Source organism: Ammospiza nelsoni, chromosome 5, assembly GCF_027579445.1.
Source record: "Ammospiza nelsoni isolate bAmmNel1 chromosome 5, bAmmNel1.pri, whole genome shotgun sequence".
NCBI lineage: Eukaryota > Metazoa > Chordata > Aves > Passeriformes > Passerellidae > Ammospiza > Ammospiza nelsoni.
In genome coordinates this window covers 68,640,655-68,744,187 of record NC_080637.1, presented here as the reverse complement: position 1 = coordinate 68,744,187, position 103,533 = coordinate 68,640,655, and the positions used below count along the sequence as shown (strand labels likewise).

At 44.1% G+C, this 103,533-nt stretch overlaps 3 protein-coding genes across 6 annotated transcripts in view; 2 read left to right on the top strand and 1 right to left on the bottom strand.

Annotated features, from left to right (window-relative positions):
* CCDC77 (coiled-coil domain containing 77) overlaps positions 1–4,659 on the bottom strand; it is a 12,958-nt gene extending 8,299 nt beyond the window's left edge. The window contains exons 1-3 of one of the 3 annotated variants that reach the window (XM_059473102.1): positions 4,428–4,659; positions 2,939–3,155; positions 1,675–1,817 (exon numbers count right to left, since the gene is read on the bottom strand). In XM_059473102.1, coding sequence (XP_059329085.1) covers positions 1,675–1,817; positions 2,939–3,155; positions 4,428–4,501 — 434 coding nt within the window. In that variant the 5' untranslated portion in view covers positions 4,502–4,659. The remainder of the gene's footprint in view (positions 1–1,674; positions 1,818–2,938; positions 3,156–4,427) is intronic. The other 2 variants (XM_059473103.1, XM_059473104.1) reach the window with 2 other exon arrangements.
* Positions 4,660–8,919: 4,260 nt separating this feature from the next.
* KDM5A (lysine demethylase 5A) lies at positions 8,920–58,129 on the top strand. Of its 2 annotated transcripts, none has more exons than XM_059471647.1 (28): positions 8,920–9,240; positions 10,970–11,047; positions 12,597–12,719; positions 14,880–15,050; positions 15,514–15,648; positions 20,748–20,853; positions 21,410–21,498; positions 24,842–25,000; positions 27,316–27,435; positions 28,519–28,677; positions 30,230–30,411; positions 32,161–32,323; positions 33,125–33,244; positions 34,821–35,015; positions 35,109–35,290; positions 36,341–36,465; positions 36,643–36,793; positions 37,980–38,094; positions 40,829–41,184; positions 41,695–41,833; positions 42,689–42,868; positions 44,724–44,885; positions 45,865–46,416; positions 47,285–47,428; positions 50,216–50,375; positions 50,877–51,097; positions 53,136–53,546; positions 55,064–58,129. In XM_059471647.1, exons 1-28 carry the CDS (start codon positions 9,076–9,078, stop codon positions 55,274–55,276), a joined length of 5,076 nt encoding a protein of 1,691 aa, XP_059327630.1. In that variant the 5' UTR covers positions 8,920–9,075; the 3' UTR covers positions 55,277–58,129. The 2 variants fall into 2 exon arrangements, with proteins under 2 accessions (XP_059327630.1, XP_059327628.1); XM_059471645.1 differs by having other exon boundaries at positions 37,977–38,094.
* A 9,200-nt stretch (positions 58,130–67,329) lies between these two features.
* LOC132073861 (sodium- and chloride-dependent GABA transporter 2-like) lies at positions 67,330–99,684 on the top strand. The gene is given in 18 exon segments (XM_059473138.1): positions 67,330–67,368; positions 67,602–67,768; positions 67,872–67,907; positions 67,910–67,936; positions 69,273–69,494; positions 73,802–73,936; positions 74,790–74,930; positions 75,439–75,523; positions 77,776–77,908; positions 82,148–82,282; positions 91,274–91,377; positions 94,059–94,183; positions 94,704–94,816; positions 94,963–95,100; positions 96,140–96,242; positions 96,852–96,952; positions 97,999–98,169; positions 99,181–99,684. Coding segments are annotated over 17 exon segments (1,905 nt in total). The 5' UTR covers positions 67,330–67,368; positions 67,602–67,752; the 3' UTR covers positions 99,301–99,684.
* Positions 99,685–103,533: the final 3,849 nt, after the last annotated feature.

The window sequence follows — 103,533 nt, the reverse complement described above, 5'->3', positions numbered from 1 at the left end:
AATACTGCTTTAAAATAAACTCCCAAAGACATTCCTGATGTTGCCAATACCAGAACACTACCAATTTTGCTGAGATTGGGGGGCATTTCTCTTTTCAAGTATGACAATGCTATGTAGGCTGCTACAATAGCACATGGTGAAAAGAATCTGCATTAAGAGTTATGAGCTGCCTAAAATTCTCTCAGATTGTAGGTGTCCATTGTTTTTAAAGCAAACTACATTAAGGGCTGTATCAGACTTTTTATCACACTCCTGAGAAGTGTCAAAGCACACCAACACATATTTTGACTTAAGTTCTTTTATCTTGCATGGAAAAATTCATGCTGGAGCACAGAAAGAGTGAGGAGGAAGAAGTAGCAGAGACAACATGCAATGAATTGACCACAACCCCCATTCCCTCCTTCTCTGTGCTCCTCAGGAGGAGGAGGTAGAAAATTCATGAGTCAAGTTGAGCTGGGAGAAGAGAAGTGTGGGGGAAAAGTATTTTAAGATCTGGGTTTATTTCTCATTAATCCTACTGTGATTTCATAGAATGGTTTGGGTTGGAAGGAACCTTAGAGATAATCTAGTTTCAATCCCCTTGCCACAGGCTGGGAACCTTCCACTAAACCAGGTTTCTCAGAAACCCATCCAACCTGGTCTTGAACACTGCCAGGGGATGGGGCAGGCACAGCTTCTCTTGGCAGCCTGTTCCAGGGGCTCACCATCCTCATACATTAAAACTACACTAAAGAAACAGGAAAGATACATCAGAAGGCTTGACAAGAATGAATAATAAAAACCCATGACCAACCATAGAGTCCTACACAGCTGGACTGGGAATGGTCATTAAGTAAAAACAATTCACATGGAACCAATCAAAGATGCACCTGTTGGTAAGCAACATCCAGACCACATGGGAATCTATAAAATCAGAGGGTTTTGGGAAAGCTGCAAAAGGCAAGCCTCAGAGACAGCAGAACTGTGATTAGAGCTAAGCAGTAGCCGTGAGAGCTCAGCAGAAAAATTATGTAACATGTAGAAAAGTAAGGACAAATAGAACAACGGTCTGTGTATTAAAGCTTGCTTGGAATCATTCTTTAAGCTACAGAAAAGTTTATCTAACAAGATATCAGGAAGTTTTAAGCTTAATAATAGAGCTCTGTGCATTGTGCTTTAAGGCTTACAAACAAGTATTGTATTTGAAATAAGCAAGCATTGGTTTCACTAAAGGTACATGTGCTTATAGTGGTTGGATGGAACTACTGTCAACATGCTCTTGCTTTGTGAGATTGGTCAAAAAATCTATAAAGTAACTTGTAACACTAAGTTCTTAGTCTGCTGCCTGAGATGTGAGCTGATGGCATCTTCCCATTGTCATAATCATGTAATGGGACTGAAAAATAAATGTAATTTTCAGTCCCATTACATGATTATGACAATGGCTGAAAAATAAAACAGCTCAAAGCACATCCCTAGCAGTTCTGTCTAATTCATAACTTGTACACAAACCCCTGACCAGTGATAAATGGTGCTCCTCTGTGAGGATCTTTGTCAGACTAGAAGACTAAAAAACGCAATAAACCACATTCCAAGCAATCAGATAATATTGTTTACATATCTTTTCTGAGGCTTCTCAGGACAAAAACCCTGAAGGTGAAGGGATTTTTCAGAAACCACCCTGGTGCAGCCCACCTGAGTTTGAGGCGGTCATTCTCCGCGTAGAGGCGAAGGACCTGCTCCTTCTCCTGGAACAGATACACCTGCATGTCACTCAAAGCCTTCTGCAGCTCTGCAATCTCCTCCTCCAAGTGCCGCACTTCCCACTGCAGCTGGTGCTGAGTGCAGACAACAAGGGACGTGAAATGGAACAGAGCACTGGGCAACATTTACAAACTTCAAACTGCTCGTGCTCTGAGTCTGGAGCTGGGAGAGAACAGCCGGCTCAGGAATTATTTTATTGTCCTGTAATATTTGACCAGATGAGGGCAGTATTGGAAAAAATGGGAAAAATTATTTTAAAATGTTTCAGCTGGGAGTTCAGAGCCCTGAGAATCACTGTCACTACACAGCAGTGCAGTTTCTAGCAGCTGCATTTCCACACTGGTGGTCAGAGCAGGTATGGGGAGTCTGACATGAACAAAAGCCTAGCAAAGCCTCCAACAGCATTTATTTTTGAAATAAATCACTGAAGAACAAACACTAAAATAATGTATGATTTAGCAGCAAGGAATCCAGCTACTTATTATGTTTCATTTTTTTCCACCTGCACAGGAATCTGCCAACACTCCTGTATGGAAAAAAAAATCATTATTTTGCAACCTGCCCCTCTTTTTCCCACATGACAGTGAGATGTACAGAACACCCCCAAGGGCTTTCAGGCCGCTTCAAGCATGGCCAGTGCTTGAGGAGGCACCTCAATCACCTCAGCAGTCACTGTTTTATTCCCAAAAAACCATCCACAATTACAAAGATGACTGCTAGGCAGATACATGCTACAGCCTGTATCAGGACACTGCATATCTTGCAGGTGTTCTTTAAGATTTCTTCCTCTTAAAAGGCAATTTTTAAAATTTCTACTTAACAGCTTATGAATGCCACTGCAGTAAATACAAGTTAGAGCCATAAGTCAAAGCCTATTAAACTTGGACAAAAGAGCATTCCTCCAATACAAGAAGCAAGGGAAAGAAGCTGGACAACATGGGAAATGAGCATCTAAAGTCAGGCCTTAATAAAAAAAAAGGCAAAATTCCCAGTGTGAAGACATAACCAAGCCATAATAACTTTTGAAGAACATCCTACAGGCATTTTTCTGTTTGATTTGACAGAGGACAGAGAGCTAGATAATAAAATCCACCGCGCTGATAAATCCCAAGACTTCTATGCTGAATTTTCACCTGAATAAAAACACTAATCTCGTGCATGTAATCCATAATTGTTCCAAAACTCATTTCCCAACCTGTTCATCATAGGTTTGCTTGTATTTCTCCAGCCTTTTCACCAATTCCTCGTGCTCCTCATCGAAGTCAGCGATCTTCCTGCGGTAATAGTCCAGCAGCTCGTGGGACGGGTTCAGATGGGCCAGGCGCTCCCCGATGGGTGGCAGGGGAGGGAAATCCTCCAGACTGGGACACCGGGACTCAGCAGATCTGGAGGAGGCACGGGGGGTGGGCACCCTGCAGGGAAACAGGTCTCTGATGACATGCAAGCCTCAGACAGGGAAATTAAAACACTTTCAAGTTTATACACAGATTAGCTCTACTGTTCTCTGGGTATTAGCAGATCATGGCATTTAGGAGAAGCAAGAATGTTGATAAAGAGCAGCTTGCAGGTTTATTGTACTACGGAGGAGTGCCCAACCCATAGAAAAGATAAAAAAAGATGTTATGGAAGCAAAGTCTTATACATTATCTGCAAAGAGGAGAAAAATAATACAAGGAAAGAACTCAGAGGCTAAATAGTCCATTGCTGTTCAATTAGAAGCAGTGGCCACTGTGAAAAAAACAACAATCTGTGCCAGTCTCTATCAGACACCCAAACAGAAAAACACTTTCTGAATAGCCCACTGAATGAAGATGATAATTCAGGCTAGCTAATGCACCAGCCATTATAATTTAGGGTGTAGGTCTAGGAATCTATTTGCTTTCCTTTCTGGTGTACCTGATGGTCTTATCCACATAGCTTGCCCACCCTCAACACTGAAATAGAGGCTGCCAAGTTCTTGAATATTATGTTGAAGTGCTACATAGAAAGCAAATCAATGCTCTATAAATCAAATCAAGGATGTGTATAATTACATACCGTATTTTTCCTCAAAACAAAATTTAGTGCACCCAAACATTTAATCTGTTCAAATCGGAAGCAATTTCAAAAATAGAGCTGCAGAGTTAGAAAAAAAACCCCTTAGCACTCTTTTCATTATTTATATTGATACTACAAACTTTTTTTTTTTAAACGATACTATGACTAACAGAAGCTAAGAAGCTTCTTGACCAAAGTGCTGCTTAGTCAGAATGTGGTTGTGTAGAACCAGGAGTTTTGATGAAAAAATTATTTGGCAATGGTGACCTTTATGGGGCCACTCACCAAAGCTGCTTGGCTCAGAACCCCAGGGCACATCCATGAAAACTCTGAGCACTGTAGGAAAGCATTAAATACGCCACAGTGTAAGTATTAAGTGCAGAAAGTTGCTGAAGGACCAGAAACTCCTTAACCAATACACTTAGAGAAAGAGGCAACCCAGGCACAAGGTGAGCATTTTACTGCTGAAGAGCAGCAGAAAGTGAAAGACAGAAGAAGGAAGCACAGCAGGCACAGGAGCACACCTAGAGGTGCGCTAGGGCAAACTAATCTACCAGAAAGTAAGGAAAGGGCTCCGGGAGCCAGCGAGGAAAGGGCTCCGGGCGTCCCAGCAGCAGCAGCAGCAGCCGCCGCCCCACCCTCACTACCTTGGGCAGCGCGAGCTCCCCGCAGCGCGCTCCGCTGCGCTCATCGCGGCCCTGCGGAGAGCCGGGCTGTCCATGGGTGGGGGAAAGGGACTTCGGGCACCCCGGTAGGCTGGTGAAAAGGGGGTGCCCGGCGGGAGCCCCGCTGGAAAAGCCCCGGGATAGAGGTCCCCGGATGGGGGTCCCGCTCCGCCTCCTCACAAGCCCCAACGGCCGAGCAACGGCTGCACCGGCCCCGCCGCCGCTTAAACGGCGCGACGCCCCGCCCCCGCGGGCTCCTCCAATCACAGACAGGCTTTTATACGGCACCGGAGGCCTGCGCCAATCAGCGCTCGCGACATGGGCGGCAGCGGTTCCGCCCAGGCGCGTCTGGGAGTTGTAGTTCCGGAGTGGCCGGAGGGCCCATGGCGGTGTACTGGGCCTGTGCTTGTGAGGGCAGCGATTTGCAAAGGGCAAAATAGAATCAACCTTTATCCACACCAGCAAAACACGCTGTGCAAGATGCTCCTTTTTCTTTGAAAGTGGTTTGGCATTCTGAGCGGCCACAAGACGTTACTGGCACAAATTCTGGCTGAATTGAATGTGTTCTTTAGGTCATCCCAGTGCCTTTTAGCCTCCTCATCCTCCTCATGCATTCCCAGTAGTACCTAAGGGTTGCCATTTATGCAAACGATTTCCTAATTTATTAAGTGTGCTGGAGAAAAAAACAACTTGCTCAGTGTGAAAAATGCCAATCACTTGTTTTTAAAATTTTGAAAGTTTAATAGTAATAAAATGGTTATAAAAGTAGTAATATAGTTACAGTAATAATAAGTTGGACAATTAGGATTTACGACAATATGAGTTTGTTTCTTCTGATAATGGAGAATTAAATTCTTTTTCTCTGAAAGATTTAGGTGTCCTGTGGCTGCTATCTTGGTGGGAGTTCTCTCTTAAAAAAAAAAATCTTACATAGCATAGTTTCTATTTTAACATTATGTTATAACCTAAAACTATATTTAACACACTACTTAAGAGAATTAATGCAGAATAACTCTCTAACCTACACATATAATATTAAAATTAATATTTGAGATAAAGCCAATCATAAAATATGCATTTTTCACACTCAGCAATAAGCCAGGGTTCTTTTTGCATAAGACTTTGTTTAAGAGACATGGACTTTTTTTGTCAAAAAAGGCTTATTTATGAAACCATGAGGTTCTTCGTTATCACAATTTGCAGCTTCTTTGTGAGGGCAAGAGGAGGAGCAGGCCAGCGACAGGACCCGAAGGAATGGCCTTGTGAAAAACACCAATCACTTGTGTTAAAATTTGAAAAGTTTAATAGTAATAAAATAGTTATAAAAATAGTCATAAAAATGAGAATGTGGACAATCAAAGGTAGGACAATAAAGGACAATAAAAGCCAAGAATTATGGATGTCTGGGTGTCTGGCACTCTGCCATAGAAACACACCTTGCTAACAAATGATTAACTGTTAAAAGCAATAGCCTGTTGCATATTCATATATCTCATACATGATGCAAAATATTCTTTTCAAACAAAGGGTGTTCTCTGGTTATTGTCAACTTCCTCCCTCATCTTATAAATCAATTGTCTTGGTCCCTCAAAGTCTGGTTCTTCCCGATAAGGAGGCAATAATTCTTCTCTTGGGTTTTTTTGTGTCTTGTGGCTGTTATCTCTCCTTGAGCTAGTTAGAAAAAGTATCTTATATCACACAGTTTCTGTAGCCTAAAACTATATTCTACCACACTACAGCACTACAAAAAAAGGATTAATACAGCATAACTTTCCAACATAACACATATAGTATTGTGTTTTAATATTTCCAAAAAGTCAATCATATAACATGCATTTTCACAGCCTGAAGCTGTTTAGGTTTAGGTTGGGTATCAGGAAAAGGTTTTACCCACAGAGGGTGGCTGGGCACTGGAACAGCTCCCCAGGGCAGTGGGCACAGCACAGCCTGACGGAGCTCAAAATGTGTTTGGACAATGCTCTCAGGCACAATGGGATTCTTGGGGTTCCCTGTGCAGGGGTTGGACTCAGTGATCCCTGTGGGTCCCTTCCAACTCAGAACATTCTGTGACTCTGTGATTCTTCTTCAAATCAATTTCCTCATGAAAATAGCAGGGTAGATCTTTTCTGTGTCAAAGTCCAGAAGCAAGGCTGCTGTCAGGGACTGGCCCTGATGACCGTTGTTGGTTGGTCCCTTCCAGCTCAGGATCTTTATGATTCCCTGGGGTTAGACAGGGGGCTGTCCCTACTCTCATAGAGCAGCTGCAGACATTGTATGAGGGGCTGAAGTCTTCTCTCAGGGAGATGATAAATAACCCCAGATAACCAAGGAGAATAAAAACTGACATGGAGTACATGTGGACTGTCACATTCACATTCTCTGAAAAATCCCTTTGCCAAGGATTTTTCTCCTGGGAAGCTGAGAAGCCTCAGAGAAAAGGGAAAACAAATATTATCTCATTTGATTCTCCTGTGTTTTCCTCATCTGGAATATGTTAGGAGATTGTTTACCCACAGGTGATTGTTTCATTGGATTCTGGTGTGAGTTGTTTTCACTCATTACCAATCAGTGGCAAGCTGTGTCAGGACTCTGGAAAGAGTCACAAGTTTTCATTATTATCTTTTTAGCCTTCTGTAAGTATCTTTTCTGTATTCTTTAGTATAGTTTATTATAGTATTCTTTAATATAAAATAGTATCATAAAATAATAAATTAGCCTTCTGAGAACATGGAGTCGGATTCATCATTCCTTCTGCCCTACTACGGGGGTCCCTGCAAATACAATATGTGGACAGGTGTTTTAAAGGCCAACAGCCCCAAAAGAAGAACAGGTAATAGAGAAAAGCTTAAAATTCTCTTTTTAAAAGGATCTCTTGCAGGATTGATGAGAAAAATGCCCTCTTAGGTTATATGGGATATTTAGGTTTGCTGCTGCAACATTCCCAACATCGCCTCCCAGAGATCTCCACTAGCCTAAATATCTTAACATAAAACCAAAACAACCTTGAAGAGTCTACAGGGAAAAGACTGGATCTTAAAACAAAACTTTTGAGCAGGGAGATTTTTCCTTCTGGTATTCCTGGCTAAATCACCCTTTATCTTAGAAACTGGGTACGTGGTGATTCTGTTGTTGGGAACACAAGGCATGTGTATTTCCTCAAAAGAATCTCAGAAGAGAGACTCAAGCAAATAATAAATAATAAAAGAAAAAAAAAACTGGAAGGAGCTTGTAGAGATATATCATTTCTAGACAGTCATAAGGAAACATCTGAATCCCACATGCTTATGTAGTCCTACATAAAATTATCAAGCATCCATGTCAGAATCTCCCTATGAAATGTAAGAATACTCAGGAACAACACAATAAAATGAATTTGCTCAATGTTTTATCAGTTTGATCTTACCTGTAACTTCTGTTAAAATTAGCCATTTGCATTGGGGGTGTGTTTGCCACATGTAAAATGTGGGTGACACCTCTTTAATCTGGCAGGGAAGTGACGCAGAGAAATGTTTTAATCTGCGTGCAGCAGATCTTGTAAAGCCTCCTGGCAACAGGAGGAGGGAATTAACTTTTCCTGAGGTTGAAATAGAACGGCAGCACGGAAGTTTGAATAATCAGTAAGAAAGAAGTGAAATGTGACTTTTGGCAGACAGTGAAGGCACAGTTCTGGTTAAACACGACACACAGTTTATTTGGTTGAAAAGACACACAATTTACTTTGGGAGAATGTGTTGCAATGGACAGGTAAAAGATACAGATCTCTCTGTGGTGACAGTGACAGGACCCGAGCGAGTGCCCTGAAGCTCGGTTGGGTATCAGGAAAAGATTTTTCCCTCAGAGGGTGGTTGCGCACTGGAGCAGCTCCCCAGGGCAGTGGGCACAGCACAGCCTGCCAGAGCTCAAGAAATGTTTGGACAATGGTCTCAGGGACACGGTGTGACTGTTGGGGTGTCCTGTGCAGGGCCAGCAGTCGCATTCTGTGTTATTTGTGGGTCCCTTCCCCATTCCGGCACCTTCCATCGCCACCAACCGCCCCTGAGGGCAGGGGCGGGGCCTGTAGTGGGGCGTGGCCACGAGGGGGCGGGGCCTCTGGCGCTCCTGACGTCCGGTATAGACAATGGGCGACGCGGACCCGCGGAACCGGAAGTGAATCGCTTGGCTTTCGTCGCACATTCCTCCGCGGCGGAAGTGGCGGTGGCCCCGCCCTCTCCGGTCCTCGGTCCCTCCTGCCCCGGCACAGTAGCCGGAGGGGCGGCGGACGGGGCGGATTTGCGCTGGCGTCTGTCTCGGGGGCGTCCCCGGGAGCGGCGAGCGCGGGAGCCACCTCTCCAGAAATAGCGCGGCGGAGGAACTACTTTTTGGATCGGAAGGCAACATCCCAAAACTTCCGGGGAGGGCTTAGAAAGGCGCGTCATTTCCGGCGGGCCGGGACGCGAGGAGCGGGGCTCGGGCGGGGGCAGCGGTCCCGGCCGGGACGGCGCCAGCGGCTCTCGGCAGCACATCCCGCCGCCCCGCCCGGCAGCGCCGCCGGGGGATGCGCCTCGCTCCCCGGCCCAGCCCCTGAGCTCCCCGGCCGTCTCTCTCCGCCCTGCGCTCCCGGCGGCGGCGGCGCCCCCCTCCCCCTGCGGCCATGGCGGGGGGCGGCGGGTCGCGCTACGCGGCCGAGTTCGTGCCGCCGCCCGAGTGCCCCGTGTTCGAGCCCAGCTGGGAGGAGTTCAGCGACCCGCTCGGCTTCATCGGCCGCATCCGCGGCCTGGCCGAGAAAACCGGCATCTGCAAGATCCGGCCCCCCAAGGTACCGCCCGCCCGCGGGGGCTGAGAGCGGCCGGGCCTCGGTGGCCGGGCCTGGCCCGTGAGGGGCCGCGCAGGCTCCGCGCTCGTTCAGGGCTTCGTGTGCCGCTCTCCAGAGGCCGCGGTGTCCGTGCCGGGCACGCCGAGGAACCTGTAGAATCTTTGACCTCCGAGCGGGGTTTGTAGAGGCTGCTCTGAGCAGCTGGGAAGCGAATAGTGAGTGCACGGCCGTGCCCGGGACTCGGTGCTATTTTTGCTTCCACAACGCCAGCAGTCAGCTTTGGAAGGCTTTGGAGGTGAAATCGGGCGTTTGCTGCGGGCGGGGAAGAGAGAGAAGGAAGGTTATTTATTCGTTGTGTGTCATTATTCATAAGTATAATTTTTAGATTGTTAGGAGGGGGCCGGCCTGTTCGTGTACGGGTGTTGTTTGTGCACAGCTCTCAGGAGGCAGCAGCTCAATCTCTCCGACGGCTTGGTGGTTCCTTAGGGTCACCTGCCCATCAGACAGCTTGGCAAAAGGCACTTTCATCATTAAATTGTTAAAGTACAAGTAAACTTTAAATGCAGCTGAAAGCAGTGAGAGAGGCAAAAGCCTGAAAAGACAGCGTGTAGCTGAGAGCAGTGAGGGTGTGGGGATTGCTGATTGGGTTTCACGGCTCTCTCCTGACCTGTTTTGGTTCCCGGAATGCGTTCACTTGGTTCAATGACACGGTGAAAGCTTGACCTCCAAGGGGCTGCCCTTTCCAAAATAAGCTGCACAGCTCAGGTTGGGAGGCCACAAGGAGCAGATCCAGGTCCTGCTCATTGAGGATAAGTGGAACTTTCCCGGCTCTTGGATGCATTGGTGTTCCTCTGGGGCTGCTGAGCCGCTTGCCCTGCAGGGTTTCACACGTGTCAGGTTGATTTGCCACCTGCAATAATTGCTTAATCACACATTTCATACTACCCTGACTGATTAATTGCTTGTTTCCTGTTAATAGAAGCTGTAAATATTTAAGGTTGTGCTCGAGGCCTTTATGTGCTGCAGCAGATTGTGTGGCTTGGCCACCTGTAATGGCGTAGTGTAGTCGCTGCCAGGTAGATCTGATGTGACTGAAGCTTGGGTAAAATGTGCTAAAAAGCTCAATTTTTAAAAAATTATTTTAAAAAAACTTGTTTTATGTTGTACCACAGTTCTGTGAGATGGGGCTGGGAGGCACTTGTGGTTGCACCGACCCCTGACAGTGCTGAGAAAGTCATAATTTCATGCTCGATTCCTGTTAAAGAATTGGGCTCCTGACTGGTGGCCTTGTCTTTATTGAAGTGACTGTGGACAAGCAGAAAATGTTAAGATGTGCCTGATTTAGTCTTTGTTGCTGTTGACACTGAGGATTTTTCATTGTGCAGGATATATGGATTCTTTATTTAAAATAAATAAACAACCAACCAGCTACAGAGTGTGTCTTGTGTTTAAGCTTAGCATGAGGTAATGCATACTGAGATGCTTTCAACCTTATTTTCTTTGACATTTTTGAATCTGTGAGGATCTTTCTTCAGACTAAAATATGGTGGGAGGAACATTGTTGTATAAGCACAAAAATGTCTTAAAATTGGAAAGTGATATCACCAGTTGTTCTTAGAAACTAATTTACTATTGGAAGCTTGTTTACTCAGGCATTATTAGGGTGTTTGGTTTTGTGCATTTTGCAGAGAAGTTTCTGGAAGCAGTAAAATGTCTTTCTGTCTCTGTTTAGGACTGGCAGCCTCCATTTGCATGTGAAGTGCAAAGTTTTCGTTTCACTCCACGAATTCAGCGCCTGAATGAACTGGAGGTGAGATCTTCCACTGTTGATATAATTTTGTGTTTGCTCTGAAAGAAAGAGATATCCCTGCTTGGGATTTGCATGTTTCTGGAGGGGGGACACTTTAGAAGCCCATAGATGATGTTAATATTTATATTTGGCAGTGGCAGAGTTTGTATAAAATAACTCTGCCTTGCTTGGAGATAAATCTGGTTTTTATTTTATTACCCAAAATAACCACAGGAGTTTTTCACATTCACCTGGTGGTGTCTAGAATGAATTCCAAATATCATGTGTGTAGTAAGAGCAGCCAGTGTCTAGCCTTCAGAGCTCCACAGGCAATTTTTTCCTCTTAAAATATTTCCTGCTGCTCTGATGCCTCTGGTTACCTCACGCTGTCGTAATAATGCCTTTTAAGCCTTAAAATTATTTTTATAGGCTTATTATAGCTGCTTAATTTTATGATTTAAAGCCTTATGTGAGCTGTCTTGAAAGCAGTATGACCTCCATTCTGTCCTGGTTTTTCCTTTTCTCTGCAACATTTCTCAAAGCCTTGCTTTGTTCACATACCAAAATGTCATTTGGCTTGTAAATGGGGCTCCTTATGGAAAGTGATTTGGGTACTCAGAGAACAGGCCCTTTGTGTGGATAAGGCATATATAAAAACTGGCATATATAAAATCTGGTGGTATTTCCTCTCTTCTCCACCAATAATTGTTCTGTTCACACCACCAGTATGTTGAGTCTTAACTTCTTTTTGCCAGGGTTGGGATTAAATAAATGCATGGGATGATGTTTCTTGTTTGGACTGAGATGTTTATTAGTGCTTATCTGTGTTACAGTCTCACAAGCCATCAGTTCTACAGCACTTCACTCTAACAAACTAAAAAAATGGAGCCTTTTCTCTCTACAAGGCCTTTTAATCTCTAATTAAGAAATGACAATTATTTTTACTTTTAACCTAATAACCAACCACCTGCAATGCAGACTTTTTATCTGATTACACAAAACCACCCAAACCCATGAAGAAGAAGGTAAAGAAGCACCAGCCTCCACCCTAAAACCTCTTTTTTTTTAATATATATTACTATATTCTAAAACTTGAAACTCTTAGGTTTTCTACCATGTGATATTACACACTTCTATTCAAACTACACACCCATAATCTTAGTTTTGTCATTCTGTTTTAGAACTCTTCTCCATGGCTTCAGGTCAAATGCAGTGTTCTCTTGGTGGTCACAATTAATAATTGTTCCTGTGTTTCTCCCTGGAATGCTGATTATTTCATAAGCATGCATTTGCTTTCAGACCAAGAAATTATTTGGTAGGAATTTAATTGATAGTGTCTTAAATGCAGAGAGAAAAGCATATGTAATTTTCTTTTTGTAAAGTTGTTCTTTTTAAAAATATTTCTATTTTTAGGGATTTTTTTTTACCTGACAAAGAAATACCTCCCCTTCCAAGATGCATGTTGAAAATTGAAACACTATAAAAACTTACCTTGTTTTCTCTCAGGACTGTAAGATTTTGTCACATTTGGTTTTGAACATACATGATTGTCTACCTTTACTGATTCCAGGCAATGACAAGAGTGAAACTGGACTTCTTGGATCAGTTAGCAAAATTTTGGGAACTCCAAGGATCCAATTTAAAAATCCCTGTGGTTGAGAGAAAAATACTGGATCTGTATGGTTTGAGCAAGGTAAGTATTTGTAGGCCTTAGGCAGACAGGGATTTCAGTTTTCAGTGCAGCTCAAGAAGCCAAACAAGAGGAAGGGCTTGTGTTACAGTGCTAATCTCATTAATCCAGAGATTAAATAACTGGGAAAATACAGTGAAAAAACATTTCTAATTGGAATGTTTATGGCAAACACATCACAGTGTAATTAAATTAGTTACCTTTGGCTGGATTGGTTGGATTCCATACAGCAGGTATTTATTACCTTGTTTAGCCTGAATGTCCTGGTGTCAGCTGGCCTCTTGGTTTTCAGTTCTCCATTTTTACATGTGCTGGAGCTGCAGGAGTTTGAGCTGTTCTTTGGGAAGGCAACAATATGCTTGTGTGCATTTCAGCTCTGATCAACAATTCTGTCATGAACTGTTGCAGTTTCTCCTTCCTTTTTTCTACCAGAGGTTTTTATAAACACGTCTTTAAAAATATATCATGTCATCTGCAGGAATACTTAACTTTACTTTCCAAAACAGACTTGGCTTAAAGCTGGCTAGAAATGAATATTTCCATAGTTATGTTTGGTGAACACACCAAACTTCTTTCAAAGTTTATGCGCAAGTCTCTGTTGGAATTTGGTTTTGCACTGGCAAAATAAATGTACCATTATAGGCTTATAATAAATAAGTCTATAATGCTAATAAATATAAATAGGTAGATTTCTTCTTGCAGGGAAAAGACCGAAGTTCTGGTAGTTCTAGTGCTTCTAGGTTAGAGCATCAGTTTCCATTCCCCATCAAGATTTGTTTCTCTTAGGTAAGTAAAAATGCAAATGAGTATATTTTCATTTTGAAAAAGTCAAGTATTTTGGAAAGTCTGGAAGGGCTGATAAAATGTCTTCCTGTATTTTTTTCTTTTTGTGTCTGTGGTGGCTTACTGGGATATGCAGAATATCAGAGAGGTACTGGAGAATATCTGGGTCACTGTAGTGAGTTGGAACATTTCAATTGGCTGTAGATTTGCAGCTCTGAGTTGGTTTGGTTCGTTACTGGCTTCTTTTGCTGTTGTTCATGCTTAGATAATTTTAGAAAACAAGTTTTCCTGGAAATTTTAAAGAGAAGTTGAAATTTAGGACAGGTTTCATTTTAAAAGGTTTTTCTAGAGCTTTTCTGTAAATTCTGAAAAATAACGATCAATAATATTGTTTTATTTAAGTGTAACTCTGTGTGATTATAGGAGAAACCAGAATTAATGAATTTGCTTGTCACTGTCACAGTTAGACTTCTCATTTTACCTCAGCCTCACAAGCAAACCATAAATTTCACTCCAGTAATAAAATGTTTTTCCTTGAGGTTTCTAACCGTATGTGAAACATTAAGCTTGAAATTTTGTCTTCATGTGTAAAGAAATGCAATGGAAAACTACACTGCTGTAAAAATGATACTAGTTTTACAATAATATGAATGGAATTATAATCCATTTGTGTTTTAACTTGTTTGGCAGTGAAATGAAAAGGAATGGAGGCAGTGGAAATGTGGCCTGTGTGTTGGAGGAAGCAACTCATATGCTGTTACATAGCTTGCAGACAAATGGTCTTGTTTTTAATTGTATGTCCATATAGATGTGAGCAGTGATAGTTCTGTGTGTGAATTACTGGTCTCAAACCAATTGAAGCCATGTGTAATAACTGGACTGAGTTGGAAGGTAGATTTACTTTTCCCTCTTTTTATAGTAGTATCTTTTCCCTTCAGGGTTTTGTGAGAGTTCTGAGCTCCAAGACTCCCTTCTGCCTGGGGTCTGTTAAAATGGGCTTTATTGCTGGCCAGACTCTGTTTTACAGCAGAGCACAAGTCTGGTGAGGGTTAACTGTTCAGTGTGTTCTTGTGGCAGGTTTTGTATCTTTTCTCCAGCACATGATAAACCTTAACTATTGGGCTCCTCCTGTCACAGATAGTATGTAGTTTACATTTGCTAATAAACTAAAAATCACATTAAATATATGAAGCAATAAGAATAGCTAAGTTATAACTTAAAATTTGTTATTAAAGGACTAGTCTTTCAGGAAATGAAAGGTAATTTCAGGATTCTGTCACTTTTTATGGACCCTTTTAACATTTGATTGGTTTAATTGATTCTTGCTTTACACAAACTGGTGAGAGCAGCTCAAAACCCTGAACTTCTTATTTATTTCAGATTGTTGCCAACAAAGGAGGCTTTGAAGTGGTGACCAAAGAGAAGAAATGGTCTAAAGTGGCGAGTAGGCTTGGCTACCTGCCAGGGAAGGGCACGGGCTCCTTGCTCAAGTCTCACTATGAACGGATCCTGTATCCCTACGAGCTCTTCCAGTCTGGGGTCAGCCTCATGGTGAGATGCTCATCTTTCATGCTGTGAACAGGCTACCTAAAGGCACACAGAGTGCTCTGTTACTCCATGTCAAACTGGGACAGGGGGTCAGTGCTGTTAGGAGCTCCAGCTGTGCCAGCAAAGCTAGAACCACCCTTGCAGTTATCTGTGACAGGCCAGAAGTTGTGACGTGACCTTGTGTAGTTATTTTCTGGTATTTCTTTATAGGACTGAAGCCAGCCATGTTGGGAAGGAAAACAAGGCAAAATATGATATGCTTAAGTGAAAATGTTTATTTTTCTCTTGATAACCTGCTAGCTGGGAGTCAGTTTTCTTATTTGAAGGGTGAATGAATTAATTGGCCTCTTTTCCAAATGGTCTGTATGACTTCACTCATCCCGTTTCTTAGCACACAGAATGATTCATGGGCTGTGGGATGATTAGCACTGCCTGACCAACAGTGTCCTGTGCTCTGCTCCTCTAGGGCATCCAAAAGCCTAACTTGGATCTTAAGGAAAAAGTGGAGGCTGAGGACCTCAGTTCAGATGCCCAAGCTTCCCCAAAGCAGGCTTCAAGGATGAATGTTATGCTGAAGAGAACCAGGCGTGTCAAATCCCAGGTATTGCTGTTGATCAGCTCTTATTTCTCCCACCAGTGCAGCAGCCTTTGGGAACCTGCTCAGAAGCACCACTGGGAAGCAGTCTTCATTTAACTAAAATCCAGAGAAGTAACTCAGTTTGTAACTCTGAGATCTGGTTTGATACAGCATGTGCACTATTTGTGTCAAAACTTCTAAAAGTTGCTTTTTTGTTTACTCACAAGTGGCCTAAGTACATTGGTAAGGAATGTGTTTGTGAAAACAAGACAGAAAGCTATTTGTGAGTTGGTGTTAAAGCTTCTGCTTGTACAAAGTTCTAGAACTTTTAAAAACCTTTTTAAAAGATGCCTCTTGAAGACATAAATGCAAATTCATGTAAGTAATGATTAATTGTGGAATTGCATGTGGGACTAACTATCTCAAGCTGGGCAGTACTGCAGGAACTTATGAAGAACTGAAACAGATGTGTGAGGACATGATCAGTGATGGCTGCAACTATATAGGAGCTCTACAATTTTTCTGAATTACTGGTGTTACAGGAATTTCTGATATTCTAGTAGGTGATATTAACTCCTGAGAAAATCTGAGTTCAGACTGAATGACCACCATTTAGAATTGCTATCTTACTGAAAATAATTGTGAGGTATTGCCCTGATGGCTCTGTTGCACTATTTAAATCAGGCCTTCCCCTTCTGACAGAGATACTCCTTGCAGGCAGCATCCTGAGGCTTTTCACATGGAGTCTGCTGGCTTATCAGCAGAGCGTGGGTGAAAGCTGGATTTATATGCAACCAACTTCCTACTTGCTTCATCCTATTCTAGACTTAGCTCCAGCACCACAAGGTTTTTTCAAATCCTCTTTAACTGCTTTTTTGCTACAGTGCACCTTTCTTGTCACAGAGGTATTTGAGTATCCTTTATAATTTTTTGCCTCCTTCTCTGATGTTTTCCTGTATAATTTTTTGTCTCTTTCTCTGATGGTTCAGATGAGTTGTCTTTTTTTAGTTTGTTTTCTCAGCTTGCTAAAGCTGACCTGAAGTTATTTTTCATAGCCATATAGCAGTGCATTACACAAGCAGTCCCAGGCTTGTTGATCTTCCCAGATCTCTCAAAGTATTGGTAGTGAGCTATCCAGAAGATCTGAGAGTGCTGCAGAAATTTCAGCAGTCATTTGGTATGTGGAATTCTTCTTTGGATTTGAATGAATCTTATGCTGAAATACCAGTATGTCCTTTTTCTCACACATGGTGTAAAAGTGTCACTGTTTTATCAAACTTCTGTGGGATCTTTTTTCCTGCCGATTTCAGCAGAATTAATGGAACTTGTCATTTCTCCATGTTGGAAAGATGATTCTTCGGTGATCCTGGCACTGTAAAGGTGTTTCACTTTGTTTGAAGGGCCTGCAGTTCAGAAATAAGGGATAATTTTATTTAGATAACATGGCTACAAGCCTAATAAAAGGCATGTAAATATATTTATTTTTTGCAGGTTATCTTTTAAGCATTACAGTTACTAAAATGACTGATGTGAGTTCTTGAATACAGAAAAAACTCATCCTACTTGCACATTCAGAAGAAGTAGGTTTTGGCTGTGTTGGAAGCTGTGTATAACTATGTTAAGTCATCCCTGGAGCAGCATTTAGAGCCAGATTTTTCCTCAGTATCCAGAAAGGCTAGCAGGGTAAAATAAATATCTGAGAACATGGAGACATTGTTCCAGATTTCAGTGCACCTTTTTATTGTAGGCAGGACTCTGTTTATTGTCTGAAATGCATACCTGGAATTGGACCAGAGGTTGTCTAAACAATCTTTAGAGAGCCAGTAATATGCAAGTAATGTAAAAACCTACTAAATAAATGTCATTCTGCTCTAGCTGAAACATCTGAATGATTTGTGTGTGGTGTGCCAAGTAGTCCAGTGCCTGGTTAGTGAGCATGGATAATTCCACAGACCTCTGCAGATCCTCAGATCTTTTCCAAGGGCTAGAAGTAGTTTGCAAAGATCCTCTGCATCTTCTTGCAGATAACTTACCTTAGAATGGGCAATTAATAAGGAAGTATAAATACAGTATTCAGAAATTACTGAAATAGAGAAACATCCTCAGCAGTAGAAGGGGGTGAGAGACGTTTAAAAAGCAAGTTTCGGGATTTTTTGAGAACATGAAAAATGAAATAAAATAGGCAATGGATGTCCTCTGTGAAGGATAGCTTGAGAATCTCTGGATACTATAGTCAAATGTCAGTTGTAAACATTGTCTCTGAATAGGAACGGAGTAATTAGATGGTGAGCAGTTATGTTCAGAAAATTAACTTAATGCTTTATTCTGTGTTCTCTGAAGAAAGCTTTCACAAATAAAAGCTGGAGAAAGGCAGCTGAGTTCCTAAAGACTTGTAAAGAAAATGACAATAAAAGTAAATTAATTCAGATTAGGAAAAGAGAATATCCTTAAGGAAAGCTTAAATTTAGGAGAATACTTTCTTAGAAAAGGATAATAGTGTCTTCGTAGATGATCTGTTGGGGTGTATTTTAGCTGACAAGGGATTTGTCTAATGAGGCTATGTCATGGTGATTTCTGGTGAAGAATTGCAGTACTGGAACAAAAAGTGCTGTTTTCTCAAAGGACATTAACTTAATGTCCAGAGAATTTTCTTAAAAACAATTCTAAGTAATAAATCTGCTTTCAGCTTTCTTTATGATTGCAGAATAACGCAGTAAAATAAGCTTCAGGGTTTTTTTGCTTGAAAGATTTCTTTCCATGTCAATAACTATGAAACAAAAGAACTCTGGGAGATGCTGACAAATGCCCCAAACATGTAAATATTTTGGTTACTGGTTGTAATTGTTGTACATTGGGGGTGGAGGAGTGGGGTTGCAAATGTTTCAGAATTGATGAGGGGTGAGACAAGAGAATAGTGAGTGAATCCAGTGTAACTGGATTGTGTTATTAGGCTTGGCCCAATAAAAACCCTTGGCTTGTACTTTCAGTTGAGAAGGTAAAAGACAGTCTGTATCCTTCAGGACAAAGAGGAGATAAGAGCAGAATCACAGTTTAATCAAGTTAATTTCAATTGTGTAGAGAAACAATAATGCAAAAGTGAGCTGGAGTTTTGTGTTGTTAGCAGTGAGAGAATGGCAAGGATTGCTGCTGCTTCCATGCACTCACAGTTGTGAGTTTGGTTTGTTTTACAGTCTTGAAGGACACAGCAGAAAAATGCTCAGTGGGGCTTCTGAATACTTTTGGTATTTACACCTTTAAGTGTCAATATCTGGTCAGTGTTCATGAGGTTACACGGGAATCTGATTTTTAAAAAACATTTATCTTCCAATGTGCAAACTGTTCTTTTTCAAAACTCTGGAGCTCTTTAAACATGAATGGATTTCATCCACTAAGGTTTAGTGGTATCCAAGTAAATCTGAGCTGAGGAGTTATGAAAATATATTTAGGTAATGAATTTTTAAACTGAGGTGTAAAACTTCCTTGCTGCATGTTAATGATTTGCTTTTATTAAATATGATAATAAAGTTGTTTTTCATATCTCATTGAGAAAACTATCCTTGGTTACAATACTAGGAGAAATTGAGGGAATTGTGTCTGTGGACATAATTGAGGAAATTGTCTGTGCTGAAATATGTGGGTTGACTCTGTCAGGTTCTATTAGTTGAGGGAATGGTTGAGTTGTTAATGAATTTCAAATGGAAAATGAGGAACTAGGAAGTCTCTGGTGTGTTTCCTTATGGTTTGTTAGCCAAAAAGTGAGGAATTGGTGAGGAAAAATTTGCATGGTTGCACAGTGGGCTTACAGAGTTGGTCACATATAAAGTGCAAATAATTTAATAGGAATATATAAATGTTCAAAATAAGAATATGAGCAGTAATTAGGTTGGAAAGATGCCTGTTAGCATGATGCATACCCAGTTCAGTGGGAACAGGGACTGTAAATATCACTAAAAATTCTTTAGAGTAATAATGCATAGCAAACTATATCTTCAAATGTCTTCTGGAAGCAAGAAAAACAACTGATTAAGGCAGAAGAATAATATTTTTTAATGTTTATTGCCAGTGTATTAGAACTTAGGTTAAACACCATTTAAGAATATATTTTTTGGGTTTTTTTAATAATTGATTAAAGACTTGAAAGGCAGGTCACCCCAAGGGACCGGCATGAGATATCAGGCTGTAACTTTGAAAAATAACAGATGAAGTATCATCAGGATACATCAGGATACAACTGAAGAATAATGTCTTTAAAATTACATGCCCACCTTCAAAATTGATAGTCTTGCTGAGATCTTTTAAGATCAGTGAATTTCAGGAGGAGGTTTTTGAACAGTGAGAATTTAGTGGCCTCCTGTACCACATCAGAGAGATTTTTCAAACTATAAGGAGGCAGCATAAAGAAAAATGCCAAGGTAATTGTGTTGCAGATAAAAGCAGAATATTTTCTTCTTTTTCTTCTTTTTGTTGTTAGATTAGTGGTAGTGATGTGAGAAAATGAGGTAGGTCAGTAATGGGAAACAGAAAGAAGTTCATTAGAGCAGAAGACTCAGTAAACATCGCTGGCAGGGGCATGGAGCTGTCACCAAATGGGTCCTTTTACTTCTGATCTTGAGCTTGCAACATGAGTAGCTGTGATCTGAATTGTACTCACAACATTTCATCACAAATAAGCCCAGAAGCAGCCAAGCTTAAGAGAGTTGGTTGGATCTCATTAGTGTCCTGTGGATGTATCTACTCAGGGAAGCAGATAAGGAAATCCTGTTGAAACTGCATTAAGATCCAGGCACTTGAGTGAATCATAGTGATTTTGGGAAAAGTTGCTCTGGCAGTCTTATTATTTTTTGCAAAATGTCAAACCTAGTTCTTTTATTTGGTGTAGAGGTCACTTGTAGTTGATTTAGAATATTAGATGGGAAATAATTTGGAAATTTGGGACAAAAATTCTCTTTCTTACTCCATTTGCATATGTTCATTGCCTTTAGGAACAGATAATCATATCTTTTCAGGCCTGCTTCTTTTGATGAGCACATATTCTGGGAGAGTGGAATAGAAACAAATTGTGAAGGAACCTGGATGGGGAATATTCATGGTTTGTGCTGATGTGGTCTTGTATTTATTTTTAGGCAGAGGCTGGAGAAATGAGTAGAAACACCGAACTGAAGAAGCTGCAGATCTTTGGAGCTGGACCCAAGATGATGGGACTGGCATTGGGAGCAAAGGATAAAGAGGGTAATTAAATTGGGCTCTTAGCTTTCTGTGAGTTCTTTGCTTTCAGTGAGACTGTAAATCTTCCTGAATGTCTCTAGAGACAGTGTTAAGAAGAAGGCAAATGAAAACTGGAAAAAGAAAGCTAAGTGTTCTAGGGTTTCATTCACCAGAGATTTACTGAGTGCTTCATATAACTTGGCAGAGTTTCAGCTCTTGATGTATTATATAGTAACAATAACAATTAAGCAGCTGTTCCATGAACTGAGTGACTGAAAGGAGAAGCAGGATTTAAAAGTACTGAAACTGATCCTGCCAGCAAAGTGCACAACTTAGGTGTTTAATTCACTGTTTTTCATGAGGCCATGGGGATCACCTGTGAGGATAAACAAAAGATGTTTTTCCTAATCCCTGGTGATTTTAGATTGGCCAGATATAACATGACAATTTGGCTTTCTTTGGACTGTTCAGTAGTTTCTGATCTGAAAGGCAGGGTGCCAGGCTGGATGTCTGTGGTGCTTTTACAAGTGAAGTCTATCTGATGTCACATTAATGACATTTAATTTCATTTTCCCTCCAGATGAGGTGACGCGAAGGCGCAAGGGAACCAGATCGGAGGCGTTTGGGATGCAGATGAGGCAGCGCAAAGGAACCCTCTCTGTCAACTTTGTAAGTCTGATGCCTTTGCTGGGATTTCTGATAGGAAGGACTTGATTGATTTAGTAAGATTTTTCTTTTTCCTCTGAAAGAATCCCCCCCCTCCAAAGAGATGAATGAGTGCGTGCTGCAGCAGATGATGCTGTTATGGGAAGAAAGAACAGTATTTTGGAAAACAATCTGTGCTCAAGGCTTTTGTTTTCATCTTTTGGACAGCAAAGCTGTTGCAATGTGAAGCTTTTTTGCTGATCATACTTGCTACATGCTTGAATGCCTTCAATATTTCAGTTTTTCTTAGAGCTGCCCCTAGTAGAACAACTATAATAATGCTTCTTTTCCTCAGAAGAGATTCTGAGGTGCTCCACTACTTTAGGAGTTTGTTTTTAGCAATTCCACATCTTGTGTCTTTTCTGTTTTGAATTTGAATGGGAAAACCAAAACATTTAGTTCTCTGATGTTTGCCCATGGAAAAGCAATGTGCAGTTGTTCTTAATGCCTTTCATAGAATGTGACTTCCTGCTTTTAAAGTGTCATAACTTAACGTGCGTGTGCAGCCATGAATGAAGAGCTGTGCTTTTATTGTCTAAAGAATCAGACTCTTCACTTAGGATTCAGCTGTTCCTTTTTTTTTTCCTCTTAACCTGGGAACACTTACAAAAGCTTATCTGAAATTTCAACAATGGAAGGCCAAGGCAACCTAAAGACTCTAGTAATCACATTTTTATATGGGGCAGAAAAATTGGGAGAATTTGGATATTTAAAAACCAGATCACTATGCCATTGCAGATCAGTTAGGATTTGTGTGGCTTGAATTTTTTCAATTGTGCTACAACTTCTGAGTATATGGCTTTCCTAGGCCAAGTGAATTTGATAATTTTAACTATGTTTTAATTTTAAAATACTTTGTCTAGTCTCTTAGGGTTTTTTTTATGGAGCACTATTATTTACTCTTTTCATTTAATCTGTATTTATAAGAGAAAACAAAAATGCTCTAACAACAGAACTATTTTGAAACTGTATTGCTAAAACTCACATATCTGGAAATTCTGTGACTTAGTACACTTTGGTTCCACACTTTTTTTCAATACTTGGACAAGGAAAGCAGTCCTAAATGCACTGGTGATGCATTTACCTCCTATAACACTGGGCTGAAAAGTATTGTGGTGCAATTTTGTGTATATTTCTCCATCATTTATTTATCTTTTTTTTTTAAGTGCTAGCTATGAAATTGATTTCATTTGGGGAATTGTTGCAGTAAGGTAGAAAAATCGTAAAGAAAGGCTTCATAAAATCAAGCCTTCTGTCCTGGAATCAGTGTCTGGCCTTGTCAGAGCTGGCATTTTGGAAGTTCCCATGTGAAAGCAATCCTGTTGTGAGCAATTGTTAACATAATAATCTATTCCTGGGTAAAAAAATAACCTGCACCTGCATTAACTGTCTTTGCACTGTTTGATAGAAAAATGAAAATTCTTTCACAAACAACTGTCCTTGCACCTAGACACTGAGAGTTTGAGTGACCAATCAATACAGAGTAATTTGTTACTAACCAATAAAAGTAATTGGCAAGAAAACTACTAACCAATTGGAGTCCCACAAGAGGTTTATAAACTGTGTGAAAAGGAGTTATGTGAATAAAGAAAGGCCTTTTTTCACCATGAAGAAAATGGGAGTCCCATGTGATTTACTCCCATTGTGAATTACTAACTGGGAGGTAAAATATACCTTTTTATATATGCAGATTTATTGATGCATATAATTATATATCATCATAGTGTTACACTTTTATCATGTGGCTAGCAGGATTTTAGGTGGTTATGGTTGTGTCACAGCAGGTCTCCTTGTTGTGAATATCCATTTCAATGCAGTTTTTGTATTTGCTTCATCACCATGCTTACATAGAGGCTGCATATGTTAATAGGAATTGAGAGAGAAGGAGGTATTACTAGTGAGAGGTAGCTAGTGAGGACCACAGCAAACTTAGGATTGCCATTTTCATGCATTGCTAAATTTTGGAAAGAGAATATGAAAGTGCTTGCTGAGGTACCCTCCCTCCCTTCTATGTAGTTGCAACAAAAGCAGCTGGTTTGGTGCTTTGGCCTGACATAATGTTCCATGAGGGTGTGTGCATGGATTTTTTTTTTTAAGGGGAAAATGATATGCCTCTGAGTAGAGCTGCATTATTTTTTAAAATAGTTTCTCAAGAAACCTGAGCAGCCTCCTTAAGAAGTATATTACTGCATAGCTGGGAGGTTGCATACTTAACTAGGCCAGTGTAACTGGAGATGGGTTTGTCATTAACTATTTAATCCACCTGAGCCTAATCAGCTGAAGTGCACATGTTTTTGTGACATCTTGATTAAATTAACAGACCCCACCAAACACAGCCCCACCCCTTCTGGTGTTACTTTGAGCTGTGTGAAGGAAATGCACACAGCCTGAATTGCCAGGGGCTGGTGGAAGTAGTAGCAGAATTTGGAGTAGGTATCATTCATGAAGTTCATGCTGTTAGTAAAAACTTGTACAAAAGGTAATTTTTTTTCAAAGACAATACAATACCCAAGTTTTTTAAATTTAGGTTGTTACACTTCTTCAGTATTATAGTAAATACTTCTATTAATTAAAGTTCTTTGCACTGTACAGAAAGCTAGAGCAAAGAAAGTTGGAAATCTCCTCGTATGGTTTTCTCTCTGGCCCCAGAGAATGTCTCCCAGTCAGTGTTGTTTTTGTTGAGAGACTATCTTGTACAACTTCCAAAAACTGTTTGCTCTTGTATAAGGATTAATACTTCTCTCTTATCATTTGCTTTGGAAAAAATGAGAAATAAGTTGGTGCTTTTACATTTATATGTGGCTTCCTTTGCTTTCTCATGAATTTTTCGATTGAAATCTGTAGGTTTGTGGATTTTATGATCTCTTTTTCATTGCAGAGATACCACTGTACTGTTGCAAGTGATGTATGCATTTCTGAAATGTCTTTTTGAGATTTTCCTTAGCCATGCAGTCTTTGTAGAGATTTAGTTTAAATTGTTTTTCTAAGAGGGCTGAAGAGAGGGACTTCTGAAAACTGTAACTTTTTTGCCTTAGAATAACATGAGTGAGATGTTGCTTGGGTTAGATAGCAGAAGATAGTCCAACTGAACTGGGTAATTGTTTTGCAGCACCCAGAGTTCTCCTGCTCCCACATAGTGCTGCTTTGGGAATGAAACAGGAGCTATCCTTATCAATACTTCTCAAAAACCAGGGTTGATGCTCATATATTGGACTTCAGGATATCTTCCTTTGTTCCTTAACTTAAGTAAGGCAGGCTCTGGATGAGAAACTTCTTATAACTCTTTTATCTTTTTTCTTCCCCCTAGGTTGATCTCTATGTTTGCTTATTTTGTGGTAGAGGAAACAACGAGGATAAACTGCTGCTGTGTGATGGATGTGATGACAGCTATCACACCTTCTGCCTGATTCCTCCTCTTCCTGATGTACCCAAGGGTGACTGGAGGTGTCCCAAGTGTGTTGCTGAGGTACAGTTCAAGAGCTACTGAAGCTTTGTATGTGTACTTGTGTACCTGGAAAGCTGAGAAGAACAGTTCAGCAATCCATCCATGTAGAATGCATAGTTTGTTTTGGAATATTGCCAAGATGAGCCTTGAGTTTTGGTTGATGAGCCATAAGGAGAGAGAAACGTTCCTTCTAGAGCTTGGGCATAACCTTTGTTTTTGATGTGGCTATGTGACAGGTAAAAAATTGACCTTGGTACATTAGAAGCTGAAACTCAATTTGGTAATCTGGAAGTGTGAAATTAGGGGTGAGAAATAGGGTTGTAATGGATGTTTCCACATAATGATGACACAATTTGTAAACTATGAAGTAAATAAAGTATGAAATTTAGGCATAACACGGAGCTTTGAAACACATTCTGGCATTGTTCAGAATGGCCTGTAGCAGAAAGTGAAAAAAACTAAAGTTCTGTTACAGCTATTTTAGATTTGGTTTAGTCTAAAAAAGGAACTGCTCATGCTCTGAAAGTGGAAGCTAGTTGAATTTCATTACTCAAAAAAGAACTACCCAGTTCTGAGATGATCAACAGACAGCAAACATCACTTGATTGGTTTGATGTTTGACTTAAGGGAACAAATTTTGCAAGCTCAGAAAGTTGGTATATGTAGGATTCAGAGGAAGAAGCTTACTGTTTGTAACTCTGTGATTACAAGAGTGGCTTTCACTCTTGGGGCTGTGTTACCAGAGGGGCAATTGAGCACACACATTTCTAGGCCCACTTCCCCCCTGTGCCCTTCCTCAGTGCTGGCTGCTGCTGGTTCCTTCTGGTGGTGTTTGCAGAGCTGTGCAGCCACAGGAGCTGGAGCAGCTCACTGCTCTGACCCTTCACTGAGAGCTGAGGTTGTCAGATGAACTCAGCAAATGCTGCTTAAAGAAAGGTGGAAATTCATAGCTACAGGCAAGGGGTGAGGTGAAACACTCCCTTTGGGCTGCTGCTCAGAGAGTGGATCAACCTAGTTCTTCATTTTCTCTTAAGTTGGAGCAATAAAGAATTAGGAAGCTGCAGCAATCTAATATGGAGTTAATTTAGAGACTATAGTAGTAAATGGAGTGGCTGCAGCAGTTCAAGAATGTGGAAACTCAAGAAATTTCATTATTGCTAGTAAAAACAGGAAGAGATGTTGCCCAAGAAAAAAAACGCAGGCAGGGACAAACCCAGGAAAGATAAGGTGTCATGTAATTTTTTACTAGCTAATGATACAGAAAATATTTGAAAAGTTTTGGAAAGGCATTGAAGTAAGAGGTAAGAGAAAACACATGACTATAATGTGTACTGGAAAGCAAACAAGTAACAGCAAAAGGATGTTTGAAGTATTCACCAGTACTTTTTCCCTCAGTTTTTACTTTAGATGTTAATTGTGCACAGATCCTTAATGTAATTTTACAGCAGGGTACTGGAACAGAAGCTGGGAAGAATGGGGTAAGGGCTCTTTATATGTATTTAGGTCAGCATTATTTGACAGTGTTTGCAGATGTTGGAGATTGTCTGTCTCAGGCTCCATTTGAGAACCACTTTGATACATGTTGGGAATAGTCTAAGGATAGTTCCTGGTGAAAAAAAACCCCAAACTACTGATGAATTCCTTTCCAGTCCTGTTTCTTTGACTGAAAAGCTGAGTATTAGATATGTTGAACACAAAGATGATGTAAAACTGTCTTGTATATATAAACATAGTGTCAGTTCCAAAGGAGCTGAGAAGGACACACTAAAAATGAGTGGGGAGAGGAGCTGACATGTGCACCAGTATTTTTCATTTTCAGGATGAATGGGGATAGAACAGGGAAAGACTTGAAGATTTTCTGTCAGATGGGGCATGTCAGTTGCTGCCTGTGTTGCCCTGTTCTAATTTCCTTTTTCCTCTTCCCTATTATAAATTTTGACTGTCAAATCTATTGATGATTTGCTGACTTGATAAGACTGAAACACTTGGGGGGTTTTTCCTGTGCAGTTATTCTGCAGGTGCTTGATTCCAGTGTCTACAGAAATGTCCTGTGGCTAAGCATCTTGTGCACGGTCTTGTTCTGTGGCTGATGAAATGTAGCTTTGGAGAGCAAAGCAGAAGTGTGGAGCCCTGGGGTTCCAGGGTTAGATTAGCTTCTGTGCCGTTAATTCTGGCTGGTTTCCGTTGTGGTGTGACTGCCTGGGCTGGAAAACTCTCAAAGCTGGTAGCTCATTGTGCTGGGTAAGGACTCACATGGACACTAGGGCTTCTTGCTAAAAATGTAACTGTGTCAGAGTCTGCTGCAGGGAACAATATTTCTGTGTTCTGTCTCCTAGGAATGCAACAAACCCCGAGAGGCCTTTGGATTTGAACAAGCTGTCAGGGAATATACTCTCCAGAGCTTTGGTGAAATGGCTGATAACTTCAAGTCTGATTATTTCAACATGCCGGTCCATGTGAGTTTCAGCTTTTCTTGGGATTCCTTGTAAGGGAAAAAGAGAAGAGCTTTCAGCTGGTCTTGGATTTTTGCTAAGACATCTTAGCCTTGTTTAAAGAGGCACCATAAGCTTCAAACATGTAAACAAATTATTTAGCTTGCTTGCATCTGGTCTCATTTCAAATTCATTTTACCCTTTCCTTGCAATGGGCAGACAGCTTTTATTGCTTGTGTTAGAGTTTACTGTACTGGGCACACTCTAGTTAATGTTCTTGCCCCTTTTTGATAAACTGGACTAAGTATCTTACTCATTTGGCATAGGGGCCCTTTTCCTGCCCTCTCTATGCCTTTTGTCTTGGTTTAGTTTGTCCAGAGGATAAATCTTTGTTTTTCTTATCTTACAGTCTTTCCTTGTAGACAAGTCAATAGACTGAATCTGTCTGATAATCACAGTGGGTTTGGGTTTTTTTGTTTTTTTGTTATGCATCACAGCAGCATTTTTCAAACTAGAATTTCTGCTTTGGCCCAGTTCCACTGTCCTGTGGACTGCCTTCAGCCCCTAGGTCTTTGTCCTCTCATGGTTCTTTGGTAATTTATGGGCATTCTTGATGAAGCCTCTACCTTTTAAGGACTCCAGTTTATGAGACAACTCTGGGACATGGAACAAAGCTTATTTTAAGAATAAGCTGCATAAATGAATACATGTAAGAGTAATGATCAGTTATATGGAGATCAAACTCCTGAACACAGTTTTATATCTGGATTTCCTTACTGTTGTTCAGAAATCCTGGTCATTATCCTCTGAAATAGTTTGGAATTTGGGTGCTGGTTTGTTCTTTGCTGCTTAATTTCTGCTGGCTGTCTCCTCTTCCCCCTGTGTTTTGCTGTATGTCTGGTGATTCCATCTTCTGTTTATTCCTTCTCTCTGAAACATTCCAGCCATTATGGAGGAATACAGACCAAAACTATGACTTTGAAGAGATGGAGAGGAGAGGGGGAGTGACCTTGGTGTATGAAAATGCATGGAGAGTTAATAGTGATTTATTGCTTCAATGATAATTTCTGTTATCTGCACATACCATAACCTCTCTTCTGCTTTCAGATGGTTCCCACTGAGCTGGTAGAAAAAGAATTCTGGAGATTAGTGAGCAGCATAGAGGAAGATGTTATTGTGGAGTATGGGGCTGATATCTCATCCAAGGACTTTGGGAGTGGCTTCCCAGTGAAGGATGGCCGGCGAAAGCTGATGCCAGAGGAGGAGGTGAGGAACAGCATGTGCAAACTGACCCCATTCTTTGCTCTGTGTAAGAGTTCACATTTAGACTTTAGGTCAGAAATCATTGTGGGTTTTTTCATGAAGAAATTGTTTCAGGCTTTTACATTCCTTTTGAGCAGGGCATTAATCTGATATTTGAGGTTGTTTTCCATATCTGGTTGCTGGTAACCAAGGTCTGTTTCATGATTGAAGTCACACCTGTTTTCTATCACTTAATCTTAGCAGGCAAAGATGTGCAAGTAGTTGCAGTTTGTCTGAGTATGAGGAGACTCTTTAATAATATTTTTTCTTTCTTGTTCCAAACCTTTTCATTGTAGAGTTGGTTACAGAAACATAATTCTGTCCTTCTTAGGATGTTCTTAATGAGTGAAACAAACGAATTTGATTTAGCTTGTTTCTGTGTACATACTGTAATAATGTAGATGTAGATACTGCATTCAATTACAAGAAATTCTATCAAGTTCATCTGGTAAGTGTATTACCTATTTTCCCTCAGACCTTACTGTAGCAAAGCAATTTTCTTGCTGCTTGTATGCTGAAATTCAGACAAAGTCAAGGTGTGGTTTCCTGATTACACAGCCCCAAATCAATTTATACTGCTCACTTGAAGATGTAATCCTGTTCACTATCATCTTCCACCTCTTCCTGCACCTTCCTGTGTGTACCTCTGTTGGCTATGCTGTGACTGTAGCTGCTTAGTGAGTCAGCACTGATACTTCTTAAAAAATTTCTTAACCAGATCACTTAAGTCTTTTGACTCACTGCAATGTCTTTGTAGTGTTAGAGCAGAGGAAGCAGCAGCAATGTTTGGCTGAGCTGAGGGTCTGGCCAGTCCTTTCAGCAGCTATGGGATATATCTAAAATCCCAATCAATCTGTGCTTACAACTTTTACAAAAGTGGAAAGTGGATTAATGCTAAAGCACAGTAGTGGGCTTTTAAGGCTGTCTGGATTATAGTTTTTTTTTTAACAAGTTGTGTGTATTTGAAAGTAAAGGTGAGAGTGCTTAACAGGTGATGCTGTCCTCTCAAACATGAGTGTGAAGAAATTTCTTCCCTTGAGAAAACTTTCTAAAATAATCTGTACAGGAGATCAGCATCCAGTGCAGCATGGTAAAATGGGTGTTTTAAAAAAAGCTGAAATAGTAACATGAGATTCACTGTGTTGTTTTTAAGTTTTCCTGTATTACTGAAGACTTGTATCTTTAGGTCTTCTGCTGGCATTGCTGGTATTTTGTTCTACCAGAAAACCTGCAGTCTTGTGATGGGGAAGAAACCAAAACCTGTGTGTGTCAGCCTTGAGCCAGAGAAGATGGGCTATGTTGAAATACTAGGACTATTACTAAAATCTTAGTGTGATTATTTGATGACTACGGTATTTAAGGAATTATTTCTGGCTTTGGTGTTCCATTGTTGCAGGAAATATCCCATTATCTACTATAGAAATGGATAAGTTGATGTTTTCATTTGTACTTTCCTTTTCTGCACTTGATGTCCTTAACGTTCTTCTGATGTGTTCAAATTTTCCTCTTTTGGCAGGATTATGCTCTCTCTGGTTGGAACTTGAACAACATGCCCATTCTGGAGCAGTCAGTGCTTGCTCACATCAATGCAGACATCTCTGGCATGAAGGTGCCCTGGCTGTATGTGGGGATGTGCTTCTCCTCCTTCTGCTGGCACATTGAGGACCACTGGAGCTATTCCATCAACTACCTGCACTGGTATGGGCTGTCCTTTGTGCATCTACCTTACACTGCCCTCTTGGCTTTAGGAAGTTTGTGGTTTTATTTCAAAGTGCCTCTGCACACCGAGGACATTGTAAATGCAAAGCTGAATGTGCAGAGTGGTCTGTGTTCTTAGCTGTGGCTGATGGAAGGTGAATACAGATGGTTTTTAAAGCATTGTAGTGGGTTCAAGGCAAAGCATTCAATTAAGGCAAACCCAGGACAAGCAGATTAGATTAGATAATTAGATTCTCATTAACTGATGAAATATTCTGGTGTGGCCAACATTGCAGTGTCACCATAAAATTGTGCTTTACAGGATCCTATATTTTTAAGAAGTGTTTTTTTGTTCAGAACTGAGTTAAGAGTTGTTCACTGGTTCCCTCCTTTATGATTTAAATTTGGGATGTGTGTGTGCTAGAAGCAGAGTCTGCTGTCTCATGGCTTCTAGAGGCATCAGAGCATCCAGCAGCAGATCCATGTAGGAAATACCCCTTATAAAGAGGAATTAGGAAGTAATTCTGCCTTTTGGGACACTCCTGGAAGTGTTGTGCAGTTCAGCTTTTGTGTCTGAATAGAAGATTCGTGACAGATTACTGTGGGAATTGCAGTGTTCCCGGTGTGTCTGACATTGTCACACTGAGTGGAGCAGGGGGGAAGATGGAGAGGGAGCTGTGGGAAGCTTTGGAAAGGTTGCTGGACATGGGAGAGATGAGCTGATGGCCTTCAAACCATCAGCTCAGAAAAGCTGCACGTCTTTGACAAAGCACGCTCGCTAGCCAGGTCTGATGGGTGCCCATCGGGAATGCCCGCTCGGGAAGGGCATTACTGTTCCCGGTTGAGATGCTGATGAGCTGCTCCATGTGTCCGTCGGTCCGGCGGGGGTCCGTGTGTCCGTCCGGCTTCTGTCCCTGCTTTTCTTCCAGGAGCGGGCACTGCCGGCTGCTGCCAGCAGAGGGCACCGCAGCCTGCCGGGAATGCCGCTCCCGCCTCTGGGATAATGCACGTCCACAGGGATAATGCATGTCCACACGGCTGTGTGAGCAGATTCCTGCTTGTACTTGCTAAAATCGAGTAAAACAGATTTTAAACAGAAATCTCAGCTCTGTGCATGCTAGGGCTGGCAGTTAGTTTTGGTTAGAAAAGGACTGGAATAGTGCTTGATTGATTATTTGATTAGTCTTGGTCCTGTTAGTCTTTTTGTTCCCTTGTACTTAAGTAATCCAGGTTGTTTGGCATTTTTTGTCTTAATAGTCCAGTGGATCCCAAATTTTTAGTAATTAGTTAGGAATTAGAGAGATTGTATTTTACTCCACTGGCTGTTCTGTTGGTTTTAGGAATATAACTTCAAGCCTAACTGAATGGAGGAGTACCATGATCTTTCTTAGACTGTAGGTGTGACAGCCAAGGTTTTGTTTATTAAACCAAATTCCTTCTTCCTGAAGGAAAATAATTGCCTATTTTACCCTTTTGGGGAGCATGGTAAGTGACAATTCTCTTCCGTGTTAAGCTTGTCAAGGCAAATCTTCTGCAAAGTATGTTGAGAACTGTGTTGGATAACTGATTTTTCAGGTTAGAGTAATACATCCTGAAGAAGATGCTTGTTGATTAAAGACATTTTTTTAATCTAGGTGTAAAATGGCTTATGAGGCCAGTGCTGCTGGCTGTGAGGTGTGCTTTACAGCTGGGTGGCACCATCAGCTCCCTCTCTCCCTTGTGCTCATTCCTGTGCTTGTGTTTTGGTAGGGGAGAGCCCAAGACATGGTATGGTGTGCCCTCTCATGCAGCAGAGCAGCTGGAAGATGTGATGAAGGAATTGGCTCCTGAGCTGTTTGAGTCCCAGCCTGATCTCCTGCATCAGCTGGTCACTATTATGAACCCCAATGTGCTGATGGAACATGGTGTACCAGTGAGTAGCACACAAGCATTTTTTACATAAGTACTTCTATGTGCTCTCTTTTCTTCATTCTCTGCCAGATTTGTATAACAATGGTTTGGCATAACTCTGAAGAATTTTTATTTGCATATTCATTACTTATAGGGTGTTTTTAAAAGCTGTTTTTTAGACTCTTCCCTGGACTAACCAGGAAATTTAAATTTTCTTATAACAGGAAGTGAGTGTGCCAAGCTTCCTACGTAAAATACCTTCCACAACAAGCATGTGCTGTGTATTACAGTTAATTTTTAATTTAAAAAATCCCCTGCCTTGTGTAACAGAAAGTTTGTCTGAAATGCCTTTAAAAACTCTTGACAGTAAAATACTTGTCTTGCATTCAGTAGAAATCTCAGCATTGCAAAATGCTTTTCTGACCAAACATAATTGACTGCAGACCTCTAAGCAGTAGTCACTATCATTTGCTTTTGTCTTAGGATAAATTGCTTCCCTAGCAAATACCCCAACAAAGCAAACCATCAACTTTTTTCCAGAAGCTTTTGCATTTTTTGGTACAACGGATTAAATGGTGGTAGAGAAACATCCCTTTTGGGATTCATAAAGACAGTTTTCAACTGTTGCTTATATATTCTGAAAAAAGCTGTAAATTGAGTATTCATGTTCAGAAGGCAAAAACAATCCTTACCACTACTGGGATAGCTGTTACCTGTGGTGATCTATGGGTACAGAAAGTGGTGTTCAAACATCTTGTACTTTTGTGTCTTCAGCTGTTGCATGTTATATATTTTTTTCATTCCTTTATCCTCCCCTTTTTAGGTTTTCAGGACAAATCAGTGTGCTGGCGAGTTTGTTGTGACCTTTCCTCGTGCCTATCACTCTGGATTTAACCAGGGATATAACTTTGCTGAAGCTGTGAACTTCTGCACTGCTGACTGGGTCTGTTCTTTTGTATAATTTGCTATGTGACTTTTGCAAGTGGTGTGTTAGTAACTTCACTACCTGAAAGCTCTTTTCAGTTAAACAGTGTATTTTATATTTATAGTTCTTGGGATAGCAGTTAGAAACTGAAGGAAGTTTCATTATACAAAGTAATTCTAATTTTAGGCAACTTCAAACTGAAACTTTGAGCACGTTCTTCCTTTTTAATTACTGGTTAACCAAAAAGTGGCATCTCACAGTAGCTTTAGCTGTGATACCACTTCCTGAATTTGATACAGGTCTGTGTCCTGTCTTGAAGTACTGTTGTCATTTGGATATTGGAGATAGGCTTATAAGAGTCTTTGTTTCTCCTTTGTTCCAGCTCATTGTGTCTTTTAATCATATTAGTGCTGTTCTGATAGCTGTGCCACGTCAGTGCATAGCTCATGTGGGTTGTTCAGGAAACTGTCAAAGGAGTGTTCTGTTACTATCCAGGGTTAACAGTTGGAAGTTAGGATCTCATCTCTAGTTTATTTATCTCTAGGTTTGTCTTTTAAACAATGAATGGACATTTGTCTTTTTTGGGGACTTTTATTCTTTTAGCAGAAAAATTGTCTGCAGGACTGGCATTGTGTCAGGGCTCTTTTCTTTCCTCCAACACTCATGATGGAATATGAGTGTAGCCTCTGAGAAAAACTGCACCAGCCATGTGAAATTTCCTTTGCTTACGTAAAATGTAGCCAGAAATATGTGCAGTAAATTAATTTAGCATCTTTTTGCTTCAGAAGGCACAAAATGAGTGATACCAGTTCTGGTTAACTGTAGGAATCTTAGGGTTAAATGTCTATGTCCACCATAGTAATATCCAGAGGGGAATATATTCACCTTAGTGTGGACCAGGTGACTTCTCTTTGGTGCCAGTTTCTTGCCACTGGAAGTAAAAAGAGCCTTAGGACAACAACTCTTAAACATTTGTCTCTACATTAGGTGCATAAGGTTATGGAAAATGCCCCTCCCCAGCATTGATACCCTCTCTGTCCTCATCTGTGACATGATTTAAGGTTGTTAGAATCTTATTGAATACAGGGGAATGATTGGCATCTGACTCCATTGATTCACAATGCTGAACAATTGCTTTATTAAACTGTATTACATTATACTGTATTATATTAAAGTGTACTAGAAGGATACCATATTATACTATACAAAGATATATACTAAAGGACAGCCTTGAGACAGCCAGGACACAGCTTTGACCCAATAGGCCAATTAATAAAAACAACCATCACCAGAATCCAATTAAGAACTCCCTTCAAGTGAACAATCTTCCTAACACATTCCACATGTGCAAAAACAACAGGAGCAGCAACTTGAGATAAGAATTGCTTTCTCTTCTGTCTGTGCTTCTCCAGGAAAAAACCTGAGAGAGAGAATTATCTCTCTGTTCAGAGAATGTGAATGCCACAGAATTTTCTCTGTCCCATCAAAGACAGCTCTTGGGTTGTCTTTTCCCATTTTTTTCTCCAAGAAAGGAGAATGGGAACTGAGAGATGATTTTTTTCCCTGAATGATGATGATGATGATGTTTCTGTAGCTCCCCATTGGACGCCAGTGTGTGAGTCACTACCGGAGGCTGGGACGTCACTGTGTTTTCTCCCATGAAGAGCTGATCTTCAAGATGGCTGCAGATCCTGAGTGCCTGGATGTAGGGCTGGCTGCCATGGTCTGCAAGGAGATGACTCTCTTGATAGAGGAGGAGACACGCCTGAGGGAGTCTGTTGTACAGATGGTGAGTAATAAATGCTTGCAAAAGAACTTTCTGCTTCCCTCTCCCCCTGCTTGCATTAGAAATTTTGAGCAAGTGGCTAATTCTTCTTGTCAGGGGGTGTTGATGTCTGAGGAAGAGGTGTTTGAGCTGGTTCCAGATGATGAACGTCAGTGCACAGCCTGCAGAACCACGTGCTTCTTGTCAGCTCTGACGTGTTCCTGCAATCCTGAGCGCCTGGTGTGCTTGTACCATCCTTCTGATTTATGTCCCTGTCCCATGCAGAAGAAGTGTCTAAGGTACACAGGATATTTCTGTCCCTGCTTTTCTTCCATGTCCAATAGTTTGCTGTAGCCCAGTGGCCAAATACATTTGGTAACACTCTTTTTCTCCTTCATTTAAGAAGTATTTTTATCCACTTTGTTTCTTGGTTCCTAGGTGAACAAGTGTTGTACATGTGTGGTGTTTTTGGGGTCCCCTATCGTGGGGAGGAAAGATGAATCGGACTCCATGTTCTTAGAAGGCTAATTTATCATTTTATGATATTATGTTAAAGAGTACTATACTAAAACTATATTAAAGAATAGAGAAAGGATACTTACAGAAGGCTTAAAGATAATAATGAAAAACTTGTGACTCTTTCCTCAGAGTCTGACACAGCCTGACTGTGATTGGTCATTAAGCAAAAAACATTTAAGTCATTTGACCATCACATTTGGTTGTTTTGGTCATGACCATCACAATTGGTCATTAAGTCAAAACAATTCACATGTTGGATAAACAATCTCCAACCACATTCCAAAGCAGCAAAACACAGGAGAAGCAAATGAGATAAAATTGTTTTCATTTTTCTCTGAGGCTTCTCAGCTTCCCAGGAGAAGAATCTGTTGGGGGATAGAATATAAGAAAATAAATATAGTGTAGGAAGTAATCTTACCCCTAAGGAGTTGCAGCTGGGCCAATTATCAAAGATTAGGAACAGGCTTGACTTTAACAGGCCACAGCTGTAACCAATGAGAAGAAGAGTGCTATAAAAGAGTGGGGTGGCTGGGTGAGAAAGGAACTGGAGTCACTTGGCTGATGTGTGAAGAAGGAAGAGTCAGTGCTCTGAGGAGAAGCCCATGAGAAACACCAAGAAGGTATGGAACTTTTGTGATAAGGAGACAACAGTATGGAACCCCTGCAATAAGGTGACAAGAAGAATCCTGGGCAAAGGATTTTTCAGAAAATATGATAGTGACGTTCATGTTCTGTTTTTCTGGCCTTGCTGTAGCTGGAAAAACTCAATGTTATTAATATCCTGATTTCATGTGGGCATTAAAACTTTCTGTCTTCTTCCATACCCTCAGGTACCGGTATCCACTAGAAGACCTTCCTTCTTTGTTGTATGGAGTGAAGGTTAGAGCACAGTCCTACGACACTTGGGTCAGTAGAGTTACAGAGGCTCTGTCTGCCAATCTCAACCACAAGAAAGGTCAGACTTCTGTCATTCTTAATAGGATTTCCTGAAACTCCTGCATGTGTTCTGTCCTGTCATTAGCCTTGTGCATTTCAAATTGAGCTATGCTGTTGGAATCTTGATTGAAAGCCATCGAAGCCATCTAAAATCTTTCTTTTTTGCATACAAATAATTTATGTGCTCTTTTTACAGATGTGATTGAGCTGAGAGTAATGTTGGAGGATGCTGAAGACAGGAAATACCCAGAGAACGATCTTTTCCGCAGGCTCCGAGATGCTGTGAAGGAAGCAGAGACCTGTGCTTCAGTAGCACAGCTGCTTCTGAGCAAAAAGCAAAAACACAGGTAGGAACGGCAGCTTTTCAGTACTTTCCATCTCCCTCTTTGTTGCTTCATTGGACTTGGAAGAGTTAAATACCCTGAGGTTTTACTGTATGCTGTGTGCAATCTTCTCTGTGTTTCCTTTCCTTAGTGCTGTGAGTCACTGAGAGGTAGGGAGGGGTAGAGGCAGATACAGTGGCACAAATGGCCCAAAGGTGGGCTTAGCTGGAATGTTACAAACATTCTGCTTTTAGCTGACTTATGTGCTGAAATGTGAAATCCTTTTGGGGAAGTTGTATTTGATTGCTGATGAAGTATTTTGCTGAACATGTGAGAGAATTGTAGGGAGAGACAGCTGGTCTGCTGCAGCCACTGCTCCTCATCACTGTCTGTTGGAGCCTGCAGGATTCTTTATTCCCCTCTGAGGTTTAGCTGGTGTGTAATTATATTTGATCATTAATCTAAATTTTACATTTACAACATTATCTAAGTCCATAGCATAAGATAGATTTTTTTTTTTATTCTTTACTATTTCTGTAGTATTAAAATATAGATTCATTAGTAGGGAACAACTCTTCAGTATTTGCAATCTGTTGTACTTTGGAAGTTGTGCCTGCCAGTGATCTGTACCCCAAGTATTTAATTTATGCAGTGTGTCACTTTTAAGTCTCTTACTCCATTCAGTGGGCTTGTTACACTTGCTTTGAGGGATATTTAATGGAAATGTCTTTGCAGAACCTGTCTCACTGAATATCAGTCCTCTGTTGCAAGGTCAGTTTCAGCATTTCTCTGGCTACAAGAGAGAAAAAGCACTGGATAACAAGACTTGTGTTCAGGGCTTGTTGCTGTTACAGATCTCAGATTCTTTCAGTGCCTGGCACATGAGACAACTTCCTGAGCTGCCTAAAGCAGACTTCATGGGGCTATATTCTTTTATTTGTGACAAACTCAGTTTGAAACTCACCTACACAATTGTACCTCTGAAGGGTAGGGTAAATGATCCTGCAGGGACTTGGGGGAATTGCATTAAATTTTCTTTTCAGGATTTTGGAGTTCTTGTTGAGTTCCAATTACGTTTTTCTTTTTGAGTTCTTAGGTGATTAAATGTTTTTGGTAACTTCTCAGTAATCCTGATAGATAATTTCTGTCACTGTGAATAGGATAATCATCTCTCTCACCTAATAGTTAATTATGCCCATTTGTGCAGCAGAGTGAGCCAGGACAGTGGAAGGACACGGACCAAGCTGACCATGGAGGAGCTTAAAGCGTTTGTGCAGCAGCTGTTCAGCTTGCCCTGTGTCATCAGCCAGGCCCGACAAGTCAAGGTAAGATTGCATCTGCTCCTCTGATTGTGTTGTGCCTTTGACTTTGTTCTGGTTTGTGGTAGTATGTTTTTTTAAACAGACAATTTGGCCTGGTGTAGAGGATGAAAAGCTTCTGATGTAAAACATGTGTGCACTTTTTCCAGGTGCCTGGTGCAACAGGTGTTGTCAGATGTGATAGTGCTGCTAAACAAAGATGGAAGATCCCCTTCCCCTGTCACTGTCCAGACAGCCCAGTACTAAATCTCTGAACCAGTGACTCTTATTCCACCATCATTAATGCTCTCTGTAGAGGTTCAGTTTCTGGCTAAATCCTACCCTTTATTGTAGAAACCTCTGAGTGTTACCCTGGTGTGCTTTTTCAGGGCAGCAGGAGAGCAGTGCCACATTGTTATTCCCTAAATACATCTCAGCCTTGCTTTCCAGCTACAGCCTTCTTAATCTGTATGCATGGCCTGCATTTCTTGCCCTTCATATATATCTTTGCACCTGTCTCTGGCTGAATCTAGACTAATAAGTAATCCAGATCATACTGATTCCCCTGGCTGCTATTACCATTTATCTTTCTGGCACTCTGCATCATAGCAATTGTTTTCAGCAGCAGTCTTCATTTGTTTCTCTGTCACTGGTGATGAAATACTAAACAACGTTTCACCTACTAACCAACTTGTAGAAAACTCCTTAAGAAACATCCTTAATAAAGATTTTTTGCTTAGAATAATGCTTCCTGAGATGTATGTTAATACTTATTAAACCTGCATGCTCTGCTTGTACACTTGTACAGATGTTGTGTAGTACTAGAGGGCCTAAAATCCTGTGCATTACCATAGGTGCAGCTGCTGCTACATATCAAACATACAGTTCAAAAATAAGTTAGTTTTTTTTAGAAGGCCTTTTTTCCATAAGTGTTTGTATGTCATGAAAGTTTATATAAAAACTTTTCCATGATAGTTCAGTGTTGATAAGAGAGACTTTACATTGGAATTTCTTATTGTTTATGTAATATTGGTATTTTTTCTGAAAACAACTTCCTTCAGAAAACCATAGGGCTCTAGTGTGCAGGTTTGCCAGGCTTGTTGATGCTGTCTTTGTCCTTCAAGGGTGTTCTTTACCAGTTTGCTGGCATCTAATAAAGTGGAAAGTGCTTTCTCATCCTCATATGATAGGATGGTTTTACTTCACTTCTTTACACACACATTAGTATTACACATATTATTAGTATTAGTAAAAATACTAATATTTATTAATGAAATGTTATTATCATCTATTAGGTAGACATGTAAGATTGTTCTCAGAAAGGCTTTTTTGTTTTTAATGTATTTAAAACCTGCTTCTAATTAAAACATAGTTCATAGATGAGAGGGCTGCAGGCATAGAATTTACTCTTAACAGTTTCAGCTTGTATTTTTGTCTAATGCCTTCTCCCAGCTAGTCCATCTTCCCTCACCCCTCAGCATTAGGGAGGAATCTGGTTCTAGTTGAAGTACTCTGCCTATGCATGTGCATGCTCTTGAAGCCTCAGTATAATCACTAGTCAATAAATAAATAGTTATCATTTTTCTGATTACAAACTGTAGTCTTTTCATTTCTGAATGAAGTCAGATAATGATCATTTATGCCTAAGCACTCGCTAGCTTGTAGCATGGCATTTGAATGCAATTATCCATCATGATGAATAGCAAAATGATTGTCATGTTGGATGATGAATATTTTCTAACACAAAAGGCATTGTAATTATTAAACTGTAACATTAATTTACTGTTGCCACTATGAAGCATTCAGAGTATGTTCCCTAAATCACAATCTTTATGATGTAGATCTTGTTTTTTCTTACAAATGCCTTCTGATTTTCAGGCAGACATGAAAAGCAGTATCAGCCAAAAAAGGCATAACCTAAGGGTTAGGAAATGCAGGGTTTGCTCATGGTTGTGCCATTGGCTTGCTGTCAGAAATGCCTGTCTTGTAACAGACTTGAGGGTGAATCCATGGAGTATCTTGCTTGAATGTCCTTGAATGGGTCTCCCGCAGAGATTCTTTCCTGTTTGCTGTCTTTGATTTTTTTTTTCATTGCAGTGCCAAAACATGAGGATGAGGACAACTGCAGCAGTGCAGTTGGATTTCTATGAAATTGTCTCCTTTAATAAGAGGGTTTTGCATTTTCATTTCTTTCTTTAGTGCAATAAATCCCTGATGCTTAAAAGTGGTAGTCCTGCTTTAGGGAATATTACTTTCAGACTTCACCATTGTTATTTTTAGGACCTGTGGTATTCATGTTCTCACACATTTCTGGCTTGTTATTTCTCCTCAGCATGTTTTGTTCTGCTTTGTGTTGCTGTCATTACTGTAATGCCCCTGACACTATTGAAATGATGACCTGCTTGCAGAGGTCCCTCTTCTCCCCACTATTTTAAAATGATTATTGACTGAGCAGTACTGAATATTGTTTTGTTGGGAGCTGTTGTCATTTGCAGTTGTACTATTTTAGGTGCAGAGTTTGATGCAACTGATGTGCCTAGGGCATGAAACATTAGGCCATCAAATAAGTTTAGATGGTCTGTTACTTAATTTTTGTCACACTTGATGGCTTATGACAGCTAGCTGGCCTTGTGTGTAGAAGCTCAGACTGATGATGTGATGATCACATACAGATTCACAGCTGGCTGATCCCTCAGTTGCATTTTCTTTTGGATTCTGTGGGTGTTTTTCCCTAATTGATTTGTGCTGTATGTTACTTCAGAATCTGCTCGATGATGTGGAGGAGTTTCATGAGCGTGCTCAGGAAGCCATGATTGATGAGATCCCAGACTCTTCCAAGCTGCAGGAGTTGATAGACATGGGCTCTGGCCTTTATGTTGAACTTCCTGAGCTGCCAAGGTTGAAGCAGGAGCTGCAGCAGGCACGGTGGCTGGATGAGGTGAGGTCCACCCTCTTGGATCCCCAGAGAGTCACCCTGGATGTGATGAAGAAGCTGATTGACTCTGGTGTGGGCCTGGCACCACATCATGCTGTAGAAAAAGCCATGGCTGAGCTGCAGGAGCTGCTCACAGTCTCAGAGAGGTGGGAGGAGAAGGCCAAGGTCTGCCTGCAGGCCAGGTGAGTGTTCCTTACAAACTGTTCTTACAGGCCACACACTTTTGTGTGCTCTTGTGAGGTGGGCCCTTGAAGCTGTAGTTGCCTTTCTTATTTTGTTGTTTTATTTTTTTTTTAGCTTCTCAGCAGTTAGATTGTTCTAGAGTTGGACTTGAGATTGAATTGCAGAAATGTTGATTCCCTGTCATGTTGCACAGTGACAGGAGGATAAGGCTGTGTATGTTGCTGCTGCCCTTGCTATTCATCCCTCTCCACAAAGAGCTCTGACTAAGCTACCAACAAGAGACAGCTTTCCTGGTGGTTAGGGTTTGTGATTTTGTGCCATTCTAAGCTTGATTGTGGCAAGCCCACAATCAGCTTTCTCACCTCCTGTTATTTGGTAGCCTCCAAGCATAGAGCCATGGTGTCCTACCCTGCAGTGTAGTGGTTGAATTGCATCACCAGCTGTCAAATTTATGCCTTTAGATGACTGGTTTTTGAGAGAAGGCTGGAATTGGGTTTTTCTTGCTCTAGACCACGCCAGAGTATGATGGCTCTGGAGGGCATTGTGAACGAGGCCAAGAACATCCCTGCGTACCTGCCCAATGTGCTGGCACTGAAAGAAGCCTTGCAGAGAGCTAGAGACTGGACAGCCAAAGTGGAGGCCATTCAGGTAGGGGTCACAGCAGGGCCTGGAATCTTCTGCTTGCACTCTTTTATTTGGATGTGTCTTTTATTCCTGGCACCTCTCCTCACAAAGGTGGTCTGAAGAGAAGCCTTATGGCTCTTAAATGTGCTCACCAGAGCTCGTGTACTTGATTTTCTTTTTGTGCATTTGTTTCCCCTCTGGCTATCCAATTTCTGTTTCCCTTCCTTTTATGTATTTCAGAGCAGATAGGAAAGCCAGCAAATTCATTATGATATGGTATTTGGTTTTGGAACTGTTCAGTATGCTGTCACGGAAAATATTTAGCTGCAGCAGAGGGTGCTCTCAGGTTTTCAGTTTTGGATCTGCCTGTGGAAATTTTGTTTTTATGGAAATTTGTTTTTTTAATGGCAATGGTGGCCAGGATTTTCTGAAAAAGATGAATTAGTTCAGAAACCTCCCTTTCTGTTGTTCTACCCACATGATTTGGTTCCAAGTTCTGTTATATTTGTGGGTGCTGATTGCTGAACTAGAGCTGCTTATCTCATACCAGGTATTGTTGGGAGTTGAGATGAGAATCCCAATAGATTTTGCATCAGCCCATATACAGCTCTTGCTGTTAAACAGACAGCATTTAGATTACTGTCTGGAAATGGAATGTTGCCTTACTGCCTCAGCCAGCTGGCCATATCAAAATGACTGTTAAAACAAAAGCTGTATGAGAGAATTGTTTAAAATAACAGTAGATTGTCACTGCCTAAAACAGAGTTCCATAGGAAAGGAAAGGAGGGCAGTGTTTCAAAGTAGTGTATGGCTTGAAATTAGGCTGACAGCTGATATAATGATGGAATTGTTGACTTGGAAAAATTTGTTTCACCCCAGAATGGGAGCAACTATGCCTACCTGGAGCAGCTGGAGAGCTTGTCTGCCAAGGGCCGCCCCATCCCGGTGCGCCTGGACGCGCTGCCCCAGCTCGAGTCCCAGGTGGCGGCAGCTCGCGCCTGGAGGGAGCGCACGGGAAGGACCTTCCTCAAGAAGAATTCCAGCTACAGCCTGCTACAGGTGAGCAGCACACACTTCCCTGTCTGAAGAAGGGAATAAGGGAAGGGAAGAACACGCTGCTCTGTCAGAAATTGGTCATGATGGCCCTCAGTTGTCTGGAGGGAAGAGCTGGTTCAGTGACACTGGATTACAGATCCTTTTCAGAATATAATTTCAGCTGTTCGTGGGTAAAAAGAATGAAAAAGGCAGAAAGTGTGTTAGGTTAGTCCTGTTTTATGTGTAGACAACCTAATCTCTCTCTTGTGAAAGAGGAGGGAAAGTAAAGCATTTTTTTTGTCATTGAAGACACATAGACCTGATATAGACACAGACCTGTCTCAAATTGATTAATGTTTTCACTTGCCTCACTGTTCACATGCTAAGAAAATAGATTAGGTGTTTTCTAAACTGTTTTAACTATAAAAACAATTTAGTCAGCTACTGTTTATTTCACTTCAGTGAATGTAGTGACTGTCCTTGTTTTAATAAAAATCAATCATGTGTTTGAAGATCTGTCATATCTACTTGACAGACTTCCCTTTTGTAAGGAAAACAGTTCCAGTTCAGCTGCATTCTCAGAGGCTGTATTTTTATTCTCTTATGTTGTTGTTAATTCTCTGAGGTTTGTCCTCACTTTTAGTGAGATGTCCAAATCCAGACAGAATCCCCACTCTGACTTTCCCTAGTGCCATGTGAAGTGCAGTAGTTACATTTTGTGTCTCAAAGGGGGGGGGGGGGTACTGGTGTTTAATGTTTTCCAGTGGGATTTTTCCTATTGCAACCACATCACACTCACTTCTGTTCACTTTGTGATACATTCTAGATACAGCTTTTTCTCTATATTCTTCTGCTTAAGTAATTATTTAATATGTTCTGGTTTTGCATCTTCCTAAATGTAGCAATTTGAGCTTTCCTATATTGAATTTAATTTGCTAGATTTTATATTTAAGTATGCATTCCAACTAGTCATGGTGACTTAAAGCTTTATTCTTGTCCTTAAAAGTGCTTTTCAGCCTCTCATATCAATATTGAAAGGCTTATAGTGTACTTCTAGGGGTTTTTCAGGCACCAAGTTGTTGATGTAAATATGAAATAATTTTTAAGACTTGATACAGTAAGGAAACTATAAATTTGTGTGGTGCCCCAATGAAGGAAGGAATGATGAATCTGACTCCATGTTCTCAGAAGGCTAATTTATTATTTTATGATACTATATTATATTAAAGAATACTGTACTAAACTGTAATATACTAAAGAATTCAGAAAAGGATACTTAAAGAATGCTAAAAAGATAATGAACAATGTTGTGTTGGGACACAACAGAGTCCCGAGACGGCTTGGCACTGATTGGTCTGTGAGTCAAGCAACTCACACCAGAATCCAGTAAAACAATCACCTGTGGGTAAACACTCTCCAAACATATTCCACATGTGAGCACAACATAGGAGAAACAAATGAGATAATTGTTTTCCTTTTTCTCTGAGGCTTCTCAGCCTCCCAGGAGAAAAATCCTGGGCAAAGGGATTTTTCAGAGAATGTTACTGCCACAGCCCCTGAAGAGAATGTTGAAGTATAGATGTCTAACTGCATGTAGTGTTTTGATTAGCTATATGCATGATGGTGTAATCTGAATAAATTCTGTAGTTAATCAGAAAACACAGGGGCTTTCAGTTTGACCTGCCATGTCACTGGTTGCTGATCACATTCCAGTTCCATAACTATAAGATACTTCTCTCCTTATCTGTTTATTCTCTTTTTCCTATTGGTTGACAGGTATCAAAGGGTTAGATTGTTGAGTAGTTCTTGTTCCCTGGTATCACTGTTGTCATTCCTTGATGAGATGTCCCTGACAGGATAAGTTTCCTTGTGGTTCCAGGTTCTGAGCCCACGGACTGATATCGGTGTTTATGGGAGCAGTAAGAACAGGAGGAAGAGGGCAAAGGAGTTGATGGAGAAGGAAAAGGGGAAAGATCTTGACTTGGAATCCCTGAGTGAACTGGAGGATGGGCTGGAGGAGGCCAGGGATGCTGCAGCTGTGGTAAGGAGCAGTGAAAGGTGGTGTCTCCTGCTTGTGTGGGCTTAAGTAATCTCTAATCTATAGAAATTCATTGATAAATGACTTTTCCTGAAAGAGATACCTCATAATCTAGTGTTTGACACAAGAATGTAGTTTAACTTTATTTGCAGTGAAAGTAGAGATCAGAGTGTAACTGCTGGTATTTAATAACATTGGGTGTGTGTAAGACTTAAATGCTCTTGGGTTAGTATCTGTTGTTGCTCATCTAATATTAACATTTATTGAAATCATGTGGAAATAATGAGGGGCAGCTCTGTCTTAACCAGGACCAACACATATTTGGTTAGGTCAATTCTGTGATCAGCCTGCAAATGCTTGGTCATGGACACTGGGCTGGAGGGAATGTTTTATTTGGTTCCTCTTCTTTGGAGGATACTCATGCTGCTTATTAGAATAATTTGCTGACATCTGGCCGCCTTTCCCAAGTAACAAAGAAAATATATGCAGGGTCATTAATGTGGCTTATACACAATCTATTTTACTGTAGTATGTTTGATTATAGTTACTTGAATGGAAGCATTAAGGAAGTGCAAGTTGCTTCAGGACATATGTGGTCACTCAGATGCTTCTGAAACAATGCTCAGCTCCATTGTCTCAGTAACAGTTGAGTGGAATAGATTCTGATTTCTTCTCTGGAGTCAAAACCTGTGCTTCTTTTGGCCTTAGGACAGATTTAATTATAAACTTCAGAAACTTTGTAGATATTGAGAAGGTTATCTAAAGTTTACATAACATCTCTACCAGAAGGACTCTAGGGAGTAATGAGCAACTGAGGGGGAGGTATCTTAGATCTAATTAAAATTTTATCGTGTAGTTCCTAAATTTTGGGTGAGGTTTAGATACCTTGATCTGAGTTAGCTGGATTTTGTTTCTTGTTAATAAAATTAAATCTCTCTTAGCTGTGAAGGTCATGACACATGTTTTTCTCCTTGCTGGGCAGGTGGCTCTGTTCAAGGAGCGGGAACAGAAGGAAATTGAAGCCATGCACGCTCTCAGGGCAGCCAACTTGGCCAAGATGACCATGGTGGACCGGATCGAGGAGGTGAAGTTCTGTATCTGCCGCAAGACAGCCAGCGGCTTCATGCTGCAGTGCGAGCTGTGCAAGGACTGGTTCCACAGCGGCTGCGTGCCCCTGCCCAAGAGCAGCTCTCAGAAGAAGGGCTCCAGCTGGCAGGCCAAGGAGGTGAAGTTCCTGTGTCCCCTGTGCATGCGCTCGCGCCGGCCGCGCCTGGAGACCATCCTGTCGCTGCTGGTGTCCCTGCAGAAGCTGCCGGTGCGGCTGCCCGAGGGGGAGGCCCTGCAGTGCCTGACGGAGCGAGCCATGAGCTGGCAGGACCGGGCGCGCCAGGCCCTGGCCACCGACGAGCTCTCCTCTGCTCTGGCCAAGCTCTCCGTGCTCAGCCAGCGCATGGTGGAGCAGGCGGCTCGAGAGAAAACAGAGAAAATCATCAGTGCAGAGCTGCAGAAGGCAGCAGCTAACCCTGACCTGCAGGTAGGCGTGGGAAGGTCTTGCTGTTCCCTCTGTGTCAAAATGCCTTGTTTTTCTTGGAGAAAGGTGGGGGAAAGGGGAGGGCAGTGAAAAGCTGAGGATTACACATGGTAAAACTTCTCACTTAGTTCAGTGCTCTACAGGTTTTGGCTGGTTTCTGTTTTGTACATTGCTGCTTCAGGAACAGATCTATTCCTCTATACTCACTGTCAACAGCAACTGCTGAAGTTACTCAGAATTTAATCCTTTCTATACTGTTGACTTATAAGGGTTGTTCTTATTCAGTTTTTTATACATAGATGTTTTCCAGTGTGTTTAAAAAAAGATACAGATCATTATGCATTGTGTATGTAAGGAACATCAGGTCAGCTGGAACAGCTGGGTACAGGCCTCAAGATGTGTAAAACAGTTGCCACTTTGGTGTCCAAATTCTGTTTACCTCTTTATAGACTCCATCCTCACAGTATTTGTAACTTCTCATGGATTGCCACTCTCACAGGCATTTGGTGTCTTGTTAGTAAATTTCAGCAAGGAATGTAGTAAAACACTGGTAATTCCATAGCTGACCTCTTCACCTTGAGAGTGAGATCAGGTCATGTTGTGGTGAAGCTGTAATTTGTAGCACTGAAGAACAGTATCTAGATTTTCCATCACTATTATTAAAAAACAAGTAATCAGAATCTAACCAAACCTTTTACTTGGATATTTCCCTATCTTTTTCTCACTTCTTGCTGTAACTGGTCTGTTTTGTGATGTCCAGGCAGTTATCCTCAGGCCAAAAGAACCACGGTTTTCTTTGTTAATAACTCCTTAACTTTTACAGATTTTTCCTGAAAATTTTATTGCTTCATTTCCATATTCCATTTTTTAGGGGCACTTGACAAGTTTTCAGCAGTCAGCCTTTAACAGAGTGATAGGGAGTGTGTCCTCATCCCCACGGCAGACTTTGGATTATGATGATGAAGAGACAGACTCTGATGAAGACATCAGGGAGACATATGGCTATGACATAAAGGTAGGTAATCCAGAGAGGTTTGTTTCCATGGAATAAGTACATCTGTCTTTTAATCAATTTTTTCCAGAATATTTACTGTATTTAAAACTATCTGTATATGTTCTGCCCAAGTGCCTGTGGCAGAAGAGGAACTTCTTGATTTTTTTCTGAATGCCCGCATTCTCTCAACTGTTGTCAAGTTATTTAATGTTTTTATGTAAAATTTCCAAAGTCCTTTCCTCCTTTGGAATTTCAAAAGGTGCCTTTTAATGCTGAGGAAAAAGATATACTTAAAAAGGGATTTGTATTTATAACACCCTGGAGGATGAACATTGTCTTTATGCCCCATTCAGAGATACCATGAGTCATAAATATAAGAATCTGTATGAAGAGCTCTTGGAAAATTTTTGCTACAGCAGGATGATTAGCCTTCAAAAACTGCATGCTGTGTAAGAAGTTTCCTGATGCCAGGGCTTTGTTCATGTTTTCATACCTTCCTCTTCATTCAGCCCTTGTATAAAGGAAGTACATGTGTTCCATTTTGGAGTGTGGAATTTTTTGAGACGAGATGTCTGGATCGTGTTGTAAAATTAGTGTCTGGATGCAGTACAGAAATTGTAACTGCAGTTAAATTTTTGAAGTGTTTTATCTAGAGAACTTGCATCAGAAAAGGCAGTTGTGGAGAAAACCATGTGTTTTCAAGGTATTGAAATGTCCTTTGAAGTATCTAGAGACCAAGGCAATGCCACAGTTTCTTCTTGAGCAGTGTTTTCTTTCTAGTGATAGTGTCATCTCTGCCTTTAAAGATACTATCTTAGAGACATGTAAATTCTTTTAAGGCAGATATTCTGGTTTACAGAGGGGCAGCACATTCTCCAGGTATGATGTGCTATAATCTCCTATTTTTAAGTGTTTTGTTTCTCAGCAGCCTGATGCAAATACACAGGTTTGTCTTACAGCTCCCTGTGAAATGCCAACAAGAATACATTGCTGTTGGGTGCTACAGCTTTTAATCAATTTAGTTTTATATATAAAAGTAATTCCCAAAACTGTTCTTTTATCAGGGGTCTTCATAAGGCATTTCTGAAGGATGTGGCATTTTCTGAGGCTGTGATAAAACATATGTGAAGAAAGATGGCATGTGCTTGCCAGGATCTCAGGGTTTTGGAGGAGCATCATTTCATTTGTTTAATGATCCTACCGTCATAATTTAGAAATCTCATACTTAACCCTTTTGATTTGGATGTTCATCATAAAAAATCTGTTTAAGCAAAGCTGATAGAGACCAGAAATGTGTTCTGTTAGGTCCACTAAGATGATTGGAATAGAAGACAAATTTTCAGGCAGCTAATCAAATTCTTCAGCTACAAACTAGGAGACGCAAGATTTTAAAAATCCCAAACCCAGAGTTGCTCAGAATTTAATTATTTCTACCCTGTTGACTTTTAAGGGTTGGTTTTTTTCAGTTTTTGATACATAGATGTGTTCCAGTGTGTTTAAAACAAGATACAGATCATTATGCATCATGTATGAGTTTGCTCTGGTTGTGGACCCTGTAGAAATAATCCTGGATTCCTAAGGGTCTGTAGACTGTATTTTGAAAGCCACACTCTCTGGCTTCTCAAATGCACCATTGTTACAGATGTAGATATATGATCTAGATATGAAAATATGATCTGTTTGATTACATGTTTCTCAATTAAAACATGGTTCTTGCCAGTAACTCTTCATTAGGAGGGCAGTAGCTAGGCAAGCAGGCACATTCACTGGTCAAATCACCTGTAATTTGTTTTCATTTTTTGTCTTGTATTTTTTCTCATTTCTTTGCACTGGTATTGCCTATGGCTGCTAATGATGATTTAAAAAAAAAATTAAAAATTTACATGTTAGCCCTGAACTTCTTTTAATGTAGTGCAATAAGATGCCCATAACAAGATACTGTTCAAGGTATAAATTCTTTACTGTGTAGGGAGAAATACCTTCCTCTTTCTGAGTATATTTATTTTATCTTTTCATCTGAGCAATTGAAATCTGAATTTCTCTCTTGTGGTTCTGTACAGAAATTATTAGTTTGTACATCACTTTCTTTTAAACATACAACTGAAGGCCACAGAGAGAGAGATTACTGTTCTTAGACTCCTTTTTTATGTCAAAAATTCTTGCCCAATACCTTGAGCTGTTCAATGTCTTACTCAACACACTGTGAGGAGCACTGGCCAGTGCTATCAGTACTCTGGTCATGGAAATATTCATGACAGCCCTCTTCTTTCAGTGTTTGGTCCTAATTTAAACTGATTTAACACTGCCATAAAAGTACTGATTCCAGGACAGCATTTGATTGCCATTATGCCGATATATCTTGCTGTGCTGGAATGCTCTTTTTCCATACCTACAAAATCTTAAATCATTTTTTTCTGTAGTCACTGTAATTTAGTCAGCATGCTCCCTGCTTTATGGAAGATAAAGTCTTCATGGGCTTGCAGTCAGACTTTTTGAGCAAAATAATAAATTATGTAGGCTCAGAAAAAGCTTCTTTTCATCATGTTGACTTCTGAAGACCATATTTAAGGTGCTGAGTGAGGAAACTTGTCAAGTGTTTTTCATGCGCTAGCTGTAAATAAACTGACCTATCTCCATAGCTCCTGTATTCATCCACCATGTAAGTGGGGATATCATTTTTGCCTTTGATCTTGGTATCTCTGATGGAGGGCTTTAGGAGCAGCAGACTGCTCAGTCCAAGTAGAATTGACTTTGAAGTAGGTATTTTCTGGATTCAGATGTTGCATGTTTTCTGTGTGTCTTTTTCAGGACAATGCCAGTGTGAAATCCTCCAGCAGCTTGGAGCCCAATTTGTTTTGTGATGAGGAAATCCCCATTAAATCAGAGGAGGTGGTGACACACATGTGGACTGCTCCCTCCTTCTGTGCTGAACACGCCTATTCCTCTGCTTCTAAAAGCTGCTCTCAAGGTATTTGCTTTTTATGCATTGAGATAAAACTAAGTAGATAACTGGGATGAGTCAGTGAGGAGTGGAACTGCTCTGTTATCCACACTGCTGTACAGGATATGCTGTCTGGAGGAAAGTACAGCAGAGTTACATTGTAGTTAGCTTCCTGATATTTGATACATAAACCTGTGCATATGTGTTTTGGTTGCTACTGTTTCCCACCTTAAAATGTTGTAAAAAATACCGAACTTCTTTTGGGTTTGATCTCTTCCTTTTATCTTCATTTGGCTTTGCCTGGGGAGGTTTAAATTGGATATTAGGAAAAATATCTTCACTGAAAGGGTGGTCAGGCATGGGAACAGGCTGCCTGGTGAAGTGGTGGAATGATGTCCCTGCAAGTGTTTAAAAGACATGTGGATGGGGCCCTTGGGGACATGGTTTAATGGTGGGATTGGCACAGACTCAATAATCTTAGAGGTCTTTCCAGCCTTAAGGACTCTGTGTCTTGGCTCTGTCTGGCAGGTTCTGGCACTCCAAGGAAGCAGCCCCGCAAGAGCCCGCTGGTACCTCGCAGCCTGGAGCCCCCCGTGCTGGAGCTGTCCCCTGGAGCAAAGGCTCAGCTGGAGGATCTGATGATGGTGGGAGATCTGCTGGAGGTGTCTCTGGATGAAACTCAGCACATCTGGAGGATCTTACAGGCCACTCATCCGCCCTCTGAGGACAGGTTTCTTCATGTCATGGAGGTAGGGAGCTCTCTGGTGTGGAACATAAATCCCACCACGTTCTGTTGGTGGATTTATATAAATGTGATCTTGAATAGCTGAGTGCTCGGCTTGTCATGTTTGTATTTCACTTGGGGAGAGTAGTAGATTACAGAAAACAACAGAATAAGTGATGCAGAAATTCAGTTCTTGATCACTCATGCTATAGCATTGTCCTCCACAGTTAACCATATTTAGAACAGTTCACTCGAGTAGTTCCATATGCAAACTTTATTTCAGAAGATAACACGTTAAGGGAGGAAACACTCCTCCCATTATGCCTGGAAACAGAACTAATCTGCAAAAGAGTTACAAGAGACATTTAGGAAGATGAAGTTACACTTACCTTATATAACATGATACTTGTATGTTACTGGGGAAAACAGGTTTTGATAATACAGACAATAAGTTTCATATTCTTCCTGAGAATAACATGGACATAGCAATTTTTTATTGATATACTGTGAAGATGTCCTGATTACTTTGCTCAGCTGCCAGTGGATCAGGCAGGTTTATCTGCTGGTTCTGAGGTCTAGTCAGAATCACTTTGCTATGAAGAGAACCCTCTTTTGAAGCTTCAACTCAAGCTGCTGGGTTGAAGAGCCAGAGTGGAACCCCTTTATTATCATCTGTCAGCTGCAGTTAGGGGTCAGTTTGACCATCTGGATTAATGATGGCTTGTTGGGTTACTGAGCTGTACAAGGAAGAACATAAGAAGCTGGTTCTTTCTTGGCTTTTTGATGCTGTACAGCAATACAAGATGGAAGGTTGCATGCTATGAACAATGAGGTGTCTCATTTTCTGTGTGCCATCCATGCACAGTGAGTTAAAGTGTTGCCAGACTGCATCAGTCAGAAGTGTGGAGTACAAAACTGCCCCTGCCTCCCTGTTCTGCTGCTTTACCACCTTTCAGCCCAAAGTGCTACATAAGCTTCATGTTCTTTTAGTGTAATGGTTTTGGCAGGGAGTTGATTGAAAAGCAGTTTTAATGACAGCAAATAGCAATTTATAAATAATATGCCAGACTGTTACATTAATAGTTGAGCAAAGCTTTTTTGCTGGGGAATGGGGTGAGGAGTGTAGAGTGTGTGTGCATTACAACTTTTTCTGGTTAACCTTTATGAATACTTGCTTGACCAGAGCTGCTCATTTTGAATTGAATATATTCTATGTCTGTTTACATACAAAATAAGTAGACTTCTGTGAAATAATCTGCAGAGAATTTGGTTTTGGGTGGAGTAGCTATATTAAGTAGTGTACAGTAAACAGTCTCTTTACTGGTTTATAATATGTTCTTAATCTATTAATAATTAAGGTTAAAGTATATAGCTGTATTGACTGAAATCCAGTCAGTCCCATTTGTACAAGGACTATACAAGTGAATCTTTCAGGTATAAATGGGACTTGTCTCTGTGAGTGCTACCTGCAGGGACAGAGCTGGCCAGTTTTAAACTCCATTTATGATGTGAATCTGTTATTTAAGAGCTCTTGATGACACCAGGATATTTCCAATGCCTGCCAGTTTGGAAGCCATTCAAATAATGAATGTTGCTTTCTCTTCTTGCTTGAGTTGATGATACATTTTAAGAATTCACCAATTACTCTTTCTTAATCTCCAAAACAGCAGTTGCTTTCTCTGAAAAATAATTACAGGCAAGACTGACCTCGGATGAAAAATAAGCATCTAGCAAATGATTAATCTTCTCAACTTCTATTAAAAACAATGTGAGAAGGGAGCTGTAATTATTGCTTATTTTGCCTTCTTACCCTTACTGATAGTTTGCTTTTTCCACTGGGTATTTTTGGCTGATTGTACTTTGACACAGTTGATAACACTTAGGAATTTTTTTATAGTATGGTGAAAACGAAGTTAAGCTTTTTTTGTGTAGAATTTCTAGCAGTATGTTGTTGACTAGATTTCTTCATGCCATATCAGGGTAAAAGTAGAGGTAAGTACATTTTTCAGACCTTAGGTTTGCAGGAAATTTGTCTTTAAGTAATATTTTTTTTTTCTGTGAAGGATGACAGCATGGATGAAAAACCACTGAAAATGAGAGGGAGGGACTCCTCTGAGAGGAAGCGGAAACGAAAACTGGAGAGAGCAGAGCAGTTCTTTGGAGATATGAAGCAAAAATCTAAAGAGCTGAAAAAACTGGAAAAACCCAAGAAGAAGAAGCTAAAACTCACTATGGATAAGACCAAGGAGCTGAACAAGCTGGCAAAGAAACTGGCCAAGGAAGAGGAGCGGAAGAAGAAGCGAGAGAAGGCAGTTGTGGCCAAGGTAGAACTGGCCAAGGAGAGCACAGAGAAGAAGAGAGAGAAGAAGGTTCTGGATATTCCTTCCAAGTATGACTGGTCAGGAGCAGAGGAGTCGGATGATGAGAATGCTGTGTGTGCTGCTCAGAACTGCCAAAGGCCCTGCAAGGACAAAGTGAGTAGTTGCCCCTTAGTTGTGTCACAGGCAATTGTGTGCTAAGTCAGAAGCCCTGTGCCAGGGAATATTTAAGTTGAGCAGCATGAGAAACCAAAGTGGTGTGGTTAGAAATGAGAGATGATTGAGTAGTACTTGGTAGGTACAGGGATTTAGCAGATTAAGCTGTAGGACTTCCTTATTCTCTTAGGTACTTCAAAAGAGAGGATGGAGAATTAGAATCTGGGAAAAGGTACTCTGTTTTGGTTGGGAAGTTTAACTTCTTCAAGCTGTGTGTTTTTCTGTTGACTCTGTGCAACATGCACTGGCTGATTCAAAGGATTAATTCTGTCATTCAGAAAGAAATGTTCCTAGCTTTACTGTGTTCCTGAGCAGGAGTGGGATGTTAGATGTTCCTAAATGAAATAGATTTTCTGTATTTCTTCCATACACTCTGTGAACAGTGATGTTGCAGGCTGAGTGATCTACAAACTTCAGTGGTTCATTTTGCTTGTTTGGAGATAAATAATCAATTATTTTAGACTTGATTAGATTATTACAAAGCAAACTTGATCTGCCTCTCTCTGTGGTACTGCCTGCCATGATTGTCAGCTTTTAACACAGACTGATGATCAAAAATGTTTTCAAAATGTTTTTTCTGTACTTTTCTACTTTAAACAGGGGAATGCCATACTTGTCAAAAAATGGCAGATGCAGGAATGTAATGACTGAAGCTGCAGCTGTTGATATCCATTACTAATCACTTTGGAAAAATTTGTTCAGGATTAGTTGGCTACAAACCAAAGTAACATCTGTATGATGATAAAGTTTCTTCATTTTAAATAGGTTGCCACTACTACTGATTTTCTTACACAGCCACTACTGTTTTCCTGATACAGTTTTACATTACCCTGTAAGTGGAAAGCAGAACTACAGCAGTAACAATTTTTATACCAGTACCAGTGGATGCCATTAAAATGGAGGGATCTGTGTTTCTTACCCTGCAAATCAGAGTTTTTGCCCACTGACTCCAATTAACATGTACTTTTATTCAGATAATTACAGAATCCAATCAGTAATCTTTTTTCCTTCCGATGTTCTCACTAATTTTTTGCCTTTTCCAAATTGTTCTACAGCAGGTTCAGCTCAAAGTTTGTGTTGTAGCTTAAATGTTCTGACACTTAGGACTTACATTTACAAAAGCTGCTGTTTGATAATGCAGTCTAAGAGGGTGTGTTTGGAGACTCTCACCTGAGCTGAGATAACCATCCCTGAGCATTTTAAATGTGTTTTAGCACATCTGAGGAGAGCTCAGTCACCTTCCTCAGGAGTAGAAGAGTGAAGGGGCAAGGTTTGTTGCAAGAGTTAGTTTCCATTAAACTGAACTAGCTGTTTAAACAAGCTCTACAGGGGCATTAAATTTGCCTCAGGGCTTATATTCTTGGTAGCTCTGTTAGGTCTAACAGAAGGTTTTTTCTTCACAGAAACTGTGTTTGTGTGTTGTTCCTCATAACAAGCTGTGTGCTGCTCTCTTGCAGGTGGACTGGGTGCAGTGTGACGGGGGCTGTGATGAGTGGTTCCATCAGGTGTGTGTTGGCGTGTCCCCAGAGATGGCTGAGAATGAGGATTACATCTGTATAAACTGTGCAAAGAAACCCCTGCAGGGGCCCAGCAGCCCTGCCCACGCCTCACCTCCTCCCTTCCTGCTGAGCTACAAACTACCAATGGAAGATCTCAAGGAGACGAGTTAGCAACTGCTCCATGGCCAGAACTTGTTGGGAATGGACCACTGGAACCCTTCAGGAGGAGAGGGGTTTGAGGCTGATGTAGCTCCTGAGCTTCTCTTCAAGGATGTACAGACGTGCAGCAGAGCTGGTCCCTTGGGTGCTGCTGCCTTCCTCCCTGCAGTGCCCTGTCAGGGCACAGAGGCACCCACTGAGCTATGCACACCCTGCCTGAGGAGAGCTCCAGCCAGTGCTTCCTGACCTCGGTGTTTCCATCCTGGAGTGTGGCTGCTGCTCTCAGGACTGAGCAGACTCGAGGCTGTGGGACACTTGAGGGTGTTGGAAGGCCATGTTGGCAGTGGAGCTGGCCTGGAGCTGGTGGGCGTAGGCTGGAGCTCTTAACCTACCTGGTTATCCTGAGGAGGTGACTTTGGAAGTTCTCTTTCACCTCTCCATGCCAACCCAGTGTGTAGAGCAATGTCTTGGGAGAATGAAATTGCCTCCATATCCAGGCAGTTAACACTACACTATAAGGGTGGGAGCAAGTGGATGAATTTCTTTTTATTTCTCTATTGTAGCTAAAGGGCAGAGGAGCTCACAATGGCAAAAATCAGCAAAAGTTCTGTTTACCAAAAAAGAAACCCAACTCTACTCCACTAGGCAAATTGTTTTTCCTCAGTGGGAAACAACTGATCTTCCTGTCCTGAGGAGGGCCAGAAAATAATTGATGATGTCTAGCTAGACCAGAACTTGGGAAGAGCAGAGTGCTTCCCTTTCCACAGGGATGCTCTCTCCTGTTCTAGGCTTTGCTTAGAGTCCTGCACATTGAAGTTGTGTGGAGCTGGCAAGGAGGTACAGCACCCAGGGCACAGCTTCTGAGATGTGTACCCAGGGATGGGAAGGAAAGAAGACAGCCCACTTACCTCAGAGGTTACACTGACACGTGCTTCTGTGAAAAGTTTCACTCACAACTTTCCAGTATCACCAGGCTACAGGCATGGCCTCCTGTGATACCAGCAAGCAGTCTGCAGATCCTGTTCACAGTGCAAACCCCTCCCTGCTGGCCTTGCTGGGTGTGTACCAGTGTGCAATCAGCAGCAGCTCCTGTTGGAAGTTGCCCCTGGCTCTGCCAGAGGACCAGAGGGCTTGGGGTCATCCTGGGTGACAGTTGTTTTAGTAAATCCATTTTTAAAGAAGGACTTGTTTTTACTTTTTTCTAAATGTCTCAGACTACTGACTTGTTCTATAAATAGATTATTTTTCTTTGATTTTTTTATACTTACCACTGTTAACCAGCAGCACAGACAGAGGTTCACAAAGCAAAAACCTGCCCGTGGGCTTGGGTTTTTTTACTCCATTCCTTCCTTGTAGTACAAGGAATTAGCAGTTACCTTCCCCATTCTAGCTTGACCAGCTGCCTGTGTTTAAATAGGTAAATACATTTCATGTGCTACCTTTGTATTTGGGTTTGTTCCTATTAGTGGGGCATCTGGGCCTTAATGACTCCAGTGGATGCTGGCCTTGTGTATGTGAATGTCTGAAGTCAGCCCTGGGCTGTCTTGTCCCCCTCTCCACTCGCTCCCTATTGTTTCCATTCTTCTGCAGTTCTAGGAGTGTTGTAAGTAGTGTCCAGTCTTACTAGGAGCTGGATTGGGATTTAAAGAAATACTGACAAAAACAAAGGTGTGCTGTCTTGACTGTTCTGTGTCCCTTCTCTTGTTCTCTGATGTTTGGAAGTTTATTTATTTGGCAGAATTATCCATCCAAAAAAAAAGAAAAACCAACTCAGCTCAGGTAGACAGAACTTTATTGTTTTCTTCTATGTGTGCCTGCTACCTGGGAAGAGGGAAGTGTGCAAAAGGAAAAGAAATAAGATGGAGCACAGAAGATCCAGAGTCTTGGGAGCTTTGAGTGCAAATTGGACACAGACTTCTAATCCCTGCTCCCCAAAGACTTAATGTGATGTTAAAAGCAAAAGCAAGCTGTGGTTAAGCATGTGGCTGAACGGGCACCCTAGCAAATTTAAGAGTATTATTTGTTTACTTATTTATGAAGGAGTCTATGCTTTAGATAGACATACCATCTTTTGCCTCCAATTACTTTTTTTTGTTTTCTTCTCAATGTACACTTAGTTTTGGTAAACTGATTGAAGCAGTTGTTACTTTTCCTTCAAGCTTTAACTGACGGTACTACATAAATGTTTCCCCATATGGAGTGGATCAATAATCTGTCACAGATGTTTAATCGTTCCAGAAGTAGACTAGTACAAGATTTCTTAAAGAATCCCAGTGTTCTGTATTCTTTCCTGACTCCTAGAATTTGTGACACAGCAGGGGAAATATGGTTAGCATCTCCTGTTACCCACTGAGCATATCCTGGTATCCATTCCTGCATTCTCTGTTGCAATGAAGTCGTTGTATGTAATTGCCATCAACTGGAAAAGAGATCTTTGAGTAAACCTGCATTGCATGTTCCTGTTTCTCTGTGTAGAAGGTGTGCTGGAGAGTGTTGACAGAAGCACTGGTGACAGCAAGATGGAAGCAAACAGCTCTACAATGCAACTGTGGTCGTTGTGCTTGTAACAAGCAGAGGAAAGAAAGAGCAAACAACAGAAATGTGCAAATCATATGCAAAAGTCACGTTTTTAGTAGCTGTTTTTCATGTAGCCACGTGGAGAGCCTCTTCCACTGTTGGAAGGAGGTTGCCACACTTTTCTCTGGTCACACATGTCTTGTCTCCTTTTGGATAAGGTGTTCATAAACTGAAGACCATTATTAGCTTTACATCTTATTGTTTTAAGCTTGTTTTTTAAGAGCGTAATTCCTATCAAAGGATTGCTGATAGTATGAACTTATGAATAAATGTTAACTTTTGGAAAAACCTGTAGTTTAGTGGTTGAAAAACCCAAAGCTACAGCTGTGGTGTTGTCTCCAGATCCTAGGGGTTTGAATTTTTATACAAGCATATCCAGAGAAGCCAGCCAAAGCCAAGATAAAAATGTTCTTACAGGTCTGCTACAGCTGTGGGAAAACTCTCTCATGCTTTGGGGACAAAATCTCAGTACACAAAAATATTATCTCATTTATCTAGAAAGGTGCATGTCTTAATGCTGTAGTCTACAAAGGCTGCTTGCCACTGCTGCTGTTATTTCTTTTCATGTGTCTTGATACAAAAAGGTCAAAAAAATTTACCTGAGCTGTTGTGAGGAGGCCAGGGCTTGAGTTGTATAGCTTGTACAAACTATGTGTTTTCAGGTTTTTCTTGTAAAAAACAGAGCCTGGAATTTGGCAGCTCTGCTTGCAGAGAGATAAATGTCACTGCTGACCTTCAGCACCATTGCCTTTAGGATTTATGCTTTTGACAGATCTGTAGCTGAATGCTGGTGCAGCCTGGACCATTGGTAATGAAGATTTAAGAGTCCTCAGCAACTTAATATTGCTGATATTATGGGAATTATCTGAAGGGATTGGAACACAGTCACACAGCATAAGGTAACAGGCACTTGGCTGTTTTATCAGCCACACTGTGAAACTTGCACTGATCTTTTCAGTTTTTAGAATCATGGAGTAATTTAGGTTGGAGGGCACTTCTGGACATCATCTGGGTCAACCTCCTGACCAGAGCAGTGGTGACTTTAGAAGTAGGTATAATTTTTCAGGGTTGTGCCCAGTAAAATTTTGAGCATTTCCAGGGGTGAGCGTTCAACAACTTCTCTGTTTTCCCATTTGGTTTTGTAGCATCTTCAGTGCAAAATTCACTTGCTGTAATGTGCCTGTTGCCAGTCTGGCTCTGTATTGTCTCTAATCATCCCTTAGGTAGTTGGAGACTGCAGGTCCTGCAGCCTTGGTTTCCAAGCTGAACAAATCCAGCTCAGCCTCACTTGAGCCATGGCGTGAGCTGCAGCCTTCTGACAGTCTTGTTGGTCCCTGTTGCAGGTTGCTCAATGTATGGAGGAGCCCAAAACTGGGTGTGTTACTCCAGGTACAGCTTAAAAGTGTTGAATACAGGGGGGAATTACTTCCTTTCACCCGCTGCTCGTACTTTGGCTGTGCAGCCTACTACAGGGCTGGCCTGTATGGCTGCAAGTACTGCTGACTACTTTTCATTCTGGCTAATGTTAGGTCAAGATCTTCTCAGATACAGGACTTAAACTTTCCATCAGCACATCACTTCAGCCAGCAAAGATCCAACTGAATGGGAGTTCCCTCCTCCTGTGTTTTGGGCTCTGCTGCTCCACTCCTCTGCCAGCACTGTTTGATGCCATCTGAGTTGCTTTGTACCACTGCCCAGGTGGGTAAGAAGAAACACCTGAGCTACTGCACTTGCAGCTGTCTCTAAGCTTTCAGATTGGTGACTGCTGAAGCCTGAGTATTGAAGTCCACCCCATTTTTTGCTGCCATTGTAGGTTGTCCATCCACTCCCCCAAGTTTGTTTTTGCTCTAAGCAGGGTGAACACCCACTGCTGTCCCCTTGTCCATAGAGTTCATCACAGCTAGGTTGGCTAAGGTTAGAGTGGTGACTGTTCCCTTATCTGAACCCCTGGTGGAGAAGTGCAGTCACTGCCTGATGCTGAAGGAGCAGCCCCAGGTGAGAGTGCGGTGCCGCTGCTCTCACCTGCTGCCAGAAGGGGAGGCTCCACAGGTGTAACCCATTTCCAGGTTTGTATCTCACTGGTAAGGTTTGAGCACACTCCACTTTCTCACTTTCTGGGTTTTCACTGGATTCCTCTGGCTTCTGCTAAAATAGTGTTGGAATGGTCAGACTGGGATTTATGCCATTTAGAGAGTACTCAAAACTGAACAAATAAATAACGGAAGAGTGCACAGCCACAGGGAAAATGTTCATAATGTACAGGATTTTTTTTCTCTTGCTGAGTAACGTGATTTTAGGGAGATGATGGGTCAGATTCCTCTTTGGAGCAGAAAGAGGGCATGACCTTTGTGTAACTCCTGTTTACAGTGTGCAGAGAGTGCTGCTGGACAAGCAACACCCGAGATTTCTGCAAAAAGGAGCTCACTTTGCTTTGCCCTAAGCAGCAGCTGTTCCATATCCCTGTTTCTCAGTTCTGGTCATCTCAGAGAAAAAATTGTTTCTTTGCTTTTTGCTTTTGTCCCCTAGGGCTTTTCCATTACCCCTTGGGCAGTCCCTGTTCTCAGGGAGGTGAGGCCAGAAGAAATCAGCACAAACTCCCTTTGCAGACTTTTATTTTGCTCCTCCCAAGCTGCTTTTCCTTTGCAGCAGGGCGGTCTCACCTCCCACCCTCCTGGGGCTGCCTGGCTGTGTGACTGCAGACTGTCATTGGCATCACTAGGGCCAGATTTGGGCAGCAATAAAACAGCCATTTCTTGGTTTGTTTGTGTGAATCCACAGGTTCTGTTCTGGCCCTAGGGGGTGTGCAGTTCAAACCTGGTAGCAAGAACCTTTCAAGGTAAATCAGAATATCAAAGACCAGCCTCTTTTTTCCTCTAGATCTCAGTTATGGTGAGCACCAAAACTAAAAGTTCCACACGTTTTCAAGTAATTCTCCCATTTGAACACATCACCGTGTCTTTTATGTTTTCCTATTTCCTTTCCTCATCACCATGAAAGCTTTGTGACAGGCTTATGAAACCACAATCTCAGCACTTGTCAGATGATTGGCAAGCAGTGCCTGACCCTCTGTGTTAGCTTGCAGGGATCAGGAATGAAGCGTCCTTGTCAAAAAGAGCTGTGATGCCTTGAGCCTCTCTGGCTGGAGGGAAGTAATTCGTGTTCATGGTGGAAATACTTGTGTTTGGGTGTGCTTCCCCATGGGACCTCTTGATCTGGTGAGTCCCCTGAGCATCACTGAATTCATGGTGGCCAAAGGGTGATGTGCCTTGGAATTCGACAGTCAAAAATGACAAAGAGTGAAGCTCATGAGCCTTTTTGTTCCCTCAAAAGGGCTCTCAAGCCACCTTCTCTTTTAGTGTGGGTGCAGTGAGTGAGCCCAAACCCTTGTGCCTCTGCTGAACCCTCTGTCCCTCGTGCCTGGGCACCCATTCCCTGCTGCCCTGCTCCACTGCCACTCCTCCCTTGGCTGCAAGGGACAGCTTTCTGCACCCGTCAGCTGCATCTATTTTGAAGCTGAACTTTTTCATCTCTGGCCCTCATCAATAGAAAAATAAGATTGCCTTAAGCTATCAAGCCTGACAGATTATTTTTTTATTTTTAATTTTTTTTCTTTGAAGAAAAATAAGCCTGAAAGAGGTTTGGTGCCATATGTTGCAACTGACTACCAGATCAGGAATGACTTGTAGGCAGGGCATCAGCCATGGTGTGAAGGTTTGTGGTTCCTGCTTCAGGCAGAATTCCCTCCACCTGGGAAGCTGAGTGGAGGCTCCAGGTTGTGCTGAGGTTGTGTCTCAGAGCCCCCTCAGTGCAGGGGATGAGTGCAGCCCCTTTCCTGTGCCTGCAGGGGCCTCAGCAGGGCAGGTGAGAGAAGCACAGCTTCCTCTGCTTCCTCTTCCTCTGCCTGGGGCTGCTGGTGACCAGAGACAAAGCAAGAGACAAACTCTGCTGCTGAACAGTGGCTCTCACTCACCCCTTGTGCTCAGACAAGGCCTGCCTGTGATGTTTTTAACAGAGAACATCTTCTGACAGTGCAAGGATTTGTAAAAACTCTGCTGTAATTCTGATTTTTGGAAGCTGGAGAAACTGAACTCAAATTTTATTTCTTTTTGACCCTTTTTTTAATGCCCAAGTTTTCACTTTGTCAACTTTTGCATAGAAAACTTGTTCTTTGAGAAATTTCTGAAGACTTATCACCCTGTCAACCAATGACTAGCTGGATGTTGGATTCCCCTGAATGAAAACTCTGTGTTCTGAGTAGGTACCAGCCCAGTAGTTGTAAATTACAAAGTATCTTTTTTTCCTTTACTTTTTAAAGTATTCAAGTAAGTATGAACAGATGCTCTGACACCACTGCCCAAATCTTGATTGTTTAAAAGCAGATTATGGGCTTTTTCTCAGGAATCAGTTAAGCACAGCCCTGTCTAACCTCTGAGAAAAGTTTTTCCTTTTCCCTTGCATGTTCCCTTGCAGGGGCATGCAAATCCCTGCCCTGTCAATGGCTTTGATGTTGTTGTTCCTGCAGGCAGGTGCTTTCAGATTTACATTTTCACCTCAAAGGAGTAGAATGTGCAGAGCATGAGGAAAGACCATGGGTGGTCCCAATACACAGCTCCCTTTCTATCCCTTAGTTTACCCTGTACCTAATCTGCTCATCCTGTGCCTCTCATACCACTGCTGCAATTATCATTTCCTTTGGTAATTGGTTCTTGATGTGAAAATGTCCTCCACTTGTTTCCTTGGCTGCAACGTCAAACTGGTGAGTTTTAATTTCTTGATGCAGCCATCAGCTTTCACATCAGGAGGCCCATGACTAGATTTTGGAAGAGAACAACTTCTGCCCTCTCCCTAAAATGTGTTCAGGCTCTACCCCCACAATTACTCTGCAAGGGTTTGTTCAGGTTGCTGGTGAAGTGACAATAGAAAAGAGGCCTGAGAACTGGTGGTACCTGATGGAGTTGAGGGAAAGTAGAAGGAGATGCTAAAAAAATTGAAGTCTTCAGGCTCAGGAGTCTTTGCTTGCTACTCAGCTCCTGCTTATGTTACGTTGTGTTTTATTATTTTATAAATATACATATAGATATCTGTATTATGTGCTTACAAGGGGATAACCTTGCAGCCCTTACTTATGTGCTTATAAGGGAATAACTTTCATTTTGCCTATAAAGAAATCAGGATACTTTTTAATTCTGAGCAGAAAAGCTCTTTTCCTTGCTCATGAGTGCACACTGCCAGTGTTTAATGGGAACAGAGCACTAAGAAGCCAAAGCTGAGGTAAGATGCACATCTGCCTGCTGCACTGTGGTTTGTCCATGCAGAGCTGTGTGTTCCTGCTTCAGTTTTGGGTTTGGTGCTCCTGACACCCCCAAGGAGCACCTGCTGCTTTTATCCTGCTCTGGGGGAAGCTGCTGGCACTGGGCAGAGCCAGGGGAGGGAGTGATGACAGGAACCTGCAGCTCTGGAATTCCTGCAGCAACCAAAGCAGCTCTAGGGGCACTGTTCTTCTGGTCTCAACTCATCTCCTCCTCTGCTCTGCCCTGGTCATAGAGAGGGACAAAGCAGCACACTGTCACCCACACACAGGGCTGTGGCAGTGAGATCCTCAGGAGAAGGTTTCCAGCACTCTGAGCAGTCCCTGAGCTCTGGCTCATGCAGGAATGTCACCCATTTATCTCCAGTGTGCAGAGCACAGTGTCCACACAGAGGATCTCCCTCACAAATCCAGCCCCAGAAATGAGGACAGCTTCTCCCAGCCTCAGGATTGTGGTTCTCCAAGCCATGTTTTAGAAGCTGTCTCTGAATGAGGTTGGTTGAAAGCCTGCTGTAGGATCTTCTGTCATGCAGGAACTGCAGGCCCTGGATTTTTGCTTCTGCTGCTGTAGTATCAAAATGTGTCTTCCTGTCTGGGACAGAGCTTAGTGGCTCAAGCAGGAGCCAATCCTTTGTGCACACTTTGGCTTCTTTCTCTGCTGAGCATTCTCCAGGTTCCTGTAACATGCCAGCCAGTGTCAATTATCCCCTCTAATTATCCCCTTTCTGTCCCTATTGGTGACAATTTTGCTCACTACAGCCATGGTTGCTTTAAGCTAAACAACATTTTCAGGCTGAACAGGCCGGTAGCAGGGGGGTTATTAGATGGAGGAAATGCATCCTATTTGCTCTGGCCTGTGGTTCCCAGATGATAAAATGGGAAATTTTTGTGTTCCTGAAGCTGGGAGGTGCTCACAGGATTGCAGTGCCTCAGTACAGATGGAGGCACCTTGTCCTGAGTGACAGAGGAGCAGAGAGGGGCACAGATGCTCTTAGTGCTCAGCAAAGCCCAGAAATGGCTGATGGTTTTTTGTGTTGGGAATGTGAAGCAGCAGCAGTTGTGCTTAGGCTGCTCTCCTGAAAAGATTTTGGTGCTTTGGGCCATAATTCATTTTAAAGTAGCTGCTACTTGCACAGCAGCAAAATGTTGTGCTTGTCTCCCTGTAAACCTCTCCCTCTCTTTTCTCCTCATTCCTCCAAGTAGGTGCCTTTTGAAACTCTCCTCTTTTTAGCTTTGAACTACTTTCCAGGTGGCTGGAGGTGGCTTGGTGCTCTGGAGGAGAGAAATCCAACACTTATTCCCTGCTCAGCTGGACAAAGATGTGAAGCAAGACCAGACCTGGGAGTAGGTTCTGCAGCTGTTACCAGAGCATGAAGTATCAGCAGTCCTGGGGTGGGCTGGGGCCAGTTCTCATGCACATCTGTCCCAGACAAAGTCCAAGGACCATTTTATCTCTAGAGCCTTTTGTTTCCACATTTGCTTTCTTTGGGCTGGAAGCTCTTCCCTGCTAGCACAGCCACAGCTGCTGCTGGAAGACTGGGATCAAGCTGCAGGCAGAAATCTTGGCAGATGTTCTAAGGTAAAGAGAAAGGAGCAAAACACAGCATGGATCAATAGCCTTTAGGGTTTTCCAGCCCTTTTCCTGGCTGAGGTGTAAGGCCCTCTGACAGTGACCCCCCTGGTCCAGAGCTCTTGCTCTTCTCCAAATTGGGTGTTGGGGAGAAGTGTCCAAGCCAGCTGTGCCACAGCTGTACAGCTGCTCAGTGCCTGGCAGCCTGCCTGGACCTGGAGGCTGCTGCAGGACCTGCTCTGAGGCTTTGCTCCAGCAGGGACTGTCCCCATAAAGGGTGGCTGACAGCCAGGGCTGGTGCTGGAGGAGTGTCCTGCTCTGCTGCCATCACCAGCCCTGTGCTCAGAGATTGCTAATTTAATTAATAATAGGCTAATCTATTCCACAGCCTCTCGTTTCACACCTTTTCAGGGAATGCCACCCACAAAGCGCCACCTTGTGCCATCCCAGGGGGTGCCATGAGGGTGGTGCTTGTGGGACAGGTGCCACCATCAGTGCTGCCACTTGCCAGCCCTTGTGGCACTGCAAGGTGCCCTGCAGCTGCCCAGGGGGGCTCAGCTTGCAGGATTCCAGGTGGCACACTCTGCTTCAAAAGCTCTCACCTGGTGTTCTCCTTATTCCTATTTGTGTGTGTGTCCAAATAATTTTGAATGGTGTTATCTTGGTAGATCTCTGGGTGAAGTTGTTTTCCTGTTACTACAGCATGCATATTACCTAGTTTGTTAATTTTTAATATTTTTAAGATCCACATTTTTCCATTTCTCTTATTTGTTTCTTGCAAACCTGTTTGGTAAAGCTTTGTAACTTACTGTCCTTATTCTTCCCCTTGCCTTAGGGGAAGAAATTACACTGAAAATCTTGGACATTGAGATTTCATCCTTAGCATTTTTTCCTTTCAATTTTTCATTGCCCTTAATGGGTTGATTAAAGTCCCTCTCAATTTCTTTGCCTTCTACCATTTCAAAAATATGTATTGAAAGTATATTTTATTTTCTGTAGTCTTAACTGATTCTTTGTGGCATTGTTGGTTTTTTCTCTATTTTCTGTAAAAAAAAAAAAAATAATTAAAAATGAGTCTTTCAAGTTGCATCTCCCAGAACCACATGGACTTTTTCTTAGTTCACCCCAGAACATATGTAAAGTGATGCTTTAAAGATGCTTTGCTCAGGATTTTCCAGCTTGCTTTTGCATTTGTAGATTTCATATCTCCCCTTGCTGCTTCTGTTTACACTGAATATTTGTTTTCATTTTCGGGTTATTGTTGTGTTCAGTGCAGCCTTATCACATGGGGTGCCAGTCAAATAGTCTGTAATTGACTGCACACTTTCCTATCATAGCCTATTAGCTCCTGCCAATTAATTTGTTGTGCTGTTGATAAGATTATTGCTATCTCTGTGCTGCAGTAATTGTGCTTACCCAGGGATATTCATGCAGTGGTGCTGACTAATGCAATCGTTTGAAATTTAAATTATAGTTTGAAAATCTAGAGAAATATTTCCTTAATCTCCTCTCTCTTACAAAAATCTGTTGCACAAGTCAAGATATTATTTGTCTTTACTGTTGTTCTCAATCCCTGCATTCTTACCCTATTTAACCGCTGCACTATTCACTGTGAGATGGTTTCTGCACAAAATGGGATGTTGTCTGTTTCTCACCATATTGCATGATTTCTCTTCTGGAAGAGGAATTATGGGAAAACAATCTTCCCTGGTTTTCAAGAATCACTGATTTGAGGAGTGGAGATGTTTTATTTGGACCACCATGTTTAATTGCTGTGGAAGAGGAGCAGCTCTGTGTGGACTTGTCTGTTTCCTTTCCAAACAATATTCTGTGGTAATGGCCATGGGTACCATGTTTAATTAACTGTGCTAAAAGGGAGGAAAAGGTATTTAAATTTATTTTAAATCTGAATTTTTCATCAAATGGCATTAGTTGTTACATTGTGAGATGTAGTGCATAACATATTCATCTTCTCTGGACCTGTGTTGTCACCTTCTTTTCAACCAAGGCATCTGTTCCTGGAAGGAGCTCCTGAGGAGTTGTTGCATATTTGATCACTCCTTGGTTAAGGAATTAATTCCTTACCTGTCCCTGCCTCTCTTCCATTTCTGTTTCTCCTGCAGGAGCTCTGGTGTTGTGTGGATTTACCACCGATTCATGTGATGAAACCACGGTGCTTGCTGGTTCTTTCTTGTTCTTCTACCATCTCAGACTGCCTGCACACATTTTCCTGCCACTTTACACACCTCACACAAGGACACTGACCCCAAGAGCATAATTTTCTTCCCTGTTCTCTCTTGCCTCAGATATTTATCAACAGACGTAATAAAAATACTTTAAAACCTTGCCTCATGTACATCCTTGGAGCGTCACAGTGGTAACTTATCCACCATCTATGATACCTGGTTCTGTTTGCCTCTTTTATGGAGCCTAATGTCATCATTACCTGCTGTAATCTCTAGACTTTGGGATATTCTGGAGCAAGAACAGCTCATTTCACAGCCCACTGCTGGGTGTGCATAACTGGGGCTGGTCGTCTCCTTGCTGTGAAACTTTTCATCCGCTGCTTGTCTGTTCCCATTGCAGCTTCCAGGGATGGGGCAGTGCTGCTTCTGGACAAGACCAGTGGCAAAGATCCCTGTGTGTGAGGTAAGAGACTTTGCCCCCTGCCAGATTTCTGAATGGGGCTGTTCTGGGCCCTCAGCAAGAAGCAGCAGAGCGCTTGGCTGGGTTTATTCCCGGCTTTGCTGCCTGCCACTGCTCCTGGCCACAGCACAGTCCTGGCAATTGCGGTGCAGGACCTTGCCCTGCGCCCGTGAGGAGCAGCCACGGGAGGAGGGAATTCACTGGGAATTCATGTTTTCTCTCTTACCTCTTCCCAGCAGGTCTGGGCTCGCTCGGGCAGCGCTGCAGGAGCACCTGGGAGCGGTGGTGTCCCTTTCTGAAGGGACAGAGCCGGGCACCGAGCGGCAGCGCAGCGGTGCCGGCCCGGGACGGAGCCCGGCGGGGGGAACGAGCCCCTTTGCGCTGGCCATGAAATCAGTCATGTGTAGGTTTTTGTCCAGCCCTGGGGGGTGGGGGAAGGAATGTGGGTTGGGCGAAGTCTAGGATTACACCACCGCTGAATTTTTTCCTTTGCACACTTTAAATAGCCAGCACCTTTCGATCCTGCCTTCGCCTCTCCCGCCGCCCGCGCCCCGCCAGCGCCGTCCGCCAGGTAACACCTCTGTCCCCGCTCGCTCTGCCCTGTCCCCCTGTGCCCCTCACCCTGCCGGGGCTGCCCAGAGGTCACGGAGCGTTTTCTGCCTGTTTAATAATTTTCTAGCGTGGCGGGGTCCTCCCAGTCCTTCCTTTGCTGTCAAACGCTTGCCAGTGTTTCTCAGCCCTCTTCGTGTCCCCAGGTGTTTTATAGAGAGGGAGGGGAGAGGTTAAAAGCGCTGATTTGCCCCTTTTTAGGTCTCCTTGGATAAGGGAGAGTGTAATTTCTTGCCAGTGCCTTTTCTTGCCCTCCCAGCGAGGGAGGGATGAATAAATGTCAGTGTAGGGCTGGGGGAGCAGCTCTGAGGGCATGGAGTAGGCTTGGGGGCTGGCACTGTGCAGGGGAAGGTGCCCTCCTTGGCACGAGGTCCTCAGCAATCCCAGCTTTGACACTGGGGACTGGCAAAACCACAATCCTCACCCTTTTTCCTGCAGAACTTGGCGGCCAGCAGGGCATCCTGCCTGGAAGGAACAGGCTCAACCCTCGGTGTCCTCTTGGAGGTACCTGGGGGAACGTGGGGCAGTGAAGTGGTGCCCACCTGCTCTCTGCTGGGCTTCTCTTGGCACAGATGTGTTTGGAGATGGTGCCAAAGGATCTGAGAGCAGTGCTGTGGGAAGCTCTGCAGGAAATGGGCAGATGTTTGGAAGGGCAGACCTTGAGGAAGGCAAGATCCCAGATGCCAATGATTTCTGCATGCTTTATCCTGCTGTTAGAAGGATAGCACCATTCTGAAAATCACCTTTTCATGTAGCCTTGAAGATTGTCAGCAACAGTTGCTGCCATCAAAAGGATCAACTTGCTTTCTTATCATTTCAGTTTCTTCTCTTCCTGTGTCTAGGACTTCTGTGTGCAGTATCCATCATATGGTCTGTAAAACCAGGCCAGGGCAACAGAAGAGAAAAGAAACCCTTATAAAATACCTTGTAAAATATTTGATCCTGCTGTCATTTCCTTCCAGCCCTTTTTCCCACACCTGACACAGCTCCATCCTGATCTTCTGGGTCTTTGGTGTAACATTGGGCTTAGAAGATGGACTTCCAGAGACAGGAATGTTTTGAGATGCAGCAATTTAAAAAAAATGAAACTAATAGTGGCTTTCAAGGACTAGTTTTGAACTCATTAGTGAAAATGCATTTGCACTCTTAGCACAGCAGGAATCTGCATGAGGAGAAAGGGAAGAACAGTTTGAGATGTGTGTGGGCACATCCTTGCCCCTCTCTTGCCTCCCATGGTCCAAATTTCTGCATCTTTGCGTGGTTTATGCTGAATGTGATGAAGGAAACTCTTTTTGCAGGTGGGATGGATTACAGTGTCCCCGGTGCTGTCAGCAATGGTGAAATGGTGCCCACACACCCTGGCATGGAAAAGGAGAAGGAGGAAGAAGAGGAGGAGGAGCAGACCCTGGAGCGTGGTCAGTGGAACAACAAGCTGGAGTACGTCCTGTCTGTGGCTGGGGAGATCATTGGCCTGGGCAACGTCTGGCGCTTCCCCTACCTCTGCTACAAGAATGGTGGAGGTAAGAGCAGCCAGGGCCACCACCCCATGATCCCTGCCAGCTCCTCAGCTGTGCCCACGAGTCTGAAGAGAAGGTGCCAACATGGTACTGCCAGCTGGGCCCCAACCAGGGGCTTGTTGTGAACCCAGTGGGATGAGGATAGCAGCGGGAATATCCCAGGGTTTCTGATGGCTGGAGCTGTGCTTCCCTGAGATGGATGGAGCTCTGCTCCTGCTGCTGAAGTGGGAAGGCTGGAAGAGCAGGGAGAGAACTCAGCTTTCTGAGCTGGTCTCACTTCAGGCATTGGTTCCTTGAGGGGCATCCTGTGCAGATGGGATGGGGGTCCTGGTGGGAGAGCAGGGAGTGCTGTGAGAGGCCACAGGGCCCCAGTGTCTTTGTAGGCTCTGTGAACAGGAACTCGAGGAACTCTCAGGAATTCTTGAACACAGGTCTTGCTCCTGTGTGTGTCCTTGGAGAGCTGTCCCCTGGCTCCTGATGGCAGGGACAGAGAGAAGGGGTTCTCCTGTTTTGGGGTATAAGTACTCCTGCCCCACTCCCTTGGCATCTACCAGAGCTGTGGGAGAGGGGATCCTGCCTCTGATCCCCAGGGAAGGGCTGTGGGAGTGTGGGTGGATGTGGCTGATGCAGGGACAGGGATGGAGGGCGCTGCTGCTGGCACTGGGCTGTGAGCACTGCAGTGTGCTCAGCCCTCCACCCCAGGGCAGCCTGCACTGTGCCTTGGCAGCAGACCTGGGCTTGCTGTGCAGGTGGAGGGTTGCTGCAGGCTTCCACCTTTTAAATGAGAAAAGTATAAAAAATGAAAACACAAAGTTTTTCTCAAGTTTGGCTCAGAGACGTGTGGAGAGAGGGAGCTGCTGTCTGATTAGCTCCTAATTGGACCCTCCAGAAGGGGAGAGAGAGGGGAAGTGGTGCTTGGCTGGGAGCTGGCAGGGAGTGAGCACTGAGGACCCAGGGCTGAAATCCCCTGGCTTGAGCTTGCAGTGGTCTCATGGGCCTCACTAAACTGCTTTCATCCCAGTGGCATAAAAGAGGATTAAACACTGTTTAGCTACTTTCACGCCGTGCTTTCTTCAGTGCTTGTTTCTTTTCACCAGGTGATCAGGCAGTCTCTTTCCCTGCTGAAAAAGGAGAATTTTTCCACATGTTCTTTTTCTGTGGGAAATGCTTCTTGGCTGCTGATTGAGCTGTGTCTGGTCCCACTGCTGCAACGTTCCATTGATGGGAGCAGGACTTGGAATCCTGTCCAGGCACCCCTTGCCCTGGGTGCCAGGGGAGAGCTCAGGGAGAACTCTGGGGAGAGGGGAGCTCCCATGTGAGCAGCAAAGGCAAGACTCAAAGGGATTTCTCAGCCTTTTTTCCCTGGAGAAATGGGCCTGAAGCAAAGTCCAGTGAAGCACTAGAGGCTGTGAGGAATTTGAAGTTCCAGGCAGACTTTCATCTCTGGCTCCCTTTCCATGAGCTTAGAGCAAGGATGGTGCATAAGACTCTTGCATGGTGAGGAGACAGATTCTGTCAGGTTTCTCCTGGGGCAGAGCAGTGTGATGAGGTGGTGCAGGACACAAGGCTGCCTCATGGAACCCAGCCTACCAGAGACAGCACTGATTCAAAGCCCTTCTAACCCTTCTAACACCTCAAGTTGAATTTTAAAACTTCCCAGAGGTTTGGCCTTATACTCCCTTAGAAATGCTGGTCCAGGCACTTGATTCTCCCATTTTTCTACAAAGGTCCATGGCTTTTATTTAATTTCCAGCCCCAGGTCAATCACAGCCAGCCTACAGACATTAACTCTTGTGCCAGCACTCCCATCAGCCTGAGGTAGTTCTGCCCTGCTGGATGCCTCTCTGTCCCTTCTGAACTGTGTGCAGGCAGTGGTGACAACTGCTGGCAGCTCTGCCTTGCCTAAATCAAGCCTCTTCAAGAAATGGTAGCTGCAAAATCTGAGTTATTTAAAATCTGAGTTATATTTACTCTTCCTTTCTTTGGGGGTATATTCGCATTACACATTTAATGCTCAATGCATGACACCAAAGCCCTACAAAGTAGAGGAAAACAACAAAGAAGAGGAAAAAATTGTTCTTGGTGTGCTTGTTTGGTCTTGCCTTCTCCTGCAGTGGCAGGGCCAGGCTCTCTCTGGCCCCACTGATTGGGAAATACCAGCAATTGGGAAAATCCTACACGTGTGTCCACCTGTTGCTGGGTCACCAAAAGTGGATTCAGCCCCCAAAAGGTTCAGCAATTATAGCCCCAAACCAGTAAATCAAAGTGACTTGATTATATTTTTAGCCCAGAAACACCTGGATCTGATGGCACACAGCCCGACCAGCAGGGGCCAGGGTTTGGCCAGAGCTCAGGCCCCAGGTGGGACAGTTTTCTCCTAAAATACCCTACAAACAAGCCTCTGTTCTTGGCAGTTGGGGAAGTTGCTTAAAATGATACATTTCTTGCAGATAACTACTCAAGGTTTTACAGAGATAACATAAGTGTTTTTATCATATATTTTTAGCTAAATAACACTGTTGGTGTTAATCACACAGTGCCCAGGGTTCATCCTCTGTGTCAGCTCTCACTGGGGTCTGTTGCTCAGCATACCAATCTTCCCACCAGGGATGTGAGGGGCTTAGGGCAGATTGCAGAGAGACATCTCTACAGATTTTTCCTTCTCTCCACCATAATTCTGTGCTATTTCACAGCCTACATGTCAGGACCCTCCTGAAACCTTCCTGAAACTTGAGATAACCACTGGTTAGGAGACAGGCCAGCTGAAAATAAGGGAAAACTGGACAGGAAAGCTTGACTTGCTGCCTCAGAGACCTCTCCTGGAGTTTAGTTAAATACAAACTTTTATATGACAGCAATCTTTCTTGGAAACAGGCTTGATTTTCATGATGAGCTGATTTTGTGCAAGCTGGGAGTTGAGAGGACAGTGTTAAGACAAAGGAATCTTACAGAAACTGTTTCCTCACTATGCAAGAGTCTCGTGCACCATCCTTGCTCCTTCCTACCTCATGGAAAGGGGGCCAGGGATGAAAAATCTGCCTGGAACTTCAAATTCCTCACAGCCTCCAGTGCTTCACATTTCCCCTGCCATTTGCCTTCGTCAATTTTTGTTTGCAGCATAGGGGCAGATGTGCATTGTTCCTGCAGGGCTGCCAGGTACCACAGAATCACTGAGATTAGAAAAGGCCTCTAAGATCATGGAGTCAGACCATTAAACCAGCACCCCTTTCAGCTCCTCTTTGTCCACAGGGAGCTGCCAAGGTGCCTTCCCTGTCTGTTTTGCTTATGCTTTTTTATTTTTTTGCAAGAAGGGGGGGCTGTGGGTCTGTACCTGGCTGAGATGAGCACAGGGTGGGAATCCCAGCCAGTCCCCAAAGTGCCCTTTCCCTTTCCCAGCCTCTGCATGATAGCTAAGCTTCTTAACGAAATCTCCTGGGTTCTGAGTTCTCTTGTGCACCAGGATTGTGATTTCCCCTACACCCCCACTGAGCTGAGCCCAAAGCCAGTGAGCATCACACAGGCAGGATGCAGGGAAACCACAAATGATGCCTGCCTGGGCTGCCCCTGCATGCCCTCTGAGCCCAGCACAGCCAAGATGATGCTCTCTGCCTGAGTCTCCCTCTTTCCTGACCTGTGTCCCTCCTTTCAGCACAGCTCCAGTGGCACATGAAGCGTGAGTGGCACATGATGGGCATGCACCATCTTGTGGGGCTGTCTCCTGTGCTCTGTGGGGTAAAGGCCATCACTGCAATTAACATTAGTCTGGGGTAATCAAAAGCTTGAAGCATTTAATCTCTTCCTGCCTGTTCCATGACAGGGCTTGAATGGGAGGGCAGCCCTGGCTGCTGCTGTGAGGTGCATGCTTTCCTGCACTGCTTGCTCTTCCTTTGCATGTCTGCTGCTTTTTGCCAAGCAAATGATTGAGCACCCCACAAACTGGGCAAAAGTGTCAGCCTCCGTGTGCTCCTCAGAGCCTTGGTACTGCCATCCATGGTCAAGTTCACATTGATTATTTCACAATAATCAATGTGAAAGTTGCAATGTCTTTACAGCAGTGTTCTTCTGTATTTCCATACAGTTATTCACAACTTTCTTCTCCATTCTTTGTACATATTGAATTATTAATGTAATCACATCACTCCAGAAGGTGAAATGTGAGGAAAATTCTTTTTCCATGGTATCCTGTTTGTGATCTTCCAACCTCCAGGCTGTCCCACTCAGGAGGAACCTGCCTGGTGACTGGCTGGAGACAGCCTGACCTCAGACTCCACATGGGGCTTATTTTTCTATCTGCCACTTGACTCTGCCAGGTGCCTTCTTCATCCCCTACCTCATCTTCCTCTTCACCTGTGGGATCCCCGTGTTCCTGCTGGAGACGGCGCTGGGGCAGTACACGAGCCAGGGAGGGGTGACGGCCTGGCGCAGGATCTGCCCCCTCTTTGAAGGTGAGAGGGGGGAGCTGGGAGGGCACAGGGAGGTGGGGACACCCTGGGACACCGAGGACTTGAGCAGAGATGTGTTTCCTCCTTGTTCTGCACCTCCACACATCCCCTGCCCATCTGCCTGCGAGGGCCACTGGCTGCCCTCTTTGGGTCACCTTCACCCAACAGTTCTCATTGTTACATCCCATCCCAGTTTCCTTCTTCATGGCAAGGAGCTTTGGCAAGGAGCTTTGTGCCCAGTCAAGGTTGTCCTCTAAGAGGTAAATGGGGAAAATGCTTCTGGTGATTATGAGGAACCTAAAGCATGCTGCTGTTTTTTTTTTTTTTTTTTTTTAAGTCAATGCTCTGTCATCTCTGTGAGTTTGCAGGTTGTGTAAAACCTTACTGGTGAAGGTGTCAGCTCTCTTAATGAATTGTCAGTAGTCAGACCCTCTGCTTCTAGCAGAGTTTCATCACAGTTATCCAGCCTCAAGCCACTTTCTTTGATTTCTCTGAAAGTCACAGTTGCCTCCTCCTCATGTGCCAAAACCTTTGGATGCTTCTCTGACGCCTCCCAGAGAAGGTGTGCAGTGCCAATAAAAGAGCTTCTGAAATAAAGATGAAAAGGGGAAGTGAAAATTATAAAAAAATGAATTTTGTTAGAAGAGATGTGACTCAGTAGGTACCACACCATGGTATGTTTCTGCCCCTTTGGGTGGTGTTCCAACCACAACCTGCCCAGCATCCCTCCCATTGCCAAAATGCACTCAAAATACAGAGCAGCAGACACAAACACTGGGTGAGCAGGTCCCACAGGGAATCCTGTTCCAAAGGGAATCCATGAGGGTCACCTGCCCTTGGGGCTCCCTTTCTGCAGGAATTGGCTACGCCTCACAGGTCATCGTCATACTGCTGAACTTCTACTACATCATTGTCCTGGCCTGGGCCTTGTTTTATCTCTTCAGTTCCTTCACCATTGACCTCCCCTGGGGCAGCTGTGACCACGAGTGGAACACAGGTGGGTGTGGAGCCCTCTCCCTGTTCTCCAGCAGATCTCACTGAGGGAAACCTGCTACTGCTCGGGGCCAAGCCTCAGGACAGCGTCTTGCTCCTGTGTGGGTGGGATTTGGGTTTGGGGTGCTGGGTCACTGCAGTGCTGTTGGCATTTTGTGGGAGAGGCTTTGCTGATCTCAGTCTTTGCTAGAGAAGCACCAGTGCTGTGCAGTGGTGACCTCCCTGGTGGCTCCTGCTCTGGGATCCAGAAAACATGAGTGCCCTTCCTTCTTGGCTTCTTTCAATCCTCTTGTTCTGTGTCTTTCTGTGGTTGTTCTTGTTCTGTGGTTCTGTTCAGCCTTTCCATGGAAGGGATTTCTTTTTGTGCATCCTTGGGGACTATACAAAACTTGTCCCAGAGTCAATGTCAGGGAGTCTCAACACTGTGGATGGACAGGAAGGGATTTTTCAGATCCTCTGGTACTCCAGCCATTGCTGCTTACAGTTCTTGTTTCCCTGGGCCTTTCCCACAGAGAACTGCATGGAGCTTCAGAAGGCAAACTCGACCTTCAACGTGACCAGTGAAAACGCCACGTCCCCTGTCATCGAGTTCTGGGAGTAAGTAAAGGACAGGCCTGAACACCCCTTCCCTCTCAGATACCATTTCCATGGGTCTAGGACAGGCCTGAACACCCCTTCCCCCTCATATATTTCCCTGGGAAAAGGACAAACTGCAGTAGCACATCCCATAAACCCACCCTTGCCAGAAGAGGACACAAAAGAGGAAGCTGAGCAGGTCAGAGTGAAGGTTCTCAGGGGCAGCCCTGTCAGACAAGGTTAACTTCACTGCACCCAGGGTGTTGCCCTGGATCTGTGCTGGCCTGCCTCAGAGCCACCTGATTTTGTCCTTCTCTGATGTGCTGTGTCCCTGTCCCTCGGACCTTTTGGCCTTTTTTTGTCCCTGTCCCTCTGGACCTTTTGGCCTTTTTGCTCTCACTGACCTCTTTCCTTTGAATCCATGCTGCTGTGTGATACCAGCGTGCTCCCAGGAGGCTCTGGCATGGTGGGCAGTGACTTTTGTAGGTGCACTGGTCTTATCTCAAAAATAGAAAAAGGAGTGATGTCCTCAGTATAGGGTGACTAATATGCAAGTTAAGCTGAGGAGAGAAACTCACCAAAATCGAAATGAAATGCTAGGGTCAGACAACTTCACACTGAAATTTGGTCCCTTGTGTTCATTGTTTTCTCTCCTTGATAGTTACCCTGGGGTCCAGAGTAGCTTTATGTCTGTCACAAAGGCTTAGGATGTTGGCTTAGGATCCCTGATGGTCCTCAGCAAGTCCAGCTAAGCTCTGAGCTCTGGCTGAATGACTGCAGGTGACCCCTCTGCTGCCTCCATGCATTTCCCTTGTGTGTTGGGTGGATGGAGGGCTCTGTCCCTGCCTACCCTCAGGGGGGATGGAGCACACACACAGCACCCAAAAGGCCTCCTCAGCTCAGCACACGGACACTGCTTGTAAACTCCAAAGTTTTAAAACTTTTTTTTTTTGTCTCCTGTGCTCTCCCTCTGCCTGTTGCTCACAGGTGATTAAATGGGGGCCTGCCTTAGGCTGCTTTTCCTGAGGCTGAGCACTGGAAAATTCATTGTTTCTACCACTGCTGTGGCCATCCCTGTGTTACTGGGGAATAAGCAGCACGGGACTGGAAATTTCCACTGTCCATTGCTTCTGTTCCTTCTGTTTCCACTGTCAGCAGCATCTGTTCCTGCTGTCCCTGGGCAGGGAGGTGGGAGGCCAGCATTTCTTTGAGGAGCTCTGACCTGCCAGTGGGGTGATCACACACTCCACAGGTCTCTTCCCAGTTAGTTCCAGTCCAGTGGCACCCTTTGCACTGGTTAGAGTCCACATCCTCAGAAGCAGGCAAAGAGCAGTGTGACAAAGCGTATCTGAGAGTGCACTGTGGTTTTTCCAACCCTTCTCCCACCCTCTCAAACTGCTGCAAGGCTGTGGGGCAGGGAGGGCAGCAGAGTGCCTTAGGCATGGGTTCTCCAGCAGCACCGTTATTTTGGGGTAACTGCTGTCTTTTGCAGCAGGGTGGACACTGCTGTTTGCTGGGCCCCAGTGTTGTGCAAGTCCCTCTCAGGCTTGGGTTTCTGGGACTGAACTCTGGGGTTTCACACTCAGGTTCAACTGTGAGGTGTTGGAGGTAGAGGAGGATGAATGAGTCCTTACTTATGTAAGTGATGACGAAGATTTGACACACACATGGCATGGAAAGGCTGTTATTATCTGACCTCATTTGTACCAAGGTCCACATAACCCAGGATTTTATCTCCACACTGGCTGTAAGAGGATGATCTAGGTGGCCTCTTCTTGTTGGGGAAGATGAAACAGGAAAGATTTATAAATATGATTGTTTGGCAAAAGATTATCTTCTGACTGTGCAGTGGGGATTATGGTGGTGGTGGTTGAGTCTTAGTCCCAGAATGGGATGCTGTGCTGCTCTGTGTCTTGAGGGCTGCCTCAAAAGAGAGAAGTGTGCTAGGGAGAAGGGGTTGGACAGCATTGCTTTTTGTTTTGGGTGATCCTGATGGATTCTGCATGGTAAGTGCAGTGTACCCCTGACTTTGAGGATTGCAGCGTGGCAGAAAAGTAGGTGAACTTTGTGTGTCCATGGCTGGCAGGATTTTTCAGAGAAGGGCACAGCTTAATTTCTCTGAGGCTTTCAGCTCAGACCTGAACCTTGTCAGTAAGACAGCTTTTCTCCCCAAAGCCACCAGGCACTAAGGAGGTGAGAACCAGCCTGATGTTGGGAATATTAGTGGCCAGCATCAGTGACTCCTGCATGTTTCTTTGCTTCCCCCAATGCAGGAGGCGAGTGCTAAAGATTTCTGATGGCATCCAGCACCTGGGTGGTCTCCGCTGGGAGCTGGCTCTGTGTCTGCTGCTGGCTTGGATCATCTGCTACTTCTGCATCTGGAAAGGGGTCAAGTCCACGGGCAAGGTGAGTCCTTGGTTCTGGTCAAGCCTCTTGGCCACAGCACCGGTTCTGCTCACCTTTTACAGGTTCAGAGAGGTCCTTGAGGTCCCCTGGGAACCACTGGCTGCATAAGCTGGTGGGAGCCTGTAGGGCTCAGTGTGCAGCAGGAGTGTGAGCCAGGCTCTGTGGTTTTGGGTAGGAAAGGATGGGAGCACTGAGGCATCTCAGAGCATCCAAGGTGTATATCCCCATCTAGTTCCTCTCCATCCACAGGCTGAGGAGATCCTGCAGTCTTCCTCTGTCTGGGGTGGTTGCATGTTCCCTTCCTTCCCACCACAGCATGAGCAAGCAGCATGTTCTTGCCTCTGCTGGCAAGTCCAGCTGGAAAATTTTCAAAATCATTAGATATAAAAAAAGGTAACCATGATGGCCCCAAAGCCCTCTCTGCCTCAGCACCATAGGAGCTGTCTTTTTGTGCTTTCTATTTATCCCAACTCTTCCTACAGTTGCTCATGTTCTCCAGCAGTAATGGCCTCCTTTTTCTATCCCCACACTAGTCACGCCAGAGTTATTTCTTGTAAAGTTTTTGGGGAAAAAACTGGTGTTGCTGTCCAGCTCCGTTCCATGCTGTCTGTTACAGAGTGTGCCACTCTGATTTGAACTGACCCCATGACTTAGTTTCTGCCACTGCCTCCTGACCCCATTCCCAGCTAGCTTTGTCTGGAGCCAGCAAGAACAGATTGAAATGAAAAGGTTTAGTGTATTTCCTAAATGGTGTCTTCTCTGCATGTCTTCAACAAGCCATAATGTGTAATGGGGTGTAAACTTTAGCTGCACCCATTTCTACCAAGTTGATGGCATTGGATGTTAGCAGTTTTTCTTGCTTTCAGAATGGTCTGGGATTATGGAACATGACAGGCAAATCAAGCAGCTTACAGGGATGATATTTTCTGGTTTCCATGGAGTAAAATTAGAAGAAAAGAGCAATTGCTTGCTGTGGTGGCCTGGTAAAAGAAAACAGAGGCAGTCTAATAACAGCAAATATGATATGAAGATACAGCAAATGTAGTGTGGGAAGTCCTGAATTCCATCTATTTTAGATACAAGTTCTCAGTCAAATGCAAGTGATTTTTAGCAAAAAGTACTAGTGATGGTGACATCCTGAAAACAGAAACCTCCTTTCACTGAAGCAACAGTGTCCACAGATTTATCAACCTTCCACATATTTCATAATCTGACTAAAGTGATGGCTGCAGGAATATAACCCCACTGGGAAAGAAATATTCCTTAATTCTGAGGATTTGCCTGTGGAGGGTCAGCACCCTGAGCTGAAATCACCCTACTCAGACCAGCAGTGGTTCTCATCCTGCTGCACAGGGCCTGCCTGACCCCAGGAGCACTCCCACAGATGGAACCACTTTGCACAGGCATGTGGATCAGGTTCAAATAAAACCCTGGATGTTGTTGACCAGCATGTGACACAACAATCACACTGATCCCGGCAAGGCTCCTAGTGATGTAACTGCTAACAATGCCCAAAAAATAAAAAATATTGGGTCTGAGCCAAACACTGAGTAATATCTCATTGGATCCAGATGTTCCTATTGTTAGAAGTTTGGCAATATTAATCCAGCAAAGCATTCTCCAAATTCAGGTCTCGGTGGAGGTGTGAGTGGCTGTGGAGTGAAAAACTTAACACAGTAATTCACACAGGCTGTAAAGCAATAGGATGTTACCAAAATATGAATTCAAATCATATGCCAGACAACTACCAGTTTGTACCCTGAGCTCCTAAAACTGATGTTATTTAGAGATTAGAGATGCAACCTGGCATCCTGGAAGAATGTGCACTAAGGTTCAAAGACAATGAGTTGTTTTTATGATTTTTGTTTTTAATCTTGCTTTCATGGGCTGAGAAAGCTTAGACTTGCATCCCATTATTTCCTGAAGGAAGATTTTGGTTGTGTGGTAAATACAGTGATGACAGTTAAACTTGCAGGACCTGCAGATTTGATTTACTGTCACTGTACAGCTCTAAATCAGAAGCTCCTTGAAAATTTGACACTATGAGGGATTTACTTGCTGAAGGATCCTGTCCTTGGTTTCTACAGTGTTCAGGATGCAGATTCAGAGGGACAGGGATGAACCTGCTCCAGGTATCTCAGGCAATCCAGAGCCTCAGCAAGGAGGTATTTTTCACTGATCTTTGTGTCAGTGTTATCCATGACTGCTGAGATACATAGGGCAGAGCACATGAAATGCATGGAAAACCTGGAGCTGCAGAAAGAGATGATAATCTAGTATTGGGTTTTTTCAAGGATGGGATATATTTCAAATCCTGTCCTACAATACAAAACTGAATGACTGGAGGGTGTGTGTCCTGTCTTAGGGAAGGACTCACAGAATCAGGTGCTTTGGACATTGCTTTATTCAGATGGAGTCTATCAGAGTAGATCCAGAAAACAAAATCTTGTTGTGAATTACTGCTCAGATCATAAAGACTACCCAGGGGCAGAGCAGAAGTGGTCATACTGTCCAGGGAAACCAGATGCTTGTTCTCAGCAGGATGTCCCCTAACACAGAAATGGCCAAAGATGAGTCACAGCCTGTGACTCCCACTAAGAGATGGTGGGCTTTGGGATCTTAAAGCAATTTATTCTGGATGGATGGGCAGGTGTGAGAAATGGGTTACTTCACATCATTACATTTTGCACTTTCTCCAGAGATGAGCTCTCCAGTGCACAACTGCCAGAGCTGAGAAAAGAGCTGTAGGGTAGCATTCAGGTGAAGCATGCTGATGCAAGTCCTTGCTCAGCACGTCCACACAGGAAAAATCCTGAAGAAGAAACATTTCTGGTTTTGGCCTAGCATGATAATGAACAACCTCTTCTCAAGGTGGCCAATAATTCTTTAAGGTGTGGAAGCAATGCAAAAGGATTATTCACATTACTTGAATTGTTGAGGAGATTGCATGAGCTCTCAATATCAGTTTGTGTGGGAAACAGACTGTAATGTAGTGTCATTGTGGCATGCTGCAGTAAATAGCCTGAACAGTCCTGAAAGCACCCTGGTAGTCCCCAAACTGAGTGTCACATTTACCAGAGTTAGAGAAGTCCCTGAAAGGATTATCTGATACTGGTTTTCCCCAAGGGATGTAGCTCCTTTGCTAGAGAAAAGTGCTTTTAACCCTACCTATCTGCATTTCTCATGGGGCTAGTGACACAAAAAGCAAGAGGACGTGTGTTCAAGTATCAATGCAGGGTGCATCAAGGCAGGGAATAAAGAGCCTTGATTCCATGATTCAGAAGGCTGAACAAATGCTGTATTTAGCTAAATTATATTACACTCTATTATACTATACTAAAGAAAAACCTGTGACCCTTTCAGTCATGACACAGCTTTGACCTAATTGGTGAATCAGTCCAAACACCCATCAGCAGAGTCCAATTAACAAATCCCCTTTGGTAAACAATCTCCATAACCCATTCCACATGTGCCAAACAACAGGAGCAGCAAGTAGGGATAAGAATTGTTTTCTCTTCTCTCTCTGAGCTTTCTCACTGCCTTCCCCAGGAGAAACCCTGGGAGAGAGAATTATGTCTATCTCTGTTGAGAGAATGTGAATACCACATTCAAGGTCCTGTTTGGGTCTGCATCCCAGACAGGATGGCAATTTAGTGGCAATTCTGAGACTTGCAGCCCTGCTCTGAAATGCCCATGATGAGGTCACTGCAGTGGGAAGGGCTGGGCACACCCCCTTTGCCAGTCCCAGCTCTGAGCTGCAGACCCCCAGCATTGTCCCTGGTGGTCCTTCAGTGGCAATCACGTTTCAAGGTGTTACCTGCAGACCCCTTCACCCTTGCCACTAAATGCTGTGGAGAAGAAGAGACTGTGTGTCACTCAGATTATGGAGTAGGGATGTGAAGATGGATATTGGGGGCAGCTTCTTCCCTGATGTATGTAGATATTGCACCACTGGCTTCAGAAGACCCACTCTGAGTCCAACCTGCTGACAGCCTGGCTCAGGGTCTGGATTGCTCTAGGACTAGAAAGATTTTCTCTGGCTCCAGGCACACAATGGCACGTCATGCATTTCCTGAGTGCATTTTAAAACATGTTTCTTTCTCCTGCAGGAGACAGCAAGGTGCTCAGCAAAGCAGCCTGACCTGTTCCCTGCCCAGGGATGAGTGCTGTGCTGCTGGCTGGCACTGTGTGCTGTGGCCCATGCTCTCTCTCACACTTGTCCCTTCCTGCTCCTCCCAGGTGGTATATTTCACTGCCACGTTCCCGTACGTCATGCTGATTGTTCTGCTCATCAGGGGAGTCTCCTTACCTGGGGCAGCCCAGGGAATCCTCTTTTACCTTTATCCAGACATCAGTCGCCTTGGAGACCCTCAGGTAAGGTGGAGGGGGGATGAATGGCTAAGCTGTGCTTGCATGGATTCCTCTGGCAGCCCTCACTCTCTCCTTTTTGTTTTCCTACTCTTTTCCTTCCAATTTCTACTTTCTGACCCCTCTTTTGCCCCCCTGGGGCTCTAAGGCAGAGCTGTGATACTGATGTCTTTTCTGATAGTCCCTGCTCTCTTGCCCTCCAGGGCTGTTTTCCTGTCTGAGTTGAGTCTGAATTGCTCAGGGGTATGGGCAGTGGGATTTAATCCTTTCTCCTGAGTGGTGCAAGCTATCCCTCCCATTCCTGGGGAAGCTCCTCTGCCGTGGAGCCAGACAGTGCATGGGGTGCCCCTTTGCATTGTGCTTGTGGGGATGAGCCCTGCTCCTGGCACACTTGCTCCATCTCCCTTGGGAAGCATGCTGGGTGCATGGATGGTGGGAGCCATGGCATGCTGCAGCAGCAGTCCCTGGGCCCTGGCTGCCTTTCTCTCCTTCCCATCCCTGGTGAGAAATTCCTGCCTGTTTGACAGGCGGGTCAGAGCCCGACTGCTGCTTTTAATCTCTTTGGGACAAGTTCTTCCATGTTAAATCCTGGCTCCAGCTGAGCTACTGTACCAGCCTTTGTGTGAAGGTGTTTCCAAAGGAGATTAAAGGGTGCCTGCCTGGAAAATAGGCCAGCAAAACCCTTGGTAACCCTATTAACTCTTTCTGGTCTAGCACCACTGCTAGGTTATTACTTTTGCAAATGGGACCATAAGTGTTGGTGGATGTATGGCAGGAGCTGCTGCTCCATCAGCATGGAGGTGCAGAAAAGCATGGCAGGGTGAGAACAGGTCTGTGTTTGCTGTCTCTGCACTGATGAGGTGCAAGAGGCTTTTGAAATGAAACAATATTTTTGAGTGGTGCTCCTTCTCTCATGAAAAGTCCTGTTGTTACTGTGGCTGTGTTGCCCAGGGGACTGAACTAAGCCACCTCAGGCGTGACATGGCTGGTTCTAGCTGTGTCCTCATTAGGTCTGTCCTGGCAAACCTTTTCAATTACAGCCTGGGCTTTAGAAGCAGATCTTCCTTCCAGCCTAGGAAATGCTGGCGGAAAGGCAGAGTAACCCTTCAAAGTAACAGGATGGCTCCGAACAAGGGGAGGAAAACTCTGCTAAACCAAGGGAGGAAAACTTTCTTCTCCCCCCACTCCACACTCCCTGATGAATGCTTTACTTCTGAGACAGAAAAGCAGGATTTGGCAGTGATGGTTGCCTTCCTCTAGCATGTTTTAACCATCCTACTGAACTGTGCAGCAGGGCTTGAGTCTTCTCTTGTGTCTTCCCATCAGAGAGGGAAAGATTTGTGCCCCAAGCCCCACACAGGTGTGGCTGTGCTCTCCTGTCTCTACGCCGGGACTGTGGTGTGAGTCCTGCCAGCCCATGGGGACCAAGCTGATTAGAATTAATTTGTGCTCACAGGACAGCGAGCTGTAATTGTTTACCAGCAGTTCTGCACTGCCTTGAAAAATGGAATATTCTTTAGTGCTTGGGAAGGGATTTTGGAAATTAAAAAAAAAAAAATGACCTCTCCAAGCCTTATGAGAAGGCATCTCAAGGGGAGGTTTAACAAAGGGCAAACAATATGCAAGAGGCTAAAATCAAAGTTCCTCTAAAGTATATGAAAAACTACATGAAAAGAGGGGATGAATTATTTATCAGATTCTACCAGGGGAGCAGCAACAGCTGAGACGTGATTAAATGTCAGAGTATCAGGCTGGTGTGTGGAAATCATTGCTTTTCACCTGCCAAGTGACCTTGGACAGAACTGGGAAATCCTGTCTATGAGAGCTCAGTTGAGCTGATTGGTAATGGTCTCTTCTGGCTGTGAAGTGCCCTAAATCTTCCTGCATCTTCATCTCCTCAATCTGTGAAATGCCTATAATTAAAATGGTAAATGAATTGCAGTTGATAGGTAGATCAGACCGTACAGAGAGCTGACAAACCAAGGTGTTGAATAAGGAAGGCCAGTTATGCTTAAATATGAGCAGATAACAGCAAAATTCTATTTTGAACTGCATGTCCCTACAGAAAAAAATATATAAAAAAACCGAGCTCATAGCTCATTTTTAAAATATGTATATTATTTAATATTATGATGTTAGCATGTCAGTCATAACTAGGCTGAAAGTCTTTTCTCACTCCTTGACTGCATTGCTGTGCTCCAGATGTGTTTCACAGTGAGGACCAACAGAGGGTCTTGGAGTCATCCTCCATTTGTACTTTTTGATCACTTCACCCTTTGCATTTATTTGTTTTATCAATTGTTTTATTCAGCAGGAAATGCTGGAAATTTATGAATGTGATTAAGGAGAGGGATGCATAGTGGGATCCACCAGTGAGAAGATGAAATGAGAGGAATTCAGAGTAGAACTAAGATTTAAGTGTGTAAAACTTGTCATTAAAATAATTTTATCAGGTGCTGTCAGGCTTTTTGTTGATTGAAGCTTTCATATCACTGCCAGTCACTGTTTAGACAGACAGACAGACATAAAGAGAGGACAGGTGGGGCTAATGCAGAAAGGGCTGTCTTGTGTGTTTGGGTTTGCTTTAAAGAGAAGAAATGTAATAGTCTCCTTTCACGCTGGTATCAAGTCTTAGCTAAATTTCCTTTGGTTTAATGCTGAGTGAGAATGGAGAAGTTGTGCTCAGAGGCTGGTGTTGTGCTCAGAGTTTGTGTCTCTCTGGAAAAGCAGCAAATGTTTCTCTAAGCCTCCCACTCTTATTTTCCTCTTGAAATTTCTAGAAAACACCCACCCTGCTGTATTTGCTTGTAGTTTATCCAGTCTTTACATAAACAAAGAAGATTCTGTGATAAGATGCTTTCCACCCATCTCAGATGTGAAGACCGCTGAATTTGGGGGCTGTATCCCAGTCCTGGGGCAGGGAAGTGCAGGAGGTGCCAATAGTCAGCAGAATTGAGCATTTATTTCTGAATATCCTTCCCTAATTTATTTCTCAATATCCTTCCCTGCATCCCTTTCATTTTCTTTCACCTATTTCCCTGAGGATTGGGTTTTGGAGTGTTTGCCCCTGCAGATTTCCTTTATAGCTCTTGTTTCCCAACAGACAGGACAGAAAGGGAAGGCAAGAGAAGATGCCCCCAGTTTTTTGGGGAGGTCTTCCCCCTGTGCCTGTGGCTGCAGAGGGAGGATGCTGAGGTCGTGGTTTGGACCAGGGCAGCTCTCACATCAATGCTGAGTTAAGGATAAGCCTCTCCAGCCACCACAGGGAGGATGAGAGATACGTACATCCTGCAGGGCCAGGACCCGCTGGGTTAACCCTGGGCCCCTGAAGCCATGCTGGGAAGGGGTCAGAGCCCCAAATCCAGGCCCTTCCCGCTGCTGCTCTACGGCCAGCAAACGCTGCCGCTTCCCTGTGAGCGGGGACGGCGACCACAGACCTGCTAAATATTATTTGTTCCCTGTATTTATTGTTTTCCCAGCAGGGCCGTGTCCTGACCCGGCGTGCCGGGTTTGCACAGCTTTCCCCTTCGGCGGGCGGGTGTTTGTTCCTCCCGCTGGGCCGTGTGCGGACATGTGCACCGACAGGGCTCCGATTGTCACCCACAGGGCCCTGCCTGTCCCCACAGCCCCGGCAGAGGGGCTGCGAGCCGGACACTGCTCCCACATGGCCCCGGGCACAGAGGGCAGGCACCGGGCGGCAGGCAGGGAGAGCTTGGTGCTCCCACAGCGGGCCAGAGGGGCTCGGGGCTGGAATCCTCTGCTCTGCCTTGCCGGAGCAGCGCATCCCTGTGGGGAGAAGCGCAGCCGGGTGGTTCCCTCCGCCTCCTTGTTCCATGCCTGTTCCCAGCCCTGCTGCCCTGCTGAGCCTGATCTCAGCGCTGACATAGCAGGAAGGAATAAAGCCAGCTGTCTGTCAGCCCGCAAGTAGCAGGGCGGGGAGGACCATAAAGCCTGGCAGCGAGGAGCGTCCCTTGGAGCCCCGCTCGCCCCTTTGCACCTCCCCGGGGCAGGCAGCTGCGTTCCTTGGGACGAACCGCAAACCTGTTTGTTATCTTGTGATGTTTAAAGTAACCCCAATGGTGGGAGAGCCCTCCTGGGTGCAAAATATCCCTCCAGGCCCCTGAGGTGTGGGGATAACATGAGGTCAGTGTTCTCAGGCAGGACATTGTGGGGCCTTGGGTGCTGGCAGAGGGAGATTAACTGGGGAACAAAGCCCCTGTTCCTCACTCCCAAGGAGTATTTTCCAAGCAGATGGCATTGGGAACATGGTGCTGGGCAGATGGAACAGGAACACTTTACAAATGCCAGTGCCCCATTCCCTGTCTCCTGTCTGCTGGGATGAATGGGGATGGGGGAAGCATTGCCCTGGGCCTCAGTTCTGTGCTGGTGCAGCAGGGTGGGACGTGGGCTGCATCTTTGGGCTGGGGCCTGTGGGCCAGCCCTGAGCCAGGGGGAATGTCAGCATGCTGGAAATCGAGCCCTGACAGTCTTGCAGTAAAACCTCAGGAGTCACCACGTCCCTTTCCAAGGCAGGGATGTGTTTGTGTGGTGCAGTGGGTGGCTGGTGGGGAGTGCCAGCGCCCCAGGCTGACTCTGAGCCGTGGTGTTGTGAGGAAAAGAAATGCTGCTTGAACTGTAGCTCAAGATTTGGCTGGGTTTTGCTCTCTGCTATGCATTACACCAAGTGTGACTCTCCACACAGCATGTACCCACTCCGTGCTGTGCTGTCTCTGCTTGCTGATGGGGACAGTTCAGTGCTTCTCAGCATGCCACCTATATTTGATGTATGGCATCCACTGGGGTTCAATAACGTTTTGCTTGAAAGTGGTTTTGCTGTTATTATGTAAGTGCTTTGAGAACTTCCTAAGAAAGGACTTGTTTCAGTATTAGGAGCTATTAAATTCCAGTACATGTAATAAAGTGAATATTGCTGAGAAAATTAAGAGACAGAGGAATGGCCATAACCATCTTGAATAACTGCAGCTCAGGTGTAAATGTTTTGGCTAAAAACAGAATAGGAGGCTATTGCAAACTGGACCAAACAACATGTTCAAAGAATTTGAATTCTGAATTAAATAAACTGGATGGCCTAGAAAAATGCAAACAATAATTAAATCAAAATACCCATTCTGCCAATATGCCAGTAACATCTGAACAGGATAAACTTTACCAGTCTCTTTGGGAGCAGTGGCCAGAGAACAGCAGGATGCTTTTATCTGCAGTGGAAAGAGAGCACTGCCTGACCCTGCAAAGCCTTTTAGTCTGACTGGTCTGGGAAACAGCTGCAAAAACCATTTCTCTGAGTCACTACAGGGAGAGAAATGAGCACAGGCAGCAGGCTGGGGAGAAAAAGTTTGAGCTGCTTTTGCTGAAGTGAATGGTCTGTGTGGAGGGATAGAATGTAAGAAAATATAGTGCAGAAGGCAGTCTCACCCCTGAGGAGTTGCAGGTGTACTAATCACCAAAGATTAGGAACAGCCCTGCCCTTAACAGGCCACAGCTGTGTCCAATAAGAAGATGAGTGCTACAAAAGAGTGGGCTAGCTGGTGGTGAAGAGAGTTGGAGGTTGTTGGTTGTGCTGTGAGGAGGTGCCCATGAGAAATCACCAAGAAGGTATGGAACTTTTGCAATATGATGACAGCAGGTCTGTGTAGCCCCTGTGAGCCCTGTGGGGCTGGATGGGCAGTGGTGCTGCTGGAGGAGGCTGGACCCTTTCCACTCCCAGTGACCCCACAGTCCTGGGACTTGCTGCTGCTGCTTGACCCCATCAGCAGTGGGTCAGGAGCACGCATGGCATCAGTCCTTTGCCTCCTCAAGAAATCTGGGGGAATCAGTCAGGAATTGCAAGGAAACTGGGAAGATTATAGATGTCTCTTGTCTTTGGCCCAAGAGCTGCAGTGACCTTTTAATGCCTGTAATAATGTGCAGACAGCCTGAGCTGGGGTTCACAGTCATGCTAAGTAGGATCATAAGCTCTCCATTCAAGCTTAGCTTTATTTATGGTTTCAGTGACAGGCTGCCTTGCTTCAAACAGGAGCATAAGCTGAGGCAGGTCCTGTAGTCCCTAAGGATATCCCTTTGGGGCTGGACTCCCACACAGCCAGGTGTGCACCCCACAGGTGTGAGACTGGGCAGAGCAGGCAGGGAAGTGAGGAGCCCACAGACCCCTCTGCTACACAAGTTGCGGGGTTATCACTGGATTTTAGAAATGAGCCATGTCATAAACCACAGAGCTAATGAAGCTTGGCCTCTTGATATTTGTCTTCCACCGTGGCTGGTAAAGCACCATTTCTTTTCCTGCTTGAGGGGTGTTTCTCCTTTGCTTGTGTGATTTATGTGATATTTAACACTGGTTGACTCTTCTTCCCTGTAGCTTTCTGCTCAGTAGGGACCCTGAGTTCCTGTCTTTTTCCCATTCCCTAACTGTTGTGCAATTCATAGGTAATTGTTATCCTTGAGGTTTCTGACAACTGTTAAATCTGGTAGAAAAGCATCAACTGAGTCTAATGTTATGACAGGCATGGGGTAGGCAGCTTAATGGCAAAAGTCTTGTTATCTTGACAAATGGAGCTACAAGAGCTACAAACCCCATGAGAGGGTGTGTTTTGAGCTCAAATTTGATGGAAAACAAGAGCTCTATCAATGAACAGCAAAATAAAAAGCAAACCTAAGAAAGCATTTTATTCCAGTCTGTGCAAAGATGTTTAAATTATTGATGCAAAGGTGTCTGCTGCTCCAGCTCACCTTGGTGCCTTGCTGTGCCTAAAACATAGCTGCAAAATGAAAGGTGTGCCCGTGCTGCCCAAGAGCACACTGATGCTTTAGGAATCAATTTTAAAAGGGCTTTGATCTATTTCTAATGTCTTTGAACTGAAAAAAATTTATACCTTGCTCTCTAAACCCATCTTCCCATTTATCTCCAAAAAGAGTAAAATACACTCAGGTCAATTACTTTTTTGACTTCCCAGTGCCTCGAATTAGTTGTTCCAGTCCCATCTCATCACCCATCCCTTCCAGTTCTACAAATCAGAGATTGGATCTCACTCCCTTTTTGATCTGAAACCCAGAGCCCAGGGTTTCCATGGGGTTGGAAGATGGAGTTGAATGTTAGGCAAGTGGCTTGCAGAAGAGTCAGGGAGAGCAGTTTCACCAAACCTAGCCCTAGCAGCACTTTGCCTTCTTTCTCAGCTGGGGTTTGCAGCAGTGGGTGGGGAGAGGATTCATTCTGTGCATCTATGCCTTAAGCTAAATCCAGAATTTCTTCTGAGAAAATGGTAGTTAATGGGATTGTAACATGCCTTTGTAAGGCTCATTAGCCAGGAAGGAGAAGTAAATATAAAACAAAACCTGTCACTACATGGTTGCATTTTGGCCAGTATGAAACAGGAAAGGCAGAACCATGCACTGGTAAGGGTGGCATGAGCAATGGGGGTGGTTGGGCAGGTGCTGCCCAGCCAACCATTCCCTCAGGACATGAGGTCTTGGCTGACAGATACAGGTGTGATTTGAAGGCATCAAAACCTCTGGAAAGCACTATGGTGCTTTCCATTGACCCCTGTTCTTCTCAGAGGTCTCTGGGGCAAGGCTGCTGCTTGAGGGCTTACTGGCACTGTCACTCTGGGAGAGGAGAGTGTAGTCAAATAGAGACTTTTCTCATAAAGTTGTCCCAGCAATATTTTATTTCTGCTTTTTTTTAGTCTTGAAAATGTGGCTACACTTCAGCATTGTTGAATGATTGTCTTATCTCTGTTTTATAGAACCTCTAGGGAAAAAAAGATCTTAGAGAACAGAAGTTTATTTAATGATCTTTGTCATTGCTTCATTCCCCACCATTGGTTCCTGCTTTTGCTGTAGTCTGCAGCAAGTAGTGGCAGTGCCTGAATTGGTGACTGCACACAGCTAGGCTTTCAGATGAAATTTGGCATTGACAAATGTCAGCCTCAGAGCCCTGGGATGTGTTATTGACAGTGACAGCAAAGGGCCTTATGGGAATAACAGTGTTTTTGTATGTTCTTTTAGGAGCTGACTTTTGCTGTTTATTTCTAGCATTCCCCCCTCCCAGTTGAATTTCATTTAAATTTTGGAGTATTTACCTTAGGTCTTGGAGGGAAGGGCTATCACCACAAGCAGTATGTACCTGTGCAGGCCAGTTGGAGACTAGGCTTGCCCAAATCTTCCTCTGGTGGCAGAGGGCTCCTTCAGCTCTCATGGAAAGTGTTCATCTGGTCTCCTCTTGATAGAAGGCTTTGAGTATCACAGGGTGCTATTGTAAATGCAAGTCCACTGACAAAGGAAGGAATTATGAGGAGGACTCCATCTTATCAGAAGGCCAATTTATTACTTTATTATATTATATTAAAGAATACTGAACTGTACTAAAGAATACAGAAAAGATACTTACTGACTGCTAAAAAAATAATAATGAAAACTCGTGACTCTCTCCAGAGTCCCAACACAGCTTGGCCCTAATTGGCCAATGAGTCAAAACAACTCACACCAGAATCCAATGAAACAATTACCTGTGGGTAAATAATCTCCAAACACATTTTACATCAGCACAACACAGGAGAAGCAAATGAGATAAGAATTGTTTTCCTTTTTCTCTGAGGCTTCTCTTGCTGCCTTTCAGCTTCCCAGGAGAAAAAGCCTGGGTGAAGGCATCATGTTCAGGGAATGTGAATGCCACAGGGTGCTGCAGATTTGTCAGAGAAAGAAGGGTGGTGATGAAGAGCTATATGTGATTTGGGTGGATGAGGCTCCTGATGTATCCCTTCCCTTTGGTATGCCTAGCCCCCGTGGGTGCCTCACTGAGCGCTGTAATTCCTGGCACTGTACAACCTCCTTCTAGAAAAGGCTTGTTTCAATGCAGAGTCCTGCTGGCCTTCTAATCCCTGGCCTTTCTGGTGCTTACAGCAGCCTTGGGGCTCTGCCTCTTCCCATCTGCACAGTGTCTGTGCTGGCCTTGTCTTCTCACCTGTGTTTGCATCTCCCTTGCAGGTCTGGATGGATGCAGGCACTCAAATCTTCTTTTCCTATGCAATTTGTCTGGGATGCCTGACGGCTCTGGGCAGCTATAACAAATACCATAACAACTGCTACAGGTAACTGCTGCCTCGAGCCTTCCCCTCCCTGAACATGAGGGATCTGCTGGAGCCTGCTGGCATTGGAAGTGTCATGATTTTTGTTTCTATTCAAGGCATAGAAAACCTCTTTCCAGGTGTTTTCTCCCCACATCCAGTTCTCTGTGCTTTATACCCAAGGGAATTGTCTGTCTGTCCCCTCTTCCACACTCTTCAAAGTTAGAGCCTCTTCACTAGCTTTGTGAGCCCAGCCCACATTACAGTCCCCATTATTATGTGGGTGCACAAGCAGCTATAGGGAAAGGAGAACTGTGAAATCTAATGGCTCTCAACTGGAGTCCTTTCCCCTTGTGATTTATCCTTCTGTGGTTCATTTGGACCCAGTGACTCTGTCAGTGCTCTGGGTTTTCCTGTGTGTATCTCATTTGGTTACATAGGAGCCTGCAGATGTGACTTCTGTTTATTGCATGCTGGACTGCAGGAGCAGAAATGGACCAGGTTGCCAGATAGAATCAGGCTGCTGAGTTGAAGTGGTCCAGTGAAAATAAACTCATTTTGCTGTAGGTGTATCCATCCCCAGGGTTAAAAGGCTTGTGTGAGAGGATGCCACCTCTCTTCACACACTTTTTCTGCTGATTGGGTTGCTCCTGCACTGACTTCTCCCCCCATGTTTTAAATTCAAAATTGTGGTTGTTGCTATCAAAGGCTTAGAGACACCGCTGTCTACATGATCCTTGCTTGGCATCTTTCTTCACTTTAGGAGTTCATTTCTGCTGCAGGGCTGCCTCTCCAACAACAGGGCTAGGATGCTTGTTTCTTTTCATGTCCCTTCTCCCACATTCGGTTTTGAGAGAAAAAACTGTAGGAAAATAAGAGATAATGGATCTGTTTCTGGCCTTCAACGTGTCCTTGGACTTTAGCCCTTTGCATCTCCAGTCTAATATGTAACATGGAGATGACGACAGGGGCTGCTCAGCAAAAGGGTTGTAAAGACCCTCTGTAACTGCAGCTGGGAGTTGCTGTAGCAAGGGGACAGACCTCTGTCTGCACATGATGCTGTGCTTTTACCCTATATGCTGCTTAGCTCTTCTAGGAACACTGGTTTTAGTTTTGGTGTCAAAATTTTTACCAGCCTTTCCCAGGCATGGACTCAGTTTTAATGAGACAGTCCTGTGCTCTACAAGTTAATTTGGATAAGAAGACAACCAGGATTTAGCAGGGGAGAGGGACATCAGCATGGTGCCCCACTTTGTTGTGCCAGGCCCCAGGTACTTTATTGCCAGGTCACCCATTCTGGGTGACCTGGAAAAGGATATGGGCAGTAGAAACCTTTGTTTATGTGGCAATGGTCCAAGATGGCCTCAAACAGTCTTGACCGTTTCTTGTTTCCTGTCACAGCAAGGGAATTCTTCAGGTCTTCATGGTTCCATTTCAGGTGTAAATCTGCAGATATCTCTTTGATCTGGCCATCCCCTCATTTTACTCTCTACCATGACACCCCTTCCCACCTTCCAGATAATGGGAGAGCACCTTTCAGCCCATGCCTTTCCAAGGAGGGTTTCACCTGTCATGGATACATCCAGGGGAAAGAGGGAGAAACACCAGGAAGGACAAGGAACTATTTGAAACATGTGAGAATTTGTATCAAATTACTGAAAATATCATTTGAGTGGAGAGCAGGCACTTTATAGCAACTGGAGAAATGAGGTTTGGGCTTCCCATTGTGTAGCTGGGATTGGTGGAGTGTGGCCTTGCTTTCTAGCTGGGAGATTCCTTGAGCCTTAGAAACCAAATGCAAAGGCAGAGCTGGGTGCTGTGCAGTCCTCGACAGTGCAAGGAGCTGTGCTTTGGAAGGAGTGATTTGAATTTGTATGATGCAAGGGCTCTGACCTAGTTAACATGCAAGCAGAGGAGCACAAAGCCCCAAAAATGCTATACAATATACAAAAATGCTATTTTCTGATACAGAAAAATCACACTGGATTTGCAGAATAACTTTTAATAAAGTCAGAGCAGGCCATGAAATGCCAGAAGGGATGCATTCAGTTTGGTTCAGAATATTTCAGAATGATGCTGCAAATGTTATTGTTGTCCCTAGGGTTGCAGTCACAAGAGAACCAGGGAGGCTCAAGCGTAAAAAGGAATTGGATAGATAAGAGATGTTCAGTTTAAAGTGTTGATGGATGAGAATGAGATGAAACAGAGACAAAAGGGAATAGATCAGAGAAAATAAATTGGATGGCTGTGATTATATTTTTCTCATAATGCAAAGACCAGGAGATAACTAGTAGTGCTGAGAACCCAGAAGATTGTAACTGGTCTGAGAAATCTATTAAAGAAAAAAAAAATGTTCCCTTCTCAGACAAAAATAAACTGTTACATGCTGCTACAGGAGGGACCAGGGGAGAGAGAGGGGAAAAAAAACCCCAAACCCTGGCATTTAGATGTGTGGGAAGACTATCTCACAAGCCAAGAGGTTAGTTGAGCAATGCATCTTTATGCTGTCCTTGGACAAGGCTTACCTTGAGAGAGTCCTGCTGTGTTGTCCAGCCTGGGGCATCTTTCTGCAGCTCCTGATGCTGAGCCAAACTGCAGATGTGTTGGGAGACACACCTGGCTGGGGCAGAAAAGCAGGTGCTGTCCTGGGGGGCTGCCATGAGTTGTGGGTCATAGCTGGCTGATGCTTTCCCCCTTTCTCCCAGGGACTGTGTGGCCCTGTGCTTCCTCAACAGTGGCACCAGCTTTGTGGCTGGCTTTGCCATCTTCTCCATCCTGGGCTTCATGGCAGAGGAGCAGGGTGTGCCCATTGCCAACGTGGCTGAGTCAGGTGAGTGAAGGCCCTGGTGGGATGGGGCTGTGGGAGTGCTGCCACTGGGGGATGCCTGCAGCTGCAGATTCCCATCCCTTGCTTTCTGCCTCCAAATGCGGGGAGAAAGGAGTGTACACTCATGAAGTACTGAGATGCAGTAAGTTTGAGCCCAATAAAAGCTGCCTCTAAGGGTGAGGGCTGGGGTTAGGCAGCTGCTGTCTCTTGTGGGGAGGGTGCTGAGGTGCCTGCATGGCAAACACCCAGGCTTGTGCTGTGCTCCCTGGCCTCAGAGGCTTCCCCTGGCTCCAGGCCCTTGCCACAGTGAAGCAGCCAGAGGTTGCTGTGTCCCCTCACCTCCTTTCCTGCTTCTCCCTCACTGCTCAGGAGCCTGAGTTTCATGCACAGCACAGGTATTACTGGAGTGAGAGGCTGCATGGCCCCAAGCTGTGCCTTGGCTGGGTGGCTGCCTCGGGCAGGACTGAACCAGCTGTGCTGTGCTGCTGCTGTGGCATTGCTCTGAAAGCCCTTCTCCCTGCAGGGCCTGGCCTAGCATTCATCGCCTACCCTCGGGCTGTGGTCATGCTGCCCTTCTCCCCACTCTGGGCGTGCTTCTTCTTCCTGATGGTTGTCTTGCTGGGACTGGACAGCCAGGTAAAGCTGCAGGAGCAGAGTGACTCCCTACCAGACAAAAGCCTCTGTCTCTTCAGGACAGGCTTCAGCTCGGCTGAGGGGGAGCCAGTGGGGCTGGGAAGCTGGCCAGGATGGGCTGACAGAGGTGGGATCTCTGCTTTTTGCAGTTTGTCTGCGTGGAGAGTCTTGTGACAGCTCTTGTGGACATGTACCCCACCATCTTCCGCAAGAAGAACCGCCGGGAGACCCTCATCCTGGTGGTCTCCATCCTCTCATATCTGGTTGGCTTGGTGATGCTCACAGAGGTATTTTGGGCTCAGACCACCTGGTACTTTAGAGGACAGACTGGGACTTGCTGGGTGGTGACGTCTAACACTGGGGCCGAGAGCTTGCTGCTAAGTCCCATCCTGCTGCCCTGCCCTTCTCATGCCATTCGTGTTTTCCCTTCCAGCCCTTACTCCTTGTGCCAGTCACAGTCCTGATACTTCTCCTGCCAAGACTGATAGCTGGAGCTCTGGGCAACCTATGTTTTGGTTATAAATTTATCTTGACACAGACCAAACCTTTACAGTTGTAGCCTGTTGCACGAGAAGGGGAGTGCCCTTGTCATTCTCTTTCTTCCTGAATGGAGCTACAGGAATGTTTGCTATAAGAAAACTTGTCAGGCCTCAGGGCACCCCTTCTCTATTATACTGATATCCTCTGTATTCCCCTTGTAATTGCCTGGGAGCTAAACTGTTCTTGTTTAAAACTTTGAACTCTACCTAGCAATATGAGTGTGTGGATTGCTGCTGCCAGAATGCTCTTGGCACTTTCTGTTTTCATTTGGGCATAACTTTTGGAAAAGCTGTCTCTGATGTTGTGCATGCAACATTGTGCCTGGATTTACCCACAGGCTTGTTTTGGAGGCAGCCCTACAGACCTGGGCAGTGAAACAGCCAGGCTGCATGCAGTTATTTCCTTCTGCAAATTGGGACTTCAAAGTCAATCAGATGGATTGTGTATCTTAAAGGGGGGTTTCCATCCTCACTTCCAGCTACAAGAGTTGCCTAGGTTTTGTCTTCTCCTAAACATCCCCACAATCTCTGGCAGTCAGTTGCCATCTGCTGTGCTGCCCTGCATTGAAATGAAGGGTTGCAGAGACTCCTGAGAGCAGCAGGGTGGCTGCATGTCTCTGTTGGGCCTTGGGCACAAGGGATATGCCTTTTCTCTAGGCTAAAACTAGAGAGGGAGGTTCCTCCAGCTCTGGGGGAGATACTGAGTTTGTTTTCTGCTCTGGTTCTAGCTCTTTGCCTGATTGTTCTCCCCTCTCTCTCCCCTTGCTGCCCACTTGGGCCTTCCCAGGGTGGCATGTATGTCTTCCAGCTCTTTGATTACTATGCTGCCAGTGGCATGTGCCTGCTCTTTGTGGCCATCTTTGAGACTCTCTGCATTGCCTGGGTCTATGGTGAGTATGAACTGGGGGGATGTCCACAGCTCTGGCCTCTCACAGTCTGGTCTGGTTCATTCTCAAAATTTTGGTCGGTAGCTTAACTTGGTAGTTGTTTTGTAGTGCAAGGCAGAATCTAAACCTTTGCTTTGGTGCCTCTGGACTCAGCTGGCAGGGACTTCCTCACAGGAACAACCTGGGGGATCTGCTTGGCAGATATCCCCTGCATGCTCCTATGTGTTCCTGGTTTTGAAACGCTCCTTCCTTGGGAAATTGGAGCTATCTGAAAAATCTTTTCTCAACCTGTGTTCAGAGGGCTTGAGACTCAAACATGTTGAGAGCTCTCTCTCACAGTCACCGGATATAGGTAAAACCTGTGCTGAAGTCCTAGCCTTGGAGAGGCTGAGGGGCTGGCCCTGCTGACCTATTGAGCTGTTGTGGGAGGACAGGAAGTTAGTCCAGGACAAAGACTGAAGCTGACCACACTCCTGAGGAACTCCTGACCTGACTGGCTGCACTGAGGCTATTGCACCTAAAGAGTGATGAAGCAGGACCCTGGACTCGCAGACCCTGCTGCCCTCCTTCCCTGGTGGCAGAGAGGGATCCTATCCTTGCTGTCTTCTGCAGGTGCTGAGCGTTTCTACGATAACATTGAAGATATGATCGGCTACCGGCCGTGGCCCCTCATCAAATACTGCTGGCTTTTCATCACCCCTGCAGTTTGCATGGTGAGGACGCTGAGGAGGAAGAGCTGTGGGGAGGAAGATGGGCAGAGCTGGGTGCCTCTGAGATACAGGCACCTACATATATACAGAGGGATGTGCATATATGTAGGGGGTTATATGGCCTGGACTATGGGGGCCATTTGTTATTTGTGCTTGTAGCTTTGGGGGCCATGTGTGGGGCCTAAAAATGGGGAGAGGCTCAGTTGTGACAGATGTGTTTGCTGTTGGGACAAGCTCCTTGATGTCATGACCAGTGTTGCCCTTTTGGGTTTTTGTTGTTGAAATGGCTCCTGAGATATTACAAAGTCTTTTTTCCCAGCTCCGTGACTGAAGAAGTTGAGATTTGTCAGTTCTGTTTTTTAAGGTTGTTTTTTTCTCTAATCTATTACACTTTTTCTCTGACCTGCTGAGATCTGTCTGGCAGGTCAGTTTATGGCACACTGACTGCCCTTGGGGTGGTGTTAACTTTTTTTACTAAGAACTACTTTATTTACAATAATTTTCCAAAACCTACCACCTATGTTAGACAGTCTGTCTCTCTTCTAAACCAAGCAAACAATGTCACCATCACAGCAGAAGATGGAGGACAAGAAGAAGAAGAAGGACAGAACACGCCCAGATTCCTCCATCTTGCTTCTTGAACCCTCATTCTAAATCCCCAAAATTCTACTTTTTCACCCTGTGACAAATTAGGTATCATTCTACTCAAACTCTTGTGGCTTGTAAATCTTCACACAAAGTTGGTAGTTTTTTCCATGGGCTAAAATCGAAGGCACAGGTGTTTTTGACTCCATACCAAGGACTTTGAGCCCCTTGCCAGGGTCTAGAGGCATCCAGGGCTGTCAGAGGAATGTCCTGGGTCCTGACATTGCCTGTGGGGGCTGTCCCAGCAAACCCTGTTTAATGGATGTCTGCTCTGTTGGTGCTCTGAGATGCTCCTTTTTACCATGAGTCTCTCTGGAGATATGTATTTACCAGGAAGACCTCTCTTTGCTCGTGGTGTTGATTTTTCTTTCTCTTGTTTTTCTTGGTCTCTTTCACCTTGCCAGGCAACCTTCCTGTTTTCTTTGATCAAATACACCCCGTTGACTTACAACAAGAAGTATGTGTACCCGTGGTGGGGAGACACTCTGGGATGGCTGCTGGCCCTCTCCTCCATGGTGTGCATCCCTCTCTGGGTTGTCTACAAACTCTCCACCATCAAAGGCTCACTCAGAGAGGTGAGGCTGGTGCTCTGGGATCAGGGCATGGGCTGTGCTTCTGTGTTGAAGCCCTGCAGTGGAATCACTTGTGTGTTGCAGGTTGATTAGGAAGGAGCCCAGAATAAATCAATTAAATGAGTTAATTGCTATAACAGACCTGTTTTTTTAAGTTCCACCAGGAAAAAAGGTTATTAGATAGAGAGGATAAAGATGGTCTCCATGCTGCCCTTAATTGAGGACTTGCTCTGAGAAAGCTCCAGATCCCCTGAACATTATGGTCAGCTGAGTTCACCAGTCTGTGCTGAGGCCATGGGGTTGGAATGGAGGGAATCACTGGGAATTTGGAGTTCCCGTCAGTCTTAGTGCTCTGGGTCTGTCCTGCTTCCAGAGTGATGCATTGCTGGTTGCCCTGTAATACACTGACGAGGCAGGGAGCTGGAAAACCAGGCCTTGCTCCAGATGAGCATCCTATCCCTGCCACATCTCATGATTTCAGGGTGAGATTTCACAAACAGTCCTGAACCCCCAGGACCCCGCTCATTTCCTGCCTCCTGCAAGTGTTCCAGAATGGGTTGTCACAGCAATGGGCCCCTGACCCCTGTGTCCAGCACACACAGGGAGGAGTGGGAACAGCTGCAGAGGCAAGGCTGCACAACATGATGTGGTATGACAGTAACCCCTTATGAACTTGTCCTAGTTAAAGCAAATCCTGTGTGCACAGGCTCTGTGCTGATGGAGGATGTGACCTGGAGGTACCTGATCATCAGCCTTCCTTCAGACTGTTTTCTATCCCTGGCCTGAAGCAAATGGAGGACAAAGCTTTGCTTCATGATCCCTGTGTTAGCTACCTCATGTGCTCAGTGCTTGCCATGGGACAAGTGGTTGGAAGATGAGTTTATCCCCTTGGTTTCTGAAATACTGACTGTCCTTATTTTGGATATGTCTGGCATTTAGTGAGCAGATCTGCAGGGGAGGGCCCAGGTCACTTTTTGTCCTTGCAGATGTTTAGTGCCTGTCTTTGCCTTCCAGAGGTTCCGCCAACTCACCTGCCCACTTGAGGACTTGCCTTCCAGGCCAGGCACAGAGCAGCCCCTTCCCTCTACCAGAGCTGGCCTCCTGATGCTGACAGAGCTCGAGTCTCATTGCTAGGACCAGTGTGGCTCTCCCTCCCTCCCCCCAGGATGGTTTCTATACAGCCTTTGCCACATGTTGGATAACGCAAGGATTCTTCGCTCACCAAGAAGAGAGGGATTTCTGGGCTGAGCTCCCTTCTCTGGAAGATTGGAAGAGCTGATGAAGAGGCTGCCATGAAGATGGTGTGTGTGGAGTTAGCAATGCACCTTAATTCTCTCCCTGGAGAGAGCTCTGAAGGGGCACATCAAGCACCAGTGTTCCTGAGCATCCCCAGGCTTCTGGTGGGCAGAAAGGAAGGACTGACCCTGAAGTAAAGTGTCAGAGTCAGAGCTGTGGCTCCAGTGTGGACTTTGGGAGCTTCTCCATACATTCCATTAAATCTATGTTTTTTCCTGACTAGATCTGCTCCGTCTCTATTTTGTCCCACTGGCATTCCTTGCCAACAGCATGTTAAGGTGAGATGTGTGTCAGCTGAGCTGTTCTGGGCACCCAGGTCTGGATCTCTGTTGCACTGGCACAGTGATATGGGAAAGGTGGCCAGAGGAGAGGAAGCTTGCTTAGGGTAGGAATGAAAACAGGAAACAAGGGTTCAGAGCTTCTCTGAGTGGCAGGGCCGGGGTGAAGAGTGCAATGCCACCTTCTGCTGGAGCCACTGCCAGATCTCAGACAGAAATGTCATCTGTCTGATGAGTCACCAGGCTGTTCCTGGGGTCTGCAGCATGTGGATTTGTGTTTTCTTCTTGCAAGTGAGCGATCATGGGAAGCTCTCCCTCCCCTCTGCAGATGTATGTGTTTTTTAGTGCTGACTACCTTCCAGGTGCTCTGGAGCCGGTAATTTTGGTTTTCTGGTGAATGAAAGAAGGGCTGTGTGTTGGAAACAGAATCTGCATGTTATGTCAACAAACAGGGCCCCTAGTTTCCAGGCTGTTTGGGTAAAAGAAATAAAACTCAAAGCGCTTGTGTTGTAAGCGCTGTGGCCCCAGCATCCGAGGAGGGCAGCCAGAGGACACGTAACCCTGGGAAGCTGGATGGCTCCCAGGAAACCCTGAGGGAGCTGGAGCCCGGACAGAGCTGAACCAGCAGCCGGAGGCGCTCGGCTTCCTGAAGCACACAAGGACACTGGTGGGCCAAGGCTTGTGCTGCCGCGGGCAGAGGAAGACGCGAATTAAAGGGAATTAGCGCAATCCGCTCCATAAGCCACAAGGTGGCCCCAGGCCCTCAGCCTTCGCTCGGGATGGGGTGGCGGAGGCGGCGGCGCCCGGCTGAGGGACGCTGGGCCCGGGGTCACGGTGACCCCGCCATGCCCCTCGCCCTCCCTGCCCGCTTCCCTGTGGAGGTTTTCTCTGAGGACATCTGCCGGCCTCAGGGAACCGTGATCTCAGAACCGTGCTCCCAGCTGTGGCACGAACGGGTTTACTCCTCTAGGCAATGTCAATTTCCCGAGTTTGTTATGCCTGGACTTAGTGTTCTTGGAGCCTGGAAACCTGAGATACATAGACACAGGTCTGTGTGGAAAGGAGTCACGGGCTTCTGCTGCTGGAGGCTGTGAAAGTGCGATGAGGGCCAGGTTCTGAGGGGATTTAACCTGCAGGAGGGAGCACCCGCAGAGCTGAGCCCTCCAGAGCTGCACTGCCTCTCTTTTAGCAAACCTTATGTCACTGCCAGCCTGTCCTCCCTTTTCCCAGCCTATTTTCCACACGGACTGTGAAGTGCATGGGTTCCTTTTACTACCACGGGTTGCCCGCTTTGGTAGGTCTGCACCTCCCACATCAAAATTACACGTTTCTGCATGCCTCCCTTCCTGCCTCTGGAAAACATCGGGAAGTTGGAGGTTACCACTATTTTCATGGGCACTACCACTGCTACCACTGTACTTTGTGGTGATGAGCTAAAGGTAGTAAAGAGCTGAGAAATCCAGGGAAAGCCCCTTTTGGAAGAGGCCACAGCGTGAGGGAAGATGGAGCCAACCAGCTGCCCTGCCACTTGGAAACAGAACTAGCTGGTAAAAATTACTTCTAAAAATAAGAGGACTGAGTTCAATATAGAAGTTCTAGCAACAGATGTTTTTATTCACATAATGTTAGCCTTAAACAGAATTATACTTTCATTTTCCAGTAATGTCTATAAGAGGTTTGTCCCACTGGGAAGATATTTCAACCATAATAGAAAACAGTAATTGTTTGCAGCTATCTCTAAAATCTGGCTGATGTAAAAGTCTGCTTGGCTGCATATAGGCAAAGTGTGAATTTGCTGAAAGGCTTGTGACTTGCTTTGTTTCAAAATAGACTGGCGTCCAGTGAATTGGGCATGTGGTTTATTGATCTGGTTATATATGACCCAGGAAATCTCCCAGGCCTGTGCTCTCACATGACCCAATTGCTGTAAAGCTGTGGATGAGCTAGGTAGGTCAGATAAGCAAGAGAACCAAAGGTTTTGCTGAATACTCTTAAATAAGTGTCTTATTTCTGACATGACTTTAAGCAAAGTATTAGACTTGATGAGACCTGGCTTGAAATATGAACCAAGTAAATTCTATCTTGCTCATTGGAAAGGCTGATGGACTAAATTTGAAATTAATTTATTTGAAATTTCCAGACATGATTTTTTTTCACAGCACTTTTAAGAACCCATGCTTAAAATGAATTTTTGGTGAAATTTGGAATATGGCAATTTCAGCATACGGTGTTTGTTTATGATTTGGGATATGGTGAAATGGATTTTCATTGCCTCCAAGATCAGCGTTGCAGTCTGTGGAATTTGCACCATACTTTTGCCAGCTGGGGAGATGCTGATCTCCCTTTAGACAAGAGGTGTGTGGTCATTGGGTATTTCCCACCTTCAGAATCCAAAACCACCAATTAGCCTGAGAATTTAACCCATTACTTACTAGATAATAGTAGATAATAGGTATGGTATTAAAGAGCCTTTTTTTCACGGATTGTTTTGTGGGAGTGATCATGGTTTTTCAGTTTTGTTTGATTTGGTTTTTTTGGTTTTTTTTTGGTTGGTTGGTTTTGTTGCTTTTTTGGTTGGTCTTTTTTTTTGGTGTTTTGAGTTTTAGGGGTTTTTTTTTATTTTTTATTTGGTTTTGTTTTTTGGTGTTTATTTTTTTTTTTCAAATGAGAAATTAACCTAAATATAAAGAAGTCCCTGAGATTCTGCCCCAGGTCATAGGTGCTTAGAAAGGATGTCCATCCATCCATCCATGAAAACCTGGCTCTGCTTTCCCTTTTTGTGTCAGTGGTGTCTGGGGACAAAACTCAGCTTTCTTTGTCCATGGATGGAGATGCTCACATAGGGCAGGGGAGAGACTCGAGATCTCGGGGACAGACCCATGGATGAGGATGCACCTACTGTCATGGAGAGCATCCCAAATCCTGGGATGTTTGAACACATGCTTGAGAGCTCTTTTCCTTTTGCCTTTAGTGCTAACTACAGGGCAGTTGCAGAGTGATGCATTGTGAGCTGTATTGCACATTATGGTGACAAGAAAAGTGGATGGGTTGGATGGTGCATAAAAGGAGAGAAGGGAGTAAAATAGGAGTGGTGCTGTGACTGCTGGAGCCTGTCAGGGTTCTGTGGAGCCTCATTAACTCTTGTTGCTTTGGTTATGTTCACTTGTGATTAGTTACAGTGAAACTGTGGTCAGGAGTCACAGGCTTACTCAAGCAGAAATTAGCTATAAACATGAAAAATAAATTATACCAATGCCTAGGGGAAAATCCCCTGGAAACATAGTGTTCAGTCAGCAAGGCGTGTTCTCAGATGAAGCAGCAGCGGAACTGTGCCCGTGGGGCAATCAGCAATTCACCTCTTTTGTTAGCAAAAGTGTTAAAAGATGGGATTAGTGGACAAATGAGGGCAGTGAAGGTTTCTCCTGTAGGTGACTCAGTGATGGGGCCCCTGTGTCCAACAACTGTCCCAGCAACAGCCTCTAATGTTTGTAAAGCACAATTTGGATTCACCCATAGGCTGTCATGCTGACAGACCCCTCCCAAAATCTGGGCTAGGGGGAGATTTGAGTCATTCTGGCTGGAAGCCTTGTGTGTTACGGGCTCAGGGGCTCAGTGCTGCCAGGGAACGTGGCCCTGGCGTGGGCTGAGGCTGGCAGCCTGCTTCTCTGGGTTGGCTCTGCAGGCATGTCAGAGCTGGCTGCTGGGAGCAAAGGGTGGGGACACCCAGGTGATGGGAAGAGCCAGCTATTCTGAGAAAAGAAATGGTAAAAGGAGAGGCAAGAGGGCATTGCCA

Excerpts from the sequence above, each read along its gene's own strand:
- KDM5A (XM_059471645.1), top strand. The coding sequence starts at position 9,076 with ATGGCGGGGGGCGGCGGGTCGCGCTACGCGGCCGAGTTCGTGCCGCCG. Across the intron at positions 25,001-27,315 it reads GTCCCAAGTGTGTTGCTGAG|GAATGCAACAAACCCCGAGA; the intron begins GTACAGTTCAAG and ends TCTGTCTCCTAG. Across the intron at positions 44,886-45,864 it reads CCAGGGATGCTGCAGCTGTG|GTGGCTCTGTTCAAGGAGCG; the intron begins GTAAGGAGCAGT and ends CTTGCTGGGCAG.